The 144,179-nt window shown below is 37.9% G+C and overlaps 1 protein-coding gene across 2 annotated transcripts; it reads left to right on the forward strand.

The window, feature by feature from the left end:
* Positions 1-25,951: 25,951 nt before the first annotated feature.
* Positions 25,952-112,865, forward strand: GNAI1 (G protein subunit alpha i1). 2 transcript variants are annotated; one of them, XM_024738096.1, is made up of 9 exons: positions 25,952-26,038; positions 26,399-26,567; positions 78,139-78,181; positions 78,276-78,417; positions 87,741-87,898; positions 91,398-91,526; positions 97,822-97,951; positions 98,998-99,151; positions 110,789-112,865. In XM_024738096.1, exons 2-9 carry the CDS (start codon positions 26,450-26,452, stop codon positions 110,977-110,979), a joined length of 1,065 nt encoding a protein of 354 aa, XP_024593864.1. In that variant the 5' UTR covers positions 25,952-26,038; positions 26,399-26,449; the 3' UTR covers positions 110,980-112,865. The 2 variants fall into 2 exon arrangements, with proteins under 2 accessions (XP_024593864.1, XP_024593863.1); XM_024738095.1 differs by lacking the exon at positions 25,952-26,038 and adding an exon at positions 26,070-26,304.
* The last annotated feature ends 31,314 nt before the right edge of the window (positions 112,866-144,179 follow it).

Below are 144,179 nucleotides of genomic sequence, written 5' to 3' on the forward strand. Positions count from 1 at the left end.
TATTTTCTTGAGCAGAAGGGGACACTAATATACAGACAATGATATATATTAGCACTAGCTTTGGACATAAGCACAGCCCCTGAGACTAGAAAGAAAAATAATTTGTTTTCAGAGAGTTAAATGGGGAGGGGACAGGAAATTGAGAGCTCTTGACTTTCTGTGAAGTTAGAAAGCAATATCACGTGCTAAAATTATTTATAGAAAGAAACTAAATTGAATAAGCTAAAATTATTATTTTATTTCAAAGGTGAAATAGCAAAAAATGACTACACAAGTGCTCTGAGAGCTCTCTTTAAAAGAATGTGGAAGGAGGATCACTGAATAACAAGAGTCCTAAACCCATGGCCTCTTAGGCCATTAACAGAAATTATGGATTTCACACAGCCCATCAACCTTGTATATTTAATTGATTTACAAAACAATAAAGTACAGTCTGACAAGTACAGTCTGACAAGTACAGACTGTGGTTTCAGATGTTAAGAGACAGGTAGGTTCTGCTATTTTATCTCTAAAGGCTCTAAGTGTCCCGTTTCGATTAAAAAAAAAAAGTGCTTCCTCTAAAAAGCTTCCACTGAGGATGTGGCTTTGTGACACACTTTTACTTTATTTGCCTAAGTGCTTGCCTTTCAGGGTATAAGGAAAAGCTGCATGGAAATTTTATGTGACTTCATCTGGTAACACTTCCTTATTTTAGGAAAAAAAAACCTGTTAATTAAATATGTAGCTCCTATAGATAAACTGTAAGATCCTGACATAAATTTCAAAATCAGTCAAATATAGGTAAGTGACTGACTGACTGAAGTATTTTATGCCAATCTGCTTATTTAGAAAAGAAAGCGATTTCATCAGCTAAGCATATAATTTATTCAATCCTCTCAATTAAATGACATTCATAATTAAACAAGACACAAATGTTTGGTAGAATGCCAAGAGACACTCAGAAAAAGACTGTTGTTTGAAAAAAGAAAAGTTGTATAGAGATATTTGTGAAGCACACAAACTCGAGGAAAAATTATACTTTAGTATTGCTGTTCACATTCGTGCCTTTTCTCTTTGCTTTTATCATTATGTTTATATAATCTAGACCAAAAAGGAGAGTAATAGCACAGGTATACTTTCTGTATTCAGCTCGGGCACATGGCCGCTTGTAGCTGGTTCCACTTCCAAGTGAAATCACACAGTATTTGGTATGAGCCAATTCAAACTTGGATGAAAATGATGTCTCTTTCTAGCAAATTAATTAATCCTGCCCTTATGTTGAACTACTTTGTGATGCTTTTCTTCCTGCCCACTGGGTTAATGATGAAAGAGCAGAGCAGCATTGAATGTGGTGCCTGTCTTCTTGGTTTTTACTTTTCTACTAAAGATTTTTTTTTCTGATTGGATTTTAGTTTTGCAAATTATAGCACACTGTTGGGTTCAAGAAGATTAAGGAAAGGGAAAAAAATATAGAATTATGGAAATGGTCCTAGCCACACTTAAAAACGTTTATTGTACTCATGTAAATGAGACTGCTTTAACTCAAAAATCAGATAGAAATTGAGGGTTCTGATTACCATAGAAATAGAATAACTGAGTTCGTTTAATTCCTGTTTTCTTAATACAGCAAGGCATTTCAAGGTTTACTGAGAGGTAGAAGAAACAGTATGTCGTCAGATCTTACATATACTTCATTCAACATATAATTAATTGATAATAAAGCATTACATTCATGATATTTTGTATTTTGTACTTGTATACTGGATTTGTTATTTTCCTATGAAACGATGAAAGTTATTTTTAAAAAAACATTTATGTTATACAATAGAAAATTTCTTTTAAATATACAATAATTCAACCAAGGGGGAAAGTAACAAATATTAATAATGATATGTTAGATAGTTTGTAATAGAATAAGAGCACACACGTAGGATGCGAATAATGCTATTGTTCTCAAATTCTTGATTATTTTTCATGTTTAAAGAAGTTTCCACAAGTATGGTGTGCAAACTGAGTTTTGTGTTTGCAGCTAAGAAACCGAGACAAGCTATAAATTTGTCCGTTTTACTGATTAACCTAAATCAGTGCATACCTAAATATTAACCTAAATTGTACATGCCTAAGTATCTGATAATACATAGAATGATTAACTTACTGGTGTGTAGTAATTTGGGTGAACTCTCAGTTTTTAAAACAAAAAGCTCATTTCTATGGTTCTGCATCTCTGGATGTTGCTGGGCCTAAGGCTTAGACCCTCAGGACACACCAGTGTATATTACCAAGATTATTTCTCATAATTTGCATATGTTTTTATTTGTAAGAATTCTCTTTACAAAACATTCCAAGTTATTTGTATCTTGGTCTGTCTTTTAGGACCTTATTATTCAAATGTGGGCCCTGGGATCAGCAGTGTCTACATCTCCTGGAAGCTCGTCAGAAATGTAGACTCTCAGGCTCCACCCCAGACCAGCTGAATCAGAATTTTAATTTAATGAGATTCTCAGGTGCTTTGCATGCACATTAGAATTTGAGCAGAGATGCTTGAGGGAGTAAAAACCTAGTATGCTGGAAGATTTAAAGGTCCCAGGTGGTGTGGAAAGAAAATACATTTCAAAGAATGTAGCTCAAATCATATTCAACTTTACTTTTTCACATCTTGGGTTTTCTTTATAATCAATAAATTATAAGTGAGCCATTTAAATGAGTCAGTTTAAACAAATGGGTATAGGATTGAGTGGAAACAAGAGACTTTATTTGCATAGTACTCTAAGTTGGAAAATTTTTTTAAAAATAGAAAAATATATCAAGTAATTATTAGTGATATATTTTTCTGGCTAATTTCTTCATTATTTTAAATCATAATTTCAATAATATTTAATATGTCACTGAACTAAATATAAATATCCTTAAATAGTCAAGTGATTGAGCATTCTGTTCACTTTCCTTGCATGACTTGAAAAGATTTCCAAATCTAAAGAAGCTGTAATAGGGAAAGTGCACATGACTCGGTCCTGTTTTAGCAATTCACTAAGTGGTTAGCTAGAAGGCTTCCTCCCTTCACACTGAGTCCTCTACAAACATTTGTTGAATGAATGAATCAGTGTTAGAGACAAAGACTATTCTTTCAAGAATAGACTGGACCAGAAAAAGATATAGGGCAATATCCAAAAGGAAGATACATTCAAAGTGTTTTTGTTTGACTGTTTATAAAACCAGAAAGGCAATTTGTTAAAGATAAGAATTACATTGTCAAGAAGAAAGGATATCCATGTGTGCTGATCAGCACAGTCTCTTCCTGGGACAACTATGTGTGGGAAGCAATATTATAATCAGAAAGTTATTGTGAGCCAAAGACATTAGATGGGTGATTATAGTGGCTTGTGCCATCAAGCCTGAAAAACTGATACATAGTTTTTTACCATTAAGATATACTAAACCCACAGAATGGATATGTGATTGTCTGGGTTCAGGTTAAATCGTCATCTGATTAGTACAATAGACATTTTATTACTATTTGCCCTACCTATTCTTCCTTTTCTTCTTTTCTTTCTTTTGGAGAAATGCTTTGAATGGCAGGAAGAGTGGATTGAGGGAACCCAATCCTACTAGGAACCCATTGACCCACTGTATGTGTGTTTACGTGTGTGTGTGTGTGTGTGTGTATCTCTGTCCCAGTTTAGCTGGAACAGGCCTCACTTACACCTACTTAGCATTTGTTCAGAACTTTTTATTTTTCTTAAAGTATTACTATTTATATTAAAATAATCAGGGATGAGTTTGTTAGATCTACTCTTCGTGTTTCCAGGTCTGTCATTGTCTGTCAGGAACACGGTTATACCTTTAAAGTAAGCTTTAATAACCACCTACCTTTTCCTGAGTCTGTTCAGATTCAGTATAACAAGCCCCTCCCTTTCAAGAAGAGCATACAGTATGCACACTGATAAAACCAAGTACACTTGGACATGAAAGGCTAGGGATAGTTAACTTTGCAGTTTCAGGTGCTGACAGGAGATGGTTTTGAAGTTGCAGCCTCTGCCAGACATTTGGTAAACTAGTCAACTGTTTGGTGGCCCGTGTCACAGTCTGGCAGATGCATGAAGCCACCAGTCAATAGGGTCAATGGGAAATATGTGATATTAAAGGTTAGATGCATACGGTACTTCTGCAGTATAGTGTACTTTAAAATCTCTTGATGTAGTAGTTTGGTCATTTATTAAATGCTGTAAATTACAAATATTTATTATATTGTTTGGTAAAGCTTTTTAAATTTTGCAGTAGACTCTGGGCAACAATGAACTCAAAATATGAAAAGCATGTTTAATGAAAAGTTTAGTACTAAACATCTACTTTTCAAACAAGTAGATATAATGTGAACTTGCACAGAAAGCTTATCAATGGGCACCATTCATCCCAGGAGCCAGAGTAAATCTAATACTCACTACAAAGCAAGAAAACACAATCTCTGAAGAAACATCATCTATTTGAAAAGTTAATACTTATTTTAAGAAGAATGTTCCCAAAGACAACAATTTAATATATATAGCTGATACATTTCGTTCTTGAGAAGCATGAGTTTTCATTTGGATCAAATGAGTGTCCTTCTAAATAGCTGAATTTATTTTCAATCCCAATTCTTCTTAGACACATGTGTAAAGTGAAGCAGTAGTTCTGATGTCAGTTTTATATGTGTCATTATATGCTTCAAATAAGAATTCATTTAAGTTGATTCCAGTAATGCTTCAGATTTTTCCACCAGCTCACGCAAGCAAAGGAACAATTTTGGAGGTGAAACATCTGACATTTACAACATTACATAAAAGCTGTAAATTCAATTAAAAAGTTCAATATTTAAGATACAATTATTTATTTGTACAATGATAAAATGAATACAGATTTTGGTGGAGCAAGCATTGTGATAGAAAAAATGTTGTGGCTAATTTAAGAAACCTATTTTATCAGTTGACTATTGCCACATTAATGCTGCTTGATAAATCATCCCAAAATTCAGTGGCTTAAAACAAAAATTATTTGCATGGATATATGATTAGCTGACTGTAAGAAGACCAGCTAATAGATAAATTCAGTAATCAAGAGTGAGATGATGGGCTTCCCTGGTGGCGCAGTGGTTGAGAGTCCACCTGTTGAGATTTTTCCCTGTGCTATACAGTAGGTCCTTGTTTGTTATCTATTTTATATATTGTAGTGTGTGTGTTAATCCCGAACTCCTGATTTATCCCTCCCTGCCGTGTTTCCCCTTTGTTAACCATAAGTTTGTTTTTGATATCTGTGAGTCTGTTTCTGTTTTGTAAATAAGTTTATTTTTATCATTTTTTAAAATTAGATTCCACATATGAGTGATATTGTATGATATTTGTCTTTGACTTACTTCACTTAGTATGATCATCTCCAGGTCCATCCATGTTGCTACAAATGGCATTACTTCATTCTTTTTTATGGCTGAGTAATATTCCATTGTATATATGTACCACATCTTTTTTATCCATTTGGGGTTGATAGACATTTAGGTTGCTTCCACATCTTGGCTACTGTAAATAGTGCTGCAAGGAACATTGGGGTCCATGTATCTTTTCAAATTATGGTTTTCTCTGGATATATGCCTAGGAGTAGGATTGCTGGATCATATGGTAGCTCTCTTCTTAGTTTTTTAAGGGACTTCCCTACTCTTCTCCATAGTGGCTGTTACCAATTTACATTCCCACCAACAAGAATGTAAGAGGGTTCCCTTTTCTCCACACCCGCTCCAGTATTTATTGTTTGTAGACTTTTTGATGGTGGCCATTCTGACCCTTGTAAGGTGATACCTCATTGTAGTCTTGATTTGCATTTCTCTGATAATTAGTGATGTTGAGCATCTTTTCACGTGCTTTTTGGCCATCTGTACGTCTTCTTTGGAGAAATGTCTATTTAGACCTTCTGCCTGTTTTTTGATTGAGTTGTTTGTTTTTCTGACATAGCTGCATGAGTTGTTTGTATATTTTGGAGATTAATCCCTTGTCAGTCACTTCATTTGCAAATATTTTCTCCCATTCTGTTGGTTGTCTTCTCATTTTAAAACTATGCAATGTAATTTTTACCCTTTCATTCTCAAAATTATCCCAGACTGAAATTTAAAGTAGATAGTCAAAACTATATGTCAGTAGTATAGGCATGACATGATAGTTGTCTGAACTATGTAAATGGTAGTTGTCAGAGAGAAATGTTGATAGGGTTTAATTATATTTAATTAAAATTAATAGGAGCTGAAGTAGACATCTCTAGATTGTATATTGTGATTAGTGGAACTAGTTAGTATAGTTAGTTGGTTAGTGGAAGTCATCTGTTAATAGATGGTATTGACCTTCATGGGATTAAAAAAAAGAAAAGATAAAGATACAGTTTGGTAGGAGACCGTTTTCAAGTGGGGAGGATCAAGAGACATTGGGTCTCTTGATGGTGGGCTGAAGCCTCGGAGATGAGGTTTTGATACAAACTGAAGGGCAACATCTTTGCTAATGACCATATCAAAGGCATGTCTCCTACCAAACGTACTGAGTTTTGTTCATTTGAAGCCTCTGAATGTAGTTATTTTAGGTGTTTTAAAACAGTATTAGGATAAAAAAAATACATTTTCTGTATTTATGTTGGTATGACAGACTACTAACAAGTTAATAAACATGAAAGAAAAAAATACTGTTGTTACATATTAATTTTGTGTGAGACCTAGTCAAATCAATTGAGCCCAGTAAGATAATATAGAGAAAGGTAATTTTATATTTTCACTTACCCAGTAAACATAATGCATAATTCAACAAAAAATAAATCTATTGGAGTTCCGTGCACTAAGGAGATTAAAAATTAACATATTTACATTCTCTATTGATTTATTTTACTACTCATGAAAAAAATAGTTTTGCTATGTACAAATGTACATGCACATACATATACTGAATCACAGCTCATATACTACCCCAGTTGAAAATGTACAGATACATAAAAAGATGAGGCAATTTGGTGTTTTAAAGTGTTTTAAAAAAGACTATTTTAAATTTTAATCTGGTCAATTTGTCTGATTATTAAGACACTAGATATTGCTTTAGTTTGTATTAGATTTTTTATTTATGTAATCTTATTATGGTTACTAAAATCCATGTTTTTGTGATTTCTCTCCTTTAGGATCTCAGATTATTTTATAGTTTATCTTATTCATTTATTTGAATATTTTTAAAGGTATTTTCATGTGTGTGCATATGTACATATTTTAGAAAATCCTTGTGGAAAATAGGATATAGAATTCTTCAATAATATAAAATATGATGTAAATCCTTCAATAATACTACCCTAAATAGTAGTTCTAAGACTTGTCATTACATCTCAGGGACTCTATTTAAACATCACTCTATTGAAGACCGACATTTAGTCTGGTCAGGTGTCAGTAAATACAGATAATCAAGTGCTTCCCAGATCACTAAAAATGGGACAGAAAATAAGTGACCTAAATGGAAACAGAATTAATTGATTCTAACAAATATTAGAAAGCTAATGCTAAAATTTACATGGGACCTTATTTTCCTGAACCTTTAAAAATATGTCAGTCATATTACTTGATGCACTCATCCTTCATGTCTTGAAAAGTAACCCATTCATTATGACATTAAAACGCAACAGAAACATCCCCTCCTTCTTAGTGAGAATGCTGCCTCCCCACCCCACTCCCAGTTCACTGTTCCCTGCATTGTCCATTTCCTTGGTTCTTGCCTTCCCTCTCCCACAGTCTTTAACTCTCAGCTGATGCACACCCCACCCCATCATTCACTGAGAAAAGTTACTGCAGGGGAACTCCCTCACATTCCCAGCAGCAAATCTATTCATTTTCTCTGCACTCCTACTTAGAGTAGGAACGAGTGTCCTATCAAGTCTATTCTTGCATGCACTGGCCTCCATGCCCTCTTGCCTTATCAAGAACTTCACTCCTCAGCCATGCCTCCTCTCCCCTACCTCCTCAATCTCTTCATCTCTCCATCATCAGTCTCTTCCTATGTATTGGCATAATTCTATCAGCATACAGATATTCTCCACTAGTTCTATTTTAAAATCCCTTCCGTAACCCCTCATTTCCTCCTGTTACTGTTCTATTTTTCTACTCCTCTTCCCAGAAAACATTCTTTATTTAGCGGCTTTACTTACTCTCCCCGACTTCATTTCTGCAACTCATACATCAAACTACACATATATGACTTCATTCTCCTTTCAACTGACTCTATTCTTTTCAAGGTCACCAACTACTTCCGAGCTGCCAATTCCAAGAGGAATTTCTCTGTGTTTAACCTACTTGGCCTCTTGACAGTATTCAACATGTTGGAAATGCTGTTCCTCTGGAAACCTTCCCTCCTGGATTCCTTGACCTAATAGTTTCAGGCTTTTCCTCCTACCTCACAGTCTCCTCAAAGTCTGTTTCTGATTTAGATCTTCCTAAATGCCTTCCTAGTATGTCTCCTTCTCTTTATTAGCCACATCTTCTTCCTAGGTTGCCTTTTCTTTCTCATAGCTTTAGATACTATTCCTGTTCTCCCACATTCCATGTCTATTTTTCCATGTCAGACCTATCTTCTAGGTCTGAATCCTGGCTCACGAAGTCGAGACTCATGTATTCACCTGCCTATCTGACATCATCTCTTAGATACCTAATTGGTAAGAAATGTTCAAACGTAGCTGATGATTCTCTCCACTAACCTATTTCTTTCTCTATTCTCCCATGTTACGCAATGGCTCTGCCAGTTACTCAAGACAAAAACGAACAAACAAATCTAAAAATCATACTTGATTCCTTTCTGTTCTACACCATCATCCCTAAATCCAGTTGATCATCAAGTCCTCCTGGTCCAATTAATTCTAAAATATGGCTTGAATTTATCTAAAAGATGTCAATTGTGATTCTGAACTGCACCAGCCCTGTTCTAAGTTATCTTCCCTGTGTTGCCTAAAATATTACAAAATCTTCTTAATTATAATCCCTGCTCTCATGAACAATTCTTCCATTCTCCAAACTGTATTAAGAGTGATGTTCTAAAATAAATAAGATCATATCACTTATCTGTTTGTTCTCCTCTAATTGTTCCCCATGGAGTCTTTCCATGATCAAGCTCCTATTTACCTCTGCAAATACAGGTCCTCTGTGTCACGTCTTGCTTACATTCCATTCTTCAGCCACCTGGCCTTCGTACTGCCCTTCTAGTATCCACGTTGCCTTTCTCTGCTTGAAATGATCTTCCTCCCAGTCCTAACCTTCATCTGACTCATTCTCATCCTTTATATTTCAGCTCAAATGTCTCCTTTTTGCAGAGTCCTCCTCTCTACCCAAACCATTTAAAGTAGCTTCTGCCTACTACTCTTTATCTTCTCACTCTGTTTACTTTGCCCTACACCTATCTCACACCACCTGAAAACATCCGATTTTTTGGCCGCCCTGTACAGCATGCGGGATCTTAGTTCCCTGACTAGGGATCAGATCTGTGCCCCTGCTTTGGGAGTGCGGAGTCTTAACCACTGGACCAACCAGGGAAGTCCCCTGATTTGGTTTCTTGTTCACTCTTTATCCATTTGAATGTTCACTTGAATGGAAGCTTCTGGAGAACAGGGACATTATCTCCCTGGATCAGTTTTTGTTTTTAAGCCCAGGCCAATGTCTGCCCTGTATAGCGCTTGATAGGTAATTGTTGAATAATATATGACTAAATGAATAGATTATTTATAAAGTATGTTTATTATATGAAAAAGGTCAAGGAGTGTGAAATTGGATGACATCACAATCTAACCCAAACTAAGTGGTCAATACCCTCAATTGTCTAGAAAATTCAGAAAATGTAAATAATCCAAGAACATACGGAGCAACAGTACAGCTGAGAGAACAAAAAATAAACATACTAAGTTTAAAGGGACACATTTTTCCTTTTTTGAAAAGTTACAAAGAAATGTATATATAATTGCAGAAATCTTAGAAAATATTATAAGGAAAAATAATCTAGGAATACCTGCTATCCTATCAACTGGTCAAAACCTCAATTAATGTTTTATTACATAATTTCCAGATTTTTCCCACGGAGATCTACATATGGTCATTGAGCACTTGAAACATGGCTAGTGCAAATGAGGAACTGAATTTTTAGTTTACTTATTTACTTATTTATTTATTTATTTATTTATTTATTTATTTTTGTTTGTTTTGTTTTTGTTTTTGTGGTACACGGGCCTCTCACTGCTGTGGCCTCTCCCGTTGCGGAGCACAGGCTCCGGACGCGCAGGCTCAGTGGCCATGGCTCACGGGCCCAGCCACTCCGCGGCATGTGGGATCTTCCCGGACTGGGGCACGAACCCGTGTCCCCTGCATCGGCAGGCGGACTCTCAACCACTGTGCCACCAGGGAAGCCCCAACTTATTTATTTTTAATAAAACTAAAATTCAAATTGAGGCAGTATAAAATATTTTTTTTCCAAACACCACTTTATTATTTGGCATGACTACATTTTGCTTTATTGAAAATACAATGTCTGAATTGAGATGTGCTGTAAATGTGAAATATACATTGCATTTTAAAGACAATATAAAAATTCCAAAAAATCTTAGTAATAACTCTTTTATGGATTACATGTTCAAATGTTAATATTTTGGATATAATAGATTAAGCAGAATTTTTTTTTTTTTTATTGCGGTATGCGGGCCTCTCACTGTTGTGGTCTCTCCCGTTGTGGAGCACAGGCTTCGGACGCACAGGCTCAGCGGCCATGGCTCACGGGCCCAGCCGCTCTGCGGCATGAGGGATCTTCCTGTACAGGGGCACGAACCCGTGTCTCCTGCATTGGCAGGCGGACTCTCAACCACTGCGCCACCAGGGAAGCCCCTAAGTAGAATATTTTTAATCTAATCTATTTTTATTTTTTCTGAAGTGGCTACCACAAAATTTCAATTACATATGTGGCTTACGTTATACTTCTATTGAATATCACTTTATACATATACATCTATATTTATATATACATATGCTTACACATATATAGGTTTTTATAAAACATATTCTTTTATAAACTACTTCCTTGACTTAATGATATTGTACAAACATCCTTTGAAGTCAATAAATACAGATCTATATTTAGCTTATTTGAATGATTGTTTACTATTTCACTGTGTGGAATATTAGATATATTCTTTATTACTGAACATTTAGATGATTTCTAAATTTTCACTTTAAATACAATGCTAGGGACATAATTTAAGGGATGTTTATGCATAAGCGATGGTTATAAAGGCCAGACACCTTCAATGCTAAATTTTAAAGCAATTGAAGGCAAGGAGAAATTTTTCAATAATCATTGAAGTAATGAAAATAATGGAAAGCAAAAGTAGTGGATTACTATGCATAATGGTGAAAGAATGGATGGAGAATCAGTCACAGTGGGTTCCAGGAGGAACACAAGTGGTGGCAAGAAGAGTTTTCATTGACAATGGGAGCAGTAACAAGCAGAAGACCGAAGTGGCTAAAATCAAGGGCATCAAGGTTATCTGAAGACATTTGGTCCAAATGACCTTACCCAACTCCTACACATATTGTTCTAATAGACTCATGTCCCTACAAATAAAAAATAAGAGATTTTATATGTTTCATACCTTCTGCTTATTAAGACAGAAAGTAAATAACATATTATGAAGATTTCTATCAACAACAGTTAAATTCTTTTTTAAAATTCTATTTAAGACAGTTCTAATTTTCTGGAAAAATATGTTATATGATGATTTCATCTCTCTGAGAACACTTTAAAAATAATTTTAGATAAATGAAATACTGCTATTTTTAAAAACAGAATATAAGCTCATGGATATAAGAGGCTGAATGCTCTGGCCGATATCTGTCATTTTTGCCTGACTCTAGAAGGTGCTGTGAGTACAACGTCAGAAGACAAAGAGCCTGTGTGGACAGGTACTCTGGTCCAGCCCCACTGAGAACAGATCAGAATTTACCCATCTAGGCCAACCTCAGGGGTTTGCCAAGGGATGTGGAATGGAATGGTTCTCAGACCAATTCAGGGAGGCCTTTAACTTTGTGCTCCAAAATGTCAGATCTGCTCCAGGTGTCCAGAATAGGTAACAATATTGTCTCCAGAGAACTTCTAATGCTTTCCACATTAGGGGAGATAAACAGAGTAGGACTGTCTTGATTTTCCAAGAGGTTTGAGTCCAGTATATGCTCAGTGTTTCAGTATTGTGTGAATTACGAATTCCAGTGTTGTCAGGCCACTGGTAGGTTCCTAGACAGAAAAGATTGAAATTTAATATAGAGAAAACTACAGATACAGAAGAAAAAATATTTTATGGTATTATATGGAAATAAAATATAATACCATATTTAGCATTGCTAGAAAAAGTCTCTTAAAATTTCAACCAGTTATGCTACTTACCCCATAAATAAAATCATATGACTTTCTTGGTTAAGAGCAGTACAGTTGAATCTTTTTCATCCATTTATTTCAGCAGTAAGTGTTTTGCCTCCTGTGTCCCACATTTCACTCAAGTTAAATAGATAATAAGTAGGACCTAGGCATTGTTAAATTTCTAACAGTTACACCTTTTATATAAACACATTGTAATTCAGTTAGAAGCCACTGGTCTCTGCATCATTCCTACAGTGTCATAGAAGCACCAGAAAGAAGGTCTGTCCTCTATTTCTGGCTCTGCCAGTTACTGATTTTTAGCAAGGGTATGTCGGTTAATCTCTGAAAGTTAATTTCCTCATATATAATATGGGGACAGTACATCTTGTGCTACCTACTTCACAGGGTTGTCATGAGAATCAAATGAGGTAAAACATATAAATACATTTTGTAAACAAAAAGAGATTATTCTTGGAAGCTTAGAAAAATTTCATTAGTAATAACAATGACAAGTCCTCATTTTGTAAGTATTTCTTTTTTTTTTTTTTCGGTATGCAGGCCTCTCACTGTCGTGGCCTCTCCCGTTGCGGAGCACAGACTCCGGACGCGCAGGCTCAGCGGCCATGGCTCACGGGCCCAGCCGCTCCGCGGCATGTGGGATCTTCCCGGACCAGGGCACGAATCCATGTCCCCTGCATTGGCAGGCGGACTCTCAACCACTGCGCCACCAGGGAAGCCCTGTAAGTATTTCTTTTATTAGGAATCTTCTGATTGCAAGCAAAAGAAATCAACTGAAAGCAGCTTCAGGGGGGCAAAACATGGAGAGAGGTTTGTAATATAAGGATGCAAAATCATCTCTTGGTATATGAAACCAGGAGCACATCAAGATCTTAGGAAAAAAACTGAAACCAGTTACTTCTCTCTTCTCTTCTATTTGCCTGAAGCTTTTTTTTTTTTTTTTAATCTAAAGATAGATTTCTTCTGCTTTTCCATGAATGAAAATGTGGCTACCCACAGATCCAGAGCATATATTTTACAGATCCAGCCACCTAAACACACTGATCTCTTTCATTTCCAACTACAAATTCACGGGGAATCTGGTTATGCTTGGATCATGTGCCCACCCATGCCCTATATTGTGAGCAATGATCAAGGACAAGACAAACGAAACGACTGTTCAGTGAATACTGCTCTTCTCCAATAGACTGAAAAGATAGACCCTTTCTCCTTCCCTAGAAAAGGGGCTGTCAGACATCAAATCCCTTAGGTATCCACTATTCCCCTTTACTTTCGAAAGCATTTTCGCATGTGAGTGAGGTGAAAAAATGTTTTAATACACAACATATAGAATTCTCTGAGGGATGAAATTATTTTTGTTGAGGAGAAAAAAATACTTTGGCAAGCTATTCGAAAGAAATGTGAGATCTTGAGGGTGTGGGTACCACCTGAGTCCCAAGAACAAAAGAGTGCTTGAGGGTTCTCTGTTCCAGAAAATGAAAGGCATTGGATTCAGCTCTTAAGACAACTGGGGAGGAAAAAGAAGAAAGGAGACAGGGAGGCCAAGAGTCCAAGAAATGCTGTGCATCAAAGCAGCATGGAGTATAGAAGTTGTAAAAATCTCCCTGGTGGTAGAATAAGCCTCAGCTTCCATCTAACCCAAAAAAGTCCTTTAAGGAGGAAAATAACTCAATGTGGTTTTTAATTGATTCTGTGTAATTTGGGTTATATGTCTGCTCTGTAGACATTATGTAAATGAGGTAAGTGTGTGTGTGTGTGTGTGTGTGTGTGTGTGTAACTTAAGTTCGTCTGGACCAGATCAGTAAGGAAGAGAAGAAATGTATGCAGAAACGAAAAAGCCCCTTGCTTATAAGAGGCAGAGCATACACCACCCAGGATCTCAAGGGCAGCGAGGCAGCAGCTGAGTCAGGGCTATACATGTATTATTCCCTATGATCTGCCCAACAACTTGTCAAGTAATTAACACACATCATTAGTGTTTGACAGATGAGGAAACTAAAAATCATTTACCCAGTGTCTTATGGGCAATTAGTCTCAGAGCAGGACCGAAGCCTATATGTTTCCTGACTCCTGGGCTCATGTTACTGCACTGAATTTTCTTTATTTCCTTCAAATGTTATGACACTAACAGAACAGGGGTAGCATACCTTAGTGGCAAGAATCAAGAAGACATTGCTTTTCACAAAATGCTTTTAATGTTTTTTAAACGCTTTTAATGAAACCACTAAGATTACCTCTTATCCATTCATCTACTCATTTAATATATATTTGTTGAATTCCTATTCTGTGACCAGCGCTGTAGTAGGTTGACAACCCCTTGCTTCTGAGCAAGAATAGTTTGACCAAAGTGAATCTTACAATTGTAAAATAAAAAAGACTAAATAGTAATGGAGGACCATGCAGTTCACAGTGTTTTTGATTTTTTTAAGTACTCTTTGAAATCGCAGTGTCACACAAAGCCTGATCCGGTTTCAGCAGCAGAACTGAATAGTTAAGATTCTGAAACTAACCTCATCAACCCTCATACATTGCTGGTGGGAATGTAATGGTGCAGACACTTTGGAAAACAACTTGGCATATCCTCAAAAAATTAAACATAGAGTTACCATATGACCCAGCAATTCCCCTCCTAGTATATGCCCAAGATAAATGAAAACATGTATTCAAACAAATACTTATGCACAAATGTTCATATCAGCACTATTCACAGTAGCCCCAAAGTGGAAACAACCCAAATGTCTACCAACTGATGAATGGAAAAACAAAATGTGGCATATCCATACAGTGGAATAATAGTATCAGCAATAAAAAGAAATAAAGACTCATACAGGCTACACCATGGATGAAACTTAAAAACAATATGCTAAATAAAAGAAGCCAGACACAAAGGGCCATATATAGTATGATTCCATTTACATGAAATGTCTAGAATAGGCAAATACATAGAGTCAAAAAGTAGATTAGTAGTTGCCAAGGGCTGGGGTGGGTAGGGAATTGGGAATGATTGCTAAAGGGTATGAGATCTCTTTTTTGGAGTGATAAAAGTATCTTGGATTTAGTGGTAATGGTTGCACAATCTTATAAATTTATTAAAAATCATTGAATTGTACACTTTAAAATGGTGAATTTTATACATGGATTATATCCCAATTAAAAAAAAACTAACAACATCACATTTCTAATTGTGTATAAATTCAGGATAATAAAATCATTCTGAAAATGAATACTAACTCCACTGCAATCGCTACTTCCATTGCTACATTTTCCTTTTCATTGTTTTCCTATGCTCGCCGAAATTCCCTCAACCACTATACGTTAAAAAGGAGTCTGAATAATCTGATGAACTTCTAAAAAAGAGCCAATGCCCTTTTTTACCTTACCTTTCTCAATATTCTGGCTCTGTTTTGTGATTTTTAGATACTTTTCTCAGCATAAACAACTTCTTGTTGTTGAAAAAGCCATTGCTAGTGACTCAACATAGGATAGATCAGTTGTCTCTCTGCTTTGACAATTTTAGAAGCTAAGGGTAAAGCTTTGATAATTATTTAAATTTTTACTTTCTAGGACCAAGAAGGGCTTGGAAGGTGCTCCACCAACGTAGACACTCTCGCTCACCCAGGTCTTCAAAAGGAGCTGTTCAGGAAAGGAACAGGAGCGCATTGTGAATCAGAGCACCACTCTGTCAGCAGCTGTGCAGCACCAGGTGTCTGAAGCAGAGCTTTGGTAAAACGATGAGGGTGAACTTGTGGCTGAAGCCTGAGGGCTAAGCAGCACTTCCCAGTCAACACGTATTAAACATTTGTGGGCCAACGCACTCAGCATGCTTGTGAAAAACAGTGTATCCCAGGCAGGCCTTGAGCCCATGCACCTACCCAGAGCGCATCAAAGGGCAGAGAGAAGCTCTGCCGAGGCCAGGCCTCCATCTGCCCAGCCCACGGGAATTAGAAGCAGGACATGCAAGGAGAGCATGGATCCCAGGTGGAAACCAATGTACGTACCAGCACCCATGCCATGTTCCTGAGTTACTGAATTTCTCTTCCTGGATGTCAAGCGTAGAGTAACAGGGAGCTGGGAATAGAGGGCGCAAGGATAGGCCAGGCCCAGGGCGGGGTGACCAGAGATTTTCTGCTAACACATAAATTTTACCCCCAGTCGCTATTCTCATAGAAGATTTAAGGTCTGATCTTCAACATTTGACTGATTGACTCTCTATTTTCCTGTGGTTGAGTAAAATAGTCAGTGGTTGAGTACTGTGGTTCTTTTTCAAGGAAAACCTTGAAAATTTCATGCCTTGAAGTTCCTCATACGTTTTTTTTTCCCCATTCAGTGACCCTGAACTCTTACAAAGAACTCATTTCTTAATAACTTAATATAAAACATAATTTTGTCCCTTTTAGCCCCTAATCCATACATAGCCTAATAAGGTGTTGATAGTCAGCGAATGCTAAACTCCTTACTACCGTGATTTGGAATAATATTGCCAATACTGGTAATTAGGACAGAAAAGCAATAAGTGCTTCCCTGAATTCCCTTGGCCTGGCTCCTAATTCCAGTCCTTATAAACCCTTCTGTTGCAGTTCATGCTGAGCTGAACAAGAGACACACATGCCAGTTTCACAGTTTAAAGAGAGAGCTACAGAAGAACCGCTGAGCCAGCGGGAAGCATAAATCGCGGGGAAGGTGTCAACATACCTATTTTCTTTTTAAATCCAGTGTAGTAAATAAACACATAGACTTTAATAAAGCCAGGTAGCTCTTTCCTTGAGAAGTTAGCTTATGCTTCAAGCTCGGCCCAAGGTTTGCTTGATCCTTTTTTAGAACAGCGTTTTGAAATTTTGGCAAGGTCAAACAAATAAATGGGAGGAAAAAAAAAAAAAAAAGACATGACCTTATTCTTAGGCTTATTCTCTCACAAAGAGAAGCAGTACCGGGAATAGAGAAGACAAATAGGAATCCCAAAAACATTCAAAATTTTTAGCATTGTCCATCACGATACAAATAGATAGTATATCATGAATTTGACTATTATATAATTTCTCCTCTCTGGATCTTACCCAAACCCTTCATCTTGGCCCTCAATGCCCTTAGTTGTCCTCTTCACCTTAATCTCTTCTCTCTCCTATTTTGTGTAAAAGTAAAATACTTAAACTCTTGGATCTGACAAAGCAGAAAGGAAAAGTACTATAATTAGGAGCACATGATGTGCCAGGAACTGTGTTACACTTGATGTTATTTAATCATGAAAACACATCTGCTGATATATCCAGTTTTGTGGAAGAAACTGAGGCTTACAGCTTCCAATTTAGAATAAAGTTAGAATAAATTCTGAGCACCTGAGAATGGCCTGCCCAGCTCTACAGGATCTGCCCCACCTTCCTTGCAGCCCCCTCCGTTCTCATTCCCACCACTCTCTTCTTCACTATTACACTTCAGCCAAACCGACCTGTGGGTTCCTTGATTAGGCCAACCTCAGTTCTATCCTGGGGACTTGGCACTGGTACTTTGCAATGAGAGAGATTGGAATCCTCTTCCCCCTCATCTGGTTCCTTCTTCTCCTCCAATTCTCAGTTCAAAAGTGTCACCTCCTCAGACTGATCTCCCTGAACCCTCAGTTGAAAGCAATTCTTCTCTCAGAGTAACTCCCTGTTGTAGCCATGAAAGCGTCTCACTAAGATCCCACTTTAGGGGAGTGTAGTTGGCTGACCACCTCCAACTGCCGTGTTCACGTCTGAGGCTGCCCAGAGTCCATCCCTGAGCATCACAGGGATACTAGACCCAGGCCGTTTCTGCCCAAGGCAGGACCCCTCTAATGAGCAGTATTTCCTCAGGAGTCAGGGAAGGGAGTCCGATTGGCCTGGCCAAGACTTTCTCAGAGTCGTACCATAGTCTGAGACTCTTCCTACCCAATTCTTCTTTCCTTCTCTCCTTCCCCAGATGTCAGAGCTGCATCCCATTTGAAGGTCCTCCCCATCTCTCCCTGCTCTCATTTATCCTTCACAGGCATTTCCCCCAATAAACCTCTTGCACGTCTAATTCTGTCTTGGAGTTTGCTTCTCAGAAGACGTGAACTGGTATACTCTTTCTGTAAAACTCTTTATCTTCATAGCACTTACAACTATTTTTAATTGTATCCTGTTTCATTGATCCACTTACCTACCTATTTAACACCTGTTTTCTACCATTGCTCCATCCCAACAAAATAAGTCTTATTCACCCCCTCATTTCCAGTGCTAAGAACATTGCCTGACTCATGTCAGGTCTTTAATTAATATTGTTGAATGAATGAATTAATGGTATAGAAGACTAGATTTATATTCTAAATCCAGCTCCTTCCCTTTATTTATTTAATATGGGTATTTACTGTGCTAGCGATTAGAGATAAAACAGTAAACAAGAGACAATTTTTTTTTGTCTTTTGCATTTATGTTCAAGTGAGCAAAGACAGGCAGTAAACAAATCACAAAAATAAGTTGTGATATGATAAGAGTTATAAAGAAATGGCAGTGCATAGTAAGGGAATGAAGAGTGACATGTGGGTGGTTTAGCAATATATCTCCCTGATAAGGTGGCATTTAACTGAAATGTTGTAAGAGAGTCATCCAAGCAGCTATCTGGAGGAAGAGTGTTCCAGGCAGGGAGAACATAAGTACAAAGCTCCCATGACAAGCATGTTTGGCAAGTTCAAAGAATAGCGTGCAGGTCAGTGAGGCTGAACCACTGAGAGCAAGGAGAATGGTAGGAAGTAATATTTAGGGTGAAAGAAGTGAACTTGATAAACCAGGTAAATCCTTGTATGTCATCATAAGAACTTTAGGTGGGATTTTTCTCTAAGTAAGATGGAAAGTAAATGGATGTGTAGTTCTTAGTAAAGGAGTGACAATTCTAAAAGGATGACTCTGGTTGCTAGATAGTAAATAGGAGGGGATAATGGTGGAGACAGAGGGCCAAGAAAGCAGGCAATTGTGATATTCCATCAATATCTCAAACTAGGATATATCAATGGATGGTGATGTTTGGCCAAATTCTGAATATATCTGAAGGCAGAGTAAACAGGATTTCCTCCGGGGGTTGAGGGAAAGGGAGGAATCAGAGATGATGCCAGCTTTTTGGCCTGAGCAAATGGAAGGATAGAACTGCCGAGTACTGTGTTTTCTTCCAGTCAAGCTCAGTTGTACAGGTACAGACACAGATAGGCCAAGAGTTGATTTAACCAAATTTGAGGTTTTTCTGTTGAATACAACGGTGGGAATGTTTTGAGGGTATCTGCAAAAGAATGATTATCCTGGCACAAGATGCATAAGTTGCTTAAGGAGAGAAATTATCACATGACAGGGCATGAGGGACAGGGAAAAGGCATATGGTCAATGGATGGAAGGTCTCTGTGGATTGAAGAATTGATGGTGATGAGGTTTCAGAGGGCGTGAGATGGAAAAATCAGAGGTAGAGGTCAGAGAGTGGGGCAGCCATGTTCTTTCCTTAGCATAGTAACAATTTCCTTTTCTACCCCTGCCTAATACTTGGGAAGAAGAGTCATGGCTTAAGTGAAGCAACAACAAATCCCAAACCCACTTCTCCTTCTACCATCCCATGTGTCAACCACTTTCCATGGTTAAAAATTCTGGAAAATTTCCTCATTAATCTCTGCATTCTCAGCACTTACTCCTTAATTTTACGTGGTATGGCTTCCATTCACAGCAGTACATCAAAGGACTTTGGTATATTTGCCAACCATCTACTTTTTTTTTTTTTTCTTTTTTTTCCCCCAAAGTTCTTAATAAATACATAGAGCAAAGTTGGGGTTTTTTGTTGTTGTTGTTGTTGTTTTTGTTTTTGTTTTTGCGGTACGCGGGCCTCTCACTGTTGTGGCCTCTCCCGTTGCGGAGCACAGGCTCCGGACACGCAGGCTCAGCGGCCATGGCTCATGGGCCCAGCCGCTCCACGGCATGTGGGATCTTCCCGGACTGGGGCACGAACCCGTGTCCCCTGCATCGGCAGGTGGACTCTCAACCACTGCTCACCAGGGAAGCCCACAAAGTGGTTTTTAAAAAATTTTTTTATTTTAAACATTTTATCAAGAAGGCACTTTTTTTTTTATACAGCAGGTTCTTATTAGTCATCAATTTTATACACATCAGTGTACACATGTCAATCCCAATCGCCCAATTCATCACACCACGCCCCCCCCCCCGCGGCTTTCCCCCTTTGGTGTCCATATGTTTGTTCTCTATATCTGTGTCTCAATTTCTGCCCTGCAAACCGGTTCATCTGTACCAACCATCTACTGTTGAAATGACAGACTCAAAGGAATTCAGAATTATTGGGATCTTGCCGATGATCTAATTCAACACACTTTTATAGGTAGGGATATTGCAGTTTATATAAGTTAAGGGACTTTCAAAGATAGATATGCAGTTGAAAATAGAGCTTTGAATTGCTCCAAGGTTATTTGATTACCTGCTTAGAGCTTCTTCTACCATAATACTATTTCCAATTCTCTTTTGTTTATACTTGTCCCTGGGAGTATTTTTGATGTGTTTGAAATAATATATTACCCTTTTTTTTTTCTTAAACATCTCCCTCCTTTACTTATGTACTGTTATATTCCTCAGTGCCCCCTGGCCTCATGGGCAGTGACTTCAAGATCTACCTGCTTCAGCAGGAAATTGGCATCATATTCACATGTGCTCGCAAACCAGTCTGATGGTTGAAGTCACTGCCTAATACCTTACATGTTTTTCCTCTTCTTTTCCAGTTCTCTTCTGTCATGGCTGCTGTCTGTGAGGCTAAATGAGGGAGACTGAGCATTGCCAGTAGTGCAGTACCCATCAGGAGCATGTAAATGTCCATACTCAAGGGCTGTCTCTGTGTGCTTTCAGTCCACCAACGTGCTGGTGCCTGGGTGGTGATATGCTCCATGCAGAGACGATGGCCTTTATGTTATCTCTGCCCCACAGTGTTGTAACTTGCAAACCGAAGGGTGCTGCTTGTCTTTTAAAGTCTTTCAGTAATAATTCAATGAGCTTTTGTATTTCAACCTTTGCCCAGAATCTCACCACATCTCTAACAAAAATGGTTTTGGTTTGGGGCCTTTCTAACTATAGACAGGTACGGATGCCATGCTAGCCCCGCTATTCTCCAGTTATTTATAGCCTCTCCCCAAACCAGACTCTCTCCTTACTTAGAGAGCAAAACCCTCAATGTAGACAATGGAAAGGTGTCTGCATATTACGTCTGCTCCCAACTTAGCCAAAGACACATACTGCCCTTCGGTTGTCTGTGTGTGTGTGTGTGTGTACACATCTGGTTGTCCTGACTCTCTCTTCTCTGGTTCATCCGCATCCCCACATTAATCCATCAATACACCAAGCCAACGTGTCTCACGTAAACTCTCCTTTCCCCCTTCTCCTTGTATATCTCATGGCAGGATGAGTAAGAAAAGGGTTGAAGAACAGAAGGAGTTTCTGGATTTTAATATCATTTCTCACACTAATCCCATTTGGCTTCTGACTGATACAGAATCTCAAGGTTGTAAGGGATCCCAAAAGTTCATCGATCTCTAGATCTTTCCCAATATATGATCATCCAGTCTAGAGTTTTACATCTTAGTCAAGAATAAACGACTTTCTGAGTTTCCCTATTTCCTTCAGCGGCAATTGTACACTTTTTTTTTTCACTTCAAGGTAAAATTTGTTGCCTGTAGCTTTCTTCCAATAGGTCTTAAATCCACCACCTTGAACCCAGACAGATGTCTGTTCCCTCTGATTTATGATATCTCTTCAACCATTTATAAATAGCTATCATGTCACTTTGTATCTTCTCATTCCTGCATTAAATATCCCTAGTTTCTTCAATTATTCCTTATGACACGGTTTGGAATTACTTTAAGACCTAGGTGCTCTCAGCTGAATGTGTCTCAATTTGTCTTTTAACATACGTCTCTTTCTTAACATATATATGATGCTCAGTATTATTCAGCAACAAAAAGAAATGAAGTACTATACAGGCCACAACATGGATGAACCTTGAAAATTTTACGCTAAGTGAAAGAAGGCATAGACAAAAGACCACATACATGGTTCCTTTTATATAAAATGTCCAGAATGCGTAAATCTATAGAGACAGAAGGTAGATTCTTGGTTGCCTAGGACTGGGCATAGCAGGGAAGGTGGAAAGATTGGGGGAATAATGGCTATAGGGTATGGGGTTTCTTTTGCAGGTAATGAAAATGTTTGAGAAATGATTGTTGTGATGGTCACACAACTCTGTGAATATACTAGAAACCATTGAATGTTATACTTTCAATGGATAAATAGTATGGTATGTGAATTATGTCTCAATATAGTTGCTTAAAACATATGATGTCCATAAGGGAAAACAGTACTCTGAGGTAGATTGCTTCAACATCTGTATATCAATTTCACTCTCTATAAAATAGATGAGTTAATACTGTTTTTTCCACCTGCTTGACAAGGTTGTTGAATCATATCTTTCAACATCATAATTATGTAAATTGTTAATTTGAATGATTCTCACCACCTCATATCTGGACTATTAACACAATCCACTTGCCGGTAACACCACTTGTTTTGTTGGGTAAAAGCTTTTTTTTTTTTTTTTACACCTATTACCCAGCTCAGGAGAATGTAGGGAACACTTAGTGCCCGTTGTAAAAAAGTCCACCTCTTCACCTTAACATTTAAAGCTCTCTTTCAACTTTGTGCCATACTTCCTATCATTCTTCACAACCAAACTACATTTTGATTATAAAACAACTGTTATTTCCATCATGTACTTTGCACTTAACCCTTTTAGCTGATTATTCCTCTTAAAATATACCCTGTTATGAAGTGAATGTTTGTGCCCCCCTCCCAACCCCATTCATTTGTTGAAGCCCTCACTCCAGTATGATGGAATTTGGAGGTGGGGCCTTTGGTAGGTAATTAGGTTTGGATGAGGTTATGACGGTGGGGCCCCCGTGATGGGATTAGTGTCCTTATAAGAAGAGTGAGAGAGAATAGAGCTCTTTCTCTCCACACAGTGAGAGCACAGCGAGAAGGTAGCCATCTGAAAGCCAGGAGGAGAGTCCTCACCGGGAAACTAAATTGGCTCGTACTTTGATCTTGGACTTCTCAGCATCCAGAACTGTGAGAAATAAATTCCTCTTGTTTAAGTCACCCAGCCTATGGTATTTTGTTATGGCAGCCTGAGTTGACCAACAAAAAGCCCTGGAAACTCCCCATCAATTCCCAGTCATGTCTTCCTTCTAAAGTTTTTTCAAAACTTTCTCCTCTTGGAATTTCCCCTCATACTGCTCACTCCATTATTCTGCATCCTCTCAGAAGTTTAGCTTCATAATAAAGCTAATTTTCAGTTCTTATTCATCCATATATTGTATTTTAACTCCTCACCTACTTGACAAATCAGAGGGGTAACGTGTATCATTCTGTTCAGCTTTCTTTTCTCCAAAACAAGTTTTGTAGTCATTTCCACTAGTACTCAGTCATGATTGCTTCCTCTTTTCTTGCAGTTGGTGGTCCCATACTCCATATGGCGTGAAAGCTTATAGGAAAGACTCACAGATAATCCCAAGTAGTAATATGTAAACACTATGTTGAAAGCTCACTCTGTCAAGTTTAATTCCAGACTCTCTGATGAACATCAGCATTTAGACTGCCAAGAAATACAAAGAGGGTAGGAGGTGATTAAATACAATTTAAAGCTTGTTCCTTTTTGTTGGTATATTACAAAAGGCCATAGGAAAAGTTGAGGCAGTTCTTGAAATTGCAGCTCTTGAGCCCAGCAGGGTTGACTATTGCAGGAGAACAGGAGAGGGCATGTCCAATAAGGAGGAAACTGGCAACCTCTGCTAGCCCACAGGCCTTGCTTAGGAGACCCACTCTAAGGCTGTGTTTCCTGTAACATCAGCTCAGCCTTACGTTCTTGGAAAACTCAACCCGTTTTTACGAATGTTTTTTAGAAAATAAGACTTCCAGATGGTTGCTCTTTGGTTTCCATCAGAGCAATTTCCTAATTTTTGAACACATCAAAGATGATTTTCTTTGCTACCAACCCCATCTTATAATCAGTTAACATTTCCTGCGATGTCTATAAGGGAAAAGTGTAGTCATACAAGTGACCGGGAGAGACCAGACCTTAAACCTATGCTCATTCATACCGTGCTGGGTGAAATGCCTCCAAGGGCCACAGAAGCTATTTCCCCCAGACCAGGTAGAGCTGGAAGGATGAAGGATGGTCTGGATCAACTCCATCTCATTTCATGGGTGAGGAAGCCAAGGCCTGCAATAAGGAATGACATGCCCAGTGGCTTATGATTTACTAACATGGTCATAAATATTGGTTCAGAACTTGGCCTGGAAGTTTCCATGTCACCCCAGAGGAGGTCAGTTAAGGTGTGGAGATTTGTTTGTGTGGGTGTGTTGTTTGGTTTTATTTAAAAATATGCTCCTTTTTAAAGCTTATCCATTCGAAAATATAATTACCCTGGTACTGTAGAGAAAATAAAACATTTCTATTGTTTCAATCCTTTAAGGGTTGATTTTGTTTAATGCAAGTAAGAAATATCCGAGAGCAATCTAGCAGTAGACTTTGATGCCCCTGCGTTTCTGAATTCTCAGTCAATGAAAACATGTAAGCCAGGAATATGTCTGAATCTGTGGCAGGAGGGAATAGGTAGCAGCTGTGAAATCTGCGTAGCGTGGAGACGTTGGGCTAAGTGACGATTATGGTCTCTTCTAATGTTAAATGGCGTTCTTTCAAATAACTTTATCAACATGTATCTGTTATTTAAGAAAAAAATTATCGTACTTTTCACACTGCTTTAAAAATTCTATTTCATTTAAAATATAAATCTCTCTCCTATATCACTAAATATTATTCTATAACTTTTAATGCTGTAGAGTATCCCATCATTTTGGCAATCCTTGGACATTTTGTGGATAATTTTGAAAGTGGGATGAATGGAAACAGTATGGAAAAGACTTTCTGAATAAAATTTATGGCACATAAAATTGCATGGATAGGAAAAAAAAATATGCTCTTTGATTCTTTATCTTACATTTTCTCAGGTTTGAGGAAATCCTTCAAAATGTTCTTTGCTTGTGGAAAGGGACGTGAGAGTGGATGGAAGGAGGGAGGAGAGAAGGAAAAAAGAAAAAAGCGGAAGAAAGTTGACCTCCTATCGTCCCCAGACTTTTCTGTTCCCCACTTTACCCTCTCTGCTTTCTCCACGGTTCCATTCCCGGCCCCAGCTCCCTCTATTTCCCTCACCCCTGAAGGCCAGCTGACGCGCGTTTACATTTGGAAAACCCTCGCGCGCCTGCCCGAGCTGGGCATGCTCAAACGCCCAGGACTGGCTTTTTTCGGTTTCCAACTTTGGCAGCTCTCCCACCCGCACCCCTAAGGGGCAGGTCCGAACACATCCCTGGGTGTGAGTAAACGGGAAGAAATTATCACACTCCCGCGGAGGAATTAAGGTAGTGGACCTCGCCGCGACGTTCGGCCTTCCGGGGGCGCTCCCCAAGGGCGCGCGCGGTCGCCGGTCCTCTGGGGCTGTGGAGCACCGGCGTCCGCGGCAGCGTGGGCGCGCGCACCCGTCCGAGGGGGTAATGTCCGAGGGCTCGTGTTCGGGCGCGCGCTCTGGGAGTGGTCGCGGGGCGGCGGGAGGGGCGAGCAGGGGCGGGGCCGCGGCGGCGCGCGGACGCCGAGCAGCGCCGGGCTTCTAGAGGTTGCGGCGCGGCCACCAGCAGGAGGTACCCAGAGCCTGGAAACGCAAGACTTCGGGGCCGCGGAGGGAGGCGAGGCGCGGAGCCCGGCCGTAGGCAAGAGCTGCGCGGTGCTGCTAGCTCCTTTGCAGACAGCGCTTCCCTAGGTCCGTTTCGGAAGTGGGTGGGGGTGGTGTGGCCGGCGTCGGGAGGAATTCGAACGCCGGCATCCAGGAAGAAAGAATTCACCTGTGTTTCAAGGCAGCGCGCCGGACTTGAAGGGAGCGGCGGCCAGCTCTCGCTCCTGGCACAATGGGCTGTACGCTGAGCGCCGAGGACAAGGCGGCGGTGGAGCGGAGTAAGATGATCGACCGGAACCTCCGCGAGGATGGCGAGAAGGCGGCGCGCGAGGTCAAGCTGCTGCTGCTCGGTAAGGGCGGCCGGGCCGGGTTGGCGGGCGGGGGCCCCCAGCCGGCCTGGGGCCAGGGAGTCTGGCGGGTGTGCTGGGCGCGGGCTCCTCGGCACTGGGAAGCCCGGAGGGGACGTGCCAAAGCGGCGGAGGGCTCGTCTTGTAGCGCCCGAGGATGCTTTCGGAGCGTGAGCTTGTGCGGCGCGGCGCAGAGCCGAGGCGGGTGCCCCTCTCCCCGGTCCCCTTCCTCTCTGTTCCCTTGGCTGGGGGAAACTCGCCCGCGGCGGAGCAGGGGCTTCACTCGCGTGCCTCGGTGTGGATCCCGCCAGGAGCCGAGGAGCGGATCGCGAGGAACCCCTTTTTCTCTGAAGTTAGCTCAGCTTTGTGAAGATGAAAGGGCACTGGCTACAAGGAAGTAAAAGCACATCCCACCCTCCACCCCTCCCCCGCGCGAAAACCCTTTCTACAAGGTGTCGTATCGCGGTTGTGGTTTCCTCATGTCACGAGTGCCACGTTTTGTGAAATCAGTGCACCTTTTGTGGGGTCTCCGTAGGGTTGAATTGTGTTTTTCTGTTGAACTTCCTGTGGCGACTCAGTAAGTGTTAGGGGAGCACGGATTATATTTATCTTGCGTCAGGAAGTAGGCTATGCTGGACGCTGGATTTTTATTACGGTGGGGACATGGAAACCATCAAAGTTAGGTCACACTGGCTTCAAAATGATACTCGAGCGGTGAAAACCGTTGTGAAAGGTGTGAGTGGGTCACTTTGGACAACAGGATTCTCTTCTCTGCTGCCAAGGCTTCAGATGAATGAGATTTGCCAGGTACACGCAAGGCTCTTATTTGTTCTTAGTATTGTACTCCTGGTGAAACGCTCTGTGGAGGTCTTTTGCAGTTGTTTGAAGGGAGGGAACGTAAAAAGAGTAAGCCAGGATTTTGATTAAGGGATGCATTAGGAAAATACCCGCAGCTTAAGATTTGTTGATGTGTGAGTTAGGGTTTTCTTTTGTTTGCATCCCCATACCCCCCAAACACACACCCTGTAGGCAGTGAAGTAGGTGAAAGATTTCTCAGAATCTTTATTTGCACTGGCAGAGACTGCTTTTATTTTTGTAACAGTTACAATAAAACAAATACTATCGCACAAACCTGTTTTCGGTAAGCTTCTGTTTCATTGGTTTAATGACTGCAGGAAAAATGGTGGGTTTTTTCTCCATTACTAGTAGGCTTAGAAGCAGCAAACTTGGCATGACTAAAAGTAATAATGATCTGAGTCATTCTGCAAGTAACTGTGAAATAACTTTGCATTTTAAAGACCTGGTGGTTTTCTGCACCCCCGCACCCCAACGTAAATCTTTCTCAGTTAATACTGTTTACTTAGGTTTTTACATTAATGAGAAATATTGTCTTTTGAGAAAGTCAGTGTATTTTAGCGTATGGAGCACAGAAGAGACACACCTTTGTATGGAAACGTGTAGGTCCTCTTCTGAATTCAATGTGCTTGCGACAAAAATGGAAAAAAGGGTTGAAAAGTTCTTTTCCTGCAGTTTCTGCACTCCTGCTCTGTTATATTATTTCAGTGTGTTGTGTGACTCTGAGTTTGAGTCAGCCATCCACCATGTTTAAAGCATTGGAAAATGAGTCCTCTGGTGTTGTTTTATGCTTTTAATAGATGTCTGTTAGAGAGATGGCCTAGGATCAAGGTCCGACAAGTTGGCTTTTGCTTATATTCAGAAGAGATCAGTGTTTCTCAACTTCAACACTATTGATGTTTTGGGTGGAATAATTCTTTGTTGTGCGGGCTGTCTTGTGCATTGTAGGATGTTAAGCAGAATCTTTGGCACCCACCTTTTAGATGCCAGGAGCAGCCCCCATCCACTCGTGACCCAGAAAAGTCTCCAGATATCCCCCAAATGTCCCCTGGGGGCAAAATTTAATCTTGGCTGAGAATCACTGTTCTAGACTAACAATTAAATATACTTCAATGTGTAACATAGAACCCAAAGTTGCATCTCTACCACGAACTATAGTGAGAGCCATGAGAAAGGTGTAGCCTACTTGCGATTTTCAGAAGTTAGGGAATTTTTGTTTCTCCATACCAATAACATTAGAAAGCTTTCACAGTGATTTAAAAATCTTCAGGTAACTGAATTTCTTCAGCTCTCTTTTCTAGCTTTAGTCTCTTGCTGTTCTCTACACCTTTTCTCTGTAGAAATTCCCGTCACAGCATCCCTGTCCTGTTGGCCCAGCAGTCATCCTCTTTGTCTGTCTTACTCCCATTCTGCTCTACCCTTTTGCCCAGAGTTCCAGCATTCTAGTTCCTATAAACAGAATGTTGGCTTATTCTTGGAATGTTTGAAAACATTTTTCTTTTTTCTAGTTTGACTTTAGCAGTGGAGGGTTGACCTTTGGTTCCTTTTTGGAGGTCTAAAGTTATATGTGTAAGGAGCTCAGTGAAATCAGTCCATGTAAAACACAGCAACTGAATCAGTTGAAATGTGAAATGTAAAATGGTCTCTAGGTAACCTATAACCAATGTCAATTCTGTTTACATCAGATTTTCCTCCTCTTCACTTATTTTTTTTTCTAATCAAATGATTTTTTTTTCATTTAAGGTATACAGCACATTTAAGATGGTATAGTAAATAGTTCATTGTATTTCATTTTTCTTAAGGCATGTGTTGTCATTTCAGACATTGGGTTGAGAGATTTGGGTATAAGACACATACAAAGATTTGGGCACTGGATGTCTATTTTATACATATATGTGTATATATACTGTATATGTATATATATGTGTATATATATATTGTGTGTGTGTGTATATATATATATATATATATTTTTTAAACTCAGAGATATTTCACTATCCTTATTAGGAGCAGTGAATTAGGCCTTAAAAAAAAAAAAAAAGAGGACCTAGTCTAACCCTTGACCTAAAGGAAATCAGGTCAGGGTTTGAGTGGTTTTAAAGATTTAGCTTTCAGGCTTTAGTATTAGAATAATAATCCTAAATAATGAAACTTATTTTAATAATTAAAGTTTTCTTTCCATTGTATATGGCTGATTGTCTCAAGAGAAAACATTTATTGTTATATCTTTGAGGATGTTACAACTTATCCTTTTAAGGGTATAGCATTAGGCCTAGGTTGTTTCAGTGAAACTACATTGTACATATGGGTACTTATTAAATATCTTATGGTAATTTTCAAAGATATATGAGGGTAGGGTACATACAAGTAAAATTTTTATGAATTAATTGTTCTTAAATTATTTCACTCTGGAGTTTCTTTTTCTAGTTTTTGAAATTTAATTAATTAATTTATTTATGGTTGCATTGGGTCTTCGTTGCTATGCGTGGGCTTTCTCTAGTTGCGGCAAACGAGGGCTACTCTTCGTCGTGGTGCACAGGCTTCTCACTGCAGTGGCTTCTCGTTGCGGAGCTCGGGCTCTAGGTGTGCGGGCTTCAGTAGTTGTGGCAAGTGGGCTCAGTAGTTGTGGCATGCGGGCTCGGTAGTTATGGCTCACGGGCTCTAGACCACAGGCTCAGTAGTTGTGGCATGCGGGCTCGGTAGTTATGGCTCACGGGCTCTAGACCACAGGCTCCGTAGTTGTGGTGCAGGGGTTTAGGTGCTCCGCGGCATGTGGGATCTTCCCGGACCAGAGCTCAAACCCATGTCCCCTGCATTGGCAGGCGGATTCTTAACCACTGCGCCACCAGGGAAGTCCCTTCACTTTGAAGTTTTGTGCTTGTATTCTCCTTCACTCCTCCCATTATCCTTCCCTCCACCCATTATCCTTCCCTCCACTGAACTCATCCCCACAAACAAACAAATACAAATCCATACCCTTTAACTTCTTAAAATGAGGTGAGGGACTGGATCTCTTCTGCTTGGTGAATATTTTTACATTGCTACCACCCACCAGCTATTTGAGAAACTAAACCGTTCATGTTTTTGGCTTTCTTTAAACTTGCCCTGTGACTTCCCTAGTTGAGAAATTCTGGCATTGCAGAACTTTTGATTTTGCATTGCTTTAGCCGTTTCCTTAGAGTTGGCTCAGGATCTTAGATGTCAGAAAGCCCCTTTCCTTAAGTGAGTGAATGCATATGGTATTTCTATAGGGGTTATGTGCTTCTCTCTCCCTCACCTACTTTGTATTAGCAATTACTTTACTAGAAGCCACAGGTGGTGTTAACATATGTTTTGAAAGTGCTGGTTTTTCTGTATCTTTTGTTTTTCCTTCTCAGTTTTATAGTTCAAGTTCTCCTCTGCCTCTGGCAGCCTAGTTCCAGTAGACTTTCCTGCTTCTGGTCTTCGCCTCTAGCCTGCAGTAGGTATCATGCTAATGCCTTGCTCGGAAAACCATGCTTGACTTCTCCATTGACTGCAGAATAAAAACTTTCTCCTAGACCTGGCTTCCCTCTAGCCTCATACTCTTTTCCTCAGGGCACCGTTCTTCTCCAAACAGGAATAGTTGGCATATGGCAGAGCACATTTGCACTCTGGTTTCTAGTGTGAATTAGCTTTATGCCCTGCCTGCTTCCGGCACTAGTGTGAGACTTCAGGGGCAGGATCTTTGTAGGTCATCATAACAACCCTTTCCTTTTGTCATGAACATATTTAGTTCTTAGTTATGTTAACATCTTGTGTAGGGTTAGGATTTACCTAGAATATAAACCTTATACTTTGCCATTTTCAGTATTGATGGGAATGTAAACAAGGGGAACAGTAAAAGTAAATGACAACCAAAGTAAGCGCGCGGTATCTAAAAGTAAGTTGTTTGGTTTAAGATTTTTTTTTCGTATTTATAAGAACTTTTCACAGTCGTTATATTTATTTGACAGGTTAGATAAATTCAAGAAAATGACAATGGATATTCATTGGAGGAGGGTCTTCTATGTTGTTATAGTGTAGTGTCAGTCCTTAAAATAATTTCTTTTGGTAAGGATAGATCTCAGGTTTTTTTACTCTTTATTTTTGGCCTCTTAGCTATAAACAGCATGAATGTTGTTAACTTATCAATGGGAATACAATACCTACATTATAGGATTTAGTCGAAGATGTTATTCAAACCTGAAAAAGATCACTGTAATTTTTAAGACAAAAATTGAGTATCCAACCACGATCTTAATTTGTATTTTCTTATGCATTCTCTCTGCCTTGGAAAATTCAAGATACCACAGATTCACATGGGAGGACCTGATGTATCTGTCACATTTCTAGGACGCATAAATTTCTTGGTCACGTGTTCTGGCACGCAGTTACCCAATGTCTGACTTCCCGGAGTGTGACATTGGTGAAGCTCAGATCCCGGATGGCATTTGAGTTGAACGAACTAAGGTCAACTGCACCTAATCTTGTAGCGCTTAGGCTGCTTTCTGTCATAATTTGTTAAATACTAATTAAAAACTTTAACAGAAATAGGGTTAAAAATCTTAACAGAAATGGGGCAAAAACAATTTTAAAACGAAATGTTCGTTACCATAACTTAGTGGCTTAAGACGATGCACAATTTATTAACTTTACATTTCTGTAGGTCAGAAGGTTACACCAAGCTAAAATCAAGGTGTCAGCCGGGCCACTTTTCTTTTGCAGGTTGTAGAAGAGAATCCGTATATTTGCTTTTTCCAACCTCTGTCTAGAGCAGCGGTCCCCAACCTCTTTGGAGCCAGGGACCGGTTTTGTGGAAGACAGTTTTTCCACGGGCGTTGCGGGGCGGCAGGGAGGTGATTCAGGCGGTAATGTGAGCAGTGGGGAGAGGCAGGTGGAGCTTCACTGGCTCGCCTGCCGTTCACCTCCTGCTGTGGCCGGGTTCCTGACAGGCCTCAGACCGCTCTCGGTCTGCGGCCTGGGGGTTGGGGACCCCTGGTCTGGAGGCTACCTGCTTTCATTGCCTCCTGGCCTCTTCATCTTCAAAGCTAGCAATGGCTAGTGGCGTCTTTCTCACGTAGCATTACTCTCCTGTCTCCCTCCTTCACTTCTAAGGGCCTTTGTCGTTAAGTTGGGCACACCAAGATAATCCAGGATAACAGACTCATCTCAGGATCCTTATCTTAATCACATCCGCAAAGTTCCTTTGCCATGTAGGATAACATGCTCACAGGTTCCAGGGACTGGGGGCATGGGCATCTTTGGAGGCTATTATTCTGTCTACTTTAGTCTGCCCTCATGGAAAATGCACTTATCCTGTCCCAACATCTCCCAAAGTCTCATCATCCCCTTACAGCATCAACTCAACATCCAAAATCTCATCCAGATCTCAGAATCTAACTCTGGTATGGGTGAGATTCTCCATATAATCCATACTGGGACCAAATTTCTTTCTCTCTGTGAACCTGTGAAGCTAGAAAACACATTACCTGCTCCTAGAATACAGTAGGAGGGCACAGTGATAGAGCAGGCATAGGATACCAGTTATAGTCACTCTCGTTCAGAAAGGGAGAAAGTGGAAAGAAAAAGGAGTGAGTATTCAGTCCTGTGCACTTTCCAAACTCCTTTAGGTTTCAAGGCCTACAAGTAATCTTGGTGACTCTGCTTGACTTTCTGGCTTCTGGACTCTGCCCTTCAAGTCATCCTTCCTTTTCAATCAAAGGTAGCACATGTTTGCAGCAGTCATGTTATCAGCCTGCCTCTTGCCTGTATGATGGTGATCTGACAACATTCTTTCATTTTGTACCCTTTTTTTTTTTGAGTTTTATTTTTTATACAGCAGGTTCTTATTAGTTATCTATTTTATACATATTAGTGTATATATGTCTATCCCACTCTCCCAATTCATCACACCACCACCACCGCATTAGGTACTCTTTTAATTTATCTTTTCCTCTCCCATTTTACTATAACCGGTAAGAAAAAAATCAGGCCACGACTTCAACAATTTGCTTGGAAATCTCCTTGTCTAAATATTCAGATTTATAGTTTACAAGTTCTGCTTTCCACATAACTGCAGGACATAATTCACTTATGCTTTGCCACAAAATAACAAGGATCCTCTTTCCTCTAGTTTCTAATAATATATTCCTCCTTTCCATCCCAAGTCCTCACCAGCAGCACATGTAAAGTCCACATATCTATCAACAGTCTGTTCATGACCGTATTTAGTTTTCTCTGCCATGTTCCTCACTTTCTTTTGAGCTCTCACCAGGGGAGCCGTTAACATCTGTGTTTTTAACAGCGTGTCAAGGCAATCTAGGCTTTTTCTATCATGGTCCTCAAAATTCTTTCAGCTTCTACCCATTGCTTAATTCTAAAGCCATTTCCACATTTTTAGTGTTTGTTGTGGCAACACCCTATTTCCAGATACCCTCATTGATACCTCATGTATAAATTTAGGGAATGCATAACGATGGTAATTTTATATTCTTTGGTCCCTCATAATTTATGTGACTGTTATGGTAATAGCAAAACCACCAGTTTCTGGTGTTTCTTATTGAACTCATGGTATTTCACTTGAGGATTAGTGTGAACGAATAAGACTTTCCTTTGTTTGCCTCCTCTTCAGTGAAGTTTTTCCTGACCATCCAGTCTAAATTAGTCTTCTTTGCTCTCCCTTCCAAATTAGACCGTTTTGAAATCATCTTGTGCGTTTACTTTTTGATTGTCTGTTGCATCTCTCCATGGGGATTGGCTCGTCAGAGCACGAATCCTGTCCAACTTGTTTTTCACCTAATGAGGTGGCACGTACTAGTCTTTTCATAAATGGTAGTTAAATGAGTGACTAATTAAATGATTAATTTTGAGTAATAGTCTTTTTTTATTTTTATTTTTTAAATTTATTTAATTTTTTATTTTTGGCCGCGTTGGGTCTTCGCTGCTGTGCACAGGCTTTCTCTAGTTGCAGCGAGCGGGGGCTGCTCTTCATTGCAGTGTGCGGGCTTCTCATGGCGGTGGCTTCTCTTGTTGCAGAGCACAGGCTCCAGGCACACGGGCCTCAGTAGTTGTGGCACGCAGGCTCAGTAGTTGTGGCTCACAGGCTCTAGAGCACAGGCTCAGTAGTTGTGGCGCACGGGCTTAGGTGCTCCGCGGCATGTGGGATCTTCCCGGACCAGGGCTCTAACCCGTGTCCCCTGCATTGGCAGGCAGAGTCTTAACCACTGCGCCACCAGGGAAACCCCTTGAGTAATAGTCTTTTAAAGGGAAAAAGTTGCTACATTTTCCTTGGGTTTTGGGTAATTTTAGTAAATTTAGGCCCATTGTATCCCCATTTATATGTTTCTTAGCTTGCTACTTAGAGTAACTAAAGCCTACTACATTATTCCTAACAGAGTTCTGAAAAATAAAATTAATTTGGAGGAACAAATTCTTGTTGCATGATCAGAAAAATATTTTGACTCTTGGTAAATTAAGTGGTGGAGTGAAACGTGATTTTTATGTTCTGAACACATTGTTTTTAACAGGATTGTTACATTGCTACTCCACATGTTATTTGAATGCTTTGTTGTTTTGAATGCTTTCTTAATAACAAGGCATTAACTATATTCTCACAACCATATCTGTCCTACAGGATGATGCGATTATGTGTAACTCTGGCTTTCTGGAGTCAGCAGGGCACTCAGAAGCTCACCATGGTCTGTTTATGTCTTGCCTGTCCTTTTTTTTAAAAATAAATTTATTTATTTATATTTTTGGCTATGTTGGGTCTTTGTTGCTGCGCATGGGCTTTTCGAGTTGCAGCAAGCCGGGGCTACTGTTCGTTGCGTGGGCGTGGGCTTCTCATCGTGGTGGCTTCTCATTGTGGGCTTCTCATCGTGGTGGCTTCTCTTGTTGCGGAGCATGGGCTCTAGGTGTGCCGGCTTCAGTAGTTGTAGCACGTGGGCTTCAGTAGTTGCGGCGTGCAGGCTAAGTAGTTCTGGTGCGCAGGCTCAGTAGTTGTGGCGCATGGGCCTAGTTGCTCCGCGGCATGTGGGATCTTCCTGGACCAGGGCTCGAACCCGTGTCCCCTGCATTGGCAGGCGGATTCTTAACCACTGCCCCACCAGGGAGGTCCTTGCCTGTCCTTGTGTGGTGAGAATTGTCATTGGTGGCATTTTTAAAGTGTCTTTCATTTTTTTGGTATCCAGTTATGTCTTAAGTTTACTAAATCCTTAGGAGAATTTACAGTCTACTTAGGGAAAGAAAATGTGTGCATAAAGATAACTCCTTATAAGGGAAAATGGGGAAGAAGTGGTATAAACAGATACCCGGGGACATGAGCTGTAATATCGGAGTGTGCATTGTTGATGTTGTGGGATGAGGGTGTAGGTAGCATGCCTCTCGGAAATTAAGCAGTTAAGGATCTGTCCATTGCCATCATGTATTTCTCTCTCTTTTTTTTTTGGCCGTGCCTCGCGGCATGCGGGATCTTAGCTCCCCGACCAGGGATCCAACCCGCACCTCCTGCAGTGGGAGCGCAGAGTCTTATCCACTGGACCGCCAGGGAAACCCCTTCATGTATTTCTGAGCAGACTTTTGGATCCTGATTGGTTGTAAGCTCTGTATTATACAGAAACCTGCAATCTAGAGGAGACTTTGCCATCTATAGTTTAGTTTTCTTACTTTTTCCACGTATAAGGAACTTGGGCTGTAAAATGTTTTCCTTAAGACCTTGGGCAAGTTATCCAGTTCTTTAAGCCTCAGTTTTCTATAAATTCCAGATAATAAATGTACCTACCCTATAGGGCTGGGAACAAGGTAAGCTAATGTATCTACAGTACTTAGAGCAGTTGTACCTGGCACAAGTTTTTATTAAATATAAGCTGTTAATATAAATACTTTAGAGACTCTTTGCGATCAGCCCTCCCCTCCGCCTCCTTGTGGATAGATCCATTTATGGTCATAGACATTAAATCCTTTAGTTGGCTCTTCTTAGCAGAGGGTGTGCACATAGCAAAGATTTCAAGAAGTATAAAATCAATTGTAATTACTAGCTTCTGACCCCACCACAGCTTCCTTCTGGGGCTTGGATTTCTGTAAACAGACTCCCCACTGGGAATAGACCAGGTAAATATCTGTGCTAGGTTAAGAATTCTATAGAGCATGAATTTTGAGTAATTAGAAAACTTTACAAATGATTTAAAAGTAATTTCTCTCCATTTTATTACCCATTTTTAGAATAAATGCAGTAATTTCCTGCAAACTTTCCTTTTATCTTTCTTGAAAATAAAACACAGCTGTTGATATAAGTTACGAAACATTGAGTTGACTCAAATGAATGTGCCATTTATCAGGGGAGTTTATGATTATTTCCTACAAATTTTAAAACTTTCCTGAAACTCCTTGTACTGATAACTCAAAGAGATTACTAATAAAACTCCAGAATTACAATGAATTTACTTTTAAAAGAGAAGCAACATCTCTTGAAAAGTGGTCGTAACCTTGAAATAGAAACAAGCATTGAATCTGTGAGAGTATTTATGCCTTTTAATAAATTTTCAAAAGAGTCACTTAAGTGACTCTTGAATTACCTGGAATTCCTCTGTTTACCTTGCCTTTCTAAGGTACCCTCCAGATTCTTTTTTTTTTTTTTTCTGGTAATATACTTATCTAAAGTACATTATATTTTTTCTTGTTTGGGCCTGTGCCTTTTATTTGATAGCGTTTCATGTATTTAAGAAGCATGCAGCCTGTAAGGAAACCACATTTAAGATTGATATAATATGATAGGAGTTAGAAGAAAACTGCCTTCTGATCGGTAGTTCTGAAGCTAATCTTTTGAAGCATAACATATTTCTGTGCAGTTTGAAAACTGATCCACTGAGTGTTCACCAACTGAGCATATCAGTGTCATCAGCAACCAGGTCAAGACATGCCTGCAAGAGATGTGTTGTGACAGTACAAAGCGGTGATGCCGGTCAGTTGAGTTGCTGGAACTGATGAGAAGGTGCCCCCCCCAACTCTAGGCCAGCGCTCTGTACTCACCCCCACTCCTTCATCCCTTCTTACCCTCAGGACCTTCCCATCCTCCATGATTCTCTCTACCATCTTCACACTTCTTTAAAGACTCCTGTGTCCTGCTCCGTAAGCATTCTCAAGACATGCCCAGCATTAAAAGTAATAAAATCCAGACAAAACTGTTCGTACCCTCCTTAAATAATTTTTCATCCCACATTTTGTCATCTAACCTTTTCAAAATATTAGGCTGCATTCCCATCTTTTTCACCTTCCATTCAGTCTTTAAACTGCTTTTTATTTTAAAGTTGTGGACTTTTCCAGTGGTACAGAAGTATTGGGAAATATCACAGACACTCATGGAACACACATCAATATATTTTTTTAAAGAGATAGTATCTTGTGACTTTTCTCTCTCCACTGGAGTTTCTTTTATAATTAGTTTGGGCTTCTCGTTCTAACTTCTCTCTCTCAATCTCTCTCCTCTCTCCTGCTTTTTATCTCCCTATTTTTTGTGTGCTACTTAGATATGTCCTAATTTACTTTCTCTCTTCAGTAATCAACTAATGTGCCTTTTAACATAATTGAGTCTTTATTTTTAATGCTGACATTTTTATTTCTAGAAACTATTTCTAATCTTTAAAAATAGTTTATTGTATTTTCTATCTTTTTAAAAAAGTAACTTTGATCAATACTACACTTACTTCATAGTCTCTTTGCAAAAAATTGATTTTTTGAAAAAAAAAATCTTGCTGTTCAGCTACTTGTAGGGTCTTGACTGTATCTCATGATAAGTAAATTGTATCCTCTTGTAATTTTTTTTTGTGAGCATATATTAACCAACACGTGGCCTGTGTGAATCCTGGGCACCCTGGACTGGCTGCAGTTCTCCTTTTTGTCCTGTGGGTGGAGGGTGGAGGGCAGGTTTATTTCTCATTTACCTAACATGGTGTTCCAAAACTGAAGGCATCATCTCTCACCCACTTATTTGCACTTTCTCCTTCTTCCTGTTTTCTTCTTCTTAAGCTCCCGGCACCACCAGTCCTTGACTTCTTATTTGTCTTCACACCACATTAGTCAAAATCTCCATTGACTTTATTTTCTAAATATTTTAGTTATTTCCCTGCCTTCTTATCATCCAGCAGCACTGAACTTATTTATTCCTGTGCTGTTTTTTTGCCTCCCTCCACCCTTTGCTCACGTGGTCTCTGCTTAGGTTGAGAAGGGAGGCTCTTAGCCCCGAGTGCTCTGCTTTCTGCAGCCCCTCAAGCACGTTGCAGGTTCTGAGTTGCATCGATTCTGGGGCGGTGCCACGGTGCTGGGGGAGATGAGCTCAGGTGTTCTCTCCGCAAAACTGCACGTCTCCGCCAGGCTGCGTGGATGTGTTGCTGCCTAGGCGACTTTCTTCTCCCAGGATCCCAAATAGGCCCCTTTGCCTTTAGCCATCTCCTCATCCTCTCTCACGTACCATTCACCCCTGAAACTTTGGCCCAAAGAAGAGATCAGGATAGAGGTGACTCCCTGCCTCCTTTATCCCCATCTGCCTTCTGCAGTTTGCTCCTAGGCCACTGGGTCCCTTGTGGCTGCCAGGGTTACAGTCTTGCCATGTGACGTCTGGAGAGTACACCACTTGTATTCATCCATTTGTATCTAGATGACACTAAGGTACTCTGTCTGCCTCTTTCCCCTTATTCATGTACATGCAAAAGATAAAAAAAACCCACAGTGATTTTCAAAGTATCTCTTGCATTACATTCTCTCTTATCCTTTACATTCCTGCTCCAAAGTTGGTTTTTTCCACAGTTGTATGTTCTTGCTGCTCCATATGTGCTCACATTTTCCTAAAGCAGCTCTTCTTAAACTTTTTAATACACATAGAAATAAGTTGGCATCTTTTAAATGGGTTCTCATTCAGTAGGTCTGGGATGGGGCCTGAGTTTCTGCATTCCTCACAAGCTCAGAGGGGATGCCTTGGCTGCAGACCCACAGTCCAGTCCATACTTCGAGAAGCAAAGACCTAGAGGTGATCCTCCTGGATCTTTTCCATTTATCCATTTCGTAAGCATTTTTCAAGACTTACCCGGTCTTTGCCACATTCATGAAGCCTCCCATAACCTTATTAATAAAGTATTTAAAACAGTGCCTTGCACGAAGTAAGCACTCATTATGTTTTATACATTCACATGTATGTACACACATATATAATGCCTACCCACTTAGTATTATATAGTTAACTTCTGATGTTAATCTGGAACCTTGTTTTTGTAGGTGCATTTTGAGAAAAAACTATTTGATGTTTTCTTGCACGGAAACATGCGCTTCCTGGAACATGCGCTTCCTGGAAAGTGATCAAAAACTGTAATTAGCGATAATGAATCTTCTGTGTATTTAGTAAGAATTTTTACAGTGGATTGCTTCTTGTGATGATATGATTATTCAGGTCAGGTTGAATGTGACCTTATAATAATGTTTTTATGGACATTTTCATCTGGTAAAGTTCATGATGAAATTCCTTTGTTAGAAGTAAGTAAAAGATGGTTGCAAATTCTGAGCAAGTTTATAGCCATTGGTATTTGTATACAATCTCAGCTCTCCTAACCTATATGCACATACAACACATTTTCCACTGCCCTTAAAAGGGAATTCTGATCTTAGAAAACTATCCGTCACATTAATATTTACTGACAGGGACCTACAAAATGTGATTAAATATAGCATAAATGTTCTGTAACTTCTGCTTTCATCATAGTATCATTAGTTGGTTGGGCTTACTTTAAGTTAGTTATGACATCTGGTTCTTATGAAATGTGTAAATTCATTCAACAAATATTTATGGAATGCCAGCCCTATGGCCTGCATTTAGGTATCTGGGAATGGAAAAATCTTTGGGAAGAGGAAATTAATTAGAGAAAGTATTCTTTAAGCATTTTACTATTAGATAAAAACAATATGGTTATTTTGGCTTGTTTAGTTATAAGTTTAAGTATAAAACAATGGGTTCTGGGTTTCTTCCACTCTGCTGTTTGTCTTAGTAAGCCTTTATGGTAGATCATTTTAACTTTGCTTTGGATGATTGCATTTTATACATCAAGTTGAATTTTATTGCTTTTTGCCAAAAGCTATTAAAAAACTTTCAGAGCAGAGAATAAGTAATGAGCTCCACAGTAACTTATACTGTGCACTTAGTGATGCTTAGTATAATTTCAGAACAAACTTCCTGAAAAGTTATCAGTCAACAAATGTAGCCCATTGTAGTTTTAGCAGTCACATCTGAAATAGCTTAAGCTCTAATCTAAGAAGTATACGAAGAGTGATTCTGAAAAATATGAAACTCTAAACAGACGCTTCCTAGTGGCTACCTTTTGAGAGTCAGCTGAACTTAGGCTTTATAATTCACAGACTTGTGTAGATTTTGAATTTGTTTGGGGGGGGTGGTGGATGTTTTTGTTCGTTGTGGACAGATGTTATTTTACAAAACAGAAACATTAGAACATTCAAAGAGAATGAGTCTGTCAGATATGCAACTTATTTTTTCTGAATAAAGATAGCAAATGCCATGAGGAATTTCTAGAATGGATCCATGTACATGGGGGAATAAGTTGAGAGTTGGACTTTAGTATTTTAAGAATCATATGGTATTCTAAAAAATAATTTGGTATAATGGTTTCATCTGGATTCTGAAAGTTAAGATTAGGTATTTAGATTTTATGACAGTTTTAATCGTTAAATATTATGTGGATAAGTTTGCAACCAAGAAAGTCACCTTATTTGATAGAACGTTTTGAGTACAAATATAGAGGTATAATTACTTGTCATGTGTTTCCCATATAAGTAGTCTGTGATTGAAGAAAAGTTGGTTTTTAGTAATGTATATAGCATTTACATTTGTTGCATTTTCACAGTTTAGTTTACTATAAAGTTTCTAAAACTTGATGTATATGTCTTAAATTGAAGCAGTCAGCCAGAGCACTTGAGTTATTGAAAGTACTCTTTGAATGCATTTCTTCTGCTAATATTGGACTATATAATATAGATCAAAGATTGTTTCATATTTTAATGCAGTCTACTTTTACAGTTTCAGTATTGAGATTTTATAAAAGATACATTCTTCAACTTTCTTGGGCGTAAAACGTCCATAAAGTGTTTTTTCTTCCTTCCTAGCTGTTTCTCTAATGTGATATTTAATGTTTATATATCATTCTCTTAAAAATAAATTGGCATCTGTGCTGATAGGTATTGTAAATATCTGACATGATAAGTGTGTGAAGAATACTTCTGTTTTTAGGTGGGGCTCTTTATGGGCTAGGAAGTGATACTCCTCAAACCAGCTCTTGCAAAGAAGGCATCATTATCGCAGAAGACTCAGAGGAAGCCCAAGGCTCAAACTCTTTAAAGCTGGTGTGTCAGGAACCAAGACTGGTTGGTGCCTTTGGTTCTGGAGCTGCATGACATTGCCTCAGTGACTTCCATCCAGCCTTTGGTTTCCTCATTCCTAGAGCTTTTAAGTTCAGCTCAAACCCCTCTCTGCCTCAAACCCTTAATTAGTTTTCCAAAATCAGACAAATCACCTGCCCATCTCAGCTTTTTCCCCAAGCTGTGGATTCATAGGTCTTTGGTAGGTGAATATTAGGCTACCTTTAGGTCAAGTGCTCACTCTTCTCTGGGCTAGGCAGCTGTGGTGTGAGAGTAGTGCAGGGTCATTGAGCCTGCTTCTCAGTAAAGCCAAGGAAAGGGCTGTCAGACTGTTGAAACAAAAAAAAAAAAAAGCATGGTGTGTGCTTCCAAATCCTTTATATGTGCACTTTGGACATGTGGGAAAATAAACCTTTGAGTAAGTTTCTTTGGACATTTGGGAAAATAAACCTTTGAGTAAGTTTCTTCTCTTGGTGCACTTTTTAATTTAATTAATTAATTGGCTGCATTGGGTCTTCGTTGCTGTGTGCAGGCTTTGTCTAGTTGTGGCGAGCAGGGACTGCTCTCTGTTGCAGTGTGCGGGCTTCTCATTGCGGTGGCTTCTTGTGATGCAGAGCACAGGCTCTAGGGCTTGCGGGCTTCAGTAATTGTGGAGTGTGGGCTCAGTAGTTGTGGCTCACGAGCTCTAGAGCGCAGGCTCAGTAGTTGTGGTGCACGGGCTTAATTGCTCCGTGGCATGTGGGATCTTCCCAGACCAGGGCTCGAACCTGTGATCCCTGCAATGGCAGGCGGATTCTTAACCACTGTGCCACCAGGGAAGTCCTCTTGATGCATTTTAAACAGCTGACATAATTTGTGTGTGTGTGTGTGTGTGTGTGTGTGTGTGTAAAAAACTGTTTTGTCTTAATTGTTTACCTGTCATTAAATGTTTTCTGTAAATTTCAAGTTCACTAGCTACATAATAATCCATTTTATAGATCTGCTATGATTTATTTAATCACACTAATCTTGAAAATTGAGATCTTTGAGTTTTATGATCAGGTATTATGCTGAGATGATCATATTTTATGCATATATCATTGCCTGTATTCCTGATTATTTCCTTAAATTACTGGCTTAAAAGGTTTGAACAGCTTAAAGGCTTTACGTATACAGGTAAATTGCTTTCCCCAGTTGTTCAGGTTTGTACCCCTACAGGTGGTATGTGAGGCTGCTGTTTCACCTCACACTCATTAGCATTGAGTATTCTCATAAATACTAAAGTACTAAATTGAATAAAATGGCTTCACATTGTTACTTTAATCTGCAATCTTGGATTTACTAAAGGGCAGTAGAAGGGCTTTCTGTTCTAAAGAAGTTAATCTGGTCCATTTTGAGATTCATCAGAACCTGTCCTGTAATACTCTGCATACTTTTGCATATATTTTTCCTCACTTGTGTGCTTCTTTCTCGATTTTGCTTTTTGACATACATTGCTTGTCTTACTTCAAGTTAAATAAAAAGATTGAGAATTGTTTAAATTGTTAGACCATATAACTATGCCTTGATATTTTTATATTCACTTAGTTATATATGCCTTCAGGATATACAACCTAAGAACTATGGTCTTATACTATACTTAGTATAAGTATACTTATACCAAGAAAAATATTTTCTGCAATATTGTTAGTAGTAAAAGCAAAATTTGGAAATATCAGAATTTACTCATCTTCAGGAGTGAATAAATAAATGAGCAGGAATGAATAAATACGAGTATATATTAAAAATGAAATATATACAACTATACAAATGAAATACTATCCAGAGAAAGTGAACGTATGATGAATCTCAGTGATAATGTTAAGTTACACATGCAGTTTGTAAAATGATATGCTGTATGGCACATCCATGTAAAGTTCAAAAAAATCTTCAGAACTATACCAGATGTTTACAGGTACACACGTATATAGCAAAGTATGAAGAAATGCATGGGGAAGATAAATATCAAATTCAGAGTGCTGGTGATTTCTGAGAAGGGAAAGGGAAGTAGATGTAAGAGAGGTATGTAGTGCTTTATGTCTCATGCTGGATGCACTACACAGGTGTTGATTCTCTTATTTTCTAGGTATTTCTGTATGACTGAAATATTTCATAAGTACACAGAAGTTTTGTTACTTTAGGCTAATTCATGCCAATTTTGGCATCCTCTTTCTTTGTGCTTTCACATCTGTTATTTCCCAAGCCTTGTTTACTCTCATTTCCATTGCCTTGTCCGTCATCTTCTTTTTTCCATTTTCATATAAATTAATCTGTTGTGATTCCTTCCTACCTGGACTTCCTACTCACACACTTTCTGCCCTTCATTCTAAATTAATCCTCATGAATGACAGCTTTCATCTTATCAGTAACTGCTTAGAAGTCTTCAGTAGTTGTGATTACTGACAGAATATCCCCCTGTTTATTACTTTGGTAATCAAGAGCCTCTGCGGTTTGGCTTCCACCCTGCCTTTCCATATTTCCCACGATGATCCCTTGCCAGTCTCTGAGCACTTCATATACTTTCCCATGTTGATACCCTTCCTCATGCTGTTTTTCTTTTTAGGAATACCCTTCCATCCTTACCTATTTCCAGTCCTGCCCATGTATGTTCATGAGTAGAGTTTGGGACAACTTTCGTCAAAATTGAATAATATCTGGATCCTTAACAAAGAGGAAACAATTCTTATAGATTTCTAATATTCGTAATAATATTCCTAATTCTGTATTCCTATAGATTCCTAACAATTCTTATAGATTCCTGATTTAAATGTATTGCAGTATCACTTAAATATATACAATTGTGCAAACATGTAATTAGGTGTAAAAAATCATGTTTCTTACTCTTAAGCAACCACAAAGCCAAAAGAATTACAAACAAAACTGCGTATACAATTGTCATTAACAGTGTTTGTTCTGTGCTGGTTGTGGTATGAGTCAGGTGTATATTGCCTTTGCATTTGGCATGCCTATGCTACCGGATGCCACAAAATGTCCCAATTCTCTCCTCCCCCTTCTGTAATTGAATTATTGGAAAACCCTCATTTCTGTAGTGCTCCCACCTTCATTGGTATAAATGCTTCGTTGAGGCATCATCTGTGATGTCATGAATCATAAGGCTCCATAGTGTTCCCACCAGGTGGCCTAATTTTGTATGTGAAAAAAAGTATATCTAGACTTAAATCCAGGTATCACCAATAAATATTAGCTACTACCTGCTATGGGCTCTGTCAAGTGTATGGATCCATACACACATCAGACATGGATCCTGCCCTCAAGGAGTTTAGTGGTAATATAAAGCAAAAGGAAACATTATTTATAGGAGGAATAAATGCTGGGTATTTGAACATATATATGGAGACACCTGGATTTCAAATTCAGAGCTGTTCATTTAATACCCCTTAAGCTGTTAAAGGATACAAGCAAAAATATTAGGTCAATGTGTTTATTTTGAGTTGATTTCTCTACTTTCATATTTATGTTCTTCATTCTCCTTTCATTGCCTCTCTTCATTTCTTTTTCATGGACCTATTTCCTTCAGTTTTCTAGAACTAAGGAAGGTAATTTTAACCTCATGTTACAAAGTAGGAAATTGAGGCTTATACTCGATGTAATCTGTCCAAGGATATACAGCTAGTAAGTAGCCAGGCTGGGTCTTGGATATCTCTTGATCACATTCCAGGTTCTTAACACTCTTCATATACTGCCTGTCAGTACTTTCTTAGCTTAGATCTAAAGTAAACTACTGTTGTGTTATTTCATGTGGGTTTTTGCATTTGTGAAATTAAAGGGTACATTAGAGGGACAGGGCTTGGTAAAGAGCAGACATTTAGTAAATGTTGGTTGAATAAATTAACTAACAATTATGTCTTACGTTGAAAGGATTAATAACTATAATTTAAAACACCAATATTAACTGATATGCAAAATGAGATGTTTTAGCTAGATATTTGTTAAGGGGAGACTAAATCATACATGTTCATTAAAATAGTGTCAATGTTGAGTATGAGAAACCAACCTCTGGATCTAATCTCGGGTTAATGTAGATTCAGTCTCGTCTCTTCCATCTCCAAATCTAGAGCCGAAGTATTTCAAATGAAAAATTAAAACTAAATATTAAAAAATTAAACTAAATATCCTGAATCTTTGAAGAAAGAGTTAATTATACTTACTATACCATATTTACTAATTTTACTATACCATAGAAAAACTATGGGCTATTTTATTTTAGAACGACTTTTTTCTACATCAGTGACTTTCCCATTAACCAAGGTAACTAAAACACTTAATTTTTAAGAATATGCCACAATGTAAAAATACCCGTCTCATTGACACAGTGGCCCCTGCTTGATAATGACGGAGACTCTAAGAGGGCAGATTGAATAATCAAGCCTGTCATGTCTAATGTACACCTCAAGAAGAATCAAAGTATTCATTTTAACTTTGAGTTCCTTTTTTCTTTGATATAGGCATAATACACAGTTTTACATTTTTAGTTTGTTTTGGTTATAAAATATATATCTTAAAAATTGGTAAGCGTAGTTCATGCTTGTATTTTTCTAACTTTGTAAGTCTATTTGAACACTGGTATGTTTAATTATCAAATGGGAATTAAAACCATTTCCATTTCTGCAGGTTAACCAGGAATAACCTGGTTATTTTTGCTCTGATTCTGTACAAGAAAAACAGTGAGATGATTAGTAAGTCACAGGTTCTAGGGCTAGGATGCTTATTCCCTCCAGAATGCTAAAATCCTGTAAATATATAAAGGAGTGTTTCTGGTGAGCTTATTTTGAGGGGTACTTTTAGTTAATGGCCTTAACATTCTGAAATACGGCCCTAGATACTTTACTCCAGAAACCATCAAAACAAGAGATACATCCTTTGTTCCATGGTCGAGGAGAGGAAAAAATATTTAATGAGCTGAAAGTAATATGTTTTTTTCCCCTCGCATTTAGTAGATTGTCTAGTTCTCTTACTCTCAATCTTTTGTGACTTCTATTTTGTTTCCTTTAGTATAATTCCTAGAAATATTTCAAGGAGCCAACTTACAAAGTCTCTGTGGAAATCAGGTTTATATACTCAACTGATTTGATTTTTTACGGAAAAATGGTGAGGTATACCTTTATTTTGATTGTTATTTTTATGGTTATAATGGCTTGTGTTTGAGTTCTGGGTTGTAGATGTTTTGTTAAGGTTATACTTTAAAGCCTCTATGCAAATACGGTGAATTTTGTATTTGGTGCAGTTATGGTAAACTAGGATTGCATTCTGTGCACAGGGGTTTGAGAAATAAAGCCCTAATCTTCCCCAAATTCTGGGGAGTTTGCCCTGGAAAGAAGGGGTGGGGTGACAGAACCTGATTCTGTGAACTCTTGTATACATTAATTTTCAGACTGAAGTTATCTGAGCTTTCATTTTTTATTTGGGTACTTCTTAGATAAATAATCTTGTACCATAATTTATATTCTTTACCAGAGTAACTTTATATAGGTTTATATAGTAACTTTATATAGTAACTTTATATAGGTTCATGGTTGACAAATAATACATTTCAGTTGTATCATTAAGGTTGTTTTCTTTGTTATAATAAAGCAAATGATGGGTACATTTTACATTTAAGAGAAAACTATAAAATATCTCTTGAAAATGGTGCTTTTTCCAAGTTTCAAGAACTTAGAAAGATTTTGATTATTGTAACCACAGCTTTGGCCTCAGCAGTGGCTTTCTGGCCTGTGTTCCAGAATTATACGTGGAGTCTAATTGTGAAAGACTTGGACTTATTAGGTTACAGATACAATATTTTTTAAAGTAGATTATTTTTTATAAAATATTGTTTCATCTTTAATGAGATGTACTGCTACAGAAGAAATACCTATTACATGTTATGGGGAAAATAAAATAATGTGCTGGTTATTCTTTATTCAGTTTTAGCCAGTTTTTGAATTCATTTTTAAGTGGATTGCCTCTGAATGTTGTATTTGTAACTAAAGCGCAGAGATTTTCCAAAATTATTGATTCAGTAAGTGGGATTATCCAACTTTTGAATTATTGAGCTTTTCTTGGTAAAAGGAAAATTTTATTGTTTGTTTGTTTTTCCGGTACGCGGGCCTCTCATTGTTGTGGCCTCTCCCGTTGCGGAGCACAGGCTCTGGACGCGCAGGCTTAGCGACCATGGCTCACGGGCCCAGCTGCTCCGCAGCATGTGGAATCCTCCTGGACCGGGGCACAAACCCGTGTCCCCTGCATCGGCAGGCAGACTCTCAAACACTGCGCCACCAGGGAAGCCCAAGTTTAATGTTTTTAATAGAATTTCCTTAACATGAATAAGGATAAAGCATTCTGAGAGTTGATATTAATCAAGCACATGAATTGTTTTGTTCTTGAATATCTTAATCATCATTGAATTGCCTTTTACTGCATAAAAAAGGAAACAAAATTTTCTTTGCTAGTGTTGTAAATTTCAAATAATTTCTAATTCTGCATTTCTATCAGACAATACATGTATAAAGCATAAAAATGATTTTTTGGGGTGTGTGTGTGTGTGCCAGGTCTATAGTAGTTAAAGATTTTAGTGATTTCAGAATTTGGTTTGTGGGGTCTTGTTTTTGTTCTGAATCATATGATTTCATCAAGGTTAAACAAAAACTCGTATGTGCTTACCTTCCTTAAATATATTTTATGTAGTCTAGTTTTCAAGACTTTGCACTCTTAGTCATTAAGGTGTCAAAGACAGCGAGTAGGCTGGTGTCTTTATTATTAAAGATCAGTGATTATAATTGAGGTTTTGAAATTTTAAGTAGCAATGGCATTCCAGAAAGAATGATAACAGAGTTATTCAGCTAGATGTTTAAGAGAACAATCCAGTGTGTCACTGAGCAGACTATTAGAAAGCGAATGTACATATGAGCAGGCACGTTTGCCTCTTTTCCCGGTGACATTAAAATCAGAGCTGTTGGAGCAGTCTTTAGTTGTCGAGGATGCCATGCTCCTTTGCATAATTCTCCCAAACACGTTCCCTCTGTCTTAAATAAATATGCTGCATCGGTAAGTACTTACTGTGGGCTTATCATGTGCCATGCATACTGTTGGCAGAAGTGAAAGAAAACAAGGGAAGAGAAGGCTCTTGTACCCTGTATCTAGTGGTAAGAGATTTAGATATCCTTCTAGGTGAAACAGACCCCCAGGTATAAGTATAGTTATTCTAAAGAAGGGCTTTTAAGTACTGAAATGACATCATTTCCTTCAAATTCCAGGACTCTTAATGAGGCATGCTTAATCAGTATACTACTGTTTAACAAGGTTTCTAGATATGTAATTAAACTTTTCTTTTCCTGAGAGTGACATTAAATAAAAAGTCACAGTGCAGATGGCAAAACACTGTATTCTCAGTATGCACCAAGCTACTCTTGCCAGCCTCAGGAAATCCATCCTTTTTAAATTCCTCCAGGTCCGTCCTGAGATTTGTTAGGGAGAATCAAATCTGCTGTGTCTTTGCTCTTGGCTTCCAGGTGAACTCTGTTGTTGCCCAGCCCTTTTGCTGTGGCTCACAGTGGTGATGTCGTCTAAATATCTGTTGAGGTCAGAGGCAGCCTAGCTTTGGGCACTGCTTACTGCCCACCCGACGTGCTGGTACTGTTGGTGCCCAGGCTTGAGTTTGCTTTGTATGTCTCAAGATCTCTCCAAGTCTCTTGTGATGTTTCCCGTGTCAGGTTGAGAGTATTGTCCTGGGCCACAGCTGCTGGCACAGGTTCTGGAGCCTTGTGCTCTCCCATGCTCACAGAGACTTCTATGAAGGAGTTCTGTTTAAGTTTTACTTGCTTGTTTACTGCAGTGCCCTTGTGCCCTATTCAGGCCCAAGTTCAGATGGGCTTGGCTGTGTGACATCATGCTAAGAACCATAGCTCTGAGGCTCCATAGTTCTTTGTTTTTCAGCAAACTGTTTTTTTTGTTCGTTTGTTTTTTTCTTTGCGGTACGCGGGTCTCTCACTGTTTGTGGCCTCTCCCGTTGCGGAGCACAGGCTCCGGACGCACAGGCTCAGCGGCCATGGCTCACGGGCCCAGCCGCTCCGTGGCATGTGGGATCTTCCCGGACCGGGGCACAAACCCGTGTCCCCCGCATCGGCAGGCGGACTCTCAACCACTGAGCCACCAGGGAAGCCCCAGCAAACTGTTTTAACATTTTGAATTATGCTTTGTTTCCTGTTTGGGTGGCTGAGGATCTTTAACTGTGATTGTCTCCAGGTCGATTTTCTCCATTTCACTTTTCTGTGCTAAAAGATCCTAGTTTTCAAGCAAGCAGAATTCAGCTTGAATCTCGACTTCAAGACTTTCACTGGTGGGATGAGCATGACACATTTCTACATTTCTGGGGAACATAATCTCCTCATCTGTGAAATTGTAAGAAAATATCTGTCTCATAGGGTTTGTTGTGAGGATTAGGTATGCGTCAAGTGCTCTGCACATGCTGGATGCTTATTACGTGATAGCTAATGTTGACCTTCCTGAGTTGGTTGGATTGCTCATTAATCATCAGTAAATAAATGAATTCCTCCTGTTACTTTGCTTGATAGATCTGAGCTTAGAGGCGGCTCTACTGCAAATCAGTTCCCTGCAGCTTCTCTGGAAAATGACTGCTCCTTGTTTAAATGATCCCACCAACCACCCCAGAAGTGACTTTTACATATAATGTATTGGTAGCTCACTGCAGACAATTTTCCTTTCAAATGTGGCGGGAAACATTAGAACTGTTTGCACATGATGTGAGCATGTGACACTCAGCAGAGTCTAGATTAAAACGCAGCAGCTCACAGAGCCCAGCTTCTCTGTAGTTCTCTAGACCTCAGTTTGGTTATTTTAAAAAATAGGAGGAATGAACCAGGTGATCTTTGAAGAACTTTTCCATGCTAAAAAAATAAAAATAAAAATTTGTTATTCTGTAAGACAAGATCTACTTTGCTCAACTTTGTATTTTAGGCAGGTGGCTTGCACGTAAGATGTATTCTGGTGTTCCCATCCTGGAATACGGAAGTATCCAGGAGAAACTTAATACAGTCAGAGTTTGGAAATTGATCCAACAGCATCCGACCCCTTTTGGTTGTTGCCTTTGAAGGTTTCCATTAAATTTAAAAAATGGATAGTACTTATGATATCCATCTGCAAATCAGACTTCATTTCAAGTTATTTGCCAATGTATTATCTGCAGTGATTTTACCAGTTAAAGAAGAATATTACCTTGAATTGTTATAGCATATTCTTGAGAGCAATGTGAAAATCTATTAAAGGGGATATTTTGATAAAATAATTTGAGCATTTTCTAAGGAAGACAGGAAGTATATTTTTTATATTCCTTACATTTAGTAATACTGTTTTTCAGAAAAGAAAATGTTTTGATAGCTAACATCATAGTTGATATTGTATAGTATATCTTGGAACAGTTTTCTGAATTTCCATAAATCAAGTAAAATGGTTTCTCAGTTAATTACCTCTAAGAAGTGCTGAGTTAGAGTTAACAGACTTTAAAATGTAGGACACTTCTGAGTCTTTAATATGCTAATGTGCATTGTGTATATCCTCAAAAAGTAGGTATAGTACTCACTTGTACTATACAGCCTGGTTATCACAGAACACCTACGGGCATTCTTCATAATATTAGTGTTCCAAGGCTGTAGTTTGTGAGAAGCTCAGTCATGTAGTTCTTAGCAGTTTATAAAAGTACTGTTGCATTATTACCTCCTTTGATTTTCACAACCCTGTTAGGTATTGTTTTACTAGTCAGGTGCATGAATGTTGGAGAAACTGTGGCTGTGTTATAAAGGCATGTATTTACTTAGCTGGAGATTTATGTTGAGAAGGAAATTTGATCTTAAATCAGCAGTAGCGTGTTGTTTTGAGAAGTATTTTAGCAGTTAATTGAGTACAGCTTTGGTGATTAAAAAGAAATCTGTTAGAAGACATTGATTTAGAGAATGAGAGTTTAAGAATGTCAGCTATTTACCACTGGGCACGCAAGTGAAAATTTCCACTGCTTAATTACGTTTGTGTCAACAAGAAGGAATTTCTTTATATGTTGTATGTTTTTAAAAGTACATTATGGCTCTGCTATATAAACTCCTTGGATTCTTATTAAATTTAAAAATACATGTTAAAGTATAATGTTACTGTTTGCTAAGGCAGGCTGTATTTGTTTCTAAAGTGTGAACCCCACAATCCAAAACACTGAATCATAGACTGATAGGAAGTTGAGTTCAAAGAGATTTTCGATGTCCCTTAGTCCATCTCCCTTTTCGAAAAGCTGAACTTATCCCTGCCGCATTCCTACTGGATCATGGAATTGTATAGCATGATTGAAAGTCACTGGAAAGGTGCTCAGTTGTTTTATTTATTAGCAGCTGCTTATACATTGCTTAGCGTTTTCCAGACAGTGTCCCAGGGGATCTGTAAATATCAGCTTATTTCATTAATAGTTATCGGGTGTCTGCTAATGTGCCGGGTCGTTTGCCTGGATCTTTAAGGTATTTTATTAAATCCTACAGCAACTGGCTGAGGAAGTTTGTATTATTATACTCATTTTATCGATGAGGAAACGGATACTCTTCTCATGCATCTCAGACTGAGACTACATACCTGAATACCAGTGTTAATACCAAAGGCAGGAAAAGAACTCTCTGCTACCTCTTCTGGACTTGGCTTTGTTGATACGCAAGCAAAACCAGCAGAATTGTCTTCAGTTTCATGTTTTCAAAGAGGTTTTGCTCCTGGAGCTATTATTTCAGTAGCAGTGGTAAATCTCTCCACCTAGAAAAGAAACCCTTCTTTGGTTGAAGGAGTACTTTGAACAGCTCCTCGAGTTTGGGGGAGAGATGTTAAGATAACTGGGAGAAATAATAAATGGTCCTTGTTCAGCCGCACACTCGGATTTGCAGTGGCTGAGCATGGTGGCTGGATGTTGAGAAAGCATATGAGAAGGGAATGGGAGAGGGTTGCGGTGATTTTCAGTGAAGAGAAACGGGAAGGAAGAATGGATGGTTTCTGGTATGCATTGTGTGATGCAAATCTTATTCCTTGTCTCTCCACAGAATCTTTATTAAACTTTATAAAAATAATGTGGGAACCTGGATTTGATTTTTAGGCCAAATACTGACTGCAGTTTCATGGGAGACTCAGAGCTGACTCGCTGAGATGACCCAAGGGAGGGTGACACATCTAGGTTCCACGTGTGCCTGTGGTCCTTGTATTCATTTCCCTCTGGCAGTATATGTATCACTTCTCTTTTATATAGCATCTGAAAGGGTTTTAGATGTTTAAAGGACACAATGGTCCCTACCCTAAAACCTCTCAATATTTTGTTTAAGTTAAATAATTTTTGTTCTGTAATCATCATTATCACATCACCCCCAGACACACTGGCATCCTAATAGCCCTTCTGTAGGCGGGCCCACACCTATTTGCAAACCCCAGATATATTTGTACATTAGTAAGTACTTAGACCCTGCTTGATCTCTGCACATCCTCTAGTAATATGGTCTGTTTAGGGTAGATTCTCCATCGCTGTATTTTGTGCTTAGCAAACTTCACTGTTAACACGTTAATTGTATTCCACTAAAATTCATTACGTAACTCCTTAGCTCAAACCCGTAAAACATGTTTGAAAAATTGGACATTTTGAGTCTAAGTTCTGTATTTTACATCCATTTTAACATATGTGAAGACAATTTGTTCTAGTCCTTTATTACTGAGTTTTGAGATACTAAGAGATACTGGTTTTCCTTCTATTTTTTTCCACTACCTCATGATTAAAGTATAAATTTTATAACACATTATTCACAAATAATAATTCATTAATCAACATTCTTTAAATAGATACCAGATACAAACCCACCTAAATGAACTAGAGTCAAGCATTGTATTCTTGTACTGAGCACAAGAATATTATGGGACATTTGTTAAAGCCTTTCTGAAACTAAAGCTACTCTTGGGCTCAAATGTAGTCATGCCTTTTTCTCTGTCTAATAATCTTTTTAGAAACTAGATTACTCTTAAGCTGGTCATATTATCTATCTCAAAAGAACAAATGCTATTTGAGAATATCCCAAATTTTTTCTGGTTTGGAAATAAAATAAATAATAGATATAGTCAAAATATCAAAGTAAATCCATAAAATATTTCCATAACAGTTACTGTACCATTTAGACAGGAAGTGTCATTCCACTTGACCTTCATTACTTTGTACTTCATTGAGAATTAAAGACAGAGAAGGTAAATTAATATAAAACCTTTGACTTCTGGATCTCTACTTACAAGTGGTGTGACCTTGGGCAATCGGTTTAATCTTTGTTAAGCTTCAGTTTTACCATTTATAATATAACATGGTAATGGCTCAGTGCTTATTAAGATCGATTTAAAATGAATGCAGAATGCTTAGCATAGTGCTTGTCACAGACAATTCCATTGTGAATATTTACATATTGATATTAATTTAGTATTCTAGGTTGACTTTATGATTACTCGGATTGAGTCTCCATTCTAATTTTGTTGCTTTAACTCTATTATAATTTAATTTTAGTCTTTTCAAACTATGTGGGAGTTTGACAGTAATATATATATTTATAAATTTATTTTTAGTTTCATCCCCCCTGCCCCCATTCTTTTTTTTTTTTAATAAACTTATTATTTATTTATTTAGGTCTGAGTTGGGTCTTTGTTGCTGCGCGTGGGCTTTCTCTAGTTGCGGCGAGCGGGGGGCTACTCTTCATTGCAGTGTGCGGGCTTCTCATTGCCGTGGCTTCTCTTGATGCACAACATGGACTCTAGGCACGCGGGCTTCAGTAGTTGTGGATCGCAGGCTCTGGAGCACAGGCACAGTAGTTGTGGCACACGGGCTTAGCTGCTCCGTGGCATGTGGGATCTTCCTGGACCAGGGCTCGAACCCGTGTCCCCTGCATTGACAGGCAGATTCTTAACCACTGTGCCATCAGGGAAGCCCCCCCCACCATTCTTAATGTCATTGGTTGGGGATAAAAATGGATCTTCTTCTACACATTATCCTCTATAAAATATATACCTGTGGTTTTAAAAATGATGTGCTACAGTTCCCAAAGCAGGTTCCAAATGGTCTTTCCAGTCTTCTGGTTTATAGGTTGACAAGATCTATAAAGGTTGTCATGACAGGTTTATTTGCAATCATTGGGATGTATCACCTGGGGCAGTATGTTGCCTGTGAGAGCCTTTGTAGAACATTTGGTCCTATTTAAAATATCCATGAGTGTATTCGGTCCATGCCACATGGTTTTGGACAGGACCAGATATCAAGGACCTTTTGGCATGGACCGAATAAATGTTTGATGGACTTATTGGACTAGGACTAAATGTTCCTACAAATATCAAGGACGTTTTGGCATGGATCAAATGTCTTATGAACCAAATGTCTTATGGATGTTTTGGACAGGACCAGATGTCTGCTAACCATGGGAGTTGATGAAGTGGTTGACATCTTATAAACAAAAAACATTGAGAGTGGGTAGGTTAATGGCTTGCTGTGTTCTGGGGTTCGGTAACCTAAAATTACCTTAGAATCATTGGGAGTTTCACAGACTTCTTGGAGTTAGAAAGAAACTTGGAGTTGACCCTTGTCCTGCCTTCAGCTATTGTAGGAATGACCTTCATCATTCTGCATCTGTGATTGGTGGGCATTCTGCCTCTGAGCACTGTACATGGATGGATGGAAGGAAGAAAAGAAAGTTCTTCCTTGCAGTGCTTGGCGTTCTGTGGGAAACAGACATTTACAATGTCCTTAATGTGCAGCGAAAGTCACGTGGAGTCTAGCTTCTTTTTTCTGTACTTGAGACAGGGGTCAGTGTTCTGAAGTGAAGATGGAGTCCAGTGTCTAACAAAGGAAAAGAGGTCTATATTTTACTTGCTCTAGAGCAATGGTTCCCATCCTTATCAGACCCAATGCCCCCTTTCGTGGCACATAATTTTAATGTGCCTCATAATATTCTGAAACAAAATTTGTAGATAATAATAACCTATATTTATATACTTATTAAAAAAACAATCCGTATAACACTCTTAACTATAAATGTATTAAGAGAAACAAAGTAATTTATACTATGTTTTTCAGTATGTGACTCAGCCACACTGCAAGTGATTATAAAAGTCAGATACTTGTTTCTGCCTGTAGAATCATTTGTAGTTTGCTACACTTGCAAAGTGCAGTATATGTCCCGCTGATACATGAGATTGTCAGAAATGGAGCTCAACTTTCCTGAAATTTCTAAATGATAAGGACTTATTCTCTCCATTTATGCAGTAGTCGCTTTCCAGGAAACATCCAGTATATATTAAAACAATGCAAAAAGGCCTTTGTGTTTATATGAGCAATGGCATTAGGTTCTAGACTCAGATTATGAACTTTTTTTTTAAGTTCGAGATATCTTTGTGTTTCTTTTTTTCTTAGTACCTGTTTTATTAAGGGTATACATTTAAAATAATATGATCCAGTTACTTGTGTTAATTTTTTCTGTGTGGATACGTTGTCAGTTGATATACAGATAAGCTCACTTGCTTCTCTTTTGTGTTGAATTTTGAAAATATATCAGTGGAGACACATGTACAATTATTTGCCTCAGAACTATCAACATAATAATTTATATTAATAGATTTCCTAATACTGGGTCATTCGTTGATCCCCAGAATAAATATTGTTTGGCCATGATGACATATTTTCTTAACATTTTATTGGAGGTTTCCAGTCTTCTGCCCTTGTATATTGTGTTGTTTGCCTTCTTTTTTGTTCTTTCCTTTTTAAATTTTTATTGGAGTATAGTTGATTGACAATGGTATGTTAGTTTCAGGTGCACAGCATAGTGAATCAGTTATACATATACATATATCCACTCTTTTTTTAGATTCTTTTCTCATATAGGCCATTACACAGTATTGAGTAGAGTTGTTTTTTTTTTTGAGCAACAGGGATGTCCAGAAGTTCATTAGAAAATTGTGCAGAACACAGGACAATGTGTCATTGATAGGATTGTTTTGTATATTGCAGTAATACACCCAGCTACTCCAATAACCAAAAATGCTCTCATAAATTTCCTTTACAATGCCCATGAGGCCGCACCATCCATTTGAGAATCTGTGCCCTGTGCTGATTCCAGTATAACTTTACCAGCACCTTGAAGCCCTGGGAACTTCCTTAGGTCAAAAAACTTACATGAACCTGTGCATGTAAAATGTGCTGTAGAAATCTTTAGTCTTTATTTAACCCCTTTTCACTAATTTACTAGATTTTATTTTTAAATTACTTAGAAATATATTAGAAACAAGCCCCCATGCATAAGAAAACACACCTAGAACACCAGATACTACTTTTTAAATTTCTTTTTTTAATTATGGTAAAATAGAGCATAAAATTCATTATTTAACCATGTTTAAGTGTGCAGTTCGGTAGCATTAAGTGTAGTCACATTGTTCAGCCATCACCACTGTCCATCTTTGGAAGCTTTACATATCCCAAAGTGAAACTCTGTACTTATTAAACAATAACTCCACATTCCAGCCCTTGGCAACCATTATCCTACTTTCTGTCTCTATGAATTTGACTATTCTGTATACCTTATATAATTGGAATCATGCAATAATTGTCTTTTCTGTCTGGCTTATTTCACTTAGCAAAATGTCTTCAAGGTCTATCCATTTTGTTGTACGTATCAGAATCTTCTTATTTAAGGCTGAATAAGATTCCATTGTTTGTATGTACTACAGTTTATTCTCTGTTGATACACATTTCAGCTGTTGAGTCTTTTGTCTATTGTGCGTAATGCTGCTGTGAACATGGGTGTATAAATATCTCTTTGAGACGCTACTTTTAATTCTTTTTGGGTATATACCCAGAAGTGGAATTGCTGCATCATATGGTAATTCTATTTTTTATTTTCATTTTTTAGAATCAAAAAATTATATTTTTTAAGTTTAAACTGCCATAACATTTTCCATAGTGGCTGCACCATTTCATATTCCCATGACATCCTTCCCAACACTTGTTAATTATGGGTTTTTGATAAGTACCTGGCCTAATGGGTGTGAGATGGTATCCCATGGCTGTTTTGATATGCATTTCCCAAACGATTAGTAATGTGGAGCATCTCTTCATGTGCGTATTGGCTATTTGTATATCTTCTTTGGAGAAAAGTCTATTCAAGTCCTTTGTCCATTTTTTAATTGGGTTATTTGTCTTTTTGTTGTTGAGTTGTAAGAGTTCTCTCTATATATTCTGGATATATTAATCCTTTATCAGATACTTAATCTGAAAATACTTTCTCCCGTTCTGTGGGCTGTCTTTTCTTTTTACTGTCTATTAATGCACAAGTTTTAAAGTATGATGAAGTCCCATTTAGCTATTTTTTCTTTTGTTACTTGTACTTTTGGTGTCTTATCCAAGAAATCATTATCAAAGCCAATGCCATGAAGCTTTCCCCTCTGTTTTCTTCTAAGAGTTTTATGGTTTTATCCCTTATGTTTAGACCTTTTATGCATTTTGAGTTAACTTTTTTATATGGTACAAGGTAAGAATCCAACTTCATTTTTTTTTTTTTTTTTTTTAGCCGCACCCTGCAGCTTGTGGGATCTTAGTTCCCTGACCAGAGATCAAACCCTGGCCTTTGGCAGTGAGAGTGCAGAGTCGTAACCACTGGACTGCCAGGGAACTCCCCCAACTTCGTTCTTTTACATGTTTTTTGGTTTTTGTGTGTGTGTGCTTTGTTTTGTTTTGGCCGCACTGCAAGGCTGCGGGATCTCAGTTCCTCTACCAGGGATTGAACCCAGGCCACAGCAGTGAAAGCCTGGAATCCTAACCACTAGGCCACCAGGGAACTCCTTAATTTACCAGATTTTAAACTTTTCACTTTCAGAATTGTTAGCTATCTCACCATTATAATATCAGTCTTTGTTAGCTATCCCACCATTATAATATCAGTCTCCTTTCACATACATTTTTCTACTTAATTTTTAAAATATTTTACTTATTTTGTAATTTGTGTTATGCAGTAATTTTTATTCTTAAATATAAGCACATTCTTTTTAAATTTTGAAATTATTTTATTTTAGCTTTGTTTTCTTTTTCAGTCTTTCTTATTTTTAACCATGATATGTCTTATCTCTTTTTGCACTCGCCCACTTGATATATCATTTACTTGGTTTGAATGCTATTTTTCGAATATTATTTTTATTATAAAGTGATATGTGATTATTATAAAAAGAATTACCAAAAAAGGTATGTAAATTAGAAAATGAAAAGCATTCATAATCCTAGTCTCAAGGGATAATAACAATTTTGTATATATCCTTCTAGATACTGATTGTGTATATTCATAAACACATATTTAATCTATCCATACACTCTTACATCCTGTTTTTTTCACATAATGTATCCTGAACATTTTTCTATGTTGACTCATATAGAGCCATCACGTTTTTAATGCTCTTATAAGAATAAATTTATATGGCTATAGCATGATTTGTTTAATCAGCTCCCTGTTACTGGACATTTAAGTTGAGTATATTCTTTTCATATTGTTAAAATATATAAATATGTTTAGGACAGATCTCTAAAAAGGATCATAGTGTTTGGATTAGGGTATTTATTGAGGCTTTTGAAATATATAGTCTGTTGCCCTCCAAAAGGTTGTAACAGTTCTACTCTCAGGAATAGTATGTGAGTTTACTTACACTCCCACACCATTTCTTACAATTTACCATACTGATTTGGCTAAAAGTATTTTATTACTTTTCTTTTTGGTGATTAGTGAGATTGATTATCTTTTTAAGTTTACAGGGCTTCTATATTTCCTCTGCTTGCCATTCTCGTGCTTTATTTTTTGTTTCTTTATTGTTGCTTACTCTATATTAGTTTGTTGGTTTCATCTTACCTAGTTTAAGTATTTTAAATAATAGTTTTCTCATTACCCTCTTTCTGTAGTTCTTTTCCCGATTCTTGTAGTTTTAAGTATTTTGTCTATCAGAATTGAAAAAATAATTATTTCTATCTTTTAAAATATTCCTGGATTTAAAAGAGGGAGCAAGAATCATGACTTAAAGATGACAGTTTTAGGAAGATCCCATATCCTGTCCTACATCTGGCACTTGGGGTGACTTTTTCCATCCACTTGCCCCCTGTAGGAGCCCTCTGGCTCTCCTTAATGAAGCTCTAAAATGACTGTTTAATGGTCTAAAAGCATATAACTTTTGCAAGTCTAGAGACTTTACAGACTAAAATTTCCTCCTCGGAGTATTTTGCTAGTACTAGATTAAGACTAAAGTGGTAGAAATACATCATTCTCTCATAACAGACACCACTAATCTGCTAGGTATAAAATCTTTGGATTTCTGCTTTAGATAAAATCACTAGTCTTTTAGCAAACTGTGGTCAGAAATGCTACACTATAGAAGGAAAGGTACAACAAAGTTTCCATTTAGAAAAGATTTGGTCTTCTATGAGCAGGGAACCAAGTGTTAGTCAATTTTCAAGACAGTTTCATAGGAAGGAGGTAAATGGAATGTCTGTAATCTGGTATTTAAAATATTCTTTTTTAAAAAAATGTTATTGGAGTATAGTTGATTTACAATGTTGTGTTAGTTTTTGCTGTACAGCAAAGTGAATCAGTTATGCATATATCCACTCTTTTTTAGATTCTTTTCCCTTATAGATCATTATAGAGTATGGAGAAGACTTCCCTGTGCTATACAGTAGGTTCTCATTAGTTATCTATTTTATATATAGTTGTGTGTGTATGTCAACCACAATCTCCCAGTTAATCCCCCCTCCTGCCCCCCAGCTTTCCCCCTGGTAGTCATAAGTTTGTTTTCTACTAAAGTATTCTTAAAATTATATTTTTAATTATAATTATTGACAATCAAATTTTTACTAAATTTTAAAATACCTTTATTGAGATATAATTCCCCAACCATACAATTTGCCCTTTTTAAGTGTAGAATTCAGTGTTGTTTAGTATATTCACATTGTAGTGCAACCATTACTGTAGTCAATTTTAGAACATTTTCATAACCTCCAAAAGAAACCTGTATCCTTGGGCAGTCACCTCCAAATCTATTTGACATTTCTGGGCATTTCATATAAATAGAGTCATACACTCTGTGGTCCTTTTGTTTGACCTCTATCACTTACCATAATAATGTTTGTAGCCTCTATCAGTACTTCATTCCTTATATGCCCAATAATATTCCATTGTATGGATATGCCGCGTTTTGTTTATCCATTAATCAATTGATGGATATTTGGGTTGTTTCCATCTTTTGGCTGTTACGAATAATGCTGCTTTGACCATTGATTTACAGCTTTTTGCATGGACTTATGTTTCATTTCTCTTGGGTACGTACTTAGGAGTGGAAATATTAAATCAAATGATAACTCTGTTTAACTTTTTGAACTGTCAGCGTGTTTTTAAAAGTCAGTGCACCATTTTATATTCCCACCACCAGTGTATGGGGGTTCTGATTTCTTCACATACTCACCAACACTTGTTATTATCTGACCTTTAGATTCTAGCCATCCTGGTAACCACTATGTCAGGGGTCCCCAACCCCCAAGTCATGGACTGGTACCGGTCCGCAGCCTGTTAGAAACTGGGTGGCACAGCAGGAGGTGAGTGGTGGGCGAGCAGAGCTTCATCTGCCGCTGCCCATCGATCACATTACCTCCTGAGCCGCCTCCCCCCGTCCGTGGAAAAATTGTCTTCCACGAAGCCCGTCCCTGGTGCCATAAAGGCTGGGGACCGCTGTGCTATATGGCAGGCACCCTGGTGTGAAGTAGTATCCTGTTGTGTTTTTTTGGGTTTTTTTGCGGTACGCGGGCCTCTCACTGTTGTGGCCTCTCCCCTTGCGGAGCACAGGCTCCGGACGTGCAGGCTCAGCGGCCATGGCTCACGGGCCCAGCCACTCCACGGCATGTGGGATCTTCCCGGACCGGGACATGAACCCGTGTCCCCTGCATCGGCAGGCGGACTCTCAACCACTGCACCACCAGGGAAGCCCAAGTGTACAATATTTTTAACTGTGGGAAATGGGGAGTTGCACCATTTCTTTTTAACTTATATCTTAATGATGTAAAATGACATCTAACAAAATTTTATATTATTTTTATATATATATATATATATATGCCTCCTGCTATAAAGAACTGGGGGGAATAATAATCCTATTGACAGATGATGTGTTTTTATAGATTCTGGCATCATTTTATTAATAGGTTATTCCTTTTACTGAGAGAGGTTTGCTTCTGTGTAATTTGTTATTGATCTTAATTCAGCCTTCTTGAGTGTCACACAGTATAACTTCTCTTCCCATGAGAGGGCTCTTCAGCTGTTCATCAGACATCCTGTTGTCTCCTGGTCTTTTTCTAAACATTCCTCCCTCCATCAGCCTTTGCTCAAATGAAGGAGTTTATAGTCCTCTACACCTCCTCTCTGGACATAATCCTATTGGTGTCCTTCCTAGGAGAGTGGTTAAAGAGGGTAATTTAGACATTATTGGACCAGTGAAAAGTATATTAGGGCTGTAGTTATTATACTTTGGAATTACATACTTGTACACGTTTTGTTTGTACTAACTTTTCTGTAACCTTTTACTGTCATTTTCTAACTTTCATTAATTGAGCTCTTCCACTGACTTACTGGATACATCAATTTGTTGAGATATATTAGTAGCAGGTATTGATATTTTAAGTAAATGATCTGCATGTGTCAGTCACCCCCTCTAACTAGCCTTTCCTCACCCCAAGACCTGAAGTGTTTTCCTGCCACCTTTTCCTCCCCCATGAGATGGGGGCCACAGCTCTTACTCCCACTCGCTCTGCCCTCGATGCCCTGAGTTGTGCTTGCCATCACGTGGGTATTTCATATGTTTTGAATGAAAGTATATTGAAATTGTTCATTTTCTTGACTATCTCTTTTGATTCTGGATACAGCTCTCTAGAGTCAGGACCCATGATTTATTCAACTTTGACTTGATTGCCTAACATAATCCTTGACGCATAGATGCTAGAATTCTGGCTGTATAGGTTAGATTATTTTGAAGACTTACATGGCTAGAGACTGATTGGAGGTGTATAGTATAGAAGACATGAGGCTAAAAGGCATGTGGGTCCAAATCCTAGCATCCTTGCAATGCCATGCTCAGAAGTTTTTGGTTAAACAGTTGATACAAATTTAAACATTTTAGAAAAATAGTTGTGGGAGGAGTATAGAAATTGGAAGATAAAGGTAATTAAATTCTGAATATGTTGATTTGCAGGGGGAAGTTTCCTTCGTAGAAACTCTCTGTGCTGATGGGATCAGAATTTACCTGTCTTAAGGGGAAACCCTAAAAAGAACTTCTGCAAATATAACTTGAATATTTTGTTTTAGTTGAAAACATAGGTATAATGCCATTCAGCAATCTTTTGATGTACGATCATGGCCTTTTTGGGGGGAGTATGAATCACTGACTGTAGTTCACAGCTGTCTTTTTTGCATATCCAAAATGAACCCCTTGTGTCCAGTTTTTTTTCAATTAAAGATACTTGCAAAGAAATATGAATGAAGAATCCTTTTAGATTTAATTTTTTTGCTTGTCTCTGTTGGACAATTTCTCACACTTATCTAATTCAGTGGCCTTTTAAAATAGCTTGCTTTATTACTTTATTCCAAGGCATCCAACTTAGTTTTCAGGAGGAAACCAAAACAAATAAAAAACAAAACACAAACCCAACTCTTTCATTTTGTATATATTGACTGGCATAATGTTTCATTTGAAAAGTTTTTGCTTTTTTTTTTTAACTTAAAGGTGGAACAGATGGCACAAGAAAGAAAAGAATACGCTTATGGGCTAGCTAAGCAGAGATTTCTGGTTATACCCCAGTATGCACGGTCCCTCCATATCTATTTTCTAGACACAGAGTTACACAGCTAGTGACTGTATTTCCCAGCTGTACTGGTGGCCAGGTGAAGCTAGGAAGCTAGGTTCTGGTCACGGGGATATGAGGAGAAATGAGTTACAACTTTTGGGTTGTCCCCTTAAAGAGAAAGCACATTCCCTCACTTCCTCTCCTTGTCCCTCCCACTGACTTCAAGTTCATGGGCCAGTGGAATCCTGAACAGATATACCTAACCTGAGTCGGAAGCCATGTCATGAAGGTGGCAGAGCAATAAGATAGAAGGTGCTTGGGTCTCTCACAGTATCAAGCTGACCGCAAGCCCCGGACTGCTTTGTGAAAGAGCGATGGAATTCTTTTCTCTCGTGTTTAAACCACTTCCACTGCCTGAACCAGGATCCTGATTAAAACTTTAAGGTACATGGAAATTTAGCAAAAGCTTGGCACCACACGGAATTGATTTATTCTGAGTTGGTTAAAGTAGAAAAGGGAATCTTCATCGGATTACGTACTGAAGGGAAATGTTCAAAGTGGTGAAAGGATGATGTCAGCTCACATCAGATATGAGACATGTGGTCATCCAAGTCTGGTTTAATAATTCCTCTGAACAGGCTATGGAGATAGTGTGTAAAATTTGGGATGTTTGATGGGGGAAAGTATAATATCCTTGTCTTTTTAAAAATATGCTTAAAGATCATTGCCTGTATATTAATAGTGAGGGTTACAAGAGTTGATTCACACTATTTTAATTTTAATTTAGCCTAAAATCAATTTACTTCCTGCTGATTAGCAGGGAAAATTACAAAATGTTCAATGTTGCTTAAGCCTTGGTCCAATCTGATTATTTAAACAGTCTACTTATGTAGTGTTCAGATAAAAATGTTTCATCCCTTGTCATCCTTCCTTCCTGCTGTTCTCCGTAATTGGTGTGGGGCACTGTGAGTGGGCAGGGAGGGAAGAGTGACTTTCTTGAGCTCATTGCAGCGGGAACAGGGTCTAGTCCCTTAGATGTAACGCCCTCTTCCTCCTCTGATCGTGGAGGTACTGGCTCTCACCTAGGTGCTCCTGGTATCACAGTTGAAGTCTCTGGTGTTGTAACTCATGGCCTGCTTAGAGCCTGCCTGTTTGAGCTGCCTCAAAGTGCAGGCCTCGGAATCTCTCACCTGAGTCTCTTTATGGCTGCGGGCTGGGTGGTTTTCCCGCCTGCCATACTGGGCCATGTAGCAGGCCTGGTGTCTGTCTGCTCAGTTTTTACTGTCCCTGAGAATTGGATGTGCCTTGGTTGGGAAAATTCAATCCCAGATGCTCCCTGCCTGAACATGGTGTGGTCCTTTGTAGTGCCGATGTTGATAAAGGCTCCACTTGGGAGAAAGTATGGGGGAGGAATGGAGGCGGGGATGGTTGTGAAACTTTGGAAGTAAAAGTAATTTGCTGTGATCAGAATGTGAGATTTATGTGCATGAGTGATGAGATGGGAACGTGGGTTGAAACAAACGAGATTAAAGAAGATGATCTTATTCAACTTTAATCATTGGAGAGGGATGACCAAATTTTTATAAATAAATTGCATAATTTTGATTCGGTCTGACAGTTTAAAAATTTGGAATTACACAAATGTTTGAGGCAAAAAATTGCATTAGTCAGATACACTTTTCAGTGTATTTCTTTCAAGGTACTTTTTATAGTATGAAGATATATATATATATCTGTATGCAGTTTAAAACTACTGTATCTGTTTTCCCTCTATGAATTGTGTTTATGTCTTTTGTTATTTAGAGTATTGGTGTTTTTCTTGTCAGTTAATGTTAATTCATTATGAGTTATAAAAATATACGTTTTCTTTTTTTGTGGTATCTTTGTGTGGTTTTGGTATCAGGATGATGGTGGCCTCATAGAATGAGTTTGGGAGTTTTCTTAACTCTGAAATTTTTTGGAACGGTTTCAGAAAGATGGGTGTTAACTCTTCTTTAAATGTTTGATAGAATTCGCCTGTGAAGCCATCTGGTCCTGGAGTTTTGTTTGTGTGGAGTTTTCTTTTTTTTTTTTTGGCGGTATGTGGGCCTCTCACTGTTGTGGCCTCTCCCGTTATGGAGCACAGGCTCCGGACGCGCAGGCTCAGCGGCCATGGCTCACGGGCCCAGCCGCTCCGCGGCATGTGGGATCTTCCCGGACCAGGGCACGAACCCGTGTCCCCTGCATCGGCAGGCGGACTCTCAACCACTGCCCCACCAGGGAAGCCCTGTGTAGAGTTTTTTATTCACATTTTCAATTTCAGTACTTGTGATTGGTCTGTTCATATTTTCTATTTATTCCTGGTTCAGTCTTAGGAGATTGTACCTTTCTAAGAATTTGTCTGTTTCTTCCAGGTTGTCCATTTTATTGCTCTAGTAGTCTCTTATGATGCTTTGTATTTCTGCGATGTCCGTTGTAACTTCTCCTTTTTCATTTCTAACTTTATTGATTTCGGCCCTCTCTCTCTGTTTTTTGTGAGTCTGGCTAGAGGTTTATCAATTTTGTTTATCGTTTCAAAGAACAAGCTTTTAGGTTCATTGATCTTTTCTATATTTTTCTTCATCTCTATTCATTTATTTCTGCTCTGATCTTTATGATTTCTGTTAATTTCAGTTTGTTTGTTCTTCTTTTTCTAGTTGCTTTATATGTAAGGTTAGGTCGTTTATTTGACATTCTTCTTGTTTTCTGAGGTAAGCTTGTATCCCTGTAAACACCCCTTTTAGAACGGCTTTTGCTGCATCTCCTAGGTTTTGGATTTTCATGTTTTTGTTTTAATTTGTTTCTAGGTATTTTTAAATTTCCTCTTTGATTTCTTCAGTGATCCATTGGTTGTTACGTAGCATATTGTTTAGCTTCCATGTGTTTGTGTTTTTTACAGTTTTTTTCTTGTAGTTGATTTCTAATATCATAGCACTGTGGTTGGAAAAGATGCTTGATATGATTTCAGTTTTCGTAAATTTACTGATGTTCACTTTGTGGTGCTCACTTTGTGGCCCAGCATGTGATCTGTCTTGGAGAGTGCTCCATGGGCACTTGAGAAGAATGTATATTCTGTTGCTTTTGGATGGAATGCTGTATAAATATCAATTAAGTCCATCTGGTCTAATGTGTCATTTAAGGTCTGTGTTTCCTTATCGATTTTCTGTCTGGATGACCTATCAATTGATGTAAGTGGGGTGTAAAAGTCTCCCACTATTGTGTTACTGTCGATTTCTCCTTTTATGGCTGTTAGCATTTGCCTTATATATTGAGGTGCACCTATGTTGGGTGCATATATATTTACAATTGTTATATCATCTTCTTGAATTGATCCCTTGATCATTATGGAGTGTACTTTTTTGTCTCTTGTGACAGGCTTTATTTTAAAGTTTATTTTGTATGATATAAATATTGCTACTCCAGCTTTCTTTGATTTCCATTTGTGTGAAATACCTTTTTCCATCCCCTCCCTTTCAGTCTGTATGTGTCTCTAGAACTGAAATGGTTCTCTTGTAGGAAGCATATATATGGGTTCTGTTTTTGTATCAGACTATACTATAAAGCTGCAGTAATCAAAACAGTATGGTTCTGGCATAAAAACAGACATATAGATCAGTGGAACAGGATAGAAAGCCCAGAAATAAACCCATGCACTTATGGTCAATTAATCTATGATAAAGGAGGCAAGTATACAATGGAGAAAAGGCAGTCTCCTGAATAAGTTGTGCTGGGAAAACTGGACAGCTACACACCAGTCAGAATAGGCATCATTAAAAAGTCTACAAACAGTAAATGCTGGAGAGGGTTGGAGAAAAAGGAACGCTTCTGCACTGTTGGTGGGAATATAAATTGGTGCTGCCACTATGGAAACAGTATGGAGGCTCCTTAAAAAACTAAGAATAGAGCTTCTATATGATCCAGCAATCCCGCTCCTGGGCATATATCTGGAGAAAACGCTAATTCTAAAAGATGCATGCACTCCAGTGTTCACAGCAGCACTGTTTACAATGGCCAAGACATGGAAGCAAACTAAGTGTCCATTGACGGATGAATGGATAAAGAAAATGTGGGGTGTGTGTGTGTGTGTGTGTGTGTGTGTGTATGTATATATATATATATAGCGCAACATGGATGGATTTAGAGATTATCATATTAAGTGAAGTAAGTCAGATAGAGAAAGACAGGTATCATATGTTATCACATACGTAATCTAAAAAGCAATATAAATGAACTTATTTACAAAACAGAAATAGACCCACAGACATAGAAAACACACTTATGGTTACCAAAGGGGATAGTGGGGGAGGGGAGAAGATAAATTAGGAGTTTGGGGTTAAGATATGCACACTACTATATATAAAATAAACAAGGGCCTATTGTATAGCACGGGGAACTATATTCAATATCTTGTAATAACCTATAATGGAAAAGAATCTGAGAAAGCATACACACACACACAAGTGAATCACTTTGCTGTGCACTGGAAAAAAAAAAAATCTACATTTTGCTACTCATTAATTACTGATAGTTTTCCCTATTCTGTAGTTTGCCTTTCTACTTTACTTATGGTAATTTTTTAAAACATTTGTAGGTTTGGGGACTTTTTAGTTTGTTTTATATTTGCTTGTATATTTCAATCTAGACCACTTTTTAAAGAATTGTCAGCATGAAGGCCTAGCTCTGTATCAGAGAAACCTAACCTGACCGTGGCCTAAAGAAGATAGGTGTTTATTTCTCTTGTGTAACGGATCCAAGGTTAACTAGAGCTGGGGTGCTCTGCCTCACATGACCATTCAGGGACCTGAGTTCCTGCCCTCTCATTGCCCTACTGTCCCTGGACATTGTCTTAATTCACATGGTTGGAACAAGACTACAGGGACACCCATTTTCTAGCTCGTACGTAGGAACAGGAGAGAGCGTCCAAGGCTGCATTTTCCTTTTACACACATCGTGATTTGGTGAGAAATGGGGTGAAGTGGCTACACCTAGCAGCAAGGAAAGATAAGCAATGTAGTCTCTAGCTGCCATGTTCCAAGCCACTACTCTTATTACAATAGAAGAAGGAGAGAACCTGTTTTTGTTGTTGTTGTTGTTGGGTTCGTTTGTTTTGTGTGTGTGTGTGTGTGTGTGTGAACCTGTTTTTAAGGGGCAGTCACAAGCTTCCACCCACTTCTTTGTTTCTTCTGGTCTTCTAACAGAATTCTCCCTTTCCACAATTCATGTAAATATTCAGTTACATTTTCTTATGCTTTCTTCATGTTGTATATTCCCCTCCCGCTCTCCTCCCTCTCTTCCTGTCATCCAGCTGGTGAATAAGTGTCTTGTGCTCCTGCCATAGGAGTTAGCTTTGGGGATATCATGGTGACAGAAACCAGGGGCTCTCTTCCCTCATAGCTCATAGTCTAGTGGGTGAGAAAGACATTAAATCTGGTTTTAGGAGGGATCTGTGGACCCTGGGAGCCCTGAGACCATTTTCATAGTAATACTAAGATGTTGTTTGCCTTTTCTATTGCGTTGTTTGCTCTAATGGTACAAAAGTAGTAATGGTCAAACTGCTGAATCATGTCAGTAGCATGAGATTGTACCAGTAGTCATTGTATTCTTCACTACTAAGCATTTGTGATTTAAAAAATGCTGAAGTCATAAGCATGATGATTTTTATCAAATCTTGACCATTAAGTACATATGTCTTTAATATTCTGTGTGACCAAATGGGAAGTACTCCCAAACTACTTTTGCATATGCCAGAGCACGTTGGTTGTCGTGAGGAATAGCAGCTGTGTGATTGATTGTGAATTGAACTAGTTGCTCTTTTCCTGGAATACCATTCCATTTTCACTTGAAAGAAAGACTAATAGAAAAATATGGTTAATCCGACTTGGGGATTTGGCAGTTAGTCAGTTGTCACTTCAAGGAAAACAGCAAACAGTATTTGTTGCCAATAATAAAATTTGAGCTTTCAAGCCAAAAAAAGGAAAAAAGAAATGTAAAAATCATGTCCCTACCACTGGGAGCTTGATATCATCTTATGACCTAAAGCTTTTTCTGGTGAAATTATGTATAATATTAAAAAGGCAATTTAAAAATAAATGCTCTTTTTTTTTTATATTGAAAATATGTCAACATTCAGTTCTCCATAACTCAGTGAACTAATTTCCAACTAAGACATGGGTAAGAGATCCATTCCAAGTACAAGATAGACCAATGGATTTTAAGCTACCAAAGTTCACGGAAATGCATTATAACCAAACTTTAAGCTACCCTTTTCAAAGTTTGGTATAGAATCAAAGAAGACTATCCACAATTATCTGCAAATGCTATTAAAATGCTCTTCCATTTTCTAACTACATTAATGTGTGGAAATGGATTTTCTTCATTCAACCAAAGTAATACATTGTATCATATTAAATGCAGACATAGATAGGAGAGTTAAGCTGTCTTTTAATAAGCTATTTGCAGAAATGTAAAACAATATTACTTGTCTCACTTTCAGGGGGAGGAGGGAAATATAAATATTTCATAAAAATAATAGTTTGTTATAGCTCGTCAGCAACTTAATCACTATAATAATTCTGATCGCAATCAAGAAAAAAGGAGGAGACCTTTCTTCTACCTCCCTTGTTCTCAGAATCCCTTGGAGGGATTGTTGTAACACAGACTGCTGGGCCCCACTCCCCGACTTTGAGTCAGTAAATTCTGGGTGGGACCTGAGAATATACATTTCTTAAGTGTTGCTGATACTTAAGTGTTGCTGATCATGCTTTGAGAACCACTGTTCTAGCTGTTTCTTTGGGTTTATTGGACGAACCTGATTAAGCTGCCATTTGAGGAAAGATAAGTAGTACAGGTGTAGAGATCATGGCTGGAAGTGTCCTTAGTTGTCAGAAATTTGGGAATTAATTAAAAATTAAGCAGAAGAGCATGTCAAGAATTATTCAGTACCTGAGACTTTACCCTACTTACAAACGAACAAGTTAGCTTACCCCAGTTTCATTTTTCTTTTTTTTTTGGGGGGGGAGGGGCGTACACCACGCGGCTCGCAGGATCTCAGTTCCCCAACCAGGGATCGAACCCGTGCCCATGGCAGCGAGAGCATGGGGTCCTAACCACTGGACTGCTGGAGAATTCCCACCCCAGTTTCATGGTTGCTGGCAGAAGACATGAGAGGCCTGGTTCAGAGACAAAAATGACTTTATTATAGATAGCAATTGCAGTTGCCAGAGTATCAGCCTTTATGGCGATTTACCCAGCCCCAGTTCCCTAAGGGCAACACGAAGAGAGCCGTGGCTGCACAAGCAATGGGTTATGTTGCAGTAGAGGAGCCCTTAAGTTGGGGATCCCCAGTATTTTTTTCATAATGTGCAGTAAGCCCACCTGATCTTTGTCCCAGAGCATGTTATCTTTACGATGGTAGACAACAAACAGACCTGCTCTCTGTTCCAGAGGGAAGCATTATCTCTTGTCTTCTAAGACTATTCTCTATATAAACATCCTTGAAAAGATGGTTGAGAATAAAGGCAGTCGGTGCCTCTGCTCACATGTGTTCGGAAATGTGACAGAGACCCATGGAGAATTGTAGGGCAACATAGGAAAAGTTGAGAGCTTGTATATGTTAATTATTTACTGGTCCTTAATAGTAAACAGCTGAGCAAAAACAGGAGCACAGTTAGACTTGAGTTTTAGTGCAGTGTATGGCCCCCTGATAAAGGAAAACCTTTCCCCCCTGTGTAATTCTAAATTATTTTCACAAATGTGTGTAACTGTCATTGGGAACAAAGTTCCTTATGCTTTATAGGTCTTCTATGAACTATAAAAACAATTTTATAACATAATGTATATGAACATTTAAAAAGTAAAGTTAATATGAATTTAGTAAGACAAATAATGGTGGTTGGGTTGGCCAACAAGTTCGTTCGGGTTTTTGTAACATTACAGGAAAACCCGAACGAACTTTTTGGCCAATCCAATATAAGTCACAATAAATTGTACTCACAAGTATGACTCTTGGATTAAGGCATCCCTCTTCTACAGTGGGCTATACAATGACTGATTTTCCCACATCTTTTCTCTGTCTGAACTTCTGTAACTTTCTTTTGCAAAGCATGCAGTAATTATCATTTGACCTTTACTTGCTACAAATGCGTCATTAACCTTTGTTTTTCCTTCATTAGCTCAAGATAATTAAAGTAATACTGTTTGGCACAGGGTTAGTCCAAAACTCTTTTCGGGTCCATGTGACAGAAAGCAAACTCGTAACTGACTCATAGCTTGGAAATCAAGTTGAAATTGTCTTCAGTTCTGACTAGAGTGATATATTTTCTCCTTTTCCCAGGTCAGTCCTAGTTTATGCTTGTGCCCCCTTTAACTCTCAACAGTGTTTCCACTCTGGATGGTCAACTGTAATATGACTCCCTAAATATGACTATATCTAAAGGCTCAAGGGTTGCTGTCTGGCTTCTCTTATCCTAGTTTTCTCTCAGTGTTGCTTCCCTCTGTTTTGGCCCCATCCTTTAATGTTGTTTTCCATGATGTGATCATGGAAAATGACTTCTGTGGGCCAGATTTCACATTATGCTTTGAAGTGCTGTGATTTTTTTTTCTTGATAATCTTCACATAAAAGGCCAGGGAAAATCTCTGGCACCTAGATCTCATTCTTTTCTTGGAGGGAAAAAAAAAAAAAAAATCAGTGTATCCAAAGTGATTATTTTGTTAAGTTTTTAGTATATTTTATGTATATTATATATAAATATGTTTACATATATTAATTTGTAAAATGTTCTGTTTGATGGTTTGTATAAGATGTATAAGCATAGGGAATTTTACTCTCAAACACAGCTCGGATTGGCCTGCTGGAAACACATGGCCCTTTCTTTGGATAGGGGGTCTAGTGATTGACAGCCAAACCAGATAGAGTGATGGATGGATAGATTCTCAAGCAAGGTACAGTGTTTGGCACTTGCTTGAGTATCTCAGGACCTATAAACACAAACTCAAATATAGATCCTGAAATTCAGTTAGATAGAAGCATTCAGATGACTCAGCATTTCTTAAATTATTCTTGTTATACAAATAAAAACACTGAATTAAAATTTCTTGCAGCAAACTTGTAGACCCCGAAGCGTATACTTGTGGCCCCCAGTCCTCTATCCTTCCTTACCCTCACCGTGTGAGTCTTGAGACTCGACTCTAGAAACATTGATCTCTCAGTTCAATTAGTTACTTCTGTGGTCTCTTTGACTAGGCTGCCAGGAAAAAGCTTCCTGTGTTGCCCACAATTCTCCTTTCTTTTGTCCTACGTGGATGCTAGAGTAGTCGTGTGTGTGTAATCATCCTGGTGCGGTGTAATAGTGTGATCCCCATCTCAGACATGAATGGCTCGGGGAGTAATTTTATGGGGAGTTAATATTTGGAGAAAGGGGATCATTTGGGGGAATCTAGATTCTGCTGTTTACAGTCATTATTTTTATATCCCAGAATGTCAGATATAGCCTATAAATACATATATATTTATATAAATGTAAGTCCACAGTTTCTCACGGCTGAATAATAAAGATTTCTAGACTGTTCCCATGTTGGGGAATAATAATTAAAAACAAAGTCTTCTCCCAACCCAGAAATCATCTTCACAAAGGTAGTGGAGAAAGAAAACTTTTTTTTATTGAATGGATTGCATCACAAGCAGTCCATTAAGAGACTGCAAGACAGAAAGGTATGTCATCCACTTAACATAGCCAAGCTGATTCAACCGGTTACGTACATGTTTTCGAGATAAATGACAACTAGTCCCTAAATGAGAGGCTTTACAACACCTTATGTCACACACAGTTCATCCTAACTTTGCCTGGTAATTGAGGTAACCATCTTTTAGCTAATTGACCTTATCCAGAAGAGAAACAAACTTATCTTATGACGAGGTAGTTTTGCAACTTGGAGCAAGACCCCCACCCGAGGTAGACTCGTACCTACCTGCAGAAACTGGAAGATAGGGGTGCTATCTCCTGTGATGTTTACCTTTCAAAGAGATGGTTCTCAGGTTCTTGAGAAAGACATTCTTGATCATGAAGCTGACAAAAAAGGCCTATTTAGTTTTCAAAAGGGTATACAGTTGTCCCTTGGTATCTGCAGGGGATTGGTTCCAGGACCTGCCACAGATTCAGCTAACCTCAGACTGTGTAGTGCTGTATGAATTTATTGGGGAAAAAAAAAAAAAATCCACGTATATGTGGACCCATGCAGTTCAAACCGAGGTTGGTGAGGGTCAACTGTATATACATTTCAAAGAGAGGAGAAAGCACTTACATTTACAATTTTTCTAAAGTAAATGTCCTAAGAAAAAGGGAGGGAAATTTTCCTTTACTTTCAAGGGGGATAATTAAGCCTCTTATCTTTAATTAGTATTTGCCCTTGCATCCTCTGTATTTGCTTCTATCTTAAAAATAAGGACCTTGATCTTACTAATCTTACAGTAGCATTATGATAAACAGAAGCGACTTTAAATGCACTTGTAAATTTGGTTTTATTCCAGTTTAAACTGAACTGTAATTTAGTCTTATTGAACGTAAAAATGGTTCAGTTGTACGTAAAAGTTGGGCGTTTTTAAAAGTGGAGTAGTGGCGTCAGGAATTCAGCATAAGGTGACTTCGACAAAATCACCGTTTTAATGCCGAACAGCCTTGATGTTAGGGAGCTGAAACCAGGAAATAAATGATATAAATGTGAACCCAAGCGAAGTTGGATAAAGAATATTCTTGCGGGGGGTGGAGTATGTGTTTTCTGGGGTCAGAGGTGTTTTCTTTTTTCTTTGAAACCTCGCCACAGTTAAAATTCCAAATTTCTCTAGACTGCCCCTCAACAGAAATCAGGGGTGAGCACGATTTGATTATCATTTTTATAATGGTAACTTATATAATTCTGTTCAAGGACTTGTAATCTAGCCACAGGGTTACTTTACTTAGACCGTGATTTGTTTTTAGTCTTTCCCCTCCCTCATCCTTCTACTTGTCCTCACTTGATATATTTTGCTTTGCCGAGCCCTGTTAATAAGCGGCCCTGCGTGTGTAGCCCAGAGCCGCAGGTGGGTCCCTGTCCGTGTTACTGTGGTGATGCTCCTTTGCCCTCCCATTATCTGTGTGGTGCATTATCAGGTGCCCGGCTCCACTTCACACACCTGCTGGGCTCAGTATTTACTCTCAGATATGCAGTTTTCCATCCGCCACTTCCTCCTTAAAGAGAGGTCTGGGGGATCCCCCTCAGTGGCTTTATGGTTCCTGGCCCACTGTGGCGACACTGCACACATTCTTGCCCTGGGGAGCTACATCCTCCCTTCCCACTACCCTAAAGTCTCATTCATTTCACAGCGACCAGCTTGTCAACGGTTACTTTACAGGCCACCTAGTCACCTTGACCGTCTCAGCTTTGTGACCGCAGCGGTCCCACGCTTTGATCTTTCCTGACTGATGCGTGTTACATATTCCTTGTTTCTTCTTGAAAGAAGGGTACTCTCACTCTTTTAATCTTGCCTGTGGATTGAACTGAAAAGCAGTAGCTGCCTAGCCGAATACTGCTGGAAAATTTACCCTTTTCTCCTTTCTCCTGCCTCCACTACCCCTGAGGCGTTTTTTGTTTGTTTGTTTTGTTTTGTTTTGTTTTGTTTACAATATTGCTTCCTGTCAGTCTCTCAAACAGGACTGTGCTGACTTGAGATTTCTGGAGGACAACCTTTAACTCTTCCTGTACGCTATGTGGAAAGAATACCAGTGTTTAGAATGCTGGGACCATAACCGTGCAGCATTTCTAATTTTCCTATTAGGAGTCTCTGCATGGAAGTAAGAATTGAAAATTCTAATTATATAAACTGCTAAATTATGAAAGTTTTTTCCCCAGTATTTCTGTCTTTAGGAAATCTGGTCCACAGAGAGTACCTTGTCTAACTAGCAAAGAAATTAGGTAGAAATCCAGCCAGTAACACTGCCATCTCCACTCTTTAATATTAAACATATTTCAGGATTTTTTGGAACCTCAAACCATTGACTAGATGCTCACTGTGGAGTAAGCTCAATGTCCCATGTCACCAACTATTCTATGAGACAGGAAGTGAGTTAGAATTTAAAGATAATGTCTAACATTAGGAAAACTTGCTTTTTTCTCATTAAGATTTAAAAATTCTCATCTGCATCCATAGAGTTCAGCTGGTAACCATCTTATTCTTTACTATTTCTGATTTTCCCCTTGTACGGCTCTCAGACCTCACGAGCTTGTATCATGTGAGCCTTTCTCTGAACCTCTGAGTTGTTTCACTAACAGAATGGGCCATGGGTGGCTGGTCATCGAAGCTCACTGTGCATGTGGAATCACCACCCCGTGAATGGATGCTGGGATCTAAAATGTCCTATCGGCAAAACACGGCTGCTGCTGAGTCAACTTGCCGTGCCCTGGAAGCACAGAGGCCCCCTTGAAGATAGCCCTGCGGGAAGCTGCCGAGGGTGTGTTACTTGGGTGGGCTTCTCTTGAATTAGAGAAATGTGTGAGCCATAATGGCTACAATTGTGCTTTTCATAGAGCCAAGTATATGGCTTGTTGATTAATATATAATGGGTTGTTTATCTTGGAGTTGTTTGTATTGGCAGATGCCCTGCCAAGATTCAAAGGCTGTCTGTAGATGAATAATGCCCTCATTGTTTATTCAGTGCCTGCTTTTCTACTTAATATGCAGCTATCTTGGGAAAATTTCTTGAATATCAAATCACAAGTAAAATTTAAGCAGTTTCCCCCCCAGGTTTTCAAATAGGCCGTTTAACTATGACTTATTCTCAGATGCCTCTGATGATTTGGATGTGTGTAGCTGGAGGGGGAAGGGGAGAAGGGAATGAGGCCCAGAAGTTTGCCGTCTAACTGATCCATCACAGATAGCTTGAATACATTCAGGTACATTTCTGGTTGATTGTGTGTCTAGCACAAGTTAGCTGCTGAGCATTCAAGTAGAAAATGTTCAAAGGGAGAGGCAACAGGGATCATAGCGGGAGTGGGTCAGGAAAGACTGAGGGAAGGGGGTAGGTTTGGTGGTTGATACAGCATCACCAGTGGAGCTCTAGGAAGCAGAGCAAATTACACTTTGGCAGGAGGAACAGTATGTTAGAAGATTGGTGGCGTCATCAGCAGTAGGTGTTGTCAGTACTGTAAGTTCAGTGACACTGGAGCATAGAGCACGTAGCAGTGGCTCTGGAAAAATGGGAATGTGAGGCCTAGATAATGAAAATCCTGAGCCCTGTCTCTCAGACAGAAATAACAGCTCCATGATCTGTAGCCCTGGTCAAAGACAGTATGAAGCCAAACAGTAGACTTGTCATACCTTCCTTGTTTTGTGTCCTGTGCTCAGATGTTCACAGTATCTAGAGGGCTCTAATTTTATAAAGGGCCATTTTGTTAGTGATATTTCCGTGTTATGATGGCATAATTCTAGAGACTCAAATTGTGAGGAGGTCATCAATATGTAGAGAGTGAAGGAGAGTTTTGAGAATGGGTTTATGACAGGGAATAAAGAAAAACATAGGGGGAGACATTTCTGCCATACCACCGCATCCCCAGTGTTAGCGAAGCATGCCGGCTATGTGTCACTTGCTCAGTAATGGTGGTTGAGTATATAATGCGTGAGATAGCTATTTTATTATAACGTAATATTTAAAAATAATTTTCGTGGTTTCTTGGCACCACTGGTCTGTCCACTTCACATGAGGCAAAGGTTGAAATTATGATAGTTGGCCAGACAGTTAAACATCTTCCAGTGGGGAGCAAAATCTTGAGTAAAATTTATTTATACTGCTTCAGTGTAAGCTATAGAAGAAAGAATTTTTTTAATACTTCAGGGAATACATTAAAAACATCGATGAAAGCATTTTTTTTTTAGCTGAGTTTAAGGATTATGATGTAATAAACAGATGGGACTTATTTTTAAGAAATTTTCTGTATGTTTGGAAACCAATAAAGATCATTTTGATATAAAAAAAATTCAATCACAGATGTAAAAAAACAAACTTGGGGGAAGTGGGGGGGGAGATTGGGAGATTGGGATTGATATATACACACTACTATATATAAAATAAATAAGGGCCTACTGTATAGCACAGGGAACTCTACTCAATACTCTGTAATGACCTATATGGGAAAAGAATCTAAAAAAGAGTGGATGTATGTATATGTATAACTGATTCACTTTGCTGTACAGCAGAAACTAACACAACAGTGTAAGTCAACTATACTCCAATAAAATTTTTTAAAAAATTAACTGTAAGAGACAGAGAGAGAGAGAGTGTGTGTTGGGAGTTGGATATACATACGTGATAAAATTAGAAATCCCTCATTTATTTCCCTTTTTTTAGGTGCTGGTGAATCTGGGAAAAGTACAATTGTGAAGCAGATGAAGTAAGTAGATTTAAAACATTAAATTTTTTTATGTTTAAGTGTACTGTTCCATCAAAGGAAGTAAGCGTTAACTTTTCTCTTTTTGTCTTGTTAGAATTATCCATGAAGCTGGTTATTCAGAAGAGGAATGTAAACAGTACAAAGCAGTGGTCTACAGTAACACCATCCAGTCAATTATTGCTATCATTAGGGCCATGGGGAGGTTGAAGATAGACTTCGGTGACTCGGCCCGGGCTGTAAGTTCCTCAAGTCCTTGGAGCAGACCTGATGAGTAAAAAAACAACTTGCATGATTAACACCATATTGTATAACATAGATTTATCAACTGTCTCAGGACCAGAAGGATGGTAGTGAGTGAAGTAGGTCAGAAGCTTTAGAAGTGAGTGAACTAATATCGCAGGTTTGCATGATCTTCCCTTTAGAGCTAGAATACTTTCCTTATCCATAAGGTAATTGGGACCTCTCAATATCCATTGCAGTGTTTTCTATATAACATGGCATATTGGGCACCTGTGTATCTCCATAGCAGTTTTTAGTAGTTACTGCTGAGTTTAGTATACTGCCTACACTGGCATTCTTCAGAATTTGTTTTTATGATCTGGAGTGCTGAGATGATCTAATTATTTGCGTTCATGCCCAGACTAAAAAGCAGTCTAGTCTCAGATAATGAAAACAGTATACAAGTTTGCTGATCTCTGGAATCAGAAAATACTGGCTGTTAGAGAACATCTTTCAGAATTTCACAGCTAGGACCTTAGGAGACAAGCTAGTTTCACCTCTTTATTTTATCAGTAAAGAAACTGGAACCCAGGACATTACATGAAGGAAAGATTACCACACGGTGGTAACCAATGCAGTGTGCCTGTGCTTCCTTGTTTGGCCCAATGTGTAACTTATTTTCAGTTTGATTGGAAGTAGCCCCAGCCAGTCCATAGGGTATTTTCTTTTTCTACTTCTCCCCCAGCCCCAGTTTGCTTGCTTAATCTGTTTATTTCAAGTTTTATTATTATTTTATTATGGTTTAATTCTTCACTGATTCTTTTTTTAATAACTGATGTAAAACTTGACCTTCCCAGAAACCTTTAACTGAATCTCTAGATTAATTTTTAATATTTTTGTACAAAGTAGATTTATTATTACTGCTACTACTGTTACCCCTTTTTATAGTTCCCTTTTATTTTTATGTGTTCAATATGTGTGTGCTATCTCCCTGATAATACTGTGAAGATTTTTTGCATAGAGACCGTAACTTGTTGTCCTCTTAATCTCTGCTAGGTTTTTATTTTTACATAGAGGCTCAATTTGTGCTTAACAGGGAAAAAAATGAATGAAAGCAACAGTAGAGAACATACATTGGAGAAATCTGTAAAGCAAATCTGGTTTATTTTTTATAAGTTAATCTAATATTTCTTTATAAGTTGCTAGGCCATATTAATTTACTAAGCTTTTCCTTTTAAACAGATTAAAAAGCTTAGTGTGATGAATTAAAATTTTCAAATAGATTTCAAGATCATTTTTGATACTAATTCATAGCATTCTTCTAAATTATCTGAAATAAGATTTGATCATATCCAGACAGTTTTTGCCTTGTCAGTACTATGCATTCAGGCTGTAACTTATTCATTTATCTTTTATTCATTCAGCAAATTTTTTTTGAGCTCTTAGTCTTACACAAAAGAGAGCTACCCTATGATAAAGAATTGAATAAATTGTACTCTAATTCCAATTCATGTGTACAGTATTCTGTGTTCAGATCTTACATGTGATTATTAGAGAGAGAGGTTTTTGTAGCCTCCATTGTATGAGGTAATGATGGGTCGACGCAAGCTGCTTTTTATGAGGTCTTTTTATTTTCATATTTTTCTCTCAAGGAATATTGTCATTTTCTGTCCTTTTTGGGGCAGATTTGGGCTGTTTCAGGACTGGCTGGAAATAACTGCTCTCTCACCACAAGCTTTTTTTTAAAACTGGTTTTCTGATGCTTTGGAATCTACATGGGGGCCTGAGCTGGTCATTTTTGTTTCACTGGTTCTAGTTTCACCCACTCTTTTTAGGCTCTCTCTAGCTGTCCCTGGGTCCCTTGTTTTCTTCCTACCTTCCGACTGTTACTTCTGTTACCGTTAGCCATTGTTAACTCTTTCACATAAACACCTTCAGTCTCTCTCATTGGTTCTGATTGGTCTACTCCGTGTCTTTGTTGCCTTGCCTCTACGCAAATCTTGTTTTTCTATTTATTTTTTAATAAATTTATTTATTGGTGGCTGCGTTGGGTCTTTGTTGCTGCTTGCAGGCTTTCTCTAGTTGTGGCAAGTGGGGGCTACTCTTCGTTGTGGTGAGCAGGCTTCTCATTGTGGTGGCTTCTCTTGTGGAGCACGGGCTCTAGGTGTGCAGGCTTCAGTAGTTGTGGCACATGGGCTCAGTAGTTGTGGCGCGCGAGCTCTAGAGCGCAGCAGGCTCAGTAGTTGTGGCGCACGGGCTTAGTTGCTCCTCGGCATGTGGGATCTTCCCAGACCAGGGATTGAACCTGTGTCCTCTGCATCAGCAGGCGGGTTCTTAACCACTGTGCCACCAGGGAAGTCTGCGAATTTTAAAATACTATGAGGCTATTGAAATTGTGCTGAGGAATACAAAGATGAATTAAACATGGTTTAGACAGGAGGAGGGGACTTTGAGCTTGGTATTGGAACATGTCTTAAGAGTTTTCTAGACAAAAACAAGGAAAAAGCATTCTAGAAAGAAGAAACAGTATAGAGAAAGGCTGAATATATTTCTTTTTCTACAGTATCAATTCCTGGAAGTATTAGCCTTTTAAGTTGAAGGATAACCAGATATTTAAGTTTGATAGGTACCATAGTTTTTTCTGTTTTCAGAAAAAACACGAAGTGAATAATCTTTTCTAGCAACCGTGCATCAGTGTCAACTTTCCCAGAGTGTCATTAACTTAGATACATTAACATTTTAATTTTTTAACATCTTAGTGAAAAAATATCTTTCTTTTTTAGTTTTTATTTTCCTGATTTGTAGTGAGGTTGAGAATCTTGTCTTTTTGTGTCTCTTCTGTGGACTCCTCTTAGTATTCTTTACTCAGTTCTGTTAAATTCCTTGTCCTTTTCACACTGAATCTCTTTGAATATTAGGGATATTACTTCTTTATGTTTTACAGATGTTTTTATTCAGCATATTTCTTTTACTTTTTTGAAACAGTATTTTTCTTGTTACAGAACTTTTAATTTTCTTCAATCAGTTGTGACTTCTGTGTTTTGTGCCTTGTCAGACATTCTTCAGCTTACAGTTATTTTTTAAATATTATCTTCCTTTTTCTAAGTGGAATCTAAGTATATTTTATAATCTGATCATCTCTTGCCTACAACCATGTATTAAATACTCCATTCCTGAGTGACTTGAAAATGCTACCCTGAGCATTAAATTGAGTGTTTTTCTGAACTCCATTTTGTTTTAATTGATATATTGTTTTCTTCCCTAGCTCAGTCACTTATTTTCATAATAAGATGGAAATAATAATAACATCCACCTTACAGGGTTCTGAGAAATAATGACAAGTCTTTACTACATGCCTTGGTCATAATCGATGCTCAGTAAATGTTTGTTATTGCTGTTGTTATTTATAATGATTATACTACTATTATTTTTGTCAGAGTCACATTATTTTAGTTTCTCTTGCTTCATAGGATACTGGTATCTCGTAGGGTAAGTGCACCCGTCCCATTGTTCTTTTTTAACCAAAATATAAAGGCTATAATGCATTTCTCTTCCAGATAAACTTGGGAATCAACTTAATTCCTCACATCCCTTTTGAAACAAACAGAAAAAGCCTGTCAGTATCTTGATTGGAATTACATTTTAATATGTAGGTTAACTGGGTGAGAACTGACTAAAAGATGTAAAATTTTAAGAGACAGTGACAATTTGCTGTGGTTTGCTTCGTATTTGGCAGCTACCAGATATGCAAAGCAGATTACACATTAGTTATTTCAAATGAGAGGAAACAAAACTGTTTTCAAGGCTGGCATAGAGCAATCAAAATTTGTGCCTAATATCCTTTCAAAACTCTTAAAATGCGTGTAGTCAATCTGTGGATGACAGTTTATTGATAAATTAGATTTTGTTCTTAATAATGTACAGTTAGGGAAGTGTTGAACAGGGGCCTATCAACATGTCACTGCATCACTTAGAGTTGTGCTGCTCAGAGTGTGGTCCGTGGACAGTGCCTGCACACAGGCATGTGCACAGGTGAGTACAGAAGTAAAGGAAGCGATTAGACCAACTTTTACAGCAATTGACAGAGTAATTTATATGTTAACTCTGATAGTTTACAAAAATGTATTTATATTTTATGTCGTTTAAATGTTATTTTTCCAATAGTATTAGTTTTGAAAGATTGGAAATAAAAGAAAATGAAACAAATGAAACACAAGACAGATCTTTCATCCCAGAAAGCTTGAGAAGCACTTCCTTGGAATAAGCTGGGCTGTAAGGAACAGAAAACCTTGCCTAGAATTGACTTAAGCTCCCTTTCACCCCCAGACCTCAGCGTGCTCCTGCATAATGGCCACTTTTCTCTTCCTCTAACTTTAAAATTAATTTCATTATTTAGTTAGATTATGTCTCTGCCAGATTTGCCAGATTGCTTTTGAGAAAGGCTGTGTCAGTTTACTTTCCTAGCAGCAGTGCCTTTTCTTAGCCCTCTGGGTAGCCAACATTTGGAGTCTGACATGTTTAAAATATTGGCTAATTTATTAGTAAGTCTTATTTTAATTTAACTTGCATTTTCAATTTTTTAATATAACTGTGCAGTTTTCCATTTCTTTATTGACTGTTTTTATTTCTCTATGTTAGTGGCTTATTTTATCCTTTATTCATCTACGGATTGGAGTCTTGGTGTTTTGATTATGTATTTGCTTGTTTGTATGTACCTGTATATTAACCCTTTGTCCACTAATGCAAATGTTCTCTCACATTTGGCTTATTGCCTTTAATCTTAGGTTGTCATTTAAAAAATTTTCCCCTATTATTTCTTCCATTGTGTTTAAATTTAGAAAACCTTCTCTCAACCAAAGATTTACTGAATATTTGTGCTATTTTAAAAGTTTTTTAGGGAGTGGATTTCAACATCGTTTCTATGTTAGTTTTTTAATCCCTCGGAAACTCTGTTGTATGCATGGAATAAGGATCTGCATTATTTTTTTTCCTCTTCATATGGCTATCTAATTATTCACAAGTGTTTTTTTAATAATTGTATTCTTTCCTACTGATTTATCTTGCCACCTTTGTCATGTAAGTTCACATTTGGGATTTTCTCCCCGTTGATCTGCATTAATACTAGATGTTCTACATATTGTATGTAGACTTTTAATATCTGATCATTTCAGCTCTCTGTCCCCAGTATTCTTTTTCAAAATGTTTCTAGTTATTTCTACTTATCATTTTTCCAGATGAATGTTTGAATTATTTATAGTAGTAGTCTGGTTTATCGTTGAGAACTAAGATGAAGAAGTTCTAATATTATGTTGTTTTTGATTCTGAGAAATACTGATTTATATATGTGACAAAGTGATACTAACCTTCATTTGAAATGTATTATATGCCTCCAGCACAGTATTTTTCTGCTTTGCTCAGTTCATGTATTATTTATTACATGTTTGTCTATCTTTTCACAATAGGTTCTATTGTGCATACAAAGAACAGTTTAATGTTTATTTTATTAATTTGAAAATTAAAGCTATAGTTATAAGATTCATATATATATACATAAAAGTTATATTTGTGTAACATACTTATTATAATTTCTCTTCTTGACATAATGAAGCTCATGCTCACTGCAGTTTAGTCAAAAATTTTGCCGTCTGCAATTTAGTTAAAATTAATTTAGATGATTTTACTTTTTTCCCCCACCCCTTCCCCCTTAAGCAGTGTTATGGGGGAAAAAAAGAAAAACAACTTCCTCTTTCCTTGCCTCAGTCATTTTTACTTTGGTTACAGTTGTGTTTTTAGAGAAAAAAAGTTTTACATTTGTTTATTTCTTAAAGCAATTCTTTAACATCTGGGATTAGCACCAGCTGCCGTGGAGAGGTGACTTCACTAAAGTTCTCAAGATTTCCTTACCAGTACACTAACTTTGGTGAAAGCAGTATAACTGGCTTAAATTTATAGGAGTGGGGCTTCCCTGGTGGCACAGTGGTTGAGAGTCCACCTGCCAATGCAGGGGACACGGGTTCATGCCCCGGTCCGGGAAGATCCCACATGCCACGGAACGGCTGGGCCCGTGAGCCATGGCCACTGAGCCTGCGCGTCCGGAGACTGTGCTCCACAACAGGAGAGGCCACAACAGTGAGAGGCCCGCGTACCGCAAAAAAAAAAAAAATTTATGGGAGTGATTGTACTACAGCTCTAGAAATGTGGTAGATTAAATATGACAGTAATTCTCATTGTATGTGGTGTTCGGTATTGTTGCCTGATGTTATTAATGAAATAATTATCCTAAACCATTGAAACTAAGGATTTCTGTACCTGTATCAATCATGACATCAGTACATTATCCCTGTGGTCAGAAATCCAAAGGTGCACTATTTTTTTTGACACTCCTTTATCATATTACTTAGACTCTATTGTAGAAGGGCTTTCTGATGTTTTCTATTGAAACACTCATCTAGCCTTTGCTTAACAATTTCAGTCTCTCACTCTCCCTCCTTTTTTTGTGTTTTTGGATAGCTTTGGTTGTGAAAAAGTGTTCTTACTGAATTGAAATCTGGTATCTTTTGCCCTCAGAATTCTTTTTTTCTGTTCTGTGCCTAAGCACAAAGTCAGTTCTTTCTTACCGTTGATGATTCCTGATATATCAGAAGACAGCCATCATGGTCCCTCAAAGTCCTCTCTTCCCCACAATTCTCACAAAATAGGTGACGGCTTCAAATAAAATGTGTTGTCACTAACAGGTGCTCCCTGACCATCACTGTGTGAGAAGAGGCTATTATGTGTCTCTTGACAGGATAGCATTTTGTATCTCCTTTCTGAGTTCCCCAAACATGCAGTTATATGAACTAGAATTTACATTCTTTAAACCATCTTATTTTCATTTAGTTCTCAGTCATATGAAAACATACTGACTCGGCTACATCCGAGGATTTTTTCCCTTGCTACTTGCAAATAATTGCCTGGCAAATAAATTTCTTTTTAACACTGCAGAAAGAGTTCCTGTAAACTGCTTTACTTACCTATAGCCCTTTAGTAATCCCTACCCTTTTTCGACACCATGTCATACTGTTTTAGTACACTCAAGTTTGTCTTTCTTTCTTAAATGTTCTTAAGTAACATTTTAAATGAATCTTGAAAAGACTTCAGTCCATGACAAGATAGGGTTATTGTCACCATTCTGCAGTTGTCAGATTTATCTTGTCTTAGGCAGTGGCTGCTTAGTAATTGTTGACTGATGCGTGGGGTTGGGCGACTAATTACCTGCGGAACTTTAAATATATTGCACGGTCTATGTCTCAGGTTCTTTTTAAACAAAACAAAACATTAGGTAGAATAATTTCTAAAGTACCTCCCTGCTTAAATTTATTACTTAAAGCTCATCTGCAGACATCTGAATGTCCTGCTAATGACATGGAGAGGAATATTCCAGTTCGTTTTTTAAGGAAAAGAGGCTTCTTTACATTTTGTGAAGAGGAGACATTTTTGAATGCCGCAGTTTATAAATAGAGCTTCTACAGTTTCCCAGGTCTCTTCTTCAGGCTTCTTTCCTGGAAAGTTTGAAGAGAACGTGATCTTATGACCCATATCAGAGGGCATTAGTATTTTCTGTCAACACATTTTATGGAGATTGAATAAATATAATGAAAGCTCATTTTAAAGCTCACTTAAGTGAAAAGCACTTTTCTAAAATGGTTGGAGAAAAGTATGTTTGATGTCACTTAAAAATAAAAATAACCAAATTTAGAAATTTCTCATGTAAGTCATTATTTGGAAAATTGAGTAACTGTTTACTGGAATTCGGTAAATGGTGCTAAAAATGACTTGAAATTGTGTTTTGTTGGGGTTTATTAAGGACATGGTACAAGTGTTACTTGCTTGCATGCATTTCTCTTGTGATTTACTAAAAAGGGAAACATATGCTTGAATAATAACGTTCCCATGCTGAGTGACTTAATTATTTCTCACGATGGGTTCCATCTGAAAAGAAAATGTTTCACAAACTGGCAGTAAATGAATTTATATTGTCAGCTAGTACCCTCTGCTAGCCTGTGTCACCAAATGCTTCCCTTCTGTATGCCTTATCATAATGTGTGCCATCACTTTATAAAGAGCTACTACACCACATTGGAAAAAATGCCCCTAGAGAAAAATTATGGACTGTATCCAGTTAACATAAAGCTGCATATCTCAGGCCAGAAAGAATCTTTGTGAAGATGGTAACTTCACATATCCCTTACTTTTGTATTAACTGTGTTATTACCTGAAGACTCGAGTTGTGTTATAGAGCACTGTAGCTACTACCTATACGTGGCTACTGAGTATTTGACATGTGTCGACTTGAGATGCATTGTCCGTATAAAAGAAACACCACATTTCAAAGACTAAATACCTATAGTAATATGAAATATCTCAAGTTTATATTGATTACATTTTGAAATGATATTTTATATACAGGTTAAATAAAATATATTGTTACAGTTAATTTTACTTTTTTTTTTTTTTTACACTTTTTAAAACGTGCTATTAGAAAATTTAGAATTGCGTCAGTGGCTCATATCTCTTTTGGACAACACTGACCTAGTGGGCTTGATTAACTATGGATCAGAATAACTAAATATTGTAGCCTCAAAACTTAAGCAAAATTTAATTAAATTTATGTGTAGTATTCCTTCATTTAAAAACTTTGCATGCTCTCTTCTATATGTGTCATGAGTATTTCTACTCCAGAGCTGTGTTTATTTTGTTTCCTTGCCTGGATTAGCAAACAGCTATCCCCATCTCCTGGCCCATTGATTTTAAGGTATACATACTTTAAGGTCTTCTGAAAAATCTCACACCATTCTGTGGAACTATTCTTGCTTTATCCCACATTGATTTCTCCCTTCTCTGAACTTATTTTGCATCTGTGAAGTATATCACAAAGCTAACATTTAATTAGATTCTAAAAATAACCTCTAATGGTGTTAATGTGTTTTTTAGATTAGAAACATTTTGGTAAGGGAGAGGCAAAGCATACATTCTTCTGTTTTCTCAGAAGGGTACAACAGACTGTCAGTGGGTAGTTGGTTAATATATTCTCTCATGAGCTGCAAGTGTCGTCATTCTTTCAGCTCCTTAGTGCCTTGATAGCTGTTACTAATATCACAAAACATGGACTCATGATTTAAGATTATGCTTTTTTGATTAAGCCAATTTTTTAAGTGGTTCTTTTAGAGAAATCCAAGTTATGACACCAATAAAAGGCATAAAGGAAATTCACTATTGCACTTTTTGTAATCTATAATATACTTTATCTGTAGTGTCTGCCTTTTTACTTTTTAAATAAAAATGGACTTTGAATCTTCAGGACGATGCCCGCCAACTCTTTGTGCTTGCTGGCGCTGCTGAGGAAGGTTTTATGACTGCAGAACTTGCTGGAGTTATAAAGAGATTGTGGAAAGACAGTGGTGTACAAGCCTGCTTCAACAGGTCCCGAGAGTACCAGCTTAATGATTCTGCAGCATAGTAAGTAATCATAACTTCAGAACTACACTATCATGAATAATTACTTGGAAGTCAGGTATACCTCCAGGTCACTTTTAATGCAGAGTTGGCTGACACATTCTTATACAACTCAGGATATTTAGGATGACAGTATTTCAAAACTTCTGTCTTTTTTACGTGTGTGTGTGTGTGTGTGTGTGTAGGTAGCAAGGCTCATATTTCCCTTGTGTTCAAAAGTTGTCTCAAGGGACTCATGTAACTAATTGAAACATGCAGAATGGAGCTGTTTCCAGTATATTTCCAAGAAAGTAATTGGAACTTGCCAAAATTCACTCTGAATTTGGGTGTATCTCTAGTTTACCTGGGGCTAGCCAAAGGGGAGGGTAACTGATTTGTGTGCTTTTTGTTTACTAAGTGCCTGAGAAGTTACTTGTCCAGTGACAGACACAGAGTACTCAGTGACACAGAGTACTCAGGTAAATGATTTAGTTGAAAGTTGTCAACTGTATGTGCCCTGTTGCATTGGACATTGTTTACAGATATCTAAGTCTAGTTTTTTAGAAGAAAAACCTGCCCTGATTTTCCAGGTGGTGGCTCCAGAAAAGTCTATAAAGGAAGTTTTGATAAAACCTAATCAGGGAGCTTTCTGTTTGATGATCCACGTAGAATTTAAAAAAAAAAAAAAAAAAATCAAGGATTTGTGTCCGTTACTTGGCGCACACACTCAGAAATGTCAAAGATGATATGACTAGAAACATGTGCCTTGCACTCATTTTACTTTCCAAACTTACTCAGTTTTCTTGACAGAGCTGTTGGCTCTTAGGAACACAAGTGAGGATTAAATAGAAGATGACAGGTATTAGAAGGTCCAGGTAAATACACCTAGTTTGCCACAGTGGAAAACCAACGGGTTGTGGCTCCTGAGGACCGTATTATCGTATAGCATGTCATGTATTGCACGTCAGAGTACTCAGTGTTAGGTAAATGATTTAGTGTGAATGAATAAGTAATACAAATTACTGTGTAACCCGTCACAGTTTTTATAGTGCTATATTTCTCAATATGTATTTTTAGTGTTTTACAAGTGTATAAACATATAAATTATTACATACATAGTTTATATATGTGTATGTAACATCTTCTTATCGCTGTGTAGCCCATCTCTCCAACTGGTGTCCTCACTTCTACAAGGAAATAGTCTTCGACTCAATGCGTAGGCCTTTGACTCCCTGTTAGGTATTCGTGATGTGATGTATTTTTTTCCATACTACTCACAGATTTACATTTATTTTGAGGTGATTTGACTTATGTTGCGACTGTTTGATTCTTTTTTATCTTTGCCACTGCACTGTAAATTCAGGAAGGTCTGTTTTTTCCCAGTGTTGTATCTCCATTGCCTGATACGTGGTCATCACGCAACATGCCCTTAAATTAGTAAACCAAACTTTACAGAAGCCAGAAGAGAAAATTAGAAAAAAAATTCTTAGGGCAAGGACACAGCTCTTAGTGCACCATACTTGCTTTGGCACCACCAGAACCTGCAGAAAGATCTAAGTGCAAGTCACTCACGGTGAGAAGGTTTCTCTGAGCTGAGCCCAGCAAGGGGAACTATTTGAATAATTAAGGGGTGGTTCTTAGGGACAATAGATTGAAGTTCCTTTCCCCCTATCTTTCTGGACCCCCCTCAGTATATTTACCAAGACCCTTTTTCCTGTGCACAGTGCTTGGACACGCTCTGAAAGAAACGTGTCACTTTGGCTCCCCGTTATTTCACTACTGGTCGTTCTGATCTTAAGATGGCAATAATGGAGCCATTTTTCAAGAATGAAGGAAATCATAAAAATCTTTTTTCCCTGTGGTAGTTACAAGCTATCTTGATTTCTGAATTCTTGACCGGAGATAGGGGATGCTGCCAAGCTGCCCATTATGACCATCTAACCACCAGTTTACATTTTAAATTTGTGATCTTTTAAAACAATTGAAGTTTTTCACAGTGCCTGTTTTTCCTTTTTGTCTTGTTGAAATATAAATGTGCATTATTTTTAGAGGCTAATAGAACTATAGCAGTTTTAAGCAAAGAAATGTACATAGAAGTAATCAGTAAATTTTAAATAAGAATAGCTCACTATTTCAAAGGGACAATTAGTAAAATCTAGCCATGGCCTGTTTGTTTGTTTTTTAAGTCAGGTTTTCTTACAATAAGGTGAATGTTATATATATGGAACTAAAAACACAGATGAAGTACTAGGGGATTATCACCAATGCAGTAATACATTGATTATTTTAAATTCAGTAAATATAATACAGATAACTCAAGCTATCATATCCATGTATTCTGGTATCAGCTTCTGGTATCAGCATCACATACATAGACTTAACTGTCTAAAACATTTTGATTACTAATTCACAGGATAGCCTTCCAACCCCATCTCCAGAAATAAAATATTTATCGAGCTCCTTTTGTTTGTAAGACCCCATTCTAAATGGCTAAGGAACAGTTTCAGAGGATAACATCAATTAAAGTTGCAAAAGTTGGTGCCTCTCTATAATAAACCTAGAGTATCGTCTAAATTATCTTGGACTCTTCCACTCTAGTATTAGAAAACACTCCAGTGATGCTCCCCACATTCAACTGACCTTAGGATTAATTCCATGCATAGCCTACTAGTGGACTTACTTTCTGAGATACAAGACGTGACTCTTCCTACCTCCACACTGTTCTACTGCTTTTCCTGATGTGAGTGACATTCCCTTTTATCCGTTGCACCTGTCAGATTTCTATTTATACCCTTCACTATCCATGAAGCCCTCTTGAACCACTCAGGTTCACCTTAATCTCTCCATACCTGGACTGTAACATTATTGATTCTACTACATAAGTGGACACAAAATGAAAGAATTGCATGGTACGACACCACTACATTTTTATAGCACAACGTATTTTGCATCATTGGCAGAAAGTGTTGAATGAGTGACTGAAATCAATGAGAAGTAAAATATCAAAACTGATTCATAGAGGCAGTAAAATGTAGAGTATAGGAAGGAGCATGTGTCATGTTTTCCTGTATGTTACTTAAGGTTGGTTGAAAAGGAACAATATTGAATTCAGCCTTTGGCCAGAGGTTTCCTCACTACTTAGGAAGGCTTTCTGATTTCTCAACAAACGAATAATGTCTGGAACATAAACACAGTGCTACATCAAAGAAGTGTAATAAAGAGTTTTAAGGGACAAATTCATAGTGTGCCATGAGTTTGGATATTCATAAAGTTATTACTTTGTTTTCTTTTCCAACAAGGAGAATTACTAAAATATTTAAGGAACTTTGTGGCTGGAGAAGTATAAAAATTTTCATTTCTGTGAGAGTTGTGTAAGATATAGACTTAAAATTACATCATTCCACAGAAATATAAAAACTTCAGTAATCTGGAGTATTGCATGCATCAGAATGTTTTACTCTTTGGTTTAGATGATCTTTATTGACAGTGTTAGCTGTTAGCATATTGTTGTTTATTTTTGCAGCTATTTGAATGACTTGGACAGAATTGCACAACCAAATTATATCCCAACTCAACAAGATGTTCTCAGAACCCGGGTGAAAACTACAGGAATTGTTGAAACCCATTTTACTTTCAAAGATCTTCATTTTAAGTGAGTATCTTCAAAACATATGATTTATGAATTTAGATACAGAACACATTGTTTAAGGAAGAAAAGGTATACTAATAAAATTTTAAAATGTTTAGAGTTTGAAATTACAAAAAATGTTTCACACCTGATTGGACAAAAGAATTTTGGTCTGAAAGAGGTCAAGAAACATTCAGGAGGAATATTTATATTTTTATTTAAGAAAAAATAGCCACGCAAATTCCTTTTGCCTATATTTTTCACAGTGACTTAAATAAAAATAGTTTTTGGCTTTTATTTTTAAAAGAAAGTACTGCTCTAATATTTTATATTTTGGGAAAGTGTTGCCATCCAGTTTTAGGTTTCACTGATAGAATATATGCTTATTTATGGAAATATTTTTAAAAGTTACCTTTTTAAAAATTTTCATGAAGATTTTTATTTATGCAAACTCATGTTTGTACTATTTCATGATGAAAAATGTTCATTTAATTTACAGTGTACTATAACTTAAGTCTGAACAGAGAAGCACTAAGTGGTAGCCTTTAGAATGAAAGGGAATCTGGAGTTCATTTTGTCTAGTCCGCTCATTGTATAATGAACTGGGCTGAGGGAAGTTCATTTAAACATTACATTCAGATTTACAGAACTATGTTTTTCTTTTTCCAATAAGTAACAGTTTTCAAAGTATGAGAAAAACTGCTGAATTTTGCTTCAGTTAACTCCAGTGCTCTGAAACAGTATGATAGTAAAGGAGAATTTCTGAAACCATCTTAAAGAAAGGCTCCTAGTGAAAGATTGAAAACAGATATTCATCAGCTCACCTCGTAAAGAAGCTCAATATTACAAGTTGTGGGGAGCACAGCTAAATATATGCAACTATACCTCTGATTCTCTCCATAAGTATTTTAAATATAATACATTTGTTACTATCATTTATCACTACATTATCCCACATTCAGTGATTAATGTAATTAAGTTTTCCAGAAAACTAAAATTTAATTTCAGTTTTCCCTGGCAGCTTCCCTCCAAAAAAACAAACATTGCCCTGCTTTCTTAAACAGAGATCGATCATAATTAGTTTATCTGACCGTGTAACTTTTGGTACTGTAACATGATACTGTTTTGCATTTGCTTTTAATTTTTTTCTGTTTTCTTTTTTTTTGCTGTCAGTGGGCTTTTTTTTTTCCTTTCCCTGCTGGTATGATCTCTTATTGAAATCTTATAGTTTGCTTCCTATTTGGAGAATATTAAATAACCAAACTGAGGAATATTAAAATAGTATTATTTGAAATAATCTGATTTGTCTTATTTGATAACTGTTGCCAGATGTATTTAAAAATTATAAAGTGATTTTAATTATAAGGAAATTCACTATTAGATTTTAAGCTTTTTTGGGTCTTTTTTTAATCCTAGTACACCTTAAATTCTGATTTTTTTTTTTGGTTTTTATTTACCTTGCTTTAAGACCATATTCTATAGCAAATTTAAATTGTTACGTTCAGATGATGACTTTATTCTAACCATGAAGTTTCAGGAGAAAATGCATGGGGTTAGGGTTAGCAAGTAAGGATTCTGGACGTAGGCCCCTGGTTAGGTAAGGGCAAACTTGTTTAAGATTCTTAACAGACTGTTCCAATCTTGCTCATTGTCAGAGGTTTATACGTAAAATGGTTACTGTCTATAAAAGGAAACATAGAGGCGTGAGCTCTGTAAATGATGGGAAACGGCAAAGGTAAGTGTCACATCAATTATTTGGTGCTTTGGGCAGTCTAACTGTGCAAAATTCAGTTTCGTTCTTCAGTAGATGCGCCCTAAACATTTGCTTCCAGACCATACACTTCACTTCCAGCCTAGGTTTCTCAAAGTTGCCATTTCAACATCAGGAGTTGTCTGTCATCATGATCCTTCCAGGAAGTCCACTTACCTTGCTCTATTTAGTCTCCTTGGGTGAGGTGAAATTTCACAGGATGTTTTTAGTTACTGTTTTCACTTGCTGACTCACAGATAAACATAGGTCTGTCAGGAACTTCAAATAAACTTTGTCTTATTTTGGATTTGAATTCTGTTAAATTACTATCATTGCTAACATATGGTTTCAACTTTGCTTTTTATATATTAAGTGAGCCTCAGAAGAATGAGGGCAAAAATATACTTAGAATAATTCTACTGGAAACTCGAGTGTGCTTATCATTTTGTGTGTTTTGTGGTATAAATTCATTGTCTGATTTTTAACTGCTGATATAAAATTTCAGTTTCACTTATTTTGTGGTATGGGAATTAACAAATTCAAATTGAGGCAATAAGGCATTATAACTTAATATATATTATCACCTCTGTGACTAGGCATTTATGGAAAGTGTCTATGAGGATTATTTTGCTTTAAAGGAATAACAGTTTTATCTTGTTATATTTTTGCTGAATATAGAATTAAAGCATCCCTTCTATTAGAAAATCATCATAACATGTTTCTATTCCTTTTCTTTAGTAATGTAATGTGCAGTTGGTTTTGGGGTGGAATGTCATTTATGGGGTTGGTATTTATATATGGTCAACTAGAATTGTCTCAGCCTTGGTCACAGTGGAATTAGATGACAGTCTGAGGGTAAGACAGCATAGCCCAGGATAGCCAATATATCCCCTTCCATCTTCCCTCCCTCCCCTTGCTCCCTCTAAAAAGAGAAACCTAAGAAAATGCAATTTCACTCACTATTTGATACTAGTCAAAAGTCTCATCTTTTCATATGAAGGAGAACATACTATAATCTTGCTTTGTTTTGGGTTAAAGAAATAGAAGTTCAGAATTTGAAGATAATTCTCTATTTGTGAAATAGTGAAAATGCTCTGTGCACAGTCTGATCCTTTGTTATATTAGTTCTTAGTCATTTTTGCTCTTTGACTTATGAATTAGGCCAGTGATTCTGAAAATGTGGTCCCCAGATCAGCAGCATCAACTTACCCACCTGGTGATTCTAATGCACACTAAAGTTTGAGAAGCAGTGGCTTAGATTAAAGGTTCTTTATGACCAGTATATGAATGACCCTCATTCATTTCTACATTAAATAAATTGAAGATTTCTTGTGTATTCATATTACTTGATTATCAAGTTAAAGTGCTTTTATATTTAACATTCCCACAGCATAACTGGAAGGTCTAGATCTTCAACATGGTAAAACTAACCTATTATTGATCCATTTATTTTTGTGTATGGTGTTAGACAATGTTGTAATTTCATTCTCTTACATGTAGCTGTCCAGTTTTCCCAGCCTCACTTATTGAAGAGACTGTCTTTTCTCCATTGTATATTCTTTCCTCCCTTGTCATAGATTAATTGACCAACGGTGTGTGGGTTTATCTCTGGGCTTTCTATCCTAGTCCATTGATCTATAGTTCTGTTTTTGTGCCAGTACCATACTGTTTTGATGACTGTAGCTTTGTAGTATAGTCTGAAGTCAGGGAGTCTGATTCCTCCAGCTCTGTTTTTCTTTCTCAAGATTGCTTTGGCAATTCGGGGTCTTTCATGTTTCCAGATAAATTTTAAAGTTCTGTGAAAAATGCCATTGGTAAAAAATAGTTGATTGAAAGTGTTTTGAAAGTTATTGATTGAAAGTGTTTTAAAATATTCTGTAGACACTGTTCATTCTTTCATTCAACAAATGTTTATGAAGTGCGTGTGTTTGTCCAGTGGATGGGATATAACGTGGCCAAAACAAAGTCTTTGCCTTTATGTTGTTTTAGGGATGGGGGAGGAGAGGAGATGAAATAACTATTTAGGATTCGGGGGGTGATAATTGCTACAAAGAGAAATAAAGCAAGATGGCGGGGATATACTAGTTCCCTAAAGCTGCTGTAACAAATTACCACAAACTAGTGGCATATAACAATGGAAATTTATTCTTTGATAGTTGAAGCTAGAAGTTTAAAATCAGTTTGTCAGCAGGACTGTGCCCCTTCTGAAGGCTCGAAAAAAGAATCCTCCCTTGCCTCCTCTTAGCTTCTGGTGGTTGTCAGCAGTCCTTGGTGTTCCCTGCCTTACGGTCATATCACTCCAGTCCTTGGCCTTCTTCCCTGTGTGGGTCTGGTTCTTCTTTGCTTATTAGTTCACTCCTCAGTTTCTCTCCTTCATCTTGCATTTTACTTTAGCAGCAAGGAGAACCAAGGTTGTACCTTGCATTCTTTGCTTGAAAATTTTCTCAGCTAAATCTAGATATCCAGGTTCATCTCTTACAAGTCCTACCTTATACCCAGCACTAGAATAGTTAAGCCAAGTTTTTGCCACTTTAAAACAAGGATTACCTTTTCTGCAGTGTCCAATAATATACTTCTCATTTCCTTCTGAGACCTCAACAAAAACATCTTTAACATTCATATATCTTTCAACGCTGTGTTCATGATGATATATATTCGTTCTCTAAGATAGAAGCTTTTCTACCATCCTCTTTACTTCTATCTAAGTCTCATCAAAATCACCTTTAATATCCGTATTTCTAACCAACTATCTTTCAAGGCATTCTGGGCTTTTTCTGTCAAGTAACTCAAAATTCTTCCAGCCTTTCCCTATTACCCATTTCCAAAGCCACTTGCACAGTTTTGGGAATTAGTTTTACAGTATTACCCCACTCTAGCTACTAAAATTTGTGTCAGTCAGGGTTCTTGCAAGCAGCAGAACCAGTAGGTTCTGTGTATTTCAAGGAACTGGCTTAACATGACTGTAGGTGCCAGCGAATTGGAAGTTTGTAGTGCAGGACAGCAGGCTCAGATAGAAACTGATGTTACAGTATTGAGGCAGAATTTTTTTTTCTTCTGGGAAACTTCAGTTTTTGCTCTGAAGGCCTTTCAACTCATTACATGAGGGCTGCCCACATTATCAAGGATAATCTCCTTTACTGAGAATCAACTGACTATAGATGTTAACCATAACCAGAAAATATCTTCACAGCAGCACCCAGATTAGTGTTTGATTAAATAGCTGCGTATGATAGCCTAGCCAAATTGACACATAAAACCAGCCATCAACAGAGGGATAATATGGGACAGGGTGGGTTTTGTTGTTATTTTACATGGAGTGGTCAGGAAATATGTGACATTTGATCAGAGAAGTTAGCTAAAATATATTATCTTTTTGGTAAAGTTGTCTTCAAATTGTGTTCCTTGGCAATTTAACAAATGGGTAATCATTTTAATTTCTTTTGTTCTTGTTTGATCTTTACTACCAGCTGTCCTTTTTATATCTTACCCATTTTAGTGTGTAGTAGAATCATTTTGTTATATAGCATACTTAAACTTAATGAACAATTTACTAGCTAAACTAATAGAAAGAATGGCACTTAAATGATGATAAAAGTAACAATACTAGTTACTTTTGTAATGAGTACAGATCTTATGTACTCAGATTTGGTTTATAGGCCAAAACTGTTCTACAGGGAAAATTCTTTTTGCCTGAGAATTAAATAGGGACTATTTTAATTAGTGCAGTATCTAGATAAATGGAGCCTTTAAAAATGTACCAGTTTGCATAGTGTTTCCATTATGTAAGTGGTTATTTCTAGGTTGCATAACGTAATCTATGTGAATTTCAACTTGTGCTTAACTTAAACTCTTAACAAGGAAAGGAGGAAGATTATTGTTTTTATACTGTTTGTGTTACTACCCTGTACAGTAACCTACAATGGTCTACTGTTGTGTATCATGTAAAAATTGAGTTTTTTTCAGTCCTCATTTTCAGACTATTCAGTAGGCCATCCATTTATCTCATCTCATTTTTTTTTTTTCTATACCATGGTTTTACTTTTTAATTTAGGCAGCTTGTTTGCCCCTGTTTAAATATGACTTGCTTGTCCAGGTTTTCTTACCTGGGATGGTTTCTCCTTTGCTGTATTGCTTCTGAGAGAAAACATTTTGTAGTTGGATGAGGGGACCATGTTCTCTGCCTCTAATGTTCTGTGACTTTAGCAAATTGAATATATTCTATTATCTCTGCATTCTTATAGTGCTGCCCCTTCTTTTGTATTTGTTTTCATGTTCTGTTCTAAAGTGTTCTCATATGTTAATGAATGTGTTATTTTTTTTAGGGTATTTTGGGTTTTTTGTTTTGTTTTACTGTGAGATAAAAACAAAATGGTTTAAAAACCAGCAGACTTTTTTTCCTTTGTGAAAATCAATTTGTGACATTATATTCCTCCCATAAAATCCTTTTCTCCTTTCTTTCCATCCCACATTCCCTATGCGATTTGGAGCTTTTTTGTTGATTTTTATAGAACTCCTCAGAGCCTCTGAACATTCAGCGTGATGTCAAACTCATTATTTTTCCTCTTACAGAATGTTTGATGTGGGAGGACAGAGATCTGAGAGGAAGAAATGGATTCATTGCTTTGAAGGAGTGACCGCCATCATCTTCTGTGTGGCACTGAGTGACTATGACCTGGTTCTAGCTGAAGATGAAGAAATGGCAAGTAGAACCACTTTTAAAGATTGAGCATGGCATATGAAGGGCTGGAGATGTTGCCAAGAATTTTTCTGTGAAAAATTCTTGAAGAATTCTTACTAATGCCTAAATTAATTGAAAGTTCAGGCTGTTTTCTCTAACTTTTGTTTAGTATATTTCCCTTTTAGAATACAAAGAACAGATGGATCCTGGAAAAAGGGAAAACACAAAAAGTTAATCTCACCTCAACCCTAGTTGCTTAACTAGGCATTTATGAGATCTGGTATCCACATACTAAATGAAAATAAAGTTAGTTCCATTATAGTCCAAGGTTTATTTTTCTTAACTCATTACTTCTGCCAGCTCAGTAATCCTTGATCTCTGTTATACTTTGCTACTGTCATGTAATTTTCAGATGTGTTTCAGTGTACCATTAATCTGGGGAAAATATTTTTAATTAGAAAAAAGCTATAAGTGTCAGTTTCTTTTATTAAAATAATTTATATACAATTATCATGCAGTAGGTGTAGTGCACATGTTCATTTCTGTCATTCTGGCACTATAAAATATATTAGTGCCCTTTTGAAACCACAGATCCTGGAAGGGCAGGAAACAGGAATTGGAGGTTTCCTTCCCTAATACACCATTATATTTAGGGTACTGGGCTAATTGTGTTTCAGCTTTTTCAGTTTAATTTATTAATCTTTAAAAAACTCTACTTATCTTTTAATGGAAACTTCAGTTCACTCTGTAATAATGAGGTCTCCTTTGAAACGTTTGCACTTTGCATTTCTAGATCGCAGGGTCCTGCAGCACAGTGACACGCTGCCAGCGCTCAGCAAGTACTGGTTGAATACAAAAAAGTGATGAGTGATGTAGACACTCATCTTGCCTAAAATCAAAGTGTGTGCTTGTTCTTAAATGGCAAAAATATGTTTTTGTGGGATGTTACCTATTTTTCAGCTAACTTCTATTGTATTACCATACTTTTTTTTTCCACGCTCATTTTTTAAAAGTAATATTTCTTAAAATCCTTGCCATTATGACAAACTGGCTGTATTCTATTACAGAACCGAATGCATGAAAGCATGAAGTTGTTCGACAGCATATGTAACAACAAATGGTTTACAGATACATCTATTATACTTTTTCTAAACAAGAAGGATCTCTTCGAAGAAAAAATCAAAAAGAGCCCTCTCACTATATGCTATCCAGAATATGCAGGTATTTTACTCTCTGTAGATAACTTGTCAGCTCGTATACTTCTAAGCGAACGTTCCCCTAAGGCAAGATTTCAGTTGTTGGTTTGAATCTTTTGGCTTAGTAATTCTTAACCTTTAAGAGAAATTATTTATCAAACTGCATTTAAGCACAAGTAGTTCCTTGAGTTGTGGGTGAGATGATTGAAAATAACATTCATTTTAGGGAAAAGCTTTTAGAGAATTTTCTATGATGACTCCAAGTCTTCATAAGCTTACGGTATTGATTGGTTCATCCAGTTAACAGATCTTATGTCAGGTATTGTGTGATGCACAATACATAAATGTGTCTCTGGTCACTGACTTAATATCAAAGACAGAGGTACTCCTAAACAAACAGATACACGACAGCAGTGCAGCACACGAGTACAAAGGAACATGGATAGTAACTGCAAGGGGGAAAACATTAGAAAGGAGTCTGTGAGTTAGCTAACTCCTCAGGGGAGTCAGGAAAGGTTTCACAAGAAATCCAGGCTTTGGGAATGAGACTGTTAGTGGTACTTTAATTTTACTGCTGTGTAAAATGGTCTGCAGTGAGAAAAGGAGACCTGAGATGCAGTCCTGGCTTTTCCATAATTAGCTCTTTGATCTTGAACAAGGCAGTTAATGGGGTCTCACTACCCCATCTGTGAAATCAGAAGTTGGGCTAAAACATTGGTTAAGTTTAGTTCCTTGGAACACTTCCCTGGCTGCTATTGAAAGTGGGTGCAAGGAACAGTGATACCCCCCACCCCCTGCCCCCCTCCACACTCAACTTCTCCCTCCCTGAGGCAGAGTAATTTAGCTTTCATCTGTTTTGCATATTGGGTTTCTGAATAAGGCTTTATTTTATTTTAATGAAGAAAGTTCGATGCCTAAAAAAAAAGTTTGACTACCAATAGTTTATCTCATCTCTAAATCTAAACATTATGAAGCTTGGGTAATTTAGCTAATTGATACAAGTTACCCTCACTCCATCCTCATTGTTAAAAAAAAAAAAGGTCTCAAGAATTTTTTTGGTTGAAAAATGTGAAAGTGAAATATTACATTTATTGCATTATTTTTTTAACATCCTTATTGGAGTATAATTGCTTTACAATGCTGTTAGTTGCTGCTGTATAACAAAATGAATCAGCTATACGTATACATCTATCCCCATATCCCCTCCCTCTTGCGTCTCCCTCCCACCCTCCCTATCCCACCCCTTTAGGTGGTCACAAAGCACTGAGCTGACCTCCCTGTGCTATGCGGCTGCTTCCCACTAGCTATCTATTTTACATTTGGTAGTGTATATATGTCCGTGCCACTCTCTCACTTCGTCCCAACTTACCCCTCCCCCTCCCTGTGTCCTCAAGTCCATTTTCTACAGCTGCATCTTTATTCCTGTCCTGTTCCCAGGTTCTTCAAAACCACTTTTTTTTGTTTAGTTTTTTAGATTCCATACATATGTGTTAGCATACAATATTTGTATTTCACTTTCTGACTTACTTCACTCTGTATGACAGACTCTAGGTCCATCCACCTCATTACAGACAACTCAGTTTCATTTCTTTTTATGGCTGAGTAATATTCCATTGTATATACGTGCCACATGTTCTTTATCCGTTCATCTGTCGATGGACACTTAGGTTGCTTCCATGTCTTGGCTATTGTAAGTAGAGCCACAGTGAACATTGTGGTACATGACTCTTTTTGAATTATGGTTTTCTCAGGGTATATGCCGGGTAGTGGGATTGCTGGATCGTACGGTAGTCCTATTTTTAGTTCTTTAAGGAACCTCCATACTGTTCTCCATAGTGGCTGCACCAACTTACATTCCCACCAACAGTGCAAGAGGGTTCCCTTTTCTCCACACCCTCTCCAGCATTTATTGTTTCTAGATTTTTTGATGATGGCCATTCTGACTGGTGTGAGGTGATACCTCCTTGTAGTTTCGATATGCGTTTCTCTAATGATTAATGATGTTGAGCACCCTTTCATGTGTTTGTTGGCAATGTGTATGTTTGTTGGCAATGTGTATGTCTTCTTTGGAGAAATGTCTATTTAGGTCTTCTGCCCATTTTTGGATTGGGTTGTTTGTTTTTCTGATATTGAGCTGTTTGTAAATTTTAGAGATTAATCCTTTGTGAGTTGCTTCATTTGCAAATATTTTCTCCCATTCTGAGGGTTGTCTTTTCATCTTGTTTATGGTTTCCTTTGCTGTGCAAAAGCTTTTAAGTTTCATTAGGTCCCATTTGTTTATTTTTATTTTTATTTCCAGTACTCTAGGAGGTGGGTCAAAAAGGATCTTGCTGTGATTTATGTCATAGAGTGTTCTGCCTGTGCTTTCCTCTAAGAGTTTTATAGTGTCTAGCCTTACATTTAGGTAGGGGGTTTCTCTGGATCTTTTGTGTTTCCATACAAATTGTGAAATTTTTTGTTCTACTTCTGTGAAAAATGCCGTTGGTAGTTTGATAGGGCTTGTACTGAATCTGTAGATTGCTGTGGGTAGCGTAGTCATTTTCACAGTGTTGATTCTTGCAATCCAAGAACGTGGTATATCTCTCATATCTCTCCGTCTGTTCGTATCGTCTTTAATTTCTTTCATCAGTGTCTTATAATTTTCTGCATACAGGTCTTTTGTCTCCTTAGGTAGGTTTATTCCTAGGTATTTTATTCTTTTTGTTGCAATGGTAAATGGGAGTGTTTCCTTAATTTCTCTTTCAGATTTCTCATCATGAGTGTATAGGAATGCAAGAGATTTCTGTGCATTAATTTTGTATCCTGGTACTTTACCAAATTCATTGATTAGCTCTAGTAGTTTTCTGGTAGCATTTTTAGGATACTCTATGTAGAGTGTCATGTCATCTGCAAACAGTGACAGTTTAACTTCTTTTCTGATCTGGATTCCTTTTATTTCTTTTTCTTTTCTGATTGCTGCGGCTAAAACTTCCAAAACTATGTTGAATAATAGTGGTGAGAATGGACAACCTTGTCTTGTTTCTGATCTTAGAGGAAGTGGTTTCAGTTTTTCACCATTGAGAACGATGTTGGCTGTGGGTTTGTCATATATGGCTTTTATTATGTTGAGGTAGGTTCCCACTATGCCTACTTTCTGGAGAGTTTTTATCATAAATTTGTGTTGAATTTTGTCAAAAGCTTTTTCTGCATCTATTGAGATTATCATATGGTTTTTCTCCTTCAATTTGTTAATATGGTGTATCACATTGATTGACTTGCGTATATTGAAGAATCCTTGCATCTCTGGGATAAATCCCACTTGATCATGGTGTATGATCCTTTTAATGTGCTGCTGGATTCTGTTTGCTAGTATTTTGTTGAGGATTTTTGCATCTATGTTCATCACTGATATTGGCCTCTAGTTTTCTTTTTTCATGACACCTTTGTCTGGTTTTGGTATCAGGGTGATGGTGGCCTCATAGAATGAGTTTGGGAGTGTTCCTCCCTTTGCTATATTTGGGAAGAGTTTGAGAGGATAGGTGTTCTCTAAATGTTTGATAGAATTTGCCTGTGAAGCCATCTCATCCTGGGCTTTTGTTTGTTGGAAGAATTTTAATCACAGTTTCAATTTCAGTGCTTGTGATTGGTCTGTTTTTATTTTCTGTTTCTTTCTGGTTGTCTCAGAAGGTTGTGCTCTTCTAAGAATGTGTCCATTTCTTCTAGGTTGTCTCTTTTATTGGCATAGAGTTGCTTGTAGTAATCTCTCATGATCCTTTGTATTTCTGCAGTGTCAGTTGTTACTTCTCCTTTTTCATTTCTAATTCTGTTGATTTGAGTCTTCTTTTTTTTCTTGATGAGTCTGGCTAATGGTCTATCAATTTTGTTTTTCTTCTCAAAGAACCAGCTTTTAGTTTTATTGATCTGTTTCATTTCTTTTTCATTTAAATCTGATCTTTATTATTTCTTTCCTTCTGCTAACTTTGGGGGTTTTTTGCTCTTCTTTCTCTAATTGCTTTAGGTATAAGGTTAGGTTGTTTATTTGAGATGTTTATTGTTTCTTGAGGTAGGATTGTATTGCTATAAACTTCTCTCTTAGAACTGCTTTTGCTGCATCCCATAGGTTTTGGGTCATCGTGTTTTCATTGCCATTTGTCTCTAGGTTTTTCTTTTTTTGCAGTACGTGGGCCTCTTACTGCTGCGGCCCCTCCTGTTGCGGAGCACAGGCTCCGGACATGCAGGCTCAGTGGCCGTGGCTCACGGGCCCAGCCGCTCCACGGCATGTGGGATCCTCCCAGACCGGGGCACGAACCTGTGTCCCCTGCATCGGCAGGCGGACCCCCAACCACTGCGCCACCAGGGAAGCCCTCTAGGTGTTTTTTGATTTCAGTGATCTCTTGGTTATTTAGTATTGTACTGTTTAGCCTCCATGTATTTGTATTTTTTACTGATTTTTTTCTGTAATTGATATCTAGTCTCATAGCATTGTGGTTGGAAAAGATACTTGATACGATTTCAGTTTTCTTAAATTTACCAAGGCTTGATTTGTGACCCAGGATATGATCTATCCTGGAGAATGTTCCATGAACACTTGAGAAGAAAATGTATTCTGTTGTTTCTGGATGGAATGTCCTAGAAATATCAATTAAGTCCATCTTGTTTAATGGGCCATTTAAAGGTTGTGTTTCCTTATTAATTTTCATTTTGGATGAACTGTCCATTGGTGAAAGTGGGGTGTTAAAGTCCCCTACTATGAATGTGTTGCTGTTGATCTCCCCTTTTATGGCTGTTAGCATTTGCCTTTTGTGTTAAGGTGCTCCTGTGTTGGGTGCATAAATATTTACCATTGTTGTATCTTCTTCTTGGATTGATCCCTTGATCATTACGTAGTGTCCTTCTTTGTCTCTTGTAATAGTCTTTATTTTAAAAAGTCTATTTTGTCTGATATGAGAATTGCTACTCCAGCTTTCTTTTGATTTCCATTTGCGTGGAATATCTTTTTCAGTCTGTATGTATCCCTGGGTCTGAAGTGGGTCTCTTGTAGACAACATATATACGGGTCTTGTTTTTGTATCCATTCAGCCAGTCTGTGCCTTTTGGTTGGAGCATTTAATCTGCTTACATTTAAGGTAATTATCGACACGTATGTTCCTATTTGCATTTTCTTATTTGTTTTGGGTTTGTTGTCGTAGATGTTTTCCTTGAGTTTCCTGCCTAGAGAAGTTCCTTTAGCATTTGCTTTAAAGCTGGTTTGGTTGTGCTGAATTCTCTTAGCCTTTGCTTGTCTGTAAAGGTTTTAATTTCTCTGAATGAGATCCTTGCTGGCTAGAGTAATCTTGGTTGTAGGTTTTTCCCTTTCATCCCTTTAAATATGTCCTGCCACTCCCTTCTGGCTTGCAGAGTTTCTGCTGAAAGATCAGCTGTTAACCTTATGGGGATTCCCTTGTGTGTTATTTGTTGTTTATCCCTTGCTGCTTTTAATATGTTTCTTTGTATTTAATTTTTGACAGTTTGATTAATATGTGTCTCGGCGTATTTCTCCTTGGATTTATCCTGTATGGGACTCTCTGTGCTTCCTGGACTTGATTGACTATTTATTCCTGGTGGAGGGGACTCGTGCCTGTGTTCTGGTGGGAGGGGCGGCGCACGGTGGTGTGTTTTTGGGTATCTGTGAACTTAGTAGATTTTAGGCAGCCTGTCTGCTAACGGGTGGGGTTGTGTTCCTGTCTTGCTAGTTGATTGGCATGGGTCATCCAGCACTGGAACTTGCTGGCCTTTGGGTGGAGTTGAGATGGAGATCTCTGGCTTGCTGGCTGTTGGGTGGATGTGGGTCTTAGCGTTGAGACGGAGATCTTCGGGAGACCTCTCGCCGATTGATATATTACATGGGGCCAGGAGGTCTCTGTGGTCCAATGTCCTGAACTGGGCTCTCCCACCTCAGCGGCTCAGGCCTGCCTCCAGGCCCAGGCATCAAGTCCCTGTCAGTCACACGGAGACAAATGGCATCTTGATGCCGTGATGCTGAGTGTAGTTCCAGGGGAAGGAGCTTGCTGGTGCTACTCTTGCTGCTCCGGGTGACCGCTGCCTCTGTTAACAGCTCCACTAAGCCTGAGGGTCTACAAGCTGCAGGAAGATGAGACCACCCGGGGCAGCCTTCAAGCCGTGATTCTTGCCATGATCCCTGCTGTTGCTGTCATGGAATCTGGCTTCCCCCACTGCTGCCCAAGTCTCAGGAATTTGTTTCATTATAAACAAAATTTGTCAATTTTGTGTTCAGTAAATTGTACTGCCTTTTCACAGGCAGTGTTAAAACAACCATATGATATCAGTGCTTTCACATCCCACTTATGTAGGTGATAGCAGTGTGATTTAATGACGCAATAGAGTCCAAATCCAGACCCAAGTCTGTTGCACTCCTGCATCCAGGACATTAACAACCAGAATACATTTAATTATATATTTTCAATGGAGGCCAAGCAGGAGGGTCTCCCATCAGTATGATCCTCCTCTCATTACTACAGCCCTTTCTATGTATCGCAAAGTTATACTTTGAAATAATTGCACAGAATTAACTTAGTTTTGTTTTCTTTTTGAAAGTCAGTGTCCTAAGTCACCTTATTCAGAAACATTTTTAGTGCTTTATAGGAATAAAATTATTTATAGTTCTAATTGCAAGAATGAAGTTACCCAGAATCAAGGTGGCTCCGTTTGGCCTTTACTTTCCTCTGTCTTTTAGTTCATCTTTCTTTGTCATTTTCTATTGTGAAGTAGCCCTTTTGTGCTAATATTATCAGAGGACCCCAATCAATCCTCACATATTACATACTTGCAGGGATTTTTAGAGCAGCCAAGAAGATAGTTGTTAGCTCTTTTTTTGCCAGGTATGCATTGTGTTCAAAATGTTCCTCGTATGTTGTCGAGTTAATAAGAATCACTGATCTCAGGCCCTGTGAGCAAGGAGAGTATTACATAATTCTTTCATAGTCCCAGTGTTAAGACTATAATTAAAAACTTCATTGCACACTCTGAGTGTTGATGCTGTCACCTCTTGTTTCACCCTCAACTCTTAATCCCTGTGGCTATGTTTGCTATAGGAGAACCCATCGTAGCCTCCGAGCTACTCACTTGATTTATCCCCTACCTCTCTCTGCTCCTGTCTTCTCCTCTTTTTATCTATTTACATTTTGGCATTTCACCAGATTCCATCTGTAGTCTTATAATCTTCGAGCGCTCCATTCTTTCATAGTCATATTTATTCTCAGCATGATAAATTCAGTTGTCAACTCTAATTTCTCTGTTGAGGCTCAGGCTTGCATTTCCAACTGCTTGTTGAATCTGTCCATGTTTTTTAGCACCTGAGACTCCAACTGAATTCATGTTATTTTTTTTTATTCAAATCTCCTTTATCTCCCTTTGAATTGTATCACCAGGCACCCAATTCTCCAGTATTGAACCAGATTATCATCTGTACTTAACCTTTATTCAAGACAGTTCTATCACGTTAGAAAATATCTGTCACCTTCCCCCTAGTCATTCTTTTCCAAAACTTAAAATCAAGTTGAGGAATGTATCTTGTAGTTCTAGGGATTCAGTAATCTAACCAGCTGCCCACAATAGATACAGCAAATTGAGCCATGCACTCAGGGCGAGCTGTTTTCTCAAAACATGTTTTTAATTTAGAGGTTGTATTAGCTTCTGTGAATCAAGAAGACATTGTTTATTGCTTTAGAATTTCAGAGTACCAACCTTATTATGATTTAATAAGTTAAAATTTGATTTGTAGAGTATATGGTTGTCTGCTAGCAACTTGAGATAAAAATTTAAACTTATTTTGACAACTTGGAAAAATTCATAGAAGCAAACATACAACCTACCAAGTTTGAATCATGAAGAAATAGAAAATCTGAACAGCCTATGTTAGTAAGGAGATTGAATCAGTAATCAGAAACCTCCCAATAAACAAAGTTCATGACCAGATGACTTTACTGGTGAATTCTGCTAAACACAAAAGAATTAATTGTTAGCAGTCCTTCTTAAACTCTTCCAAAATTGGAAGCATTCTCTCCTTTTCCATAGCTCATTTTACCAGGCCGCCATTACCCTGTTACCAAAACCAGGCAAGTATGCCACAAGAAAAGAAAATTACAGGCCAATATCCCTGATAAACATAAATGCAAAAATCTTCAACAAAATATTAGCAAACTGAATTCAGCAATACATTAAAAGGATCATTACACCACAACTATGTGAGATTTACTCCGAGGATGCAAGCATATAGTTCACTGTCTGCAAAACAAAATGAAGGATAAAAATCACAAGATCATCTCAACAGATGCAAAAAAAAAAAAAAAGCATTTGACAAAATTCAACATCCATTTAGGATAAAAACTCAACAAAATGGGTACAGAGGGAATGTACCTCAATATAATAAAGGCCTATAGCTGATATCATACTCAACAGTAAAAAGTTGAAAGCTTTTCCTCTAAGACAGGGAATAAGACAAGGTTTCCCAGTCTCACCACTTTCATTCAACATAGTATTTACAAGTCCTATCACTGCAGTTTAAGCAAGAAAAAGAAAAGGCATCCAAATCAGAAAGCAAGAAGTAAAACTGCCACTATTTGCACAAGACATGGTATTATACATAGAAAATCTCAGATTCACAAAAAAACTTAAAACGCATAATCAGTGAATTTAGTAAAGTTGCATGATACAAAATCAGTATACAAAAATCTGTAACACTAGTAATGAGCTATAAGAAAAACTGAAACAGTCAGATTTACAGTTGCATTAAAAGAACAGAATTTCTAGGAATAAATTTAACCAAGGAGAGGAAAGGCCTGTACACTGAAAACTAAAACATAGATGAAAGAAATTGAAGAAGATACACATAAATGGAAAGATATTCCATGCCCATGGATTGGAGGAATATTAATATTGTTAAAAAGGTCCGTACTACCTAAAGTTGTCTAACAGTGTCAGTGCAATCCCTTTCAAAATTCTAATGGCATTTTTCGCAGAAAGAGAATAGTCCTAAAATTCTGAATCACAAAAGACTCCAAAAGCTAAAGCAATCTTGAGAAAGAAGAACAAAGCTGGAGGCACTGTGCACCCTAATTTCCAACTATATTACACAGCTACAGTAATGAAAACAGTGTGGTATTGGCATAAAAAACAGACACATATATCTGAGGAACAGAATAGAGAGCCCAGAAGTAAACCTATGTATACATGATCAAGTAATTTATGACAGATGACCCAAGAATATACAACGGGGAAAGAAGTCTCTTCAGTAAATGGTGTTAGGAAAACTGGACAGCCACATGCTAAAGAATGAAACTGGACTGCTTTCTCCACCATACACAAAAACAAACCCAAACAGATTAAAGACTCGAACGTGAGACCTCAAACCCTTGAATGTAAGACCTGAAACCGTAAAACTCCTAGAAGAAAACACAGGCAGTAAGCTTGACAGTCGTGATTTTGTTTTTTAAGTTTGACACCAAAAGCAAAGGCAACAAAAGCAAAACTAAACAAGTTGGGTGATATCATCAAACTAAAAAGCTTCTGTACAGCAAAGGAAACCATCAACAAAATAAAAATGCAGCCTAAGGAATGGGAGAAGATATTTGCAAAACATTTATCTGATAAGGGGTTCATATCCAAAATGTACAGTCATCCCTCAGTATCCTTGGGAGATTGGTTTCAGGACCTGCCATAGATACCAAAATCTATGGATGCTCAAGTCCCTTACATAAAATGGCATAGGACAGTTGGTCCTCCATATTTGCTGGTTATAAACCCACAGATGCAGAGGGCCAGCTGTATAAAGAACTCATACAAGTCAGTAACAAAAACACAATTTCACTATTAAAATGGACAGAGGATCTGAATAGACATTTTTCCAAAGAAGACATACCAGTGGCCGACATGTCCGTGAAAAGGTGCTCAACGTCACTAACAGTCAGGGAAACGCAAATCAAAACCACAGTGAGCTATCACCTCACACCCATTAGAATGGCCGTTATCATAAAGAAAAGAAATGCCAGACGTTGGTAAAGACGTAGAGAAACGGGAACCCTTGTACCCTATTGCTGGGAATGTAAATTGGTGCAGCCATTATGGAAAACAATATGGAGATTCCTCAATAAATTAAAAATAGAACTACCATATGATTCAGCAATTCCACTTCTGGGTATTTATTTGAAGAAAATGAAAACGCTTTATGGAAAAGATACATGCACGTCTCTGTTCATTGCAGCATTACTTAGAGAGTAGCCAAGCTATGAAAACAGCTGGTGAAGTACAGGGGAGGGAAAGCACTGCAGTAACACAGGTGGTACTTTGAATACAGGTTTCCTCCTGACATGGAGTGAGCCTCAGATGTGGAACAGAGGGTCTTAGAATGGCTTTACCAAGCAGGCTGGGTAACAGAGGACCTTGAAGTCCAGGCATATAATTTTGTGTTATTACTGCAAGAGACAGAATTAACAGTTTTTTTCAAAGGAACATTTTATTGAAGTATCATATGTATACATATATGAACTATATAAAGTATATAGATACTCACATACTTAGCACAAATGTGAAACTTACTGAATTTTAAAAAGTGAAAACACTGATAATATGCACCATTCAGGTCAAGAAATAGAACATTTCCAGGTCCCCAGAAACCCTGTCATGCCCCTCCCCAGTCTTAACTGATCAACTTCCATCCACCCACCTACTCACACAAAGAGTTAACCACTATTATGACTTCTGTCTTCATCGATTAATTTTGATTGTTTCCAAACTTGTCTTCTAAACATTAGTTGTTTACAGTATATACTGTTTTGTGTCTGCCTTCATTTGTTCAACAGTATGTTTATGAAGCTCATCTATAGTATTGTGTGTAGCAGTAGTTCTTTTATTCTCATTTCTCTATGGCAGCTCATTGTATGAATATATACCAGGATTTTGTAGCCAGTCTACAGTTAATGAACTTTTGGGTTGTTTCCTAAAGTAGAAGTTCTGCTGTTAACAGTCTTTATGTGTCTTCTAGTGAACATATGTATATAGTTCTGTCAAGGACACACCTGGAAAACTGAACTCTTGGGTCACAGAGTATGTGTGATTATCTTTAGATACTGCCAAGTATCAAAGTGTTGTATCTTCAGTCACCTGAAAGCAGAAGTGTGTCATTCACTTTTTTGTAACCTCATAGGCATAAACCACATTGTAGACCCTTGTACAGTTTTTGAATACAAAAATTGAGAAATGCTAATTAATGTATATATAGGAAGGGGAATAAAAAGTACCAGTCAGCGTCGGCCAACATTTCTTGATCCAGCCACTAGGCTCAGAAGTGAAATAGTGTGCTGCCACCATGTTAGGAAGTAGAGTATAAGGGGTTAGAAAAAAAGGGACTCTGACAGTTGGAGATTGAGGCAGGAACAAAGATCATGGGGAACATGGAATACCGTGCTTTTTTGTTTTTAAGGGTAACTTATAGTCATTACAGGGTGATTAACATTGGGTATGTTTCACTTAGAAGAAATAGTTTATCTTAGTCTCGAAGGGCAAAGACGATTAGAGAGTCCACATATTTTATACATAAGAAACTGATTTCAGTATTTTAAGGTCCATGTTGCTTAGTGGTATACTCATTTTAACTTCGCCTTATGTTTCTTTCCTTTTCCCATATCAGGCTCAAACACATATGAAGAGGCAGCTGCATATATTCAATGTCAGTTTGAAGACCTCAATAAAAGAAAGGACACGAAGGAAATATACACCCACTTCACATGTGCCACAGATACCAAGAATGTGCAGTTTGTCTTTGATGCTGTAACAGATGTCATCATAAAAAATAATCTAAAAGATTGTGGTCTCTTCTGAGTTTTGCAGTAAATGGTAAAATGCATTTTCAAACCAAATGAGTACTTATATGTGGCTCTCTCTACACTAGAGTCTTGCAGCAACACAGAATGTAGTATATGGGAAATGCATCTGGGACCTGACCAACATTGGTTTTTTGTTGGTTTTTTTTTTAACTGGGAGTAATGGAAGGTCCTTTCTTAAATGTGAGAGGTGGTCCTGCAGTGTGAAACTAAGGGCAGTGTTAAAACTGGACTCTAGTGTACTGATGACTTCTGTGTAAGTGTAAATATGCAAATGTATGTATACATGTATTTATGACTTTAGTTTTCCACATTACTTTTAGGTATTAAGAGTGGCAACTTATGATTTTAGCGTGATGGCTTGGGAAATAACAGAAATATTAAGTACTTTGTACTGAAAGACTATTATGTTTGCCAGTTTTAAACAGCTTTATTTATGTTCATATCCTGTAAATTTTTAAGTACAGTCATTAATATTAGGACACATTGCAGCCCTTGTCTTGATTATATGTATACTTGTAATCATAAAAATGTTATTTGTACAAACATTGCACAGACTATTTTAATAACATGATTTGTTCTTTAAATTTAATGTGTTTCATTGAAACGTTCTTGAAGTCGAGGAGTATACTACCTGCCTTTGGATCAGTTAAACATTGTATGCATTTCAGTTTTTCTTTTAAGAATGCATGCTAATCTGATTCTACATTAGATTTGGTTTGAAAACAAATTTCAGATTTTTGAGGATATACTTACAGACTTATTATAAATTCTTAATTTTTATTCGGTTGGTTTGTTTTCACTTTGAATTTTAATATTTGGATGGTATTCATGCATTGCCTTAAAGGTGATGCCAGATTTTTATACACTTTAAATAACTACATTTTTATTTATAACTAAGTTTAGGTGGGTGTGAGAGCATTTTTGTGGGTAAAAGATAAGTTAGCATAATGAATTTTGAGACATTCATTTGCGTATTTCCTTTGGGAAATCCCTTGTACCTACTATACATGATAGCTCCTTGTTTAGAAGATAACAAGAAAGATCTTTGAATATTCTGCTGATGATAAAATGCAAGCTTTAAATTCATACATGTAAGTAACTAGTTTCAAATTTAATTATCACGCTGTTAAAATTACTTTTTTCCCTTAGATTATTCAAATTGCCTCCACTTGCCTGAGTTTGTATTATTTCTTTTTAAACTGTGCTATTATTTCTGAGAATGAAATGGGCAATTACACTTAGAAAATGAGTAGCAGGAATTAATTAAGTCAGTGATTGTGTGTATCCTCAAGTGTTCTATTTCTGCTAGATACTGAATTTTGATAGTCATTTTTAATTATTCATGGTGTGTCTCTATGACCTTGTTTCAGCAAAGTGAATAGCATTCCATACCCTACTTCTCTTTTTTACTCATCTTGGAAAAGTTAGTCTTTCAGTAAGCTTCATGGGTAAGTAGTTTCTAAATTTAGTTGTGTGCCGTCATTCTGTTGAAGTCTCTTTGTGGTTGTGTGTGTGTGTGTGTGTGTGCGCGCACGTGTGTATAACCGTTTCATTTTGGGGCTTTGTTTTTCTTCTTTGTAATGTAGAGAAATTCAAAAATTTCTTAACAAAATTCTTCAAATGTGTTAGTTTAGATTCTTTATGTGCCTTTGATGAAAGATATGTTTTCATTAATTTTATGGATGGAAGACCTGTTGTATTCATATTATGAAGCTATGTATGAAGTTCAACTATCCCGTAAATCAATTTGAATCATGAGAAATAAGTTTAAAACGCCACAAGAAGCACATATTGGTGACCATAATTGATGAATTCCTGAACTTTAGTCTGTGTAATTGTGTTACTAATAAAACCTAATAAATTTGAATTTTTAAAATTTTACAAACCTGTTGGCTAATACATGTTTTGCATTACCATTATATATCAGTCTATTGTGTGTTCATTTCTTCTTTCTCTGTGTTGTCCTTCTGCAATTTCATCTACTCCAGAAGCTTGAGTTTTCCCTGCCCCAAGTTTCCTCATGAGATGTGGTGCCACATTTGGAATTGCCTGCTTGATATCCCCTTCTGAGAAGTGACTGCCTGCTCCAATTCAGTATGTGCAAACCAGATTCATCATCTTCCCTGTCAACAAGTTCTCACCCTCTGACTTTGTCATGCACTTTGTCATTCATTTAATCCCTCAGTGGGGAATTTTTCAGCCGTATAAGTCACCATTTGCTCACAAGTCTACTTTCCCAGTGCCTCACATGTGTTTTTTGTTTGTTTTCTCATTTCCATTCCCACTACCACCTACTGAATTCAGGTCTTTGCTTAACTTCCACGTAAAATGTCTTATTACATTCCCCACTTCCAGTTTCTCCCTTCTTTAATCCAGGTTACTTATCCTAATCTAGAACTCTGGCTGCGTTATTTTCCGTGCATTGGCTCTGACTTGTCAATAAAGTGAAATCTAACTTAGCCTTCCATTCCAGGCTCTTCATCATCTGAGCCCACTTCACTACGTCCCCCCTCTCTCCCTCACATTCTAATAATACTTTGTGCATAGCCTGGGCTTTCCTTCAAGTATTGTACTTCATACTACCTGAAATATGCTCAAAACAATACCTGGAACATGGGAAATGTTCATTCAGGTCTGTTAATGTTGTTATTTTTATTTCTTAGCACTTTTGTCTGTGGTCTCTTTTTTATTTTTATTTTTTTATTTTTTTTGAGGTACACGGGCCTCTCACTGTTGAGGCCTCTCGCGTTGCGGAGCACAGGCTCCGGATGCGCAGGCTCAGCAGCCATGGCTCACGGGCCCAGCCGCTCCGCGGCATGTAGGATCTTCCCGGACCGGGGCACGAACCCGTGTCTGCTGTATCGGCAGGCGGACTCTCAACCACTGCGCCACCAGGGAAGCCCTGTGGTCTCTTTTTTAGATCAACTGGCATCTGTTCTTCAGCCCACCCTCCTGGGAACGGCATGGTTCTGATAGGGCTGCCAATCACAGTGCTTACCTCCCTGGACTGGGGAATCCTGGGCGAGCACCCCAGCTGAACCAATCACACAGTCCTAGTTCCCATTCCCAAAGTTCCTAAAGCTCTTCTGGTTTCTAAAATCCCCTTCCATCTATTTCAGTACCCTTCTAAAAAATACTTTCATGCTTCATCTCATTCATTCAGTTTCAGTCTTTTCCCCCCCAAAATCCATACTATAAAATGCATATGTTCTTACTGAATGCCAACAGTAACTGTGAGATATATCAAAAAAGGCTCAGAGAGGTTAATTAACGAGCAAGATGAAGGTTTCAAACCTATGACTTCTGACTTCATGCCTATCAGAGAACTCCAAATAACGCTACCTTATTTCCAGAAAATGGCTAAGTAGTCTTTTAACCATTCCCACTCTCGCCTTCTGAGTTTATCTGAATCATAATATTTTTAGAATAAAAATACTTAAGATAGAACAAAGCTGTACACATCATTCTCCATAATTTGAAACTATATTAGAAAACTAGAGTAAAGCAGTGTTCTTTTGGCATAAAAACATACACATAGATCTGAGAAACAGAATAGAGAGCCCAAAGATAAACCCAGGCATATGTGGTCAATTAATTTATGGCAAAGGAGCCAAGAATACACAATGGGGAAAGGACAGTCACTTCAATAAATGGTGTTGGGAGAACTGGACAGCACATGCAAAAGAATGAAACTGGATCATTATCTTACACCACACACAAAAATAAAACCCAAAATGGATTAGGGGCTTGAATGTAAGACCTGAAACCATAAAACTCCTAGAAGAAAACATAGGCAGTAAGCTCCTTGACATTGGTCTTGGTGATAATTTTTTAGATTTGACACCAAAACCAAAGGCAATAGAAGCAAAAATAAGTGGGACCTCATCAAACTGAGAAGCTGCTTCTGCACAGCAAAGGAATCCATCAACAAACTGAAAAGGCAGCCTGGGGAATGGGAGAAAAAAACCGCAAATCATATATCTCATGTGGGGTTAGTTAATACCCAAACTATACAACCCAATAGCAAAAAACAACCCGATTACAAAATGGCCTGAGAATATGAAGTTATTTTTTCCATAAGAGACATAAAGACGGCCAAGAGGTTCATAATAAATTGCCCAACATCACTAAGTATCAGGGAACTGCAAACTAAAACCACAGTGAGCTATCACCGCACACCTGTTAGAATGGCTATTCTCAAAAGACCAGTAACAAGTGTTGGGAAGGATGTGGAGAAACAGGCACCCTTGTGCCCTATTGGTGAGAATGTAAACTGGGGCAGTCACTATGGAAAACAGGATGAAGGTTCCCCAAAATATTAAAAATAGAACTACCATATGATTCAGAAATTGTACTTCTGGGTATTTATCCAAAGAAAGTAAAAACACTGACTTAAGAAGACATGAACCCTCATGTTCATGGCCGCATTATTTACAATAACCAAGACAGAGAGACAACCTAAGTGTCTATCCATGGATGAATGGATAAAGAAAACATGATACACACAAATACAGAGGAATATCAGCCATAAAACAAAATGAAATCTTGCCATTTTCGGCAACACGGATGGACCTTGAAGAGGACATTATGCTAGGTGAAATAAATCAGAGAAAGAAAAATATCGTGTGATACCACCTGTATATGAATCCAAAAAATTCAGCTCATAGATGCAGAGAACAGATTGGTGGTTGCCAGAGGCGGTGTGTGGGTGGGCAAAATGGGTGAAGAAAGTCAAAACTACAAAATTCCAGCTATGAAATGAGTCATGGGTGACTATAGTTAATAACTATAGTCAGTTAACTATAGTTAACTGTAGTCAGCATGGTGACTATAGTTAATAACACTGGGTAGCATATTTGGGAGTTGCTAAGAGTAAATTTTAAAAGTTCTCATCCATCACAAGAAAAATAATATGTAACTATATGGTAATGGATGTTAACTAGACTTATTGTGACCATTCTGCCATATATACAAATAGCAAATCATTATGTTGTACACATGAACTAATATAATGTTATATGATCAATAAAAATACATTAAAACTTCAAACAATATATATGATACTTATTATATGTTGTATCAAAGCTATTTATGTTATCAACACCCATTAGATTTGAAGGCACTTAAGGGGACAAACAGTGATGGGCATTTTTACATCACTTATTGTCTACAGAACCACCCATGGTGCCTTGTGTAAAGGAGTTTAATAATGTAATCTCTATTACAGATGTTAGCATTGTCATTGCTTGATGTGTTATTTTAGAGAGAAGTTGAAAGTAGTGGGGGTGGCCTAGGCCCTGGCATTCAGTCTGAGTTCAAACCCTGGCTCTATCTCTTATTAATTGGGTAAACCTGGGCAAGTTATTTAATTTTTCTTGCTTTCCTTTTTATCATCTGAAAAAATAGTGATTAAATAATCAGACCATTAAAATTAAGTTCCCATGCATGTTCAGTACTTGGAAGTGAGCCTGGCATGTGGTAAACATTCAGGAAGTATTATTGCTATTAGACTATAAAAACTATTTAATTTGGGGGTGCCTTTAAAGTCATAATCAGTGCTTGACCAGCAGCTGTTGATAAGAGCTTTGAATGAAATGTCTCCAAACAAGATAACTATCATAATTCATCTTTATAGTTAAAACTTCAGAGTGTCTCACATTGGTAATGAAATCGGAAAAATGTGAGAAGAAAAAGAATGCACCTCCTTAACTTCAGGACACTTCTGTTATCTTTATTTTTTTTTATTATTTGCGTTATTTATTATGATGTTATTTAATGTAACCAAAAATATGCGAGATTTATGTTATTTTAAAGTTAATTTGGGAAATTTTCTCTTGCTTCTGAAAACCCCCATCTTAATAATTAAAATGGTATTTATATCAAAACTTTTATGTTTTACAACTCCATTGGCCTGTTTCCTAGGCATTTTTCCCTTAACCAACAACTGCTTGCTGTTGTGATGTGTTCTATTATTTACTTGGATTTTTTAGTTACTTTAAAAGTTATGAAATACATTTCATCAAGTCCAGAAACACCCAGATATGCACAGGCAGGGATCTGCTGCAATCTAGCAGGCCAGGGCTGAGGAGGCCTGAACTGCGACAGGCCTACCGTGTTATAAATCTCGAGCACCATATATAAGGTCAAATATTTTCAACTTCTTTGATTCACTGGCCATCTTCCTGGGTCTCCATACCAACAAACTGAATGGAAACATTGCCAAGGGATAGTTGTTCAAATTAAGAATGCACTGTAACTGATTAAAAATGAGATGCTAGCATTTAGCAGACGATCAGTCAAAGCAGATTTTAACTATTATTTCAGCAGGCGGTAGTGCCACTTTTAGCAAAAGAAGGTACCACATCCTTCTGAACTGCATAGTGCCTCACCTGAAAGTAAGTACGTGGAGTAGAACTCTTGAGAACCTAAGAATCCAAACCAAAGAAATTCCTTTTCCAACACAGGTGTATGATTTTGCAGTTAATTTTTACTAAATTGACATATTTGTACAATTTCATTGTAAAGCCAGTCTTACAAATAAGCCACTATGAAGACTGGATATTACCTGGAATTTTCTGTCATGCCCTCTTGAATTTTATTTTCTGTGAAAATATCACAGTAATTTCAACTTTGATCCTTTTCCTTACTTTTGAAAATCAAAACTGAGTGAAGTCAAAGCTGCTTCTAAACAATTCTGTCTTTAATTTTCATTGAATGAAATAATCCTGGGTTCTGGTTCAAGAGGGTAATATAGGAAGATCCTGAACTTGCCGCCTCACACGGACACACTGAATTTACAGCTCCATGTGGAAAAATTGCTTCTGGAAAAAAACCGAAAAACTAGCTGAGCAACTCCTACACACTGGGCAAATGAGAAAAAAAACCACATCGAACCAGGTAAGGGAAACTGAGACACAATCTTGTCATAAAACCCAGCCACGGCATGGCAACCCACGATCAGAACAGAACTCAAAACCCCAGGCTTCTCCCTGACGAGCAACAGGTCTGAACCCCACATTGGGCACCCCAACGTTTAAGGCCTGCACCTCAGAGATGAGCACCCAAAACATCTAGATTTGAAGCTAGTGGGCTCACGTCCATGAGACCCACAAGATTATAGCAAACAGTTCTCAGAGGGATGGAGCACAGACGCACCAATGCCATGGCCCATCCACAGGGGCAGCCGACTGAAAAGCACCCAAACTTTCTGTGAAAGAGGCTTTTATGCTTATCTTAAAGCATGGACCTGAGAGACAGGCATCTAACGTAACACACATCTAGGGACCTATTGAAATACTCTCCAGGGACAGAGGACAGTGGGCTCCATCTGCCTTGTTCCAGGTCACGTGTTATCTCCTGGAAAGGAAACTTCACCCTCATCTGGTACCCCAATTTTTGCAGCTGCGGCCCAGGGGACACCTCTAGAATGCCTGGCTCTGGTGGCCAGTGGGGCTTACACTCGCCATTCCCAAGAGACTGTCACAAACAGAGAAAGAGTTCTTAACGGGCTACCATCCCCAGGGCCCAGCAAGAGAGCAGAGACTGCTGTGCCCTGTCTTTCTGTGAAAGTGCTACATTAGCTCATCTTCATAGCTGCAGCCTGAGGGGCAGGCTGCTTATTAAACACACATCTAAGGGCCAACTCTAATCCTCTCCAGACACTTCAGAAGGCTGGCACTCTCTTTTCACTCTCCCTCTGCTGAGCTCCTGAGTGACAGTACCTGCCAGAGGGGAGCTTGTACACACGTCTGGTGGCCCAGTTTTTCTGTCTGTCAACCAGGGGATGCCCCTTGACTGCCTGTCTCTGGTAGCAAATGGGGCTTTCATCCATGGGTTTCATGGGACTGTAACAAATGGAGAGAGAGTTCTTAGCTGGTTACCACCACCAGGGAACAGCGCAGACAGCAGATTGAAACACACCCCCAGTCTTTATGGGAAAGAGGCCTATTTGCTTGTCCTGAAGCTGCAACCTATGGGGCAGGCTTCTGACTTCGCATATATCTACAGGTCTACTGAAGTATAGGGGAGGGAGGCCAAGCAGACACCATCTGTGTGCTTCTCTCTGCCTCACTCCAGGTTGCCAGTATCTCCTGGAAAGGGGCTTGCACACTCATCTCATGCCCCAATTTTTGCAACTGCTTTCCAGAAGATGGCTTCAGATCACCCGGCTCTGATGGCCAGTAGGACTTATGCTTGTGGTCCCACAGGACTATATATATTTTCATATTTTAAAAGCTGCTGCCTATTAGAATAAGCAAATTTAGTAAAGTTGCAGGATGTAAAGTCAATATAAATGTCAGCAAAAATCTGTTGCCTTTCTATCACTAATAACAAACAATCAGAAAGAGAAATTAACAAAAAAGAATAAAATACCTAGGAATAAATTTAACCAAAAAGGTGTACACTAAAAACTATAGGACACTGATAAAACAAACTGAAGAAGACACAAATAAATGGAAAGATATTCCATGCTCATGGATTGGAAGACTTAATATTGTTAAAGTATCCATACAACACAAAGCAATCTAAAGATTCAACACAATCCCTATCAAAATTCCAATGGCATCTTTCACAGAAATAGAACAAACAATCCTAAATTTTGTATGGAACCACAAAAGACCTCAGACAGCCAAAGCTATCTTGAGCAAGAACAAACCTGGAGGCACACTCCCTGATTTCAAACTATAGTACAAAGCTATAGTAATCAAAAAGTACGATATTGGCATTAAAAACGGACACATAGATCTGAGGAACAATAGAGAGTCCAGAAATAAATCTACATATCGATTAATTTATGACAGAGGATCCCAGAATATATAGTGACAAAAGGACAGACTCTTCAATTAATGGTATTGGGAAAACTGAACAGCCACATGCAAAAGAATGAAACAAGACCACTACCTTACACCATACAAAAGAATTAACTACAAATAGATTAAAGACTTGAACGTAAGACTGAAACCATAAAACTCTTAGAAAAAAACATATGCAGTAAGCTACGTGACAGCTGTCTTGGTGGTGATATTTTAGAATTGACACCAAAAGCAAAGGCAACAAAACAAAAATAGACAAGTGGGACTACATCAAACTAAAAAAGATTCTGCATGGCAAAGGAAACCATAAACAAACTGGAAAGGCAACCTACAGAATGGGAGAAAATTTTGTAAGCCATGTATCTGATAAGGTGATAATATCCAAATATATAAAGACCAAATATATAAAGAACTCATTACAATTCAGCAAAAAATACACACAATCTGATTTAAAAATGGGCAGAGGATCTGAGTAGACATTTTTCAAAAGAAAACATATAGATGGACAACATGTCCATGAAAAGGTGCTCAAAGTCATTAATCATCAGGGAAATTCAAGTCAAAACCAGAATGAGCTATCACCTCATACCTGTTGAATGGGTATTATAAAAAAGACAAGAAATAACAAGCATTGGTAAGGACGTGGAGAACAGGGAATCCTTGTGCACTGTTGGTAGAAATGTAAATAAGTGCAGCCACTGTGGAAAACAATGTCAATTATATCTAAATAAAAATAAGTAGAATAAGGAATAAACGCCTGATGTCCTTCCACCTTTAAAATTCTATTTGTCTGTGAATAAAAATATACTCATTCAAGGAAAAAAAATATCGGGTTGGCCAAAAAGGCTCATTTGTTTTTTTCCGTAAGATGGCTCTAGTAGCACTTAGTTGTCTTTAGCTTCATTCGAAACAATTTTGTTAGACTGTATGCGACAGCTGTCATATCAGCGTGCATGTAAAAAAACACATTAAAATTGGTGAATTTTTGTGTAGCCATTTTAATACTGAAGATGGAAGAAAAAAAGCAACACTTTCGGCATATTATGCTTTATTATTTCAAGAAACGTAAAAGAATGCAACCAAAATGCAAAAAAAAGATTTGTGCAGTGTATGGGGAAGGTGCTGTGACTGGTCGAACGTGTCAGAAGTGGTTTGTGAAGTTGCGTGCTGGAGATTTCTTGCTGGAAGATGCTCCACGGTCAGGTAGACCAGTTGAAGTTGAAAGTGATCAAACTGAGACATTAATTGAGAACAATCAGCATGATACCACACGGGAGATAGCCGACATACTCAAAATACCCAAATCAAGTGTTGAAAATCATTTGCACCAGCTTGGTTATGTTCATCGCTTTGATATTTGGGTTCCACATAAGTTAAGCAAAAACACCTTCTTGACCATATTTCCATATGCGATTCTCTACTTAAATGTAATGAAAACATTCCATTTTTAAAACAAATTGTGACAGGAAGTGAAAAGGGGATACTGTACAATAATGCGGAACAGAAGAGATCATGGGGCAAGTGAAATGAACCACCACCAACAGCACCCAAGGCCAGTCTCCATCCAAAGAAGGTAATGTGTATATGGTGGGATTAGAAGGGAGTCCTCTATTATGAGCTCCTCCCTAAGTTCTGATTCATCCGCCATATTCACCAGACATTGCACCTTTGGATTTCCATTTATTTCGGTCTTTACAAAATTCTCTTAATGGAAAAAATTTCCATTCCCTGCAAGACTGTAAAAGACTGTAAAAGGCAACTGGAACAGTTCTTTGCTCAAAAAGATAAAAAGTTTTGGGAAGACGGAATTATGAAGTTGCCTGTAAAATGGCAGAAGGTAGTGGAACAAAAGGGTGAATACGTTGTTCAATAAAGTTCTTGATGAAAATGAAAACTGTCTTTTATTTTTACTTAAAAACCGAAGGCACTTTTTGGCCAACCCGATAGTACTGAATTGTTGATTCTGTAGCTTGTGGAATGTGGACCATCCCAGCAGCAAATTCTTTTATCTAATTTGTGGTGCTCACCGTGCAGCATTCCACTAGAATATAACGTGTTTCCCTTTTTCACAAACATAAGTAACCTGTTAATATAAGTGACCATTTCTCATAGCAATCTACAAGGCAGCTAACCTCTAATTAATGGAACTTTTTTGCAGGCTTGGGAATATATTTTACTCCATTCTTAAATTCCGTATTATTTTAGATTACCAATTAGTTTTAACTGTGTATATTTTTTGTCAAAAGGAAACTCATCTAACATCTAATGATTAAAGACTTCTTCTGGACAAAGGTAGAGGGGAAAGCATAGAACCAATATAAAGTGTCCTTTCTTCTCTCTGAGACCCCACCTCTGATTTCTTACACCTAAGGCTTCTAAGGGCAGATTTGAAACAACAAAGTTCTTTGTCTGTTTTATGTATAGTAGAGAAGGAACTATATTCAATATCTTGTAATAACCTGTAATGGAAAAGAATCTGAAAAAGAATATAGATAGTTGGATGGATGGATATACATATATACGTGTGTGTGTGTGTGTAACTGAATAACTCTGCTGTACACCTGAAACTGACACAACATTGTAAATCAATTGTACTTCAGCTTAAATATATTTATTTATTTATTCATTTATATAGGAAAAAACCCCAACATAGTTCTAAATTGAGTCCCTTGAAAAGTTTTACTAATATAATAAGGATTCCTTCAACACGATAAGCTTATACATAAGTTTCTAATATATTACACATAACCTGTCCCTTCTAATATCATAACTATACATAGAAAATGCATACATAATACATTTCCTTGGTGTCTGCTGTGTCCCAGGACTTCTCACGGTGCTTTACGAATGCTCCCATTTAGTCATCAGAGAAGTCCTGCAATGTCATTGGTCAAAGTTCCATTTTTCAGATAAGGAGACAAATTAAGAAAGGCTAAGTATCTGGTGTAATGCTGAATCCCTGGCAAATGGCAGAGTGGGAGTAAAATCCAGGGCTGAAAGTCATTTGTTAGCCATGGCTTCAGAATCCAGTCGCATCAAGAGGTTTTTTTCCCTAAGAGTGCCGCAGGGTGTTGTGCAGTGTGTCCCAAATAGTGTTGCCTAAGCAGATGTGAAGTGTGCCTGGTGTACATTAGCGTGTCAATGGCCATGAAAAGTCCTTCAGTAAAGAAGCCCCTGTGTGTATTAACCCGCTGATTTACAAACCTAGAGCTGTGCTAACACAGCAGTCACCATCCATATGTGACTCCAGGGCACTTGAAATGTAGCTGGTCCAAACTGAGGTGTGGCATGAGGGCAAAGGCACACAGGAATTCCAAGATTTATGCGAACAAAGAATGTACATGTTAAATTAATATTTTGGATATACCGAGTTAAATTAAATATATCTTTAAAATTCCACCTGTTCCTCCTTACTTGGTTAATGTACCTCATGGAATATATAAAATACTCAAGCATCTTGCATTATCTTTCTACTTGGAAGTGAAACACTGATTTTTTTCTTCCACAACAACTCTATTTGCATTCCATGGAACAGTTCCCAAGTTTAAGAGAAGCAGATACCATGGATAAAAAGCTAAGACTTGAAGACTACTCCAGTTATAAAATGCTATGGTTTGGTTTGGTGTAATATGGCTTTTACCTTCAGGGGAAGGGGGTTGGCTATCTCATTCTCACTTCAAATATGTCAGCTGTAATAAAAGAGAGCAATACACATTTTAAATCCATACTCTAAAACTAAAACTGAGTTTTTCAAATAGCGGTATCTTTATTTTTAGTTCCAATAAGTGGAATAGGAGTAGATGCATCAGGGCACTGGAAAATTACTAAATCCTGGTTTACAAACCCATCTCTTTAGCATTCTTAAGCCAAATCACAATATTAGTGTTCTTTTTAATGTTGTTACTGTGTTGTGTTTTGTTTTTTAATATTTTTCAACTCCCCCAGCCAAATTCCTTTCTTCCTCCACACCTCCCACAGGACTGGGCTGAGTACAGTCATGCATTAAAAAAGCTTCTGAACTTTTTTCAGAAAGAGTAGCTCCCTGGAGGTGTGGAGGAGGACAGGAATCTGATATTCTGCAGGGCTTAAATCAAGACAGGACACCAAATATTCCAAGGTCTTAGATGCATGCTTTGTATTTCTCATCAAGACAGAAGACAGCAATAAAATCACATCTCTTCTAAGTTTCCATAAAATCACATCTGTTTCTCTGTATAATCGAAGCTTTCTAGATTCTCAAACTTCCCTCAGGATTTGAGTTCATTAATTGAATAGTATCAATCTGAGAAAGATTATTTGACATATATGCATATTTTAGCCATACTTCTAATGAGAGTATACATACATAAATCATTCCATGAGAAATATAATGTTTTCTACTCAGTACAACATGTACCAAATAAAACTATATTGGGATATGTGAATAATTTCATTGGTAAATAGTTGAAATTATCAAGACACATTTTAGAAATATGTTTAGTTTGGGGTTTTTTAAAGTTTGGAATAGCCTAAATGATTAAAGCTGATTTAAGTTGCTCTAACAATTATAGGAAGAAAAAGAATAGGTTTTATGGCCACTTAATTATCATTTAATTAAATGATTATGTATCCATTAAAGGCATTAATATTCAAGTAAATTTATATTCATTTTTTATATCAAACACTCTAATGTTTGAAAGAATCCATCTTTAGGAGATCAAATCAAGCTCATACACAAGTCCTTTCTTCATTCTGGTAAGTCTGTTTCTACCCTCCGTATCACTAAATGAGTAGACTGCATTTACCTTTACTTAAATACATCATTGTTCACACTGGAACCATTATTTTCCATAGGAAAAAGCAGCAGCATTCCTCTACCTATTTAAGAGTCCAACTTTAGTTTTTAGGCCTGTGATTTTTCTTGGCATTAGTGTGTGGATAATCAGAATCAATGGTTATTCTGTTTACTAAGCAGCAGAAGACGTCACACATTTGGCTTGGCAGTTCCAGGCCACAGCTCTTTCTCAACATGACTTGCCGCAAATTTGGCAAGAGTTCATCTAATAAGCCATATAAAAGTACCATATTTTCTAATTAAATGTTACCTCCTTTTTCCTTGAACCTTTGGCAAAAATGTCCTTCCTGTTTAGTTACTGTCAAGGACAGCTGGAAAGCAGTTGACCTGTTAAACCAGCTCCACTTAGAGACACTATGGTTAATTGCTAATCAAAAAGCAACTTAAAAATGCAGGAATGATGTCACCAAGATGGCAACATACGTCCTTCCTGATTTTGCTCCCTCTCATGAGAAAAACAACTGACAACTATTCATGGACAAGACACCACTGAGAAAACCCTAGAACACAGGGGTGAGACTGAAGCACACCCTTGCAACACAGAGACCAGGACAGACTGCATTCGAAGAGTAAGAGGAGCCGCTACATGCCGACCGCATTGCCCCTCCTCTAGGCCGCCCAGCACCCCTGAGCCTACAGTTCCTTCAGTGGGAAAAGAGAGCCCAGGGTGGACATCCACCCATACTCTGGGTTATTTCTTGGGAGCCCCAACTCCAGTCTCACCCCCTGGAAATTAACTGGTGGATGTCCCGGGCTTGACCACTTAGAATGTGACTGTGATGCAGAAGGGAGGAGGGGTTTGCAACAAACCAGCACTCGGATCTTGACAGACTGACTGACACAACCGGCAGCTTTGCTCATCTGCAGAACCAAGGTGGTGGTGCAGTCAGACTAGGGAACTTGGCGGGATGCAGGTCTGCCTGATTCAGGTGCTCGGATAAAGACCCTGCTGGCTCTGGAGCCTGGCCCGCCCCTACCCAGGCTGGGGGTGGGGAAGTGAGAGTCTGAGTCGCAGCCCAGTGCACTGCTAAGTATAGTTCCCAACCCTGCCTGACTAGAAAGCCTGGTTGTAGCAACTGGAAATTTTCACAGCCCAGCAACACGTGAGCAGAGTCTGTCAGGCAGAGCTGATTGTTTGCAAAGCCAAGTCAGTGGCCTGTTTCAGGCAGAAAACTTGGTGCATGGGTGAGCTTGAGTCAAGACCACAAACAGCAACATCCTTGCTTACAGTGGCACCTGAACAGAGTGTCCAGCCCAGGGCTTTCTCCATTTGCAGAGCAAAACTGGTGTTCTCATCTAGCTAGGGAACTCAGGGCACAGTCTTGCTTGATTTAGGTCCCTAAACAATGAGCCATGCAGGCCCTGGGGCCCCTTCCGCTCTCCTACCAGGGCAGGGAAGCTAATTCATAGACCCACCTACTACTGAGTATAGGACTCTGTCCCAACCATCTAGTAAGCCTGCCCAGAGGACCCACGCAACTGCAGAACCCATCCTTCAGACTTGCTTGGGCAGGGAACCAAGAAAGCAGTCACACTCGTGGAACCAGCTCTTCTCAGCCAACAACACACCCGCCCCAACCTCATAGCTTGGGCAGTGGACTCACCCGAAAACAGACCCTGACAGCAAAGCTCCATCTGCCCAAGGATGTTACAAGCGGACACATTTAGAAGCTCAAACTGAGCTGACTGGTGAAGAACGATCTGCCAAAGCGAAGCTGTAAAGTCTGAAAGGAGAGACCACTTACTCAGATGTGCTGATACCAACGAAAGAAATCAAGAATCACAAAAAATCAGGTAAACATGACAGCACCAAAGGAAACTAACAAAGCTCCAATAAGTGACGCTCAAGAAATGGAGATCTAGGAGCTGTCACACGAAAACTTCAGAATAATTCTCTTAAAGAAGAGACCACACAGACAACTAAACAAATTTAAGAGAATAATACATGAACAAAAGAAGTTAAACAAGTGCCTAGAGCTGAAAAATAAAATGACTGACCTGAAGAACTGAATAGAGAGCTTCAAAAGCAGACTTGACCACTCAGAAGAAATATGTAATATGGTAGTGGTGGTGATAATTCACTTACAATTCTAAAAGTTAAGAAACAAATGTAGCAAAGTAACCGTAACTATAATAATCTGTTATTGGATATACAATATTAAAATATGTAAACTATAACATCAATAACCTAAAATGTGAGTGTGAGGAGAAGTAAAAATGTAAACTTTAGGAATGCTATCAAAGTTAGGTGGTTATCGTTTAAAATAGGGTGTTATAATCTTGAAATATTTATGTAAGCTCCATGGTAACCACAGGGAAAACCTGTAGTAATTACACAAGAGAACATGATAAAGTAGTCAAAGCATACTGATACTAAAAGACATGAAATACAAAAAAAGACAGCAGGATAAGAAAAAAGAAAAATGGATCTATAAAACAGTCAGAAAAAAATTAACAAAATGGCAATAGTAAGTCCTTACCTATTAATAGTTACTTTAAATGTAAATAGATTAAATTCTCCAAAGACTTAGAATGTTTGGATGGATAAAAAACAAGATCCAATGATATGCTGCCTACAAAAGAGTCACTTTAGCCTTAAAGACACACATAGACTGAGAGTGAAGGGATGAAGAAAGATATTTCAAGCAAATGGTAACCCCTGCCCCCAAAGCAGGCGTTGCTACACTTACATCAGACAAAATAGACTTTAAACTGAAACTGGTAAAAAGAAACAAAGAAGATCATTACATAATGATAAAGGGGACAATCCCTCAAGAAGATTTAACAATTGTAAATATTCATGTACCCAACATCAGAGTGTCTAATTATAAAAAGCAAAAACTAACAGAGTTGAAAAGAGAACTAAACACCAATACAGTAATAGTTGGGGACTTTGATACCCAACTCTCAGCAATGAATAGATTATCCAGACAGAAAATCAACAAGGAAATAGATTTGAATAGCACTCTATACAAAATGGATCTGGCAGACATACAAAACATTCTATTCAACAACGGCAGAACACGCATTCTTCATAAGCACACATGAGACATTCTATATGACAGACCATAATGCTAGGCCACAAAACAAGTCTTAGTAAATTCAAGAAGACTGAAATCATACAACGTAACTTCTCTAACTACCGTGGTATGAAACTAGAGGTCATTAACAGGAGGAAAACTAGAAAACTCACAAATACATGGAAATTAAATAACACTCTCCTGAACAACCAATGAATCAAAGGAGAAATTAAAGAGGAAACTGAAAAGTATCTTGAGACAAATGAAATTGAAAACACACATACCAAAACTTATGGGATGCAGAAAAAGCAGTTCTAAGATGGAAGCTCATAGCAATAAACACTTACATTAAAAAAAAGATCTCAAATAACCTAACTCTATGTCTCAAGGAACTAGGGGAAAAAAACAACAACAACTGAGCCAAAGTTAGCAGAAGGAAGAAAATGATAAATTTGGGCAGAAATAAGTGAAACCAAGAACAGGAAAACAATGTACAAGATTAACATAACTAAGAGTTGGTTCTCTGAAAAGATGAATGAAATCAACAAACCTTTAACTAGACTAACCAAGAAAAAATGGACCCAAATCAACAAAATTATAAAGAAAAAGGAGACGTTACAACTGATATCACAGAAATACAAAGGATCATAAGAGGCTACTATGAACAACTAAATGCCAACAAACTGGACAACCTAGGAGAAATGGACACTTTTTCAAAATATAAAACGCAAGACTGAATCAGGAAGACACAGAAAATACAAACAGGCCAATTACTATTGAGGAGATTGAATCAGTAATCAAACATCCCTCAGTGAAGAAAAGCCCAGGACTAGATGACTTCATTGTTGAATTTCACCAAACATTTAAAGAAGAATTAATGCCAATTCTTCTCAAACTCTTCCGAAAAATCAGACAGGAGGAAATACTCCTAAACTCATTTTAGGAGGCAAGCATTACCATGTTACCAAAGCCAGAAAAGGACTCTCAAGAAAAGAAAATTACAAGCTAGTATCACTGATGAATACATATGCAAAAATCCTCAATAAAATACTAGCAAACTGAATACAGCAGCACATTTAAAGGATCATTTACCATGATCAAGTGGGATTTATCCCTGAGATGCAAGGACAGTTCAACATACACAAATCAATAAATGTGATACATCACCTTAATAGAATCAAAGAAAAATAATATATGATCATCTTAATAAAGAAAAAGCTTTGAAAAAATTCAATATCCATTCATGACAAAAACTCTTGACAAATTAGGTATAGAAGGAATATATGACATGCCCACAGCTAACATCATACTCAATGGTGAAAGTCTGAGAAGTTTTCTTCTAAGATCAGGAAAAAGACAAAGGTGTGTGCTTCCACCACTCCTATTCAGTATATTAGTAAAAGACCTGGCTGGAGCAATTAAGCAAGAAAAAGAAAAAGGGGGGGGGGAAGGGAAGGAAGAGAGGTAGAGAGAGAGAGGGAGGGAGAAAGGAAGAAAAAGAGGAAGGAAGGAAGGAAGGAAGGAAGAAAAAGCATCAGAATTGCAAAGTAGGAAGTAAAATTGTCTCTATTTGCAGATGACATGATTTGATATATGGAAAATCCTAAAGTCAGCACCAAAAAACCCCGTTAGATCTAATCAACAAATTCAGTGAAGTTGCAGAATACAAAATAAACATACAAAAACTAGTAGTATTTATACACAGTAACAATGAATTATCTGAGAAAGAAAAAAGAAAATGATCACATTTACAGTAGCATAAATCAATAAAATATCAACACTTGGGAATACATTTAACCAAGGAGGTAAAAGATCTCTACACTGAGAACTACAAGATACTGATGAAAGAAATTGAAGACACAAATAAATAGAAAGTTATTCTGTTTTCATTGAAGAGAAGAATTAATATTGGTAAAATGTTCATACTACTCAAAGCCATCTATAGAGTCAATGTAATTCCTATCAAGACTCCAGTAGCATTTTTTTAAACAGAAGTATAAAAAACAATCCTAAAATTTATATGGAACCACAAAACCCAAATAGCCAAAGCAATCTTGAGAAGGAAGAACAGAGAGGGGGACATCACACTTCCTGGTTTCAAGCTATACTATAAAGCTATAGTAATCAAAATACAGTACTGGCATAAAAACAGACACACACATCAATGGAATAGAATAAACCCATACATATACACTCAACTAATATTTGACAAGAGAGCCAAGAAAACTCCACAGAGAAAAGACAGTCTCTTCAATAAACAGAGCTGGGAAAATTGGATATTCCTATGTAAAAGACTGAAATGATCACCTATCTTACACCACTAACAAAAATCAACTCAAAATGAATTAAAGACTTAAATGTAAGACTGGAAAGCATAAAACCCCTAGAAGAAAACACAGGCAAGACGGCATCAGTCTTAGCAATGATTATTTTTGGATACGACACCTAAGCACAGCAACAGAATCAAAAGTAAACAAGTAGGACTGTAACAAAGTAAAAAGCTTCTGCACAGCAAAAGAAGCAATGAACAAAATGAAAAGACAACGTACAAAATGGGAAAAACATTCGCAAACCATATAACAGATAAGAGACTAACAACAAAAATATATGAAGAACTCATATAACTGAACAGCAAATAAAACAATGCAACATAAAAATGGACAAAGAACTGAATAGACATTTTTCCAAAGAAGATGTACGAATGACCAACAGGTACATGAAAAGGTGCTCAACATCACTAACCATCAGGGAAATGAAAATCAAAAACCACAATGAGATAACACCTAAGGCCTGTTAGAATGGCTATCATCCAAAAGACAAGAGATAAATACTGGAGGGGACGTGGAGAAAAAGTACTCCTTGTGCACTGCTGGTAGGACTGTAAATTGGTACAGCCACTATGGAAAACAGTATGGAGTTTCCTCAAAAAATTAAAACTTTAACTACCATATGATCCAGCAATGCTACTTCTAGGAATATATTTGAAGGAAATGAAAACACTATGTGGAAGAGATACCTGCACTTCCAAGTTCATAGCAAGCATTATTTACAATAGCTTGGAAGAAAGCAACCTAAGTGTCCATTGATGGATAAGTGGATAAAGAAAATGTGATATGTAAACACACAAAATAGAATATTATTCAGCCATAAAAAGAAGGCAATCCTGCCACTTGAGACCTTTGACGTTAACTGTGGTAAATGAAATAAGTTAAGCAGAGAAAGACAAAATCTGTATTATCTCACTTATTTGGAGAATCTATAAACAAACCAACACTACCCCCACCCCCTGCCACCAAACCCTAACCAAACTCAGAAAAAGAGATGAGATTTGTGGTAACCAGAAGTGGGGGGAGCAGGGTGGGGGAATTGGATAGAGGTGATCAAAAGGTATAAATTACCAGTTATAAGATGAATGAATACTGAGGATGTAATGTACAACGTGATGACTATAGTAAACCCTGCTGTGTGGTATATTTGATAGTTATTAAGAGAGTAGATCCTAAGAGTTCTCATCACAAGCAAAAAACCCTTTTTCTTTTTCTTTCAATATGAGATGATGGATGTTAACTAAACTTATTGTAGTGATCATTTCACAATATATGTAAGTCAAATCATTATTCCATGTGCCTTAAACACAGACAGTACTGTATGTCAATTATATATAACTCAACAAAACTGGAAAATAAACAAAAATGTGTATGCTCCTTCCAATAACTCTGACTTTCCCAAATCAATTCTAATAATTTATTAGAAGACCAGGGGCAACATTTTGTATGCATACCTGCTTTGTTTTTTAATATTTGCAATAGATGGAACACAAATTATTATACTGAAATTATTATTTCCTAAATGTTTTTTTCTATTAAAATTCAGAATTAGGAGTATAAGCATGTGAATCTTGGTGTCCCTTACTTTTCAAATGACTATTTACACCTTCTCTATGAGAAGTCCTATTTGGGGGCAATAGTGATAAAGAAACCAAACTGTCTGCAACTGAATCCTGGTCCTGCCACCTCCTACTGTGTGACCCTGAGCATGTGAGCCTCTCCAAGCCTCAAATAATTTCTTTCTAAAATGAGGATAACATAGTGCCATCCTCCTATAGTTGTTGCAAGGATTAACTGAGTTATTACACGTAATGTGACTATGTGCTGGAGATATAGTAAGTATGATGGAAGATTCAACTACTATAACGACCATGATAGTGATGGTGATGATGGCGATGATGATGCAGGCAATAATGATGATGGATATGTTATGGAGAATACAGGTGAGGAGTAAAACTTCTCTTACCTCTGGCAGAAGGAGGAAGGAGATGTGAAGAAAGACAAGAATTTACTGGTAATTTAAATGCGAGACAAAATGAGTACTGCAGTGGAAATATACATAGGGCGACCATATGTCCCAGCACTGTTCCAGTTTGTCCCTGTTGTAGCATAATTATTAATTTCATCCCATTGCACCTTCAGAATTGACCTATGGTCACTGTAAATAAAAGCAACCTGATAGGAGAGGCCAGGGGATAGATTTAAGGCCTCAAGGAGGAAAAGACTTTCGAACTGACCCATAAAAGGAATGGTTAGAAAAGGAAAGCCATTTCTCTGTTCCTTGCCAAACTTCCCCTAAAAGGGAAATGGGCAGGGGAAGGTGAAGTTTGCAGAAAGCATGAAAATTTCAGATGAGACTGTATCGGTTTCCTCTTGCTGCTGTAGCAAATGACCACCAAATTAGTGCCTTAAAGCAATGCAGATAATCTCTCCTACAATTCAGGAGGTCAGAAGTCTAAAATGGGTCCACAGGCCTGCATGTCATCAGGAGGCTCCCGGCTCTGTTTCTTTGCCTTTTCCGGCTTTTAGAGATTGCCTGCATCCCTTGCCCCGTGGCCCCTTCCTCCACCTTCAACACCTGAAGCCTAATCTCTTCTCTCTGAACTCAGCTTCCACCCTTACATTTTCTATAAATGTTCTGACCCTCCTGCCTCCCTCTCCTAAGGACCTTTGTGATTACATGGGGCCCCACCTGGATAATACAGGATCCTCTCCTGCATTTTAAGATCCTTAATGTAATTACATCTGCAAAGTTCTTTTTATCATGTAAAATAACATACCCACAGGTTCCAAGGATTAGAACATAAACATCTTTGGGGAGCCAATATTCAGCCTACAGAAACTTGCTGTTTTCATTGCTCTGGTGTCAAAAGCATAGCACTTGGAACCAAATATTGTCCTATTAAAGATGAAAGATTCAATATTTTAACAATCTCAGGCACATGGCTAAGTCAGCTAACTACAGTTTCCAACACCAGGATAAGGAACTCATTTACTGAGAAAACAGGGCTCCAAACTTCAATGTGACTTTTAAAATGAATACCTTTAAGATAGGGGGGAAACCCATAATAAATAGTGATAAACAAGGTTGACTGGATGTTTTCTTGACAGATGAAATGGAAAACTCTAAAAATACACATGTTTAACAAAATTTAGATTACATTTCAATTGTGCTCTAATTTGTTGAACAAAGAGTAAAGCAAAAGAGTTGACTCTTTCGGTATAGAATTTTACAAAAAAATGTGTAAGAGTATAACTGCCTTTATATTTGGTTTTTGTGGAATGATCTTAAAGAATCCTTTCTAAAAACATATTTGAGAGCATACCAAATTTCTCCAGCAACTGTCTTAATAATTCGCCCCTGAGTAATCTATTTTGTTATTCTTATAAATATTTCCCTTTATTTGCTAACAATTCTTATTCTGACAGATTTTCTTTATGGGATTTCTTTATAGTATTTTTCCAACATTATTTTCATCAATTGCATTAAATCTTAGAGTCTCAATGACATTGGTAATTTTATTTCATAGCTTGAATGGTATTTGCATAGAACATCAGGTCATAAAACACAAATACAAAATTAAAATCTTGGATGGGTAAAGACCTTGCTGTCACGGGGGAATCAATGTAGTGCTATTAACAGAAGAGTGCTGTTTGAGCACAGAGTGAACCAAAAGCTCTAAATGAAATTTTCATCTTATGATGACTTTTCCTTCCCTATGCAAGATTTTTTACTATGGGGAATTCAAATATGTAATGAACACCCAGGTAACTAATTCAGGCTTTTACCTGCATAGAGTTGTAATAATTTGGAAAAAAGATACTTGGGACTAAAAATTACACTCAAGTTGCCTTTAAAAATTTTGTTCCTTATTTTACTATTACATTAAGTGCATTTAATAGAGGGGTGATTAATTTCTAACAATTTTTTTCTTACATGTAAATTCCATGAGATCAGTAATTATGTCTATAGTTTACTATTATGTCCCTAGCACTAAGATTCTAATATAGAGTGGGGACTCATTCAGTAGTGGGGGAGAAAGCATGATATAAAATTTTTTAAAAGGTGATTATGTTGAGAGAGTACTCACTAAACTGTAATATTTACCATCAAGAATTTGTATTATCCATATCAACAAAGAATCCATTGTAGAAAGTGGGAGAATCCAATTAAAGTATTTTGTGACCAATATGTAATGTTGAAAAAGTATGTTTAACTCCTCTTTTTCTGTGAGAACATTCTTTGTCATAATTCAAACTCCATATTTCCCATAATTTTCCCACTGAACACAGTATTATCCAAGATAGGCATGTGAAAAACAGGGAAATTTTTTGTCAAACAAATTTGGAAATAAACATACTATAATCTTCCTCTTAGATTTTCAAAGACTCTGATATGTCCTGCTAGAAAACAACACATTTTTGTTGTGAAGCAGAAACTAACACACCATTGTAAAGCAATTATACTCCAATAAAGATGTTAAAAAAAAAACACATTTTTTATAATATCTGCTATACTTAAAAAGGGAAGCTCCACCCCCCTCAAATACCTACAGGGACACAATGAGTATATTTAGAACTTGTTTGGAAGTACTTCTTTCTTTTTCTCTTCTTCCTACCTAATCTTTATTACTTTGAGCTTTAAGATTTCGCAAGTAGAGAATAAAGTTTAAAAAAAATCAGGGAAGTAGGTGAAGAAAGGAAGAGAGAAGGAAAAAAGAAGTTGGAAGAGGTAAACAAGAGGCATGGTTGCCTGGAGAGGAGACACTTGAAGATAAAACTGTGGGAAGATGTGGGGGTCCCGTCATCCACAGGAAGCCTTTCACGTGAGGAAGTTCTCTGAACATCTGATAACACAGTTACAAATATCTGTGGTTGTCTGTAGAGAACATTTAGGGAGGAGGTGATATTTTGGTCTTTCCTCTCTCAGAAAGCCCCTGAGATCCTTATGCAAATAGTTCTTCATCTCCCTACTTAAATGATTTTTTGAAAATTTTTTAATTATGAAATTATATATATATGTGTGTTTGTAGATGGGTGTGGGCAAAACATAAAATGCCTATGTTTGGTTTAAAGAAGAATAAAACAAACACTTTGTTCTCTACATTATATAAAGTTAACAATATCTTTGGAGCCTCCCATATGCCTGTCTCTGATCACAGTTCTCTCCATCCTCTCAAGTGCTAACTAGGACCCTGAAGTCTGTGTTTATGATTCCCTTGTGTTTATTAATTTACCACACATGTACATATCCTTTAGCCATATATTGTTCAGTTTTTCACTTTTTTTTTTTTTTTTTTTTAGCCACCAAGGAAGCCCAGTTTTTCACATTTTTGAAATGATGTATGTGGCCTCAAACTGCATGTGTTCTTCTATGACTTGCCTTTGTTGTTGTTCAACATTGTTTGTGAGATTTATCCATGCTGGCATGTGTAGCTCTTTGTCATTTATTTTCACTGCTGAATTTTAATCCATTGCATGACTGTATCAAAACTTATATAGTCATTCTCCATTGCAGGACATTTCGACCATTTCCCCTTCTTCTGCCAATACCGCCATGAACACGCTCTTCTTGGGCATATATTTAGGAAGTGGAATTAGTGCATAGAAGCAAATTCACATCTTGAACTTTACTAGATGTGAAATTGTTCTTCAAGGTGAGTGTGTAAGCAATTTGTACTCCTACCAGCATTCTCTAAAGCTTACAGATTACTCACATCCTCAAGAGCACTTGGTATTGTTAAACTTGAAGCCAATTTGCAGCAGGGCAGCAAAGTTTACTCCATGATCAGCTGCCAGGGGGCAGAGCCTGTGGAATTTTGAGTTCACCCTCTAAGAACATCTCTGCGGTCTTGTTCCCTTGTAAGTCAGCATGAGTTCAGACCCAGCCACTGTGGTATGGTGTCCTGTTTTAGGAAACAATGTCTGAGAAAATATTTATCTAAGATATGTATCCTTGAAGCTGAAAGATGGTCACAACTCTATCCTGATCAGCTATCAGAAGTGACAAGGGCACCCCTGCAGGAGGGGAGAAACATCATCTGACTGGGTAAAATGCCCATGACCAAACCAATGGTGGATGTGGGTTAATCTGACTGTACCATCCTCTCTTCCTGTCTGGTGTCTGGAAACAGAACTAATCTCACTTGTATTGGGTAAGCCCCTTGGTTCTTAGAAAATTCAGTGAGGGGTGGGGCAGGAATGTAGGGGGACATCTTAAAAAAAGAAACAGAGGACCTTATTCTATATAAGGACACTTGAGAACTCAAACAACTAACTGGAAAATAAGAAGTGTGATTTTACTTAGATTGCAAGCAAGTCAAACAGGTGATGGTAAATTCATATCACTAGTGATATAAAACCCCTCCTCTTACCTCCTATTTCATACTAAACCCAATTTAAACTTCTCTGACAAGCTGCACCCTAACCCAGCCTTCTTGTAATTAGCTAGCCTTATTTCTTACAACCTTGTCCAAAATTTCACCTTGTCTTGTCAGTTTGGTCTTCTCAAAACCTTACGAGATATTAAGGGGGAGGGGGTGGAGTCAAGATGGCCTACTAGGAGGATGTGGAATTCGCCTCTCCTCACAACTAGGGAACCTACCAGGCACTGGTGGGGGACCACGGACACCTGAGGGGACGGGAGGAACCCCCAGCAACTGGGTAGGATGTGGGGCATGGGGGAAGTGAAGCGGGAGAAGTGGAGGTGGGACGGGACTGGCGCCCCTGAAGGGCAGCAGGGGGAGGGGAAGGGATCCCATGCCCGAAGGGGGATACTGGGGAACCATTGGGAGGGCAGAGGATCAAAAGGGAGTATGGCCAGGTTTTCCCTGTCCACTTGGACCCCAGGAACCTGTTGAGACCCCAAGCCTGACACTCTGCCCACCTAGGCCCCCTCCAGCCAGCGGGTCCTGAGGGAGTGGAAGGGAGGGAAGGGGGAGCAAAAGTAAAGGCTGGACCTCTGGGACCAGCACCACTGAGGGGTGGCTGGGGGAGGGAAGGAGTTCCTACACCCAGTGGGACACACCCATGATTAAGGGTCCAGTGGCGATGGGGGAGACCCTGGAGGAGACAATGGGAGAGGGGCACAAAGGAATGGAAGGGAACGGGGCCAGCGCTTTCTCTGTCCACTTAGGCACCAGGGAACCTGTTGGGCTCCCAGGCCTAATCCTCTATCCTCGGAGCCACCCTCCTGCTGGGCAGAGCCCAAGCTCTGCCCCTAAACCCACACCCAGGGCCCTACCTCTACACTCGGAGACCCCTTCTGAGATCCCCTCTAACGAGCTGGGCCTAAACCCCACCCACACACCCTCACTCAGGGCCCTACCTGCAAACTCCAGAACCCCACACTCCAGAAGCCCTCCGTTCCCCTTCTGCGCAGGTCCTAAGCAGAGGCCCCGCCCCACACTCAAACATCAACCCGCGTAGGTCCGGCCCTACCCTAAAACCTGCCCCTGCCTAAGTTCCATCCCCTGCCTAAACTTGGCCCCCAGAGCCAAGGTTTTCTTTTTTCTTTTCTTTTCTTTTTTCCTCTTATAGATTAGGGCTCTGTTTTACCTTGTTGATTCACTGTTGTTGATTCTTTTATATTTTTATTTTTCCTGAAAAAACTTTTATTTTTCTAATTTTATTTTATTCTTTATACTTTGTTAGTGATCTCTCCTTTTGGCTTGTTCCCCACCTCCTCCCCTCCCCCTTTTTCTGCTGTGGTTTTATTTTACCTTGTTTCAGTTGTTTCAATTATAGTTTTATTTTTCCTAATATATATATATATATATTTTTTTTTTTCTTTTAAAGAAGATGTTGGGGGTAGGAGTTTATTAATTAATTAATTTATTTTTGCTGTGCTGCGTCTTCAAAAAGCAACAAATAATATACAAGGAAATCCCCATAAGGTTAACGGCTGATCCTTCAGCAGAAACTCTGCAAGACAGAAAGGAGTGTCAAGACATATTTAAAGTGATGAAAGGGAAAAACCTAGGGAAGCCCCCTAATATATTTTTTATCTTTCTAATTTTATTTTGTTTCCTGTTCTTTGAAATTGTACTGCTCCTTTTCTTCCTTTCTTTCTTCATTTTTTTTTTCCATGCCAAGGAGCTTGTGGGAACTTGGTTCCCAGGCTGGAGGTTGGGCCCGAGCTCCTGTGGTGGGAGCTCTGAGTCCAAACTGCTGGACTAACAGAGAACCTCAGATGCCAGGGAATATCAGTAGGAATGAGGCCTACTGGAGGTCCTCATCTGAGCACCAAGACCCAGCTCTATCCAACTGCCTGCAAACTCCAGTGCTGGACGTATCAGGCCAAACAACCAGTAAGACAAGAATATAGCACCACCCACCAAACAAAACAAAACAAAAAAAATGAAATGACAAAAAAATTACTTACAGATGAAGGAGCAAGGTAAAAAGCTATAAGACCATAAAAATGAAGATGAAATAGGCAATCTACCTGAAAAAGAATTCAGAGTAATGATAGTAAAGATGATCCAAAATCTTGGAAACAGAATGGAGAAAATACAAGAAACATTTAACAAGGATATAAAAGAACTAAAGAGGAAACAACAGTGATGAACAATACAATAAATGAAATTAAAAATACTCTAGAAGAAATGAATAACAGAATAACTGAGGCAGAAGAACAGATAAGTGAGCTGGAAGATAAAAGGGTGGACATAACTGCCAGGGAGCAGAATAAAGAAAACAGAATGAAGAGAATTGAGGACAGTCTCAGAGACCTCTGGGACAATATAGGCTATGAGATTACAAATCAATTACAGGGAAAAAAATGTAGAAAACACCACCAACACATGGAGGCTAAACAATACGTTACTGAATAACCTAGAGATCACTGAAGAAACCAAAGAGGAAATCAAAATAAGTGAGCTGGAAGATAAAAGGGTGGACATAACTGCCAGGGAGCAGAATAAAGAAAACAGAATGAAGAGAATTGAGGACAGTCTCAGAGACCTCTGGGACAATATTAAACGCACCAACATTCAAATTATAGAGGTAGCAGAAGAAGAAGAGAAAAAGAAAGGGTCTGAGAAAATATTTGAAGAGACTATAGTTGAAAATTTCCCTAACATGTGAAAGGAAACAGTCAATCAAGTCCAGGAAGCAGACTCCCATACAGGATAAATCCAAAGAGAAACACATCAAGACACATATTAATCAAACTATCAAAAATTAAATACAAAGGAAAAATATTGAAAGCAGAACGATCAGAAAAGATTACTACAAGCAACTCTATGCCAGTAAAATGGACAACCTGGAAGAAATGGAGAAATTCTTACAAACGTATAAGCTTCCAAGACTGAACCATGAAGAAATAGAAAATATGAACAGACCAATCACACATAATGAAATTGAAACTGTGATTAAAAATCTTCCAATAAAAAAAAGTTGAGGACCAGATGGCTTCGCAGGTGAATTCTATCAAAAATTTAGAGAAGAGCTAATACCCATCATTTTCAAACTCTTCCAAAAAATTGCAGAGGAAGGAACACTCCCAAATTCATTCTATGAGGCCACCATCACCCTGATACCTAAACCAGACAAAGATACTAAAAATACTAGCAAACAGAATCCAACAACACATTAAAAGGATGATACAGCATGATCAACTGGGATTTATCCCATGGATGCAAGGATTCTTCAATATACGCAAATCAGTCAATGTGATACAGCATATTACAAATGGAAGAAGAAAAACCACACGATCATCTCAATAGATGCAGAAAAAGCTTTTGACAAAATTCAACATCCATTTAGGATAAAAACTCTCCAGAAAGTGGGCACAGAGGGAACCTACCTCAACATCAAAAAGGCCATATATGACAAACCCACAGCAAATATCATTCTCAATGGTGAAAACCTGAAAGCATTTCCTCTATGATCAGGAACAAGACGAGGATGTCCACTCAAACCACGTTTATTAAACATAGTTTTGGAAGACCTAGCCATGGCAATCAGAGAAGAAAAAGAAATAAAAGGAATACAAATTGAAAAAGAAGAAGTAAAACTGTCACTGTTTGCAGATGACATGATACTATACACAGAGAATCCCAAAGATGCCACCTGAAAACTACTAGAGCTAATCAATGAATTCGGTAAAGTTGCAGGATACAAAATTAATGCACAGAAATCTCTTGCATCCCTATACACTAATGATGAAAAATCTGAAAGAGAAATAAAGGAAACACTCCCATTTACCATTGCAACAAAAAGAATAAAATACCTAGGAATAAACCTACCTAGGGAGACAAAAGACCTGTATGCAGAATACTATAAGACACTGATGAAATAAAGTAAAGGTGATACCAACAAATGGAGAGATACACCATGTTCTTGGATTGGAAAAATCAACACTGTGAAAATGATTATACTACCCAAAGCAATCTACAGATCCAATGCAATCCATTTCAAATTACCAATGGTAGTTTTTTACAGAACTAGAACAAAAAATATTAAAATTTCTATGGAGACACAAAAGACCCCGAATAGCCAAAGCAGTCTTGAGGGAATGAAACGGAGCTGGAGGAATCAGACTCCCTGACTTCAGACTCTGCTACAAAGCTACAGTAATCAAGACGATATGGTACTGGCACAAGAACAGAAACAGATCAGTGGAACAAGATAGAAAGCCCAGGGGTAAATCCACGCACCTATGGTCAACTAAACTATGACAAACGAGGCAAGGATATACAATGGAGAAAAGACAGTCTCTTCAATAAGTGGTGCTGGGAAAACTGGACAGATACATGTAAAAGAAGGAAATTAGAACACTCCCTAAAAACATAAACAAAAATAAACTCAAAATGGATTAGAGACCTAAATGTAAGACCAGACACTATAAAACTCTTAGAGAAAACATAGGAAGAATAACTCTTTGACATAAATCACAGCAAGATCTTTTTTGATCCACCTCCTAAAGTAATGGAAATAAAAACAAAAGTAAACAAATGGGACCTAATGAAACTTCAAAGCTTTTGCACAGCAAATGAAACCAAAAACAAGACAAAAAGACAACCTTCAGAATGGGAGAAAATATTTGCAAATGAAGCAACTGACAAAGGATTAATCTCCAAAATTCACAAGCAGCTCATGCAGCTCAATATTAAAAAAACAAACAACCCAATCGAAAAATGGGCACAAGACCTAAATAGACATTTCTCTGAAGAAGACATACAGATGGCCAAGAAGCACATGAAAAGCTGCTCAACATCACTAATTATTAGAGAAATACAAATCAAAACTACAGTGAGGTATCACCTCACACCAGTTAGAATGGGCATCATCAGAAAATCTACAAACAACAAATGCTGGAAAGGGTGTGGAGAAAAGGGAACTCTCTTGCACTGTGGTGGGAATGTAAATTGATACAGCCATTATGGAGAACAGTATGGAGGTTCCTTAAAAAACTAAAAATAGAATTACCATATGATCCAGCCATCCCACTACTGGGCATATACCCAGAGAAAACCATAATTCAAAAAGACACATGCATCCCAATATTCATTGCAGCACTATTTACAATAGCCAGGTCATGGAAGCAACCTAAATGCCCAACAACAGATGAATGGATAAAGAAGAAGTGGTACATATATACAGTGGAATATTGCTCGGCCATAAAAAGGAACAAATCGGGTCATTTGTTGAGACGTGGATGGATCTAGAGACTGTCATACAGAGAGAAGTAAGTCAGAAAGAGAAAAACAAATATCGTATATTAACACATATATGTGGAACCTAGAAAATTGGTACAGATGAACCGGTTTGCAGGGCAGAAATTGAGACACAGATGTAGAGAACAAACGTATGCAAAGTAAGGGGGATAAGCGGCAGGGGGGTGGTGGTGGTGGCGTGATGAATTGGGTGATTGGGATTGACATGTATACACTGGTGTGTATAAAACTGATGACTAATAAGAAAAATAATGTAAACCTTATATACTTTTTATACAATTTAAATAAAAACTCCGATTTGTAAAGGAAAAGAAAAACAAGACCTGTATAAATGCTGTCTACAAGAGACGCACTTCAGATTCAGGGACACATACAGACTGAAAATGTGGATATGGAGAAAGTCATTCTGTGCAAATGGAAATCAAAAGAAAGCTAGAGTAGCAATACTCATATCAGACAAAATAGACTTTAAAATAAAGACTATTACAAAAGCCAGTGAAGGACACTACATAATGATCAAGGCATCAGTTCAAGAAGAAGATTTAACAATTGTAAATATATATTTAGCCAACATAGGAGCACCTCGATATTAAGGCAAATGCTAACAGCCATAAAAGGAGAAATCTGCATTAACACGATAATAGTGGGGGACTAAGCAGCCCACTTTCATCAACGGACAGATCATCCAGACTGAAGACCAAAAGAAACACAGATCTTAAAAGACACATTAGCCCAGATAGACTTAATTGATATTTATAGAGCATTCCATCCAAAAGCAGCAGAATGTACATTCTTTTCAAGTGCACATGGAACATTCTCCAGGACTTATCACAAGGTGGGCCACAAATCAAGTTGTGGTAAATTTAAGAAAACTGAAATCATATCAAGCATCTTTTCTGACTACACGCTATGAAATTAAAAATCAACTACCAGAAAATACTGTAAAAAAAAGTAGAAACAGGTGGAGGCTAAACAACATGGTATTAAAAAACCAATGGATCACTGAAGAAATCAAAAAATACCTAGAGACAAATGAAAATGAAAGTATGATGACCCAAAACCTATGGGACAGAGCAAAAGCAGTTCTAAAAGGGAAGTTTATAGCAATAAAATCTTACCTCAGGAAACAAAAATCTCAAATAAACAATCTAACCTTACATCTAAAGCAACTAGAGAAAGAAGAACAAACAAAATCCAAAATTAGTAGAAGAAATCATAAAGACCAGAGCAGAAATAAATGAAATACAGATGAAAGGAACAATAGAAAAGATCAATGAAACTAAAAGCTAGTACTTTAAAAAGATAAACAAAATTGATAAACCTTTAGCCAGACTCATCAAAGAAAAAAGGAAGAGGGTTCAAATCAATAAAATTGGATATGAAAAAGAAGTTACAATGGACACCACAAAAATACAAAGGATCATAAGAGACTACTAGAAGCAACTATATGCCAATAAAATGGATAACCTAGGAGAAATGGACAAATGCTTAGAAAGATTCAATCTCCCAAGACTGAACTGTGAAGAAATAGAGAATATGAACAGACCAATCACAAGTACTGAAATTGAAATTGTGATTTAAAAACTCCAAACAAAAGTCCAGGACCAGATGGCTTCACAAGCAAATTCTATCAAACTTTTAGAGAAGAGTTAACACCCATCCTTCTGAAACTGCTCCAAAAAATTGCAAAGGAATGAAAACTCCCAACCTCATTCTATGAGGCCACCATCACCCTGATACCAAAAGCAGACAAAGACACCACAGGAAAAGAATATTAAAGGTCAAAATCACTGATGAACATAGACTCAAAAATCCTCAACAAAATACTAGCAACTCAAATCCAACATTAAAAGGATCATACACCATGATCAAGTCGGATTTATCCCAGGCATGCAAGGATTCTTCAACACCTGCAAATCAATCAGTGCAATATACCACATCACCAAAGTGAAGAATAAATACCATATGATCATCTCAATAGATGCAGAGAAAGCTTTTGACAAAATTCAACACCCATTTATGATAAAAAAAAAAAACTCTCCAGAAAGTGGGCACAGAGGGAACATACCTCAACATAATAAAGGTCGTATATGACAAAACTACAACTAACATCATACTTGATGTTGAAAAGCTGAAATCATTTCCTCTAAGATCAGGAACAAGACAAGGATGTCCACTCTCACCACGTTTATTCAACATAGTTTTGGGAGTCCTAGCCACAGCAATCAGAGAAGAAAAAAAACCAAAAGGAATCCAAATTGGAAAAGAAGAAGTAAAAGTGTCACTGTTTGCAGATGACATGATACTATACATAGAAAATTCTAAAGATGCTACCAGAAAACTACTAGAGCTCATCAATGAATTCTGTAAAGTTGTAGGATAAAAAATTAAAGGCCACCATCACCCTGATACCAAAAGCAGACAAAGACACCACAGGAAAAGAATATTAAAGGTCAAAATCACTGATGAACATAGACTCAAAAATCCTCAACAAAATACTAGCAACTCAAATCCAACATT

This window comes from Neophocaena asiaeorientalis, unplaced genomic scaffold (assembly GCF_003031525.2).
Source record: "Neophocaena asiaeorientalis asiaeorientalis breed wild unplaced genomic scaffold, Neophocaena_asiaeorientalis_V1.1 scaffold170, whole genome shotgun sequence".
NCBI classification, from domain to species: Eukaryota; Metazoa; Chordata; class Mammalia; order Artiodactyla; family Phocoenidae; genus Neophocaena; species Neophocaena asiaeorientalis.

What these genes read in the sequence shown, in the direction of transcription:
- GNAI1 (XM_024738096.1), top strand. Translation starts at nt 26,450, where the DNA reads ATGGGCTGTACGCTGAGCGCCGAGGACAAGGCGGCGGTGGAGCGGAGT. An exon ending in GGTCAAGCTGCTGCTGCTCG is followed by an intron (nt 26,568 to 78,138) that starts GTAAGGGCGGCC and finishes CCCTTTTTTTAG; the next exon opens with GTGCTGGTGAATCTGGGAAA. An exon ending in ATGCTATCCAGAATATGCAG is followed by an intron (nt 99,152 to 110,788) that starts GTATTTTACTCT and finishes TTCCCATATCAG; the next exon opens with GCTCAAACACATATGAAGAG.